The following is a 131,259-nucleotide window of genomic DNA, read 5'->3' on the forward strand; positions in this document are numbered from 1 at the left end:
CAGATGGTGACGTCAGTGTGTAGTCATTTTGGGCATTGGAATTGGTACAGCTGAAGCGTGTTGTCTTGCCTCAGCTGGTTTCCATTGGCTTGAAGAAATCCACTCTGTGTGCCTTGCCTTCTCTGAAGTTCTTTGTGGTGAAAATGTATATATTTGGATTTCAGAGTCTCGTAAAAGTACGTCTTGGCAGAAATGTACCATTAGACTTATTTTTCTGAATTACAGTATCTAAAAACATAGTCAGATCTTCCAACAAAGGGAGAGTAAGGGGGGCAGTTGCACTGTGGCCAAGAGTTTCAAAGGGGCCCAGATCTCCCAGCCATCACTGCTGCTACTGTGGCAGTCAGAGCCCCAGGCTGAGCCGAGGGCCCCTTTGAATTACTGCCAGAGTGCTGCTCTGAGGGCTGGGGAGGGCAGCATCGTGGTCTGTGTGGTGCTGAGAACTGACTGCCATTGGCACCACACCTTCTGCCTGACTCTTCTGGGGTGGTGTAGAGGAGCCCCCCGCTATCTCACCCTGGGCCCCCTGCACCTTACTCTGGGTCTGCAATGGCTGTTGGCCCTGCTGAATGTAGTGGAAGGCTATTCTGGTTCCAAAATCTGGGAAGAATACAGACTAAGCAAAACCACTTGCCCCTTGCCAGAACAGCTACAATAGTCCTCCGGGATGAGCTATACCTACTACTGTTTCACTTTCATTTTTCAACAGACTTTAACGTATGTCCTGTTAAAAAGGAAAATCCTTCAGAGTTCAAGGAAGGAGTCTAGTGTCAACTTAAAAAAACCTGACTTTCCACTCAGATGATTGGAGGGTCTGAATGCAGAGCCAGGATAGAATGTGGCCTCAGGATGAAAGGTGAAACCGCAGTTTCAGGAGTTGGACTATGTATCTCTGGCTTCCGTATTGCACTCAATCGGTTAGTCAAGAATGGCGATGGCTTGATGAGGCGGATGCTAGCATAAGAGAATTGTGCATGATTTTAATGAGTGTTCCTTTCTCCGGAGCTCCAAAGTTTGGTGATTAAGCTAAGCAGTCAGATCTTGAAGCAGGGGGCTGGACTAGATGACTTCCTGAGGCGCCTTCCAGCCCTATGATTCTAACTCATAGAAGAGCTGACTTTCCAACTACCACTCCCAGTCATAAACGGTCTCCTTTGTTCCAATAGGTGTCGTCCTGCTGTTCTAGGGGAAGGCCCAGGGGTTTCCAGTTCCCTGTGGACTTTTCAGGGAGGAGCAGCAGATTCACAGCACTGCCAGTCCCAAAACATCAGGTTGGCTTAGAAAGCATTTTAAAAGAACTTTTTTCATTTGGTAACTGGTGTCTGCAGTGGGGTCACCCGTTCAAGATTTCCTTTGCAATTGTGAAGGCTAAAATATTTTTATAAATTCAAAAGTTGAGGTGCTCATGGGATCAGTGGCTGTGGGTTTACATAAAACATTAAATACCGCAGGGTTTGTAACAAAATGAGAGTTGGCAACTTTGTGACTCCTTGCTGTGGTGTTTTTCAGAGAACACTGGTTGCAGAGTGGGGACGGATTGTGGGATTCTTTCTGTCTTGGGCAGGGAAGACTTAGGGCTTCCCTCCTGTGTCACTTCTTCCTGCCCTTTTTCTCCATTTGAGATGTCTTTGGGCCTGAATCACCTTCATGTGCTCCACGGCTGTGAGGTTGCCTCAAGTACATCTATCCCTGTGCTCCCTCCCAGAGCAGGAAGAGAGTAAAGAGGTTAAAGAGACATAACAACACATGGGAACCTTAGCTCCCTTCCAACTCCCAAATGACTGAGGCCCAGCAGTGTTACAGCCAGGGCCTGGGTGTCTTGGCCGAGTAGATGAAGCAGTGCTGATCAGAGGCCAAGAATAGCACCCAAGGTCTGTCCAGCTTCAGGAACCACAAGTCACAGCTAATGGTCAGAGCAGGGGCCAGTAGTCCAAGAGAGAGCCAAAAGGCAGGTCTGTCATTACAGCTGGCAGTGGATACCACCTTGCTGCATAGCCACCTCCTGGCTCTCATCCTGGGATTAAATAGGGCACCTGGACCAATCTCAGGCTTTAGAAGAAACGGACAGTCTAGCCTTCTCCACAGGGTCTGCGTGATAATGTGTACTGCCCTATCGCAGCTTCCAAGGAGCGGCATGGAGTTGTCAGCCATCCCACAGCCTGCAGAAACTCACAAGGAACTGCTGCTGCAGTCACTACCCCACATACTTAAACACCAGCTGCTGGCCTCTTTGCTTCCGCACTCTCTTCCTGCCGCCACCGCCACCACCACCACACCACACACACGTACACTCCAGTAAAACACTGATCAGTTCTTGCTGGGCTCAGGGCTGCATTTGGTTTCCCTGGATGGGAAGGAGAATCAGCGCAAGGAGCCTGACAGCTGCTATAATTCTGAGTTATCCTCTAGTATTTCAGTTGTCCAGGACAGAGGTTCACAAACTTTGACAAATCTGGCCAAACCAGAACTGATTGCAGCTATGGGCTTGACAAAGCAAAGGAACTTTCAACTGAAAATATGCCATTGTCCAAAATGAAGGTGCTGGGGGTCTGGAAAGGGTTTTGCAATGTGTAGGTTGGAGACTTTTTTTCTTAGGTTTTTCTCCTTCCCCCACTTACACAATTAATCAGTCCTTTTTGGGAGTATGGTCTTGAATGGGAACACTAGCTTTGAAGCTCCAGAGGCTAGACACCAGAATAGGTGTCAAGAGACCCAAGTTCTCATCACACATCCGCTACTGTTGCCCTCTGTGTTTTCATTTCACAGGTTCATAAAGGGAGGCAATTACCATCCTTATAAAAACGCTATGTAGAAATTAGAGTGGTGTTGGTGATTGAACTAGAAAGAGAAACTGGCTAGAAGTCAAAAAAAGAAGCCGTTTTATATATGTCCACTGTATGAAGTGCACTAAATGAACTGCTTAGATCAGGCATGTCTAGCCTTTTTTTCACTGGGGTGGGGGCACATGGCAATTTTTTACATGTTCTGGGGACCGAACACCAAATAACCCCACCCCAGGATTAAACTCCTCGCAGCGCCAAACTGCTCCTTTATCCCCAGCCTGAAAACCCCTGCAGCCCCAAACTGTCCCCTGCCCACCCACAGTTTTAACCCACTTTGCAGCCCCAAACTGCTCTGCCACCGGCCCTATGCTCCAGCCACTGGGGGGTCTGTGGCAGCGAGTCCTGGGGGCTGGATAAAAAGGCTCTGAGGGCTGGATTCTGGCCAACCAGCTGCCTGCTGGAGACCCCGGACTTAGATACTGAAAAGGAATTTTTATTTGTAAAATTATCAATGTTAACAATCTAAGTTGGATATAAGAAAGGGAGTCTGTATGGAGTCCATTTTTTTTTCTGTCTCTGACAGATACTATCCATGGGGGAGTGAAGCAGTTCTAGGTGCTTTTAAACTCTAGAATTTTGCTGTAGAATGTCTTAACATTTAAGAGTTATAAACAATTTTTCTTTACAAAACAAAAGAGCACAATGTGTTCCTTTTTTATATATTGATAGTGTTTAACAGCAGTGTTGATGAAGCGAGACACAAAATGGATTGGAAATTATTATAAATCTAACCTGTTTTAACAAGAGCAACGGGACACTGCTAAATGACAGGAACAAACTTCTGTAACACTAATACATTCCATAAGAGCAGGGACAGGAAGTAAAAATTAGTCTTCTCTACGCTTCCATTTCAACACTTCTGTTTCTCACCTGTTAATTCACAGGTCTAACTTGTTTTAGCCCACCTGAGGTCTAGCTTACACTTGAAACGAAGGTCAAAATAGCTACCTCAGTCAGTGGTGTGAAAAAGCCCCAGAACCCTGATCAGTGTAGCTACAATGACTTAACTCCCAACACAGACAGAAGAATGTTTCTGTTGACGTAGCTAACTTTGGTAAGGGAGGTGGTGCTTCTACACAGATTTGGAAAAAACAGAAACATTAGAAAACCAAAATCCTTCCATTAACGTAGACTGCATCTGCACTACAGGCTTGTGCTAGCATAGCTATGCTGACAAAGCTATGCTAGGATAATCTCCACAGAGTAGGCACACCCTGAGTGACATGTAAAAATCTGTGTAAAAAAGAAGAGGGAATATTACATTAAATCTTGGCCAGTCCTATAAATTAAAATGTCCGTCGTCCCCTTCGCCCACCATGAGGACTTTTCCTTCGCCTGCATCATGTGGCAGCAAGTCTGTGGGGATTGTGCTTCGACAAGAAACTTCTTTTCAGCTGCCTACGTTTTTGTCCTGACCTCCACATTCCCTCCCGCCCCTCCCCTGGAGGTGCCACACACAATCTGGAACTTTCCTGTGCCTAGCCGCATCACGTGGCTTGAGCCCGAACCAATAAAAGGATGTGCTGTACAAGGTGCCAGGCAGCTTGCGTGGGGTGAGGGTCCTGTAGCTGGCCAGGGAACGTCTCCCTGGTCAGTCATGATTTTCAGGCAACAGAAGAAAATACTTTGTCACTCGAGTGGCTGTCCTCTCAGAGGCAATTCTGGTATCGGCTTTATCCAAAGGCCAAGGGCTGGGCTATAGTCTCCCTCGGCAGCCACAGTTTTTGGATACTGGCTGTGGCTGGGGGGTCTTTTAGCTGCCCAGGGGAAGTCTCCCTGCGTGGTCATGATTTTTGGGGCTGGCTGTAGTCTGGAGTCTTTTAGCCACCCCAAGCCATAACTAATTTTATGACCCGTTGCATTTTCAGTGTAGTAGCCATGTCTACTTACACACACATTCTTGTTCTAAGGGTCTTCTTTGACAGGAGGTCTAAATCCAAATGCAGGTGGTGGGTCCTGCCCCAGAGTGGGTATGGGCTTTATCCAAAGGCCAGGGAGCTGGCTGTAGTCAGGGGTCTTTTAGCCACCCGGAGGAAGTCTCCCAGGGTGGTCACAATTTTGGGGGGTTGGCTATAGTCATGGTTTTTTTCAAAGGCCATTTTTAGGCAATGTGGTAGCTCTACAATTACCACAGTTCTTGAAGTAAGGCTTACAGTGATGAAAATTCTTGTTCTGAGGGTCGTCTTTGCCAGGTCCAAACCTAGATCCAAGCCTGGGAACACTGGTAATAGGGATAGATGGTGGGTCTCCCTGGGCGGTCATGATTTTCAGTGCTGGCTGCAGTTGGGTGTCTTTTGGCCGGCTGGGGGAAGTCCGCCTTGGCGGCCACAATTTTGGGGAGCTGGCAGCTGCCCAGGGCAAGTCTCCGGCATCTGATATAGTTGGGGGTCAAGGGCAGTGGAGCATCAAGCACCCAGAGGCAGGGGGTGGGACCAGACTTGACCTCCAGTGGATCATTGTGAAAGGATTTAGACAGTATTCCGTCCAATGTGGCAGCCACTTTTCAGGCTCCCTCTCTGTAATTAACCCCTGGTTCCCCGTTTGGTTAACACTGTAGGGGAATGAGGGAAATGTAGGCAATGAAATGTGGGAAGATGTCATCAGACACCCATAGCTGCTTGCGGGATGTTTTTTCCCGTGCTTCACCAGTGAAAATAGCCAGAATGCAACAGGGCTCAGAGAACCATGGGATCGGTTCCCACAATACACTGCTGCAGCAGCTGATTTAAGCTACTTGTGTGTGGCAGCAATAAGTCAATTTTGTGGGGAATATGTGGGAGGGTGAGGATGCTCAAAATTGAATTGATAAAACCCAATGTTAAATCGATTTTGTCATAGTTTAGAAGCAGCCTAAGTGAGGGACTGACACTGCAGCAATCTAGCCACGGGGGATGGATTTTAGTGGGTTTAGTGAAGACCCACTAAAAATCAACTGCTGATCGCTTTCCCATCGCCTCCTGCAGTCCTCCAGAATGAAAAGAGTTAGGAGAATCGACAGAAATGTTTCTCCTATTGATTCAGCATGGTGTGGACCCCGTGGTGAGTAGATCTAAGTTATATTGACCAGAGTTACATTACTAACGTAACTCATTATTTTGTTAGTCTTTAAAGGGCTAACATGACTGCTGGTTTTATTTTGTTGACATAATTCAAATTACATAGCTGGAGCCGGAGGGTATAAGAGGTAAGGGAAAGCAATGTCTTCCCTGGGTTTTAGTGCACAATCTCTCCCCTCTTATCCCTATTCTGACCTTCATGCACGCTCCCATGTCAGGCTGTTGCAGCTTGGTGAGCCTTCCTCTAGAGGGGGTTTCATAAAAGTCTTCTAGCATTAGCATAACATTAGCATAACATTGAAACCGTGAAAGAGCCATTGACTGGTAATGAAGCCATTAAATAGGCATGGCCAGCCCAGAGGTATACATTTTCAGTTTCTGAACTTACTGACAAATACGGTTGTGCATTATTGTAATATGTCTAAAGGACCCTAATTTAAAATTTGATTTAACTATTTCAATAGTTCGTTCCTGAAGATTATAAAATCACTTCTGTAAATAATCCTTACATAGATTTTTAGATACACAATCTGAGTGTTAAGCTTTAGCCTTAAATGCCTGGATCTTCAGACATAGTTTTTAAATAAATTCTTTAAAAACCAAATTATCAAAAACAAAATTCTAATTTTAATTACTATAGTACAAAAACTTGCTTCCAAACATCTTTCTACCTATCGCTGCTGTTGTAATCCTGCTCTCCTGATCCCCCCCCTGTTGAAGAAAGCTCTGAAAGGAAAATGGTCTCTGTCTCTTCCAGAGAAATTCATTTGTTCAATTTTCTTTACTTCTGATGAACTAGTTTTATGAGGAGCCTTCATTACAATCTCTACATTAGTAAGATATAAAGTCCTTTGTCATGCCTAAAATCTTTGGAAGCATATTTTAACACAAACCTATGCTGAAATTTCATAAACGTGGTGTAATGGAGATTACAGACAATAAATTAATGTTCCCTTTTTCTAAAAGCAAGGAACTTTGTAATTAAGACACTAAACTGTTCTAACTAATTAGCATAAGGTCTTTGTTTCAGCTGGTTAAATATGTAGATATTTGGAATTATTAATTTACAAAAGTTTAAGAGAACATATAAAATATTAAATCACCTTAGAAATACTAATAAAGAAAACATAAAACAGAGAAGAGATGCATCATGAATTCCATAATATTTACTGTTGTATTCAGCTGGACAGCTGATTTGCTTTTATCACAAATTGAACCTTTCTAGTCCAGCACACTCTCATTCAGCAAAATCCGTAATCCAGAATGATTTTAGTTAGCCAGATGACTATTGTCATAGGTATGGCCAAGTTTCCCATGGTCCCATAAAGTTTGTTTACAGCCTCCAGTCCTGGCTCTCAGTGGTCTGTGCTGTTATTTAGCTGTAATTTATCCCTAAATGTCTGAGCTCCCTAAGTAGCAGAAGTGTTGGTAATGCTGCTAGACAGTATTGACCTCTGGTGATTTGGCAAATTCTCTTGTTCAACACCATTCAGGCCCTGTAGATGCCAAACTAGAGACATTCAGCCTGTACAGTTTTTCAAATAAATGTCTGACCAACTTCAGGCTATATGCAAAAAATCTGTTACTGGTATTTTTTATTCCCAACTTTAGTGCATTTAATTAAGTACTTTCTGTGCATTCAATCTTCACAATCTGGTGTGCAGTGGAGAACATGCTCCATTTTCTTTAGAAAGAAATTGTAGAAGCTTGATTTTTTTTTTTTTTTTGCCTCAAGTGCCATTTTCTGCAGTTGCATTCAGGGATTCAGCTGGAAGGGATGAGAAGAGGGAGACATTGGGGAAAGGACGGGGCCTGGGCTGAGTGGGACTGGGGTCTGGGGGAGCCGGGTTGGCCACAGGCTGGGGATCTTGCTCCCCCACGAGCAGTAGCTTCACCCACTGCCCATGAGCATATCTTAATTGACTTTTTCCCCCATTGTAGACCTGCCCCGAATATTGCAAGATGACGTTAATGTAATTCAGGGAGGAATCTGTTTTATGTATAATAATTAGCTTGATATTTTCCCTTCAACATTCCTTTTTATGCCACTCAATTCAATATGGAATTTAGCAAGACAGTATAACGTGACTGAACGATGTTTTATCCTCGCATCTTGAAAGTAATTTATTGTGGTTGGTTTTTTTCCTCGCTAGTGACGTTTGAGCTAGTAGTTGAGAACTGGGAACTATGCTCTCCTCTCAGCTGACTGTATTACTTTAAAGCCTGTCAAGCAACTAGCATGTACCTTCTCTTTGTCATATATTCAGTAATGCTTTTGTGTATTTGCTTGTAACATTCTGAGTGACACTTTGTTTTACAAAAGATCTTGAACAAGCCTATGGAGCTGCCTTTGGATTATGACAGGGCAATCTGTTGAATCATTTCAGCATGAAAAGCCTGCGTGACAGGCCTTGTTTATTTTTGAGCAGGCAAGAAAATAACTTCAAGCTTAAGTTTTTCTACCAGTGCTCAGCATGGTGTAAATCAACATGGGTGGAGAGCAGAGGGCCTAATCGTGCTCACATAAGGCGTACAAGAAACAATCAAATAGCCAATTGATAGCTTAGTGATTGGGTGGCTTTGAGATGGTGTCACAGGGTTGAGTTAGCTTTCTAGCTCCAAAAAAAACCCCACTTTGTGTTGAAATCATTGTGCTTTAAAAATCACAAAACCAAAGTAGGCAAACTTGCTCAGAAAGGCCATTTAGTTTCTGAACAGGTCTTACACATTTTGCAGCCACATTCCAAGTTTCTTCCTTGTTGTCAATTTGGAAAAAAAATTGATGTACCCGTTGCCACGTTCTCTCCACACACACAAGCTTCTGGTGGCATCAGAAATACGATATCTGGTAAAGAAAAGGAGGATGGAAAGGACAAGATGTGATGTCCAGTGATGCAGGTAAATTGTGTGCAAAGGCGTACGTGCAGAGCTACTGTCATGTGCCTTCTACCCTTCACACGACCGCATGTGCACATTCTTGCAGCCCAGTGTTGGAAACTGCAGTACTTTATCATCAAGCAAAAAACTTGTAGTGAGTAGAAAATGGTCGATGTCCCCTAACCTTCTGAAACCCATTGGTTGAGTCCTCGGCATTATTTTTAGCCAAAATGTTTCTGCATTTCAATACTTTCCAGTACATTGAAAATCCCAAAGCTGCAGCATCTGACTGCCTTTTTGCTGATGCCCCAGCGTGAGTGGTGTTTCGTGCCTGACTTATCCTGCATCTGTGTTTAAAAACTACCTTTATGAATTGATTCCCAGTGATGTGTCCTCAAACAGCGAAAGGTGGGGAGGTGGACAACTACCTATAACAAACAGAGCAAAGCAACAAATAAAAACTTGCTACAGTCACCAATGGCAGAAAAACAAACGTATAATTGCATTAAAATTAATTTGAAGACTTAGGCTGCACAGTCAATACATATGTGTTAGCAAATGCTAGAAATAAAGTTGCCTCTGAAACTTTAATTTGAGTCCCTTAATGCATTATCACAGCCTTAAATCAAATGATCAAGTGGTACCCCCACCCCCGGAGTCCTTTATGTACCCCCATGTGCTTTGCAGACAAGGTTCTAAATTTACTAAGGATGCAGATATAGAAACTTGACACTACTCATTTTCTTTACTGCTGCTCCTTTTGAAATCCATATAGGTAGAGTCCTGCAAATCTACAGCTATTCACTTTATATCCACGGGTATTCATAGATGCGGCTGTCAATGGATCATTTTTGCAAACAGAAGATCGGCTATGGATGCACGTTTCTTCTTCATGCAAGGTTCTAAACACAGTTATCAGTGATAAAGATGTTTTCAAAGGTACAAAGAGCACTTAAATGGGAGTTGGTTACTTATGTCCTTTCACATATCTCAGCTTGTTATGAGATGGAATCGTATATTTCATGCCCACCTTCACTAGCAGTTAGACAGTCATTAGAATCGTTTATCTGCTGGGCTGAACTGAAACAATCCAGAACAGAACTTTAAGAGCAAGAGTTACCGAGCAGTGTTCCCTGTAAAATGAGAACGGGGGGAGCCACCTAGGCTAGATTAAGGTGCCATCTAGCTGATTAGCAGAGCACCCACAGCTGCCACAGCTAGCAACACGTGTTTCTATTGATAGAGCACATCCATACATGCCTTGGTGCACATCATAAAGTTTATTCTGCCCATGGAGGGAAAAATCAGAGGGAACACTTACTGAGTGGTATTAATGTTAGTGTCGTATTAAGGAGGCCTTTTATTCTAAGCTCCTCATTTCTGGAATTTAACTTTTTGGAAGGATGTCACTCTTTCAGTCAGAAGTTAGCAATAAGAGAGCATACCAACCAATGGCAGAGTGACCTGTAAAAAGAGTTGCTCTCAGTTCCAGATGTGATGGTGGCTAGTTAGCACTGAGACTTGGATTAGTTGTCACTCTTGGCGTGAAAGCTAAGTGAGCAGGCAGGCAGTTTATCAGCTGTAGAGTCCCTGCCTCTTCAGAATGATAGAAAACTAGAAAACCAATTAGGGATTCAGGATAGCATTGTTCACTAATTAGCCTGGGTGGCTTTTGCTTCAATCTGATGGATGGCAAAGGGCTTCATGGTTATTTGCTGATATCTTCTGAAATCTTCAATGTAGGTATGTGAGGAATTCAAGTGGGAATTACTAGTGCTGATTTCAAAAAGTGCCAGATAAATAAAGAGCTGAACCCATTCTCTTACCAGAAATGTCATAGCATTTAGACAGTTAGAGCTGTCAGAGAATGCAGCTCCTCAGTGAAGCAGTAACAGTGGGGTCATGCTGTTTTACAGCACAGTTTGTGGGTTATGTTCACACAAAATCAAGGTGATTGCACAGTAAAACCAGTGCAAAGTGCTAGAATTGTCAATTCTACGTGAGCAGGGCTTGATTAGTAAGTGCATTTATTAAAGTGGTCAAAGCAGCAGGCCACAGGGAAGAAGGGGATGGTAGAGATAAAGCACCCTTAAATATGAGCATCACAAGAGTTCAGAAAATGTAGAGCCCTCTGAAATCTGATGTTGATCTAAGTGAAAGAACTGTCAGTCTGTTTTAGGCGTGCAACACTGGATTACTAAAATAAAAATAATTGTACTTACAGAGGCCCTTAATCCTGGAAGATCTTGGAGATTTTGCAAAGTGAAAATGTTCCATACAACCCTACTGCAGCCACCTGTGGGGTAGCAGATTACAGCCAATGGACACCCAGCGCAACTATGGACATTTGGGCCAAGAACACAGAGAGGAATGCCTAACTGAAAAACAAGCCCAGGCAAAGAAAATAGGCCCTGGGTTCCAAGGGCTCATAGGAAAATTGGAGAGAACACGTTGCCATGGAAATCATTAATTTGAACAAACCTTCTCTGGGAAGGGACACTAAAGCTGGATCTATGTTTGCCCCCAACTTGGAAAGGGGCATGGTAATCAGTGTGAAGTGGGATCGCTAGTAGTTATCCCCAGCGGCAACTTCCAAGTGTGAAACTTTGAAGTGCTGGCATGCATGTAGCCGCTGGCACGTGGAAGTGCCCGCGCTACTTCGAACTGCCTTTACACCCCAAAATTTTGAGAACCAAAGGGAATTCAAAGTAGCGCCAGCACTTGAAGTGCTGGTGGGTACGTGCATTCCGGCACTTTGAAGCTTCACACTTAGAAGTTGCCGCGGGGGATAGTTAGCCTAATGAAGTGCTGCATATGCACTGCAGTATTTCATTAGTAATCTCCCATCACCCTGACTACCATGCCCCCTTTGAAGTTGGGAGCAAGTGTAGACAAGCCCTATGTAAACTGTCTCAGCCAGTCAGACTCACATTACTATTAATTAAGAGTGGGAAGTAGAACGTGTGCTGCCAATCACTCACCTTTAATTAGCTAAGGGGAAAGAGCTCTTTCTAGCCAGTCCCTTTGTTATTCTCCTAGTCCCCCTGCTTTAAAAGTTCACTCTGACCCCTGGTTTCTCTGTTCTCCATATAGAAAAATTTCACAGCTCCAACCCCTCCCCTGTAGAAAAGTTTAGGCCTGGTTTATTCTTGGTGGTTTTATGCAACACCACACAGGACAGAGCAGGTCTCGGGAGTCATTGACTGTATTCTGCACGAATGAGAGGAGAATGCTGTGCTTTTGTAATGAACATTTTGTCCCCTGCCATATTGGTAGCTACGCTTTTTATTTCACAGAGAAGACAAATACGCAGTAGCAAGAGCAAGATTCAAATTGATAGTGCAGTTTACCCAAGATCCACTGTTGCATATCCTTAAGAAAGCAGCTGTTTTTTCAAGCTGTGCAGCAGTGTGTGCAAGTATTCCTTCCAGTGGAATGGGAGAGCCATATTCATGAGATGCATATTAAGATACTATCCACTGTCAGGTTGAATGTTGTTTGGTAATACTTGTGTAGCACTCTTCCAAAACGGGCATTGGATGGACTCAGAAGTGTTCTCAGTGACCATCATTACAAAGTCCTGTACCAACAATTACCATTAGGATTAGCTGAAAAGCTTTGAATCAAAATCAAAATTTTCCACAGGAAAAGATCTATTTCAGGGGGAAATGACATTGGGAAAAATCTAAGCTAAATCTTCTTGGTGGTCTATAGTGTCTGGCGATGACATCTTCAGCTTGCACTGGCTTGTTGATTGTGGACTTGCATCTGGCTGAGGAGTCCAAGCCCTAATGGCATGGGCATTCAGAGTAGGGGCAAGGGAATTGTCCTGGCTCCGTCTGTGCAGCTGCTGCTGTTGCTTTCCTCTCACAAGCATCAATCAGGCATACACGTTGCTGCTCTTCGAAGTTGACATACACATGTCGTACAAGAGCACGCCAGCCTGTTTAGTCTTCTGCATACTACTCTACCTGCCTTGGCTTTAATCCAGCATGAGCAATGTTGTTCTTCACGCAGTCTTTACACCTCTTGTGAGGCCTACCTTGATTCTTTTTGCCCCGGGAGAGTTCACCATAGAGGAGTTGTTTAGGGATTCTTGACCCCTCCATTTGTATGACATGCCCTGTCCAGCAAAGCTGGGCTTTCAGAATCGTGGCTTCAGTGCTTGAGGTTCCTGATCTGTCAAGGGCTTCCAGGTTTGTGACTGTGTCCTGCCATTGATTGTGCAGTATTGACCTCACGCTGTGTGTGAAAGCGCTGCAGCAGTTTCACATGTTTTCTGTACAAGGTCCAGGTTTCACATCCATACAGGAGACTGGTCAGGACTACAGCCTTGTACACTGTCAGTTTAGTGGACTGTGGGATATTGTGCTGATTCAACACTTGTACTCTTGGACATCTTCATGCCTGGTTGGCGTGGCTGACCCTCACATTGATTTCTTTGTCAAGGGAGCCATCATTGGCTACCACGCTGCCGAGGTACTTGAACTCCTCTACTGTTTTTAACTCTGTTCCTTCAATAGAGATTGAAGCAGGAAGAGCAGCAGATCCTGGAGCAGGTTGAAACAGTACCTCGGTCTCTCCTAGGCTGATGGTCAAACCAAAGTGGTGAGTGGCTTCAGCAAACTTGTTGATGAAGAGCTGAAGATCAGCTTCCTTGTGTGCCCTAAGTGCACAGTCATCAGCAAAAAGGGCTTCAAGGATGAACCTCTTGAGCATCTTGGTTTTAGCATTCAAATGATGAAGGCTGAAAAGTGACCCATCAAGCCTGTAGTTTATGTAGACTCCCTGGTCCAGGTCCCTAACTGTGTGGCTGAGGATGCATGTGAAAAAGAGGTTGAATAACACTGGGGGCAGCACGTACCCTCGCTTCACACCATTGGATATCTCAAATGGATCTGAGGATTCACCATTCGAAAGAACAAAGCCAGTCATGTCATCATGGAACAGGTGTATGAGGTTAATGAATATTCTTGGGCAGCTGAATTTTGACAAGATAATCCGCAGGGTTTCTCTGTTGATGGTGTCAGACTCCTTGGTCAGGTCTATAGAGCTGGCCTGTAGATTCAAGTTCTGCCCTATGCACTTTTCCTGGACCTGATGAACAGCAACGATCATGTCAATGGTGCTGCAGCCTGGGTGAAACCACACTATGCCCGCTCTGAGATGCTGGTGATCAGATGGTTGAGGATGACTCAAGCCAAGATCTTCCCAGCAGTAGAGAGAAGAGAGATGTCCCAGTAATTTCCACGGTCAGCTTTGTTGCCCTTACTCTTGAAGAGCAAGGTGATCATGGCATACTTAAAGTCTTTGGGCATGTTGTCTTCTTCCCAGATGCTGGTCAAAATGCTGTGAAAGGCTCCAAGTGACACTGGTCCTGCTGCCTTGAAAATTTCAGCAGGGATACTGTCCATCCCAGGGGCTTTGCTAGAGCTGGTCTGGCTGATTGCCTTTTTGACCTCATCCATTGTAGGGGGCAGGTCAAGACTGTCTATTGTGGGTTTCTGAGGGATCTGGTCTAGGGCTGCAGGGTCAACAATGGAGGGCCTGTTGAGAAGGTTGCTGAAGTGTTCTCTCCACCTATTGTTGATGCTGCTTTTCTCCCTCTGGAGGGTCATGCCATTTGCAGAGAGGAGAGCTGTAGTACGTGGCTTTGAAGGTCCATATATAGCTTTGATAGCACTGAAGAACATCTTGGAGTTCTTGGTGTCAGCGTAGTATTGGACTTCATCAGCTTTACTCTCCCACCACTCATCTTGCATTTTGAGAAGTGCAGTCTGTGCCTGACTCTGAAGGTGCTTGAAACGGTCATGTTTGGAGATTAGGGACTAATCGTTTTTCCATAACAGAAATGCGTTCTGTTTTTCCGCTAAGATCTTCATGATGGTCTCGTCATTTTCATCAAACCGGTCATGGTGAACTCTCTCTTTTTTTTTTAGTCCTAGTGTTGACTTAGCTGACTCAGTCACCAGCGTCTTGTGTTGGGCCTCCAGTCAGAGGTCCATGAGACATCATCAAGGTGGTCTGTGAATTGCTCATGATGAACAGTACGTTGCAGCTTCCCGACCTTGAAGGAGGGTCTGAGAACTTCGGGCTTCTTGTGGTGCAATGTGCAGCATAAGGACTGATCTGAAGAGTCTATGATCAGGCCAGCACTCAGTTCCCCGCATGGCCCTGGTGATCTTACATCACGAATATCCTGCCTGCGACTGATGACATGGTCAATCAGATGCCACTGTTTTGGTCTTGGGAGCATCCATTTGGTCTTGTATTTATTGGCTTGCTTGAAGAGAGTGTTGGTAATCATCAGGTCATTTTCTGCACACAAGCTCAGCAGAAGGCAGCCATTGGCATTCATGTTGCCAACACTGTGGTGCTCCAGCAACCATTTCCAGGTCCTACAGTCTTTGCCGACCCTGGCATTGAAATCACCCAACAGGAGAAGCTTGTCACTTGGAGATCCTCAGAGAAACTCTCTTTTGCTTCTTCGCTGCTGGCCAGAGTGGGAACGTAAGTGCTAATGACTGTAAAATGGCAACAGGGGTTGAGATGGAAGCGGAGCTTGATCAGACACTCACTGATGCAAGTTGGTAGGTCAGGAAGCTGGCGCAGAAGTGATGTCTAGATGGCCAGTCCCACTCCATGGATTCTGTCTTTGTTTTCTGACCTGCCTTTCCGGAAGAACATGTAACCTCCTTTCAGTTTGTAGATGAAGCCTTCTTCTGCAAGTCTGGTCTTGCTCAGGGTGGCTATGTCAGTGTTATAGCATGCCAGATCTCTTGCTATGAGGGCCGTTCTTCTCTCAGGCCTCAGAGCTTTCTCCCTATCCAAGAGGGTGCGAACGTTCCATGCTCCAAATACCATCTTTCTTTTTGTGGTGCTGTTGACTGCTGTGAGGGTAAAACTGCCAGCTCCGGCATGGTGGCCAGTTGGGTTGGGACAAACAATTTTTGGAACACCTTTTCTAGTCCCCTCCTGCATCTGAGGGTGAGCAGTGCTGCTCCTAAAAAGGCCTGCTGAGTCACCTGGGATGTTGCCAAACTTCTCTGTCCTGGGGTCAAAGTTGAGCCATCAAAGTCCCCAGGCTGCCTACAAGCAGCTTTGGAACTGTGACTCTCAGTGGTCACCTCCACCTGTCACTTCGCCCCTCCCCACTTACCGCAGGCCTTTGAAGTAAACAGAAGATGTAGAAGGACAGGGTAGACTAATTTAATAAAGTTGGCTGATTTGAGAGATGAGAATGCGCAAAAAACCTGTGCGCGAGAATATTTGAAGTGGAAAAGCCGTTGCTCAGGGGCAGTTCCACTCTCTTGGCCTCAGAAGCCTGGTCCCAGTGGCACAAAAAGTCATCACGGCTGGCGACTTCCTAGGCTTCCTTCCTGGTCATTGAATCTCACCGCTGATCTCATCTGTCCAGTCCCCTGGAGCCAACTGCCCACGCTGGGACAGGCAAATCCCTATCTCACTGAAGGTTTCAGACCTGTTGGCGACCCTCGCCTGATTTAGCCCACTTGTCGAAGCTGTTTGTGGGGTGTGGCTGCTGCCTCACGCTACAGCTTCTTGGAGCCACAGGTGAGAGATGAGTGCCAGGTGGGGACTACAGGTGCACAACTGCCCCCAAAGAGACATAAGTGCCCCACAGCAGAGGTGCTGTCCCTGCCTGGGCACACCACACTCCCCCTTAGCTAATAGTCTGGGTTGAAATGCATCTCTTCGTCTGCCAGAGCTGCTGCAGTGCCTCATGAGAGGTGTAATGCCTGGTCCCTAATGCCTCCATTCTCTCCTGCACATCCAGCCCTCCAAAGAGACCACATCTTCTCTGATGCTCTAGTTCTCCTCTTCAGCGGTGTAGTCCAGAATGGGCAAGTGCTACCAGAATGCCCCCTGCCAGCATGACTTCACACACAGGGTGCATGGAGAGGATGCCATTTTCAGAACAAAACAGCAACCTCATATGGCAAAAGTGGCAGACGCTTTCAGCACATGGCACCTGAGAGGGCTGAGCTGCCTCATGCAGAAAATGTTTCCATAGGGGTAATGGTGAAACATTTTCATTTTGCTAGGAAATGTCTAATCTTATTCTTTCAATCTTTGTGAATCAAACTTTCTCATAACTTACATATAAGCTGTATGTTGCTTTTTTAAATTCTGATTTCTCAGTGGCAAAGCTGGAATATTATCCTTTTTCCTAATTCCTTTGTAAAAGATAAGCCACTCTAACGAGTTAAGAGATCAGGCTTCCTCTTAACTTACAAATGGAGGCCAGCTAGTGAGATATCTTTACTGGCTGTTCTGCAACTGTTCTAGTGTTGCACAATGACTGTAGTAACAGTTATTAGCTCCAGATCTTAGCAATTGCATTCATTTTTGAATTTACAGTAAACTCTTTCATATCTGGCAGTCACAGGACTGGGAGGTTGCTGGATATGCCAGTATTCTGGATAATAGAGAGGTATACCTAGCAATGTATAACACTAAAGAAAAACAAGATTAGATATTAAGAAACAAACAAAATGTATGCAGAGTATTTAATTTAGCAACAACAATAGTATTGTACAGTGGAAACTTGTACTGTATTTGCTGTATTTACCTGTTTATTTTCACTATACTGTACTTATGGGAAACTTAACTAAAATTTACTTATAGTTAACATGCCAGTTATCTGAGAATACGGCATAATAGAATGCCAGGTATGAAAGAGCTTATTGTACACTGTGGTGATCCTCTTTTGGTCTGAAAGTCTGATTGTGCAGCTTTAATAAAGACCCTGCCTGCAATGGAAAAATCTATCTCACTGGAGAGCCAATCACAGTGAGGCAGCACAAGGGATAGGCTTAAAACACGGATTGGTCTTGCTTAAAATGTAGATGAAACCAGAACTTACACTGAAATCATGCTACAACCTTGAACCTTACAGACTTCAGTGTGTAAACCGAGTTTGGTCGCAGTTGCACTGTAAATGTGAGTCACATTTTAACATTAAGTTGTTGCTTTGAGAGGGGCCGGCATCGTGGTAGCCTTTCACCCTTTACAAAAACAGATCAAAAAACTGCAGCAGGCAGAGCTGGAGCTCGCAGCACACCACTGTATTTTCTTCTCCCATTTGTGTGGTTTTATTATCTGGCCAACAATAACAAGTGACCACTTCCTCTACTTCTTTTTCTGTTCTCCAGCTTAACACTTTCTTAATGTGCAGGATAATTCAGCTATCTGTGCCATCAGTCCCATGCGTGTTAAGCAAATTCTTCTTTGGTGCTCACCAGCAGTACTTTATCCAATCACAGTAGAGCTGTGTGAGGTGGCTCCCATGACTGGACTTCCCAAAACTTGCTACTGACTTTCTTTTTTTCCACCTCTCTAACTTCTATCAGCTGGGTGTCACTCAGCAGAGTGTACTGTTTTTCTGGTAACTGAAGATGAAATAGAGTGGGAATTTGCTACTGAATTCCTCTCACAATATGAACCAGTCTGGTCTGATTCATCAGTTCAACAGGCACTGTGTTCTTCTTGACAGCTCTCTGTCGCAGTGTCTCCACCTCTATATGTAAGCTGAAACCTTCCTGCCTCTTCATTGTCAGCAGAGCTATCTCATCCATAGGACAAGGAAGGGCGGCCACTTCAGATTGGGGCCAGGGCCAGGCCTGGGCTGGGGGTTGTTTGTGGCTGCAGCGGCAACAGAAGTCACCTTCCTCCTTGCCCTAACTATGCTGGTGATGGGAGCAGCAGCCAGTTCTGCTCAGCCATCCTCCTGGCCTGCTGCACCTAGCTTCTCTGCAGAGGGTAGCAGAGCAGGCCGCTGATCCTGCTGCTTGTGAAGTGGAAGAGGAAAAAGGGGTGGAGCAGTGGAGGGGCAGGGCCTAGGGCGTTAGTAGGGGGGTTGCCCCAGATCCCGCTCCCTTCTTCATCTCTATCTCTGCTTTGCAATGGCCCTGGTTGTCAGACATTAAGGAACTTAAAATAGACATTCTCAGAGGTCTCTGTGCTCAGAGACCTGGGAGCAAGGGCTTGTAGATGCTCCTTCCTTCTGACTGCAGGTTATTGAGCTTCAGGGTGCAAATCACACCTGTTGGTGGGTCTGTGTGGCTTCTTAATGGATATCTTCATTTTTCTGCATCATGTACAGCTCCCTCCTGCAGCATTAGAGTGATATCTTCCAACGGGGTTCAAACTTCTCTTACCTAGGTAGTGGGGCAAGGCCCCCAGAAAATAACCTTAACTTGTCATAGGAGCTTGACCTGGGATGGGACAACCCAACCTTTTCTGAGGTTTCTCACAGTTAAGGTCACTACATTAAGCTGAATAAATCATGTACCTTTATAAGTGGAAGGGGATCATTCTATTTCCTACATACTCTGCCTTTAAATGTGAGCAGGTAGCCTTCCGGAAGTGGGGCGACAGGAGGCAGTGGCCATTTTTCCATTCCCTACCCAGAATATTGGCTGAATTGTGTCATCTTGCTGGCCCATGGAAACTTAAATATAATGGTGTGGGCACAGCCATTTAGGGCGTGACCACGACAGTGTCGCAAGCTGTGGCCTGCACGCACCCCATGTGTGATCAAGGCTTTGCTACCCACTCAGACCCCAGCGTGCAGTGACAACCCCCCCGCAAGGATCTAAGGGCTCAGCCACATACGAGGAAGTGGGGCTAGCTAAGAGCTTAGTCACCTATCAGGAAGCAAGATCCGCAACTCACCAAACATTAAAAGCTCCTAAAAAGGAAACACTCCTAACTCCTAAAAAGGGCACAACGCACTGACATTGACCCAGGGGTTGCTTCCATGTCCAAACCCCGATAAAAGTTAAACTCCCGCCTCCCAAATCGGAGACGTGTGTACCTTGACAAGCCCATGGGCTGGTCCAAGTCGCTCATCCCTCCCGCCGAAAATCTGGACCCTTTTGGCTAGATGTTGGTATGGGATTTGGTAACCACCCCGTAAGTACAGGCTTTCCCTGTCTGTCACCTGACATCGCATTGGGGTAGACGGCTAGAGCACGCTAGGTATTTCCCCTTAATTCCTCCCCCCATAACATTTATTAAGCCATTGTTAATAAAGCTTTTTTACGCTTGCTGCTTGTCTCATCTCTGTCAACCACTCATCCAGTGACCCCCTTTTACTCCCGGGACAAAAGGGTGTTTTAAAAGTCAGCTAGGCTAAAAATCTCTCTCTTTATTGGTAAGAAAACATAGCACTCCATTTGTCTTTGAACATATTTACCTTGTCCTCTGCAGAACAGAGTCCTCAAGATAGATTTGATTTTTTTTTTACCCCCTACTTCTTCCTGGGGTATGGTTTTACAGGTCATTCACAAATAACACAGCACAAACATCAGTATAAGCTGCATCCTTAAGCTTACCAAACCCTAGGATTCCATTCCAGAACCCCCTCTTTTCTGTTTCCTAAATTTGCCTGACCCCAAAAGACATTTCTGACTTTTATATCTGATAATGATTGAACAGTTCCTGTCTAATTAAGGTGCCACCTAGATGACCTGTTAGGCTGTGCTGTTTGTAAAGTGAAACTAGAATGTTTGTTTTAAATGTGTAAAAACCAATCACTCAAGTTAAAAATGTCTGTGGAATCTGAATTAATTCCCTGTGTGTATGCATTCTGAAGTAGCATGTGATCATATAACTAAAATCTATTTTTTCCACTGGACCTCTGCCTCAGTGCACGGGATGGGCAGTGCTCACCAAGGCTATGTCTACGCTACAGAGTTATTTCAAAATAACAGCTATTATTTTGAAATAACTTTGCAAGAGTCCACAATATGCATGTTCTATTTCAAAATAAATTCAAAATAGCAGATGTGTTATTTTGAAATTGGTAAACCTCATTGCAGACAGAATAATGTCTATTCAGTGTACACAGCTAGGGACTAAGGTACAACTGCATTTGCTCCAATCCCTCAGACAGAGACAAACATCTACAAGACCTTTACCAAGCTTTCCTGAAACTACAGTACCCACCTAAGGAAGTGAAGAAACAGATTGAAAGAGCCAGACGTTCACCCAGAAGCTGCAAGACAGGCGCAACAAGGAAAACAAGAAAACACCACTGGCCATCACATATAGCCCCCAGCTAAAGCCTCTCCAGTGCATCAGCAGTGATCTACAACCCATCCTGGACAACGATCACTCAATCTCACAGACCTTGGGAGTTTGCCCGCGAAAGCGTATGCTTCAAAAGAGTGATCGGCTCTTTCAAAAGAGTGTCCACACAGACCCCACTCTTTCGAAAGAAGAGGCCAGGGATCAAAAAATCAGGTGCCATGGGTAATGCTCTTTCAATAAAAGGGCCGGGGAGTGTCTAAAGGTGTTTGCTTTTGAAAGAAGACGCTCTTCCTGAAACGGGAGTGGATGAGCACTTTCAAAAGGAGCACCACATTCTCTTGATTTAATTTTGAAAGAACGCTTTTTCTGTGTAGATGCTCAGCTGGATATTGCAAAAGACCCCTTCTTTTGAAAAATATTTTGAAATAACTTGCTAGTGTAGATGCAGCCTCTGCGTGTAGCTGTGTTATTTCCAAATAAGATATTTTAAAATAGCTGTTCCTAAATATCATATTTTAAAATAACTCTGTAGTGTAGACGTAGCCCAAATGAGTAGCTATTCAGTGTCGTTGTGCTGTTCAATATGTCTCCTCTCCCCACTTCCATATTTTTATTTACTGCACACAATTCAAATGCTTTTCTGAACACAAAATTATTAATTTCTTCCTAGGCTTTTCTACAGCACTTATTGCTACAGTAGATCAGTAGTTCATGAACAGGAATGTGTCTTCGCTACTCACCTTCCAATTATGTCAACAGATTAGACCATTGTCCTGCAGACAACAGCTTCCTCACTACACAGCCCAGCCCTGGGCAAATTCATCCTATGGGTTAAAGGAGGCAGGGATCATGTGGAGGGAAAAAAGGGATGTGTTCATGTAACTTAATACTGTTCTATTATGCATACACAGAAGGGGACTTAACAAAGGTTGCACACCCAACCTGAACACTGACATTTCTTGACTGTATGCCTCACCTCTTCTACCTTTTACAGGTGACTGAGTCCACTCTTAGTAATCCTGTATTCCTCCTCTGGGTTCCCCTTCCTTGTCAGAGTTTGTTCCCTTCTTTTCTGTACCCCAGCAACCTCTTGTTGTCCCCTGTGCATTGAATTCAGAACGCTTTTCTCCTCATCAGTGCCACCTGAGCAAGAGAAGAGGGACTACTGAAAGCACAGGAAAGATAATCTTATTGTTCTTGGTTCTGGTGCCTGGAGCCACGGTGGCTGGGAACAGCAGTTCAGTGAAAAGTCTTGCTTTGTCCCTTGCATTTCTGGTCTGGCACATGCTCGGCACAGGGTGAAGCTTGAGAGAATTTAGCAGCCAAACTCTAAGAAGTCTGAGCATTGCCACATTTTTCTAAGTATAATTTGGCCAAATTTGGGTAGATTTTCATGGTGACAGCAGAAGGTGTATCCTTGACAGCAGAGCAATCCACTCCCCTGCCAAAATGCACACTTCATGTTCCAAATCTTGGCTGCACCTCAGCTGCTCCACAGAATGGTCGCGTAAAATGTTTAACATGAGTAAAACATGTTTTTCTCTAAACTTGTTTTCAACTACCTGAGCAATGTTTTCTCATACTCTCCCTCGCCCCCCGCAAAAGACCTATTTCAGCCAAACTATTGGTCATGTTGCATTTCCTGTGTTAGTGACATTTACTTCTCTCTTAAGCACCATCTGCTAGAAGAGCCTTCCAGAGCGGTCAGTTTCAACCACACAGATGAACTCACTGATACTCAGTGCTTCAAGAAATACTTCTCCTGCCACCACTGTTTCAGTTTCAACATCCTCTAGCCAACTTCATTTTCATGCCACACCGCTGAATTCACCTGGGAACAATTATTAAGACAAAGGGTCTGGCTGGTGCTGTTCCATGGAGTTCCCATTTTATCATGGAAAAATAACAAGAAAAACCTGTGAAGAATTACTGAGCAAGAAAGGCAAGAATGGTAGCTTTTTATTACGAGAGAGTGAGAGCGTGCCAGGAGCCTTGTGTCTTTGTGTTTTGTAAGTACTGTACTTAGAATTTTATTATTTTAAAGACAATCACAAGTGAAAGTTAGTACATCTTTAAAGGTGACTAAGTAGGTAATGGGATAGTGACCTCACAGGACAGAAGTGTAAATAAGCTGCACAGCCTAATTAGTGAACAAGTTACTTCTGCGGAAGAAAGGTGCAGGCACTGTCTTGGGCATAGGAGGGAGTGGAGACTCTGGGCATGGGGTGGGGGGTTACCTACCTCTGGCATGATGGAGCTCGTGGTGGTTAGGAGTCCTTAAAACTGCAAATATTGAATGAGTGGCACACAGGATGCTTCACCTACCACTGTCATGGAGGTATGTTACAGTCAAATCCCACATACATCTCCACCTTCAATCCAGCCAAATTGGATGCACTCCAGGTGAAAGTGAGCTGGCTCATTATTCACCTAGAATGCACGTTGGCAGCACTCGTTTTAGTATTCTGGGTTGGTTTGGACAGCCCATGTTGAAGCTTGTGCTACTATAGCTTCATTTGTTCCAGGTCCTGAACTAGCTAATTTATAGCTAGCTTCGGTAAATCCTGCTCATTCTGCAGTTCCACAGGACACATTCTTAGCTGTGCTGTTTCTGCAGAGGAACAAGTCGTCACTTACTTTGGTTTAAGACAAGCAAATCTGGATCGTAAAAACAAAATAAACTGCTCTTTCATGTAAAGACAATATTATTTTTACATAGTCACATTGAACCACGCTTTTTTAAAACATGGCTTGAAGCAACCACATAAGACATACAGATGTCTGTATCCCACATATGAGGACTCTACATAGATAAATAAAAATATCAAAATATTTTGACTGCTGGCTTCCTAATATATCAGTTAGAGTTGTCAAACAATTAAAAAATGACTAATCACAAGCTTTTAAAAATTGCAGTTGTTAATCACAATATTAAACAGTACCATTTATTTAAATATTTTTGTTTTCTACATTTTCAAATATATAGATTGCAATTGCAACACAAAATACAAATTGCCCAGCTCTCACTTTATATTATTTTATTACAAATATTTGTCTTGTAAAAAGAAATAGCATTTTAATTCACTTCATACAAACACTATAGTTAATCTCTTTATCACAAAAGTGCGACTTAAAAATGTAGAATTTATTTTTACGGAACAGCACTCAGAAACAAAACAACGTAAAACTTTAGGCTAGCGGTTCCCAACCTTTTTCAGACGGGGACCCATTCTGACAATTGAAGAAGACGCGGTGACCCCAGGCAATTCAACAATGGAGTGGGGAGAAGCAGTGCCATAACTAGCTAATTTTGTGCCTGAGGCAAGAGTATAAAATTGCACCCCTTCACATTTTATATATTCATAGTGGTTATTTCATAGAAAAACGGAAAATACATTAATAATAATACAATAATAAAACCATTTATTATAGTTATTATTATTTTATTATTATAGTTGATCTGAGCTATGGTCAGGGAAAGACCCTCATCCCCAAACCACTCACCCTTGCTCTCCCAGCTAAAACCCCACACTCAGAGGTTGGAGGGGCTGGGGGGGGGAGTCACACTCAGGAGTTGGGGGTGCCACTCAGGCTGGGGGTGCTTGGAGGGTCACACTCAGATGCTGGAGGGATTGGGAGAGTCACACTCAGGGGTTGGGGGACATACAAACAAAAATGAAAACTGACAAATCAACTACATAGAACAGAATGGGGACAAAAGTTGGGAAGGGTGAAAAGGGGTGAAAATTACTTACTGCAAGAGTCTACTAAGTGGCTTGCCTGAGATGGCTACAAATATCAAAAGTGGAGAAGCTGTCTTTGTAAGCGTAATTGCTTCTCTATTGACAGAAAGATCTGCTGGATCTGACATGGTTGAGGAGCCACAAATGGCTTCTTTAAAAGCCACATGCAGCACTGAGCTGCTGGCGGCACTTAACAAATCTAATCACGACCCATGTTTGGGTCCCAACCCATAAGCTGGCAGTCCCTGCTTTAAAGTCTACTAGCCCACTTGGTGCTAATTCTTGTTCTGCCAATCACTAAGACAAACAAGTTTTGTTTACATTAACAGGAGATAATGTTGCCCACTTATTTATAGTGCCACCTGAAAGTGAGAACAGGTGTTTTTGTATGTCATTGTTGTAGCCAGCACTGCAAGATATTTACCTGCCAGATATGCTAAACCAGGATTCGGCAACCTTTGCAAGGCAAAAATCAAAATTTGACCTTTTTACCTCCTATGTATGGTCCAACTGCCAGTGATACTTTCTAAAGTCACTAATAGTCCTACTTACAACAGCTTCATTAATAAATAAATTAAGGTTTACCGTTAAGGTGGTGGTTTGTAGCATTACTGATCTTTTGTTAATCCACAGGTAATATGGCTTTGAGCAAGCTCCTGGCTGCATGGGGGGTGGATGGGTGGGGCTGAGCTCCTGCCTTGCGTACCAATGAAAATAGGCTTGTGTGCCCCTCTTGGTACTTGTGCCAGGAGTTGCTGACCCCTGTGCTAAATATTCTTATTCCCATTCTTGCCTCAGCTGCTGTCCCAGAGGACATTCTTCCATATGCATGTTGATTGTTTAAAGAAGTATTAATTGATTTTGTGACTGAATGCCTTGGGAGAGAAGAACTATATCTCTTACTCCACGGTTCTACCTGCATTCTGCCATGTGTTTTGTGTTATGATAGTCTCCGATGATGACCCAGTCTGTGTTTTTTGACTGAAGAACATTTTCATGGCAGATTTGACAAAAATGCAAAGAAGGTACCAAGGTGAGATTTATGAAGATAGTTACAGCACTCAACCCAAGGTTTAAGAGTCTGAAGTGCCTTCCAAAAACTGAGAGGGATGAGTTTAGAAGCATTTTTTCATGAGTTTTAGAAAAGCAACACTCCACCTTGGAAACTACAGAACCCAAAACACCAGAAGAAAAGAAAATCATTTTTTTTTTTTGTCAGTGGCATCTGACTCAGATGATGAACATGAACATGCATTGATTGGCACTGCTTTGGATTGTTATCAAACAGTACCACTCGCCAGCATGGAACTGTGTTCTCTGGAATGGTGGTCGATACATAAAAGGGGCATATGAATGTTTATCAGCTCTGGCACGTAAATAAGAAGCAGACAGTGTTATCTCCCATAAATGTAAACAAACAGGTTGTCTGAGGAATTGGCGAAAGGAGAATTTGGACTGACTGAAGTTGAAGGCTCTGAAATTTTACACTTTTTTTAAATGTAGTTATGTAACAAAAATTCTACATTTTGTAAGTTGCACGTTCCCATTACCTACAGTAGTTCTATCTTTTTGCCGTGCAAATACTTGCAATAAAAGTAATATAAAGTAAGTACTGTATATTTGGTATTCTGTGTTGTAATCAAGTTAGTTTTTTATTTAATCACTTGAGTTAACTGTGACTAACTGACAGCCTTAAAACAAATGTAAAAATGAAGGTGTGCCCAAAACTCAAGTATCCTTTTCTCATGGAAGTGCTTGAAGATAAGTGGTAATAAATGCACACAATATATTTTTGGTTTGTTTTCCAAAAAAAAAAACAAAAAAAAAAAACAGATGATTTTATCCACTTTAAGGAACTCCCTTTTTTTTTATACTTAGGGTGCCGAATTGGCTTGGGGTATCAAACTTCCTAAACAGCTAAGCTCTTTCTAAAATAGCTGTTTATACAAGTGACATCCGTTGTACTTTAGAAGAGAGTTAAATAGTATGTAATTATTTATACGTATTTCCTGAGATTGGCTCCCTAAGCTTTCATTGTTCATGATTTTAGCTTGATTTTAATTTTTTTTTTAAATTCTGCCAACAAAATGTTTAGCTGCAGTGGTGTCTTGCCATAATTGTTGCCTGAATGTTGTTAAAAAACAACTTACGAAAGGGTATCTCTTCGCAGCTTTGAACAGCTGATCTACACTTATAGAATCTTCCGGGAACATGACGGTTACCTTAGGATTCAGGTAAGAAAATGTATTCTCAGCTGCAAGAAAATATATTATTTAATGTCCTGCTCGGATTTTAAAAATTGTATACATTAAATCTCACCTTTCCAGGGTGTTTTCACACCTGCATTTTAACCCATACTTCTATTGACATTTTCTGTCATCACCTATTCACTCAGAGGTAACACAATACTGTTATCTCCATAGCAGTCTCTTTGTATCCTTCACTTATTGCCTAGCTTCCCTATCTGCCTAGCTACTGATTTGACGGCATCTTTCTGACAACATGAAATCTATCTCCGGTGTATTTATTCACACATTTATTCCTCTCCTTTCTGATGGAATGCTCTTCTGCTTCACAAAAGACTAGGGTTACTATATAAAAGAGAGCACCCCTAAAAGGGAGTGTATCTGTATCACGATCTACTAACTCACATTATATTAATGTGTTACAGTATATATAGAATATTCATACAAGTTGGTAGATACTGATACAGCTTCATTCCCTCTCAGGAGTGTCTTCTTTTTGAAAGCTCAAATATGGCAGAAAAGGGCGACTAAGATGATTAGGGGCTTGGAACGGGTCCCATATGGGGAGAGGCTAGAGAGACTGGGACTTTTCAGTCTGGAAAAGAGGCGATTGAGGGGCGATATGATAGAGGTATATAAAATCATGAATGGTGTGGAAAAAGTGAATATAGAAAAATTATTTACCTTTTCCCATAATACAAGAACTAGGGGACACCAAATGAAATTGATGGGTAGTAGGTTCAAAACTAATAAAAGGAAATTTTTCTTCACACAGCGCACAGTCAACCTGTGGAACTCCTTGCCGGAGGAGGCTGTGAAGGCCAGGACTCTATTAGGGTTTAAAAAAGAGCTTGATAAATTTTTGCAGGTTAGGTCCATAAATGGCTATTAGCCAGGGATAAAGTACGGTGCCCTAGCCATCAGAACAAGGGCAGGAGATGGATGGCAGGAGATAAATCACTTGATCATTGTCTTCTGTTCTCCTTCTCTGGGGCACCTGGCATTGGCCACCGTCGGCAGATGGGATGCTGGGCTGGATGGACCTTTGGTCTGACCCAGTATGGCCATTCTTATGTTCTTATGTTCTTGCAAACGACCATGCTGGAACCTGCATGCAAACAAGTATGGTTTCTTGAGCTTCTGACTATTAAGGGGGATTGAATTTTGAGATTAGAATTTCCTTTTAAAACGATGTATGTAAAATGTTTGTGTGACTATAATGCTCAGAAAGGTATTCTTAAGCATTTCTGATTTGCCCTGGATCCAAGTCAGCCTTCTAGAGGTGAAGGGTTCTGTGCAGCAAAGTCAGTATCACTCCTGGCTCCCAGACCTCTGTTCATTCCACAGTCTCTGTGGAAGACTTGGGTCCCAAGGTATGGGTTCCACCTGTCCTTGCCAGGGTTCAGGCTTCTGTCCGTTAGCTAGGAAGGCATTGGTCAGAAGCCCCCTTGGGCTGAGTCCTTCCAGCTAGTTCTGGCTGACCTCTGAGGTTACCCAGTGAAGGGATTCCGAACGCTCCTTTTGGGAGCTCCTCAGGTCCCCAGCTGTCTGTTGTAACACTGGTGTTCTCCTAATGTTCTCTCCGACTCTCTCCTTACCTGTTCTAATCTTCCCGCCTCTCTCCAACCTCCTCTTCCACTTTCTCCTCACCCTCCTTACTGGGGGAAGGCTTTTTAAAAGGCTGGTGGCAGCCGCAAGTGGGATCTGGTAGCCTAACTGTTTCATAGCAGCCCCTCCCCTGCTGTTCCCACTCTGCCTGTGATAGCTCCTGACAGGAAGGGCCATTTCTGCTTTTTTCTCGCTGCTGCTCTCCCCTTGTAGGCTTCTGGTTTGACCCTTTCATACCTGTTATTGAGACCCTACCAAATTCATGGTCCATTTTGGTCCCTTTCACAGTCATAGGATTTTAAAAATTGGAAATGTCATGATTTCTGTTACTTGAATCTGAAATTTCATGGTCTTGTAATCCTGACGCAAAAAGGAGCTACAGGCAGGGGTTGCAAGGTTACTGTAGGAACTCTTGTGATGCTGTGACCCTTCTTCCTGTACTACAGAAGGTGGGGGCACTGCATTCAAAGCTGGCCAGGGGAGAGCAGTGGCTGCTGGACAGGAGTCCCACTCCGTAGGCAGAGCCACCACCACCAGCAGCACACAAGGATGTCATAATATGGTATTGCCATTCTTACTTCTATGGTGATGTTTGCAGAGTGGTCCATCAGCAGCCACCACTTTCCATCCACCCAGCTTCAAAGCCAGTAACAGAGAAGTAAGGGTGTCGTGGTATGGTATTGCCACCCTTACTTCTGCACTGCTGCTGGCAGGTACTGCCTTCACAGCTGGCTGCACAGCCAACAGCAGATACTGTCTGGCTGCCTAGCTCTGAAGCAGTGCAGAAGTACAAGTATAATATTGTTGACTCCCCACCATTAACCTTGTGCCTCCCTGCAACTAGCTTTTGGGTCAGGACCCTCATTTTGAGAAATGCTGTTATCCCTCAGGAAATCTGTATAGTAAAGAGTTAAAGCAGGCAAAAGACCAGATTTCACAGTGGCTATATCTACACATACGAAAAACTTCAAAATGGCCATGCTAATGGCCAAATCCAAGAATACTAACGAGGTGCTGAAATGAATATTCAGCCCTTCATTAGCGGCTAACTCTTTACTATACAGCCGCGGCATTTCAAAAGTGCTGCGTTTTGCTCGCCCATGGCTTGTCTACACGGGGGTCCTTTTCAAAAGGACCCCACGAACATTGAAATCCCCATGACAGGGAAATCAGCTGCTAGGAATAAGGGATTTCGAAGTAGGCGGTGTCCTTTCGACAAGGACCCCCATGTGGATGAGCCACACAGCAGCGAAATGTGGCATTTTCGAAGTGCTGCAGCCAGTGACATGATAATGAGGCGCTGAATATTCATTTCAGCGCCTCATTAGTATTCTTTGATTTGGCCATTAGCATGGCCATTTCGAAGTTTTTTCTACATGTAGACATGGCCAGTGTGTTGCATTTTTCATTGCCATGAATTTAGTAGGCTTATGACCATGATTTGCTGACAAAATTAAATTTTAGTGGGTCACCATTGCTTTCTTGAATGATCGTTGCCTCCTATTCTTTGGAGGGTCTTCCCCCACTGAATATTAGTTGAAACATTTTTTTTTTTTACAACCCAAACTGCTTTCCAGCATTTCGCCAACAAGCACAAATAAAAGCAATTCTCAGCTATTTGAGAGGCTTTCAAAGCAAAGAAATTCTGCTTCCTTTGATTTCTTTTGTTGCCTTTTTTCTGCAGTGCAGGGCATAGACTGCTTGCTAGGAACACCTGGTGATAGATCACCAAACTAATTCCCAGGCATCCCAAGGGCATCACCTGGTGGTGGTGGAGGATAGCTGGAATTCTATGGCCCATGTTTATCCATTTCGAAAAAGTTTGTACTTCACAGTTGCAGAGCAAAGCTTGCAAACAAACCTAAAGATTGTGACAGCAGAAGATGAAAAATATCCCCTTATAAGTCAGTCTCCTGATTCTGGAATGCTTGGATTGGATTTGGCAGTACAGCATACCCCTCGTCTTATCTTTCTCTGCCATGACTCTCAAAAGCCTTCTCTCTTCAATCACAGCAGCCTGGGTCCTCAATAACAGGTCTGATTACCTCCCATTTATCTCAGTGCTGTTTACAATGTTGGGCAGCAGAGGAGGCTGCTCTACACTCACCTGAATGTGAGGGATGGCGTTTGGAACGTGAACTTTGATTCCCCAAGGCTTTGCCCACTTTTGTCGGTAAAACTCATCAGTCAAAAGTGTGAATAAACTACCCCCCTTCCCAATGGACATAAATTTCACCAGCCAAAGTGCTGGTGTGGACAGTGCAATGTCAGCAGGAGAGCCTTTCTTGCAGGCACAGTTAACGCTGACATACTTGATGGGTGGCTTAATTATACCAACAGAAGAGCTGCTGTTCTAGCAGAGTAATGAAAACATTTAGAACACAGTGGGTCAAACTAGCTATATGAGCGATTGAGCCGAGGTGTACGCTAGAAAGCTTTCCTGGCTTAGATGTGTCAGTAGTGTTTTTTTTTTTTTAAACTGAAGTTCTTGACTTGCACAAGCCAGTGTAGAGGCAGATATATCAACATATATTATTTCATTCAGGGAACCATGTATAGCCTATAGCAGAAGGGCTTTTTTTTGTTTGGTTTGGTTTGGTTTTTTTGTTTGTTTGTTTTTTTAAGGGCATAAGCTACACTGGGAGGATTTGCTGGTACAGTTGTCCTGGCAAATGTTTTCAAGTATGGACAAGGCCTCAAATAGACAGTGTCTGGGTCTGCAAATGAATTTAGGCCGGATACCAAAAGTTTTGTGGCTTCTTCAAAGAGCAGCACCAAACCACATTCTTTTAATCTGAAGAGGAACGGCAGCCCAGCTTAGCTTGCAGCAAAGTGTGAGACTAAATAAGCATGTAGGCTGTTTTCTCTGTAATGTTTTATGTCCAACTGGCAGATACATATAAGCCGTGTCTACACGTGCACGCTACTTCGAAGTAGTGGCACTAACTTTGAAATAGCGCCTGTCATGGCTACACATGTTGGGCTCTATTTCGATGTTAACATCGACATTAGGCGGCGAGACGTCGAAGCCGCTAACCCCATGAGGGGATGGGAATAGCGTCCTACTTCGAAGTTGAACGTCGAAGTAGGGCACGTGTAGACGATCCGCGTCCCGCAACATCGAAATAGCGGGGTCTGCCATGGTGGCCATCAGCTGAGGAGTTGAGAGACGCTCTCTCTCCAGCCCCTGCGGGGCTCTATGGTCACCGTGTGCAGCAGCCCTTAGCCGAGGGCTTCTGGCTGCTGCTGCTGCAGCTGGGGATCCATGCTGCATGCACAGGGTCTGCAACCAGTTGTCGGCTCTGTGGATCTTGTGTTGTTTAGTGCAACTGTGTCTGGGAGGGGCCCTTTAAGGGAGCGGCTTGCTGTTGAGTCCGCCCTGTGATCCTGTCTGCAGCTGTGCCTGGCACCCTTATTTCGATGTGTGCTACTTTGGCATGTAGACGTTCCCTTGCAGCGCCTATTTCGATGTGGTGCTGCCCAACGTCGAAGTTGAACGTCGACGTTGCCAGCCCTGGAGGACGTGCAGACGTTATTCATCGAAATAGCCTATTTCGATGTCGCTACATCGAAATAAGCTACTTCGATGTAGGCTTCACGTGTAGACATAGCTATACTGTGTTTTAAGGAGGTTTTTGGTCACTTTTTGGCCCCAGATTCCCAAAGGGAAGAAACGCAGGTGCCTGAAATCCACTTGGTCTGACAGGCTAAGTGGTTTGTATACACAGGGTAGCGGATCCCTGTCTTAGAGCAGAGTGGAAGACTTGGGTGATTCCACTTCAAGACAGAAAAGGACAAGAGATGCATCACCTGTGAGAGTGCACTCAGTGAGGCCAAAAAGGGAGCAAAGGGAAAACCCTGTGCTGTAGTAAGAACACTCCACAGTAAGATCAGATTGGCGCTTTTATAAATAAGTGAGCATCAGTTTTTTTATCAGTCACCAAATCTATTCAGCAATTTTTTCTTCAGTTGAGAATGAACTACAAGTCACACACACTACTCTGGAGGAACAGACCGACCGTACGTCCCATTTTGTCTGAGACAGTCCTTTTTTTAAAGCTGTATTGTGGCTGTCCCAACTTTTTGGCAAACTGAGCATTTGTCATGTTTTCTCTTACCAGTTGACAAGAGAAAATGGGACAAATGCTGCTTTCGTCAAAAAAACCACGTGTGGTGGAATGTGGCAGATTGAGTGGGGATGCCAGCCCCACATGAGGTAGGGGGACTTGGGAAGGGAGACAGGCAGATTGTGGGCAAGCAGCTATGCCAACCCCATGTGGAGAGCTGGGTTGGAGCTTGGGTTAGTAGCTCAGGCCTGCTCCGCACAGGGTTGGGGACAGCTCAGGCAAACAGTGATGTCAGCCCTGTGTGGGGAAGGAGTAGGGGTTCAAGTGAGTGGTTTGGGCCAACCTTCCATGAGAGAGTGGGAGAACCCCAGATGTTGTCCCCTTTTCCTGTTGGGAAATATGGTGGCCATATGGATGAAACATATATGAAATGGCAGTGCTTTTTTTTACTTTCTTGCAGACGACTGAAGATGTTCCACAACAGGTCTTCAAAACAATAAAGGATTTAATATACGCATATGAAAAGCCAAATCAAGGACTTGTCGTCAACCTTCGCTACCCAGTAAGGAGACCAAAGCCCCCAGGGAAAGTAAGGCACTCCAGGGTAGTTGTGAATGAAATTTATGATGGTAAGAGATTTATTTCTATCTTATTAGCCTGGTGCAGGACTGACAGTTCTGAGAGTGAATCCCCTTTCCTTATCCTCAGTGCACAGAGAGCCCAGACAGCAATTCTACACATTTCCCATTCAGCCCATGTCACTATGTTTCAGTACCTCTGTGAATTGCATTTAGAAGTGACAAGAGAGGTCCATCAACCTTTCTTAGCCTGACAATGAAGGTGGCAGTTAGTAACTGTAGAACGGCAACTCTTAGAACCGGTGCCCACATACAACAAATAGGCATGTGAAAATCAATTCACTCTACTGTAGATGGGTAAAACCAAGGCAAGGAAAAGGGTTGAGAACTCATCTAAATTCTCATGGCATGTTACAGCAGGAGTCTGGGGTGATACTCATAATACCCAGTCAGCCTTCTGATAGTTATAGTCTTAAGCATGACCAACACTGGACGGATTTGAACCCATGAATTAAAGGCAAAATATTCTGTTTCCCTGTATCATCCAGTCCCCTATGCTTGATTTTAAGTTTTTTAAATTTTAAACTTTCAAAGTAAAAAGAAAAATTACACATTCTGCCTAACTGATCAAAATTCTACCAGTTACATTAGCAAAATATTCCCCTAATCACGATGAGGACAAAGGCATACTTACTGACTTTCATGAAGTTTAGATTTGACCTGTAATGTGTTAACATTTTAAAAAATAAATGTATTGCTAGTATGCATTATTTTTGTACAGTTATACGTTATTTGAGATAGTTCCAACGTAGTTCTGAGTTCACTGATTTCCTCCAGAACCCTGATCCTAAATTGCCTTCATACCAGAAATGGCAAAAACTAACTATATTATCTTTGACGGGTTAGGGGAGAAGATAAAGTTTAACTTCAAGATCATGGTTTTCTTTTACCTTGTGTTCTAACACCATAAGCAGTCTTGGATCTAAACTGTCTAGAAAATAATAATTGAAGGAGGAAGTAAGGTCCAACAGGTAGGACACTGGTTCAGAAGTTGGAAGACCCAGGGTCAATCTTTGCTCTGCCATATTTGTCTTCTGTGAAGCTGGGCAAATAATTTTTTCTTTTTGTCTCAGTTCCCCAACTGCAAGATGTTGGATAACACCACGCCAAAGTGGTTAATATAAATGTGTTAAAGCTTGTGAGGCTCTGAAATATAGTATACTTCAGTTGCAGTCACGTGTCTTTATTGTAATACATCCTTGGTTTTGTTAGGATGACTTAGTAAGGCTGCATCTGCACTATGAGATAAAATTGATTTTAAGTCAGTTAGCCCGATTTTTCTAAGTGCCTGTCCTCACTGTAAATTCCATTAGCTCAATTTATGGACCACTAAAATCAACGTATCGAAATCCTAAAATTGCAGGAACATGATGGGTGTAGCATTCAGTTCAAATTTAAAATTCTAAACGAAGGGTAGTGAGGATGTGGCATGTCTTTAAATCAAATTCATTGGCCTCCACAGATGTCTCATGTGCCCCACAATGCACCACAGTTCTCCACTTTGGCCTCTTACATCTCCATTGCTCTCAAGTGCAGACGAATTAGGCAACAGGAATACTGTTACAATTTGGCACCTGCAAGCCTGTGGCTATAGGGTCATGGGAGGCTGAAAAATCTTTTTTCTTTTTCTTTCCTAGTAGTGCAGCTGAGAGGTCTGTGGTTCTGTGTATACCCCTGCTAGCTGCCTTTTTTTCTGCGCTGCCTGGCGCCAGCCACTGCCCCCATCCCCAGGTACCATGTGTCAGCTAGGCTGTGGGTACGGGTCATGCTTGTCTGGTAGTATAAGAAACTTCTTTCCAGAGGTTTACATGTTGTCCTGACCCCCACATTCCCTCCTGTCCCTCCCCTGGAGGCACCACACAATCAGGAACATTCGTGCACCCAGCCACAGCATGTGGCTCAACCCCAAACCAATAAAAGGACGTGCTGCGCAAGGTGCCAGGCAGTTTGCGTGTGGTGAAGGTCACGATTTTCAGAAGCTGGCTGTAGCCGGGGGTCTTTTAGCCACCTGGGGCATGTCTCCCTCCGCGGTCACAATTTTTGGGGGCTGGCTTTAGCTGGAGGTCTTTTAGCCACCCCAGGGATGTCTCCCTCGGCAGTCATGATTTTCGGGACTGGCTGTAGCTGGGGGTCTTTTAGGCGGGGCTCTTTTAGCTGCCCCAAGCCATGCGTGTTTCAATGAATGCAATGTATTAGCTATGCAATTAACACAGTTGTCAAAGTAAGGCTTGCAGCGGGAAATATTCCTGTCCTTAGGGTGTTCTTTTCCAGGTCCAAACCTGGCTGTAGTCTGGGGTCTTTTAGCCTGATGAATCATTCAAGTTTCAGTGTAGCAACTATGTCTACTTAGACTTAAGGGTCTTCTTTGGTAGGAGGCCTAAATCCAGGTACATGTTCCTGAAAGGGCCTTTGTGGGCAATCACGATTTTCGTGGCTGTCAGAACTGTACTGTCTTTTAGCCTCCCCAAGCCATTACTGATGATTCATTCGACTTTCAATGTAGTACCCGTGTCTACTTAGAGTCCTCTTTCCCAGAAGGTGTAAATCAGCATCCAAGCTCCCAAAATAAAGCCTAGGCACCCTGTTTCAGGTACCATCCGTGTCGTCTTAAACAAACAACGTGGCAGGGGAAAGAGGGGAATGAAATGTGGGAAGACGGCATCACATACCCACATCTACTTGTGGGGCCAGAATGCAGCGGGGCTTGGAACTGTGAGATAGGTTCCCACAATACACTGCTGCAGCACCCAATTTAAGCAACTTATGTGTGGCAGCAGTAAGTCGATTTTGTGGGGAGCATGCAGGAGGAGGAAGATGCTCTAAATTGAGTGGATAAAACCCAGCATTAAGAAATCGATTGTAATAAAATCAATTTTATCTTGTAGTGTAGACACAATCTAAGTGTGGTAATTATTAATCTGTAATTGCTATTGAAACAGAGCAAAAGGCTGTTAAAATTATTGAATAATCCTTAATTGCTGAGTTAATCAAGCAACAAGCTGCAAACTGTGGTTAGAAACACTCAGAACTGCTTACCCATAAGAGTAGGAGTTCAAAATAGCAAAAACGTAGCATTGTCTTGCTGTAGTGCCCATCACACTAGCCACTAGCTTCTATATATTTTCAGAATGATGTGGGTAGTTTGCTATAGCAGTGGCCCCTATACTGACTATTGCTTCAGAAGTGGTTGGACACCAGAGGAATAGTGTATGTATGGCATAAGAGTCACCTGGAGCCCTTACTGGCAATCCTTAAAATAGCTCCTACTTAAAGGTGAACTGACATTTTATGTTTAAACGATACAGTTTTTAAGGTTTAGAATCCATTAGTGCAACATATCATCATCACTAATAACAGTGGGCTCAGCACCTGTTGATGTCTGATGCCTCTCTCACTATTTCCTTCCATCTTTCCCTGTCCAGTGTGCAGTGGCTTAGTTTCTGTAGACTAGCTCCGCACCAATCTACTATACCGTCTACCCATTCTCTGTGGGGTCTGCCTCTCCTATTCGAACTGTCTGTTATGCCAAATACCAGGGTCTTGACTTTTTGTTCATCGTTCATTCTGCAAATATGCTCAAATAGTTGTAGCTTCCATTTTATAATCTTCTGCAGCAGGTTCTCTTTCGGTTGTATCTTCCGATATAATTCCTCAGTGGTGATCTTCTGCATCCATCGTATTCTCGGGATCTTTCTATAACAACTCCTTTCGAACGCCAATATTCTCCTTTTCTAATCTTTCCTTATCACCCATCTCACATCTGTACAACATGCTGCTGAATACACGTTTTCAAGATGCTCAGTTTCGTTCTTAAGCTAATTGCTTTGCTTTTCCCGATCTTATCCATCGCCTTCAAACTCGCTCTTGCTTTCACTATTCTAGTCGCTGTTTCCTTCTTACACTCTAGATCGTATGTTCTGTTGCTCCCCAGATATGTGAACTTCTCTACATTTTTTAGTTCAATACCATCAACACTGATCTTCCTTCCCAAAATACCATTGGTTTTGTTTTATCAATGTTCATAATCAGTCCATACCACTTCCCTTCTTCATTTAACATCTGCACCATTTTCGCTAGCTTCTCCTCATCTTCCTCAATGATAACCTCAATGATAACGAACCTCAAGTTGTTAATTCTTTTCCCATGCACAGATACACCTTCTACCTCTTCCTTGATCTTGTCCATCACTCTCTCCAGTGCAATGCATGGGAAGACTTAAAATGACAAGTACCTGCTAATAGTTAACTGAAATATATATGTCACCTGAGTCCATGTCCCTGACATCTAAAGCTGTGCAAGGAATGCAGATCTTCAATAGCTTTAGAGCTGGGTTCATTTCAACACTTTGCACTCAATTTTTCGGCAATTAGTGCAGCTGCCCTGGCGCTCGCAATGGTTTAATGTACTTAGGCACCTTCAACACAATGTCGACCTCATGCCTACTAGTATTCAACATGGGGGTGGTGCAAGTGCAGCTACACCATTGCCAGGGATAAAGGGTAGTAAAGTTGCAGCCATATCTTACAGTTATTCCAAAAGCCTCTCCACCATTGCCCAATAGCTATAGCTGTGATGGGGCCATTAGGGTAAATCAGCTGCCATCTAAACCTGCTCTGAGCTGGAGGTGAAAGACCCTAAGCAAGTCTTCATGATAACATGGTAGCTATACTGCTGGTCTACATTACAGCCCTCTTCATAACTTTCACAAGGGCAGTATTGTAATGGTTAGAGATTTTAAGAAAAAGGCTAAAGTAAATCACGCTGTCACATCTGATGCTAAAGTTGCATCAACTTTTGTAGGAGAGAGACTGAACCCTGAATTTGGCTCGTGACCTAGCAAATACTTAACACTCAGAGTTTACGCAGTTGTCAGAACTCTTCGGGATTGGAAACGTAGTTTGTATTTATTTTTAAGCCATTGCTGTTCCCTTCTCATTATTTTGTTTGTTTTTTAAATCTGCTGCCTATAAATTGCATTGAGTGACCTTTTTGTATTATGTTAGTGAAGGAGTAAATGACATTTCATTATTTTAATTTTTCTGCACCATTCATGATTTTATAGACCCTAACATATCTCTCCACCTCTAGTCATTTCTTTTTCAAGCTGAAAAATTCTAGTCTTTGTAATCTCTCATGTGGCAGCTGTTCCTTAACCCTAATCATTTCTGTTGCCCTTCTCTGTACCTTTTCCAAATCCAACATATCTTTTTTTTTCAGATGGGTGGCCAGATCTGTATGCAACATACAAGATGTGGGCATACCATGACTTGATATAGAACCAATATGATATTTTCTGTCTTATTATCCATTCCTTTTCTTATGATTCCCACTATTCTGTCAGCTGCTTAGATTGCCACTGCACACTGATCAAATGTTTTCAGGGAACTACCCGCAATGATTGCAAGGTTTCTTTTCTTGAGTGATAATAGCTAATTTAAACCCCATCATTTTGCATGTACAGCTGAATTATATTTTTCCATGTGTATTACAGTAAAGGCCGGGTTATCTGGAATTTGGATAACTGGCATGGTCTGTTAACCAGCACCTGCTCTGCCAGTTGCCACCTGGCCGGGGCTGGTGGAGCAGGACCAGTTGCTGGCAGCCCCACTCCAATATCCATTGGCACATTTGATTATCCGGTATCCCCAGTTTCCTGGAGGTACTGGATAATAGATCTTTTATTGTACTTTGCATTTATCAATACTAAATTCCATCTACCACTGTGTTGCCCAGTCACCCAATTTTGTGAAAGCCCTTTGTAACTCTTTGCGGTCAGATTTGGACTTAACTATTTTGGATAATTTTGTATCGTCTTCAAATTTTGTCACCTCAGGCCATGTCTACGCTTGTTCCGAACGTCAAAGGGGGCATGGTAATCAGGCTGCTGGGAGATTATTAATGAAGTGCTGCGATGAATATATGCCCCAGGCACTTAGAAGTAGCGCAGGCACTTTGAAGTGCCCACGGCTACACGCCATACTGGCACTTCCAAGTTGCCATGGAGAGAATTAGCCTAATGAAGTGCTGCATATTCATCGCAGCATTTCATTAGTAATCTCCCAGCAGCCTGATTACCATGTCCCCTTCAAAGTTCGGGGCCTCACTGTTTACCTCTTTTTCTGGATCATTTTTGTGTAAGTTGAATAGCACTCGTCCCAATACAGCACACCACTATTAAATCCAACCCTTTGTTTCCTATATTTTAAATGCATTACCTGGATAGGTGTTCATGATCATTAACCAATCCTTCAATTACTTGAATGACAAGCCTTTTGTTGTCGTAATCTTTCTGCTGTCCTCTGTTTATAAACTCCTTGCCCCATGGGCAAATCTGGGACTAGCACAAGCTCTGTTGCAGTTAAGAGCTGCCTCTGGGGCTTGGGCCCCCTTAACTTCAGGCCGGTGGCCCTCTTGCACTGGATCCGTGAAGAGGCCATGGGTGCTTCTTAAAGGAAACCAGAATATCCTTTTGCAAGCTAGCTGCCCAAGCTCCACGCATAGCTGGTCCTCTGCTAAACTGCCTTTCTCTGGCAAAATTTGAATATGTAAAAATCAGAGAACTGCTCAAGAGTGGAAAAATGCACTCTGTTCTAAGCCAATTTCAGCCATCACATTGTAATATACCAACTGATCAGTGCAGAGTTACTTGAAAGGACATCTAAGCTAATGGGAAGGGAGATGAGGGTCTTAAGAGCTCCCTGGTTATGGCCTGCGGCTGTGCAGCCAGGTCTCTGGCCAGCACTGGTGATAGCAGAGCTGTCACCAGTGAAATACAAAAATTAATAATAAACGCAATGCTAACTATCAGAGGTGAGGAGTCTGAGGTTCTTGTGAGCTACATGTCACAATTGCTTTCCTATTTGAAACTCCCGTGCGTAATAGAAGGATGTGTTCCAGCCAACGCAATGGGTTCCACTGACCTGTCTTCTAAACTGTTTCAACTCAGAAACAATTGATCATTTCTTGCTATGAGGTGTCCTAAACTATACTTCATGAGTATTCTGGTTCTGGACGAGAACAGTACAGGATTTACTCAGAGTTTCAGGCAATTTCTCTCAGACAATCGGTGGAGAAGTGGTCTTGGGAGGCCAAATCTGTGGGAGACTGCTCTTAGATTTGGTGTCGGGTATAAATGAGATCCAGAATTTGGGTGATTCCATCTCAGAAACCAAAATAAAATTATTTTACAACAAATGTATTATTTTCCTCTCCCTAAAAGATTGTTATGACATGCTCTTACGTTGCTTTCTTTACAGAAGTGGAAGATAGCGATTATGTTGATGTTATACCTTAAATCATATGGGACCTGTTTTTGTCAGAGGCCATCTTTTATCCTGCCCTCCATCTCAGCAGATCAAATGTAAAGGACTTGCTCTCAGACCTTTTCCTTGAGCATGCCACAGCTGCTAGCTGGACATTATCTTCAGTGGACTGTAAAATTCACTCTCTGTGGCAGCTCATCAAAACAACAGACTTGTACTCTGTGAGGTCACAATGCAAGTTGTATTTATTTTATTCATTATTAGAATAATTTATTTTTTAATTTGCTGATTCACTTTTTGCTAACTGAAGTTCTACCTGCCACCGTCTACAGCATGTTATGAAACAGTAAGGTAAATACGTTAATTGTGTATGAGTAGACCAAATAGTAATTGTAGAGCCGAAGTCTACTATGATGCAAAGTTCCTAGACTCCACAGGATGTTAAACAAGCTGCTTTGTTGGGTGTACATACTTTGGTGCACAATACATTAGTTTTGCCTTGTTTTCAGATAAATGGCTGGTGTCTACAATAGAAAATAGAGGATATACCACATTGTAAATAAATGACTTGAGGTATTTTGTATCTATAAATGGCATTGTTAATGACTTACTTTGTGGACTGCAAGTGTTACACAGATGCTTTAAGGGATAGTTTGATTTTTAATATTTAATATTTGTTTCAGTAATTGCATTTGTTGCATGCATTTAACACAGTGAACGAATGGCTCTGTGGTGCCTATGTATTTCTTTTTTTAAAATAAGAGTTGACATTAATGAGTTAACAGGGAGCTGCTTATTGTACAGATTATTTTTGAAGGGTCACTGCTGTGGGAAGGAGTGTGTCTCATGTTTACTGCCAGAAAAACCCCCCCCGAAGAATATTGACTGTTTTTGTTCTGCCAATGGATTTTTGTGACCTCTGGCAAGTCATTTAACCTTGCTGTATACATTCCATGTTTGCGAAATGAAGATACAGAGGAATGACAAAGGTGTTTTTTATTTTTTTAATGTTTTTAAAGAGCCTTGAGATCTTTAGGTAACCTACTATAGAATTGTGAACTATGATTACAGGCTGGTTGTAAATTTAAAGGATTGGTGATATCAGATGTTGTAATTGAAGGGTATTGATTTGTCCGAGAAAGTAAGTGGTTGTTCGAGGGGAGAAAAACTATTCCATGTTGTAGGAACAAATCTTACTTTAAAGAAATACAAGGATTAATGTTTTTACATGAGTAGAGTTTCAGAAGCCGCTTCCACATTCTACTATCATCGTCTGTGTTATGGGTATACCTCTCTAAACAGGCTTCATGTAAAGCTTATGGCTGTGTATAATAGAGGCACTTAATCTCAAAAGCCTAGGCAAATACTGCATTACTTGAATGTTTAAAAAACATAACAGACAGCAAAAGAGCATCCATTTTTTGTGAAAATGAGCTGAATAAAGTTCAGTAACTTTACTCCTCCTGTAGATATCTTTGCTGGATGTTTTCTGTTGAATATATTAAATCAACATAGGCCACATACACTGAATGAGAAAAACTTCTTTGTTGAAAATCAGTTTTAAATCTCGGGACTCTACATAAGAACATAAGAATGGCCATACTGGGTCAGACCAAAGGTCCATCCAGCCCAGTATCCCGTCTGCCGACAGTCGCCAACGCCAGGTGCCCCAGAGAAGGAGAACAGAAGACAATGATCAAGTGATTTATCTCCTGCCATCCATCTCCTGCCCTTGTTCTGAAGGCTAGGGCACCATACTTTACCCCTGGCTAATAGCCATTTATGGACCTAACCTGCAAAAATTTATCGAGCTCTTTTTTAAACCCTAATAGAGTCCTGGCCTTCACAGCCTCCTCCGGCAAGGAGTTCCACAGGTTGACTGTGCGCTGTGTGAAGAAAAATTTCCTTTTATTAGTTATGAACCTACTACCCATCAATTTCATTTGGTGTCCCCTAGTTCTTGTATTATGGGAAAAGGTAAATAATTTTTCTATATTCACTTTCTCCACACCATTCATGATTTTATATACCTCTATCATATCGCCCCTCAATCGCCTCTTTTCCAGACTGAAAAGTCCCAATCTCTCTAGCCTCTCCCCATATGGGACCCGTTCCAAACCCCAAATCATCTTAGTCGCCCTTTTCTGAACCTTTTCTAATGCCAATATATCTTTTTTTGAGGTGAGGAGACCACATCTGCACACAGTACTCAAGATGTGGGCGTACCATAGTTTTTTATAGGGGAAGTATGATATCTTTTGTCTTATTATCTATCCCTTTTTTAACTAATTCCTAACATCCTATTTGCTTTACTAACTGCCGCTGCACACTGCATGGATGTCTTCAGAGAACTATCCACTATAACTCCAAGATCCCTTTCCTGATCTGTCGTAGCTAAATTTGACCCCATCACGTTGTACGTGTAATTTGGGTTATTTTTTCCAATGTGCATTACTTTACACTTACCCACATTAAATTTCATTTGCCATTTTGCTGCCCAATTGCTCAGTTTGCTGAGATCTTTTTGTAGTTCTTCACAAGCCCTTTTGGTTTTGACTGTCCTGAACAACTTGGTGTCATCTGCAAACTTTGCCACCTCACTCTTACCTCATTTTCTAGATCATTGATGAACAAGTTGAACAGGATCGGTCCCAGGACTGACCCCTGGGGAACACCACTAGTTACCCCCCTCCATTGTGAAAATTTACCATTTATTCCAACCCTTTGTTTTCTGTCTTTTAACCAATTCCCGATCCATGAAAGGATCTTTCCTCCTATCCCATGACCGCCTAATTTACATAAAAGCCTTTGGTGTGGGACCGTGTCAAAGGCTTTCTGGAAATCTAGGTATATTATGTCCACTGGGTGCCCCTTGTCCGCATGTTTATTAACCCCTTCAAAGAATTCTAATAGATTAGTTAGACACGACTTCCCTCTGCAGAAACCATGCTGACTTTTGCCCAACAATTCATGCTCTTCTACATGCCTTGCAATTTTATTCTTTACTATTGTTTCTACTAATTTGCCTGGTACTGATGTTAGACTTATCGGTCTATAATTGCCAGGGTCTCCTCTGGAGCCTTTTGTAAATATTGGCGTTATATTGGCCGTCTTCCAATCATTGGGTACCAAAGTGGATTTAAAGGATAGGTTACAAACCACTGTTAATAACTCCGCAATTTCACATTTGAGTTCTTTCAGAACCCTTGGGTGAATACCTTCTGGTCCTGGAGACTTGTTACTATTCAGCTTATCAATTAACTCCAAAACCTCCTCTAATGTCACTTCAATCTGGGAGAGTTCCTCAGATTTGTCACCTAAAAAGGCTGGCTCAGATTTAGGAACCTCTGTAACATCCTCAGCCATGAAGACTGAAGCAAAGAAATCATTTAATCGCTCCACAATGGCACTGTCTTCCTTGATCGCTCCTTTTATGTCTTTATCGTCCAAGGGCCCCACTGCTTTTTTAGCGGGCTTCCTGCTTCTAATGTATTTAAAAAACATTTTACTATCATTTTTTGAATTTGTGGCTAGCTGTTCCTCAAAATCTTTTTTGGCCTTTCTTACTACATTATGACACTTAATTTGGGAGTGTTTATGTTCCTTTCTATTTTCCTCACTAGGATTTGACTTCCACTTTTTAAAAGCTGCCCTTTTCTCTCTCACTGCCTTTTTTACATGGCTGTTAAGCCATGGTGGTTCTTTGTTAGGTCTCTTACTGTGTTTTTTTATTTGGGGTATACATTTAAGTTGGGCCTCTAGTATGGTGTCTTTAAACAGTTTCCATGCAGCTTCCAGGGATTTTAGTTTAGTTACTCTACCTTTTAGTTTCTGTTTAACTAGCTTCCTCATTTTAGTGTAATTCCCCTTTTTGAAATTAAATGCCAGTGTTTGACCGCTGCGGTGTTCTTCCCAACACAGGAATATTAAAAGTTATTATATTGTGGTCACTATTTCCAAGCGGTCCAGTAATAGTTACCTCTTGGACCAGATCCTGTGTTCCAGTCAGGACTAGATCGAGAATTGACTCTCCCCTTGTGGGTTCCTGTACTAGCTGCTCCAAGAAGCAGTCATTTAAGGCATCAAGAAATTTAATCTCTGAATCCCGTCCTGAGGTGACATGTACCCAATCAATATGGGGATAATTGAAATCTCCTATTATTACTGTGGTTTTTATTGTGATAGCCTCTTTAATCTCCCTTAACATTTCAGCATCACTATCACTGTCCTGGTTAGGTGGTCGGTAATATATTCCTAATGCCATATTCTTATTAGAGGAATGAATTAGTTTGAAAGTCCCAGAGAATAAACATACTGTCCTTCCTTGATTCTTCAGTAGTTGCAACACAGGAAACCACAAGCTTCTCTGCCTCTGTTCTCCAAAGTACTTTAGCTCAATCTTAGAGGGGCCTCTTCTGAATCAAAATAGCAGTTTGACTTCCTGTTCAACTTTTAGTCCATGCCCAGACCCTCAGTGAGCCAGTCACAATCAGTGAAGTGGTATGTTTCTTCTGAGATAAACGCTTCTCCTCTGAACCACAGCTTAGAGAATGGTATTTCACCCAAACAACTGAACTTTAGGATGGTCATTATTGCTGGTCATTACTAACCTAGGCTTTATTTGAATGGATGACATAGAGATAAAGGGCTTTTGTATGTTCTCTTATTACCAGGGCTTTCAGTGTGTGGGTCACAGACCCAGCTAATAATATTGCTACAAGTTGAGCCAATTAGCTGGGGCATGCAGACTTCAGCCCCGAGTGAAAAATGTTGTTAATTTCATAGGCTATCTGCCCTTCTTGCCTACCTTCCGGGGAAGAGAAAAAGATCAGAACTGCTAAGGAAGGAGGAGCAATACCACCTGGTTCCTCTCAGGAGCCAAAGTGGCCCTCCCAGGAAAGGAGAGAGCAAAGCCCAGCCACTTAGGATAGCTCTGCTCCCTTCTAAGAGGATGGCTCTTCTCCTCTTTCCACTCTGCTGAACCTGACCTGAAAGGGATACATATACAACATTTTGAGAACCAATCTAAATCAACCACAGGCTTTCACCCTTGCACCACAATTTGGGTTGCCTCACAATACTTTGCTGCTCTAGCTCCCATCTGGGCCACTCACAGACAGCAGGTAGGTCACACCTTGAGTGTCTGGGTGTAGCTGTAGCCTTCCAGCCACATGCTTGCCCCATACTGGCCTTCACCAGACTTGGTTACTACTTGTCCAGGGTGACCAATGACACTTCCAGGCCTGGATTTCCCCCCAGAACATGCATTCTGCACTCTCCAGCCCTATCCTCAACAGTCCTGATTATATTAGGTCTGTTGCCCCTCTTAGGGGACCAATATACAAGCTTGCTGCACAAAATGAAGTTATCCACAGTCACACCTTCCCCTGCTTTATGAAAACTGGTTTATGGATTTGAGCATGCATAACTCAAAGATGCTTCATGCAAAACATGTAACACACCAATTTTACAGTTAAAATCTGCTGAATCTGTATATTCTATTTTTGTGTATGTATCACTGTTGTATGTGAGGTTAGAAATATGAAGTGTGGATTTGTTTATAGTTATAAATGTGCTGATAAGGGTCATTACTGATGCTCTAGTACTTAATGACACAGTACTCAAACCAACTACAGGTTGAACCTCTCTAATCCAGAACACTCTGGTCTGGTAAGCACCATAATCCAGCATGATTTTAGTTAGCCAGATGACCATTTACAAGGGTGTGGCCAAGTTTCCTATGGTCTCACAAGGTTTGGTTACAGCTACCAGTCCTGGCTCTCAGTGTTCTGTGCTGTTATTTAACTGTAATTTACCTCTGAATGGCTGTGTCTACACATGCCCCAAACTTCGAAATGGCCATGCAAATGGCCATTTCGAAGTTTACTAATGAAGCGCTGAAATGCATATTCAGCGCTTCATTAGCATGCGGGCGGTGGCGGAAGCGGCGCTTCGAAATTCCCCATGGGAATAAGGGGACTTCGAAGTAGGCGGGGCCCTTTCGAAAAGGAGCCCCGTCTGGACGCGCCGCGCGGCGGCAAGGCGCGTCAATTTCGAAGCGCCGCTGCCGCCCGCATGCTAATGAAGCGCTGAATATGCATTTCAGCGCTTCATTAGTAAACTTCGAAATGGCCATTTGCATGGCCATTTCGAAGTTTGGGGCACGTGTAGACACAGCCAATGTCTTCTAAGAGCTCCGTCAGCAGTGGAAATGTTGATGATGTGCTAGATGAGAGAGGTTCAACCTGTAACTGTGAATAGTCATGTTTTCTTATAATCCCAAACTGTGGTTGGTCCTAGAAAGGCATCCTTCAACCTCATGTTTTTCCATGAGGGTATAGGAAGTACTCAACAAAGGGTTCCTATCCTCGAGGGAAGTCTGTTTAAGCAATGGGAAGCCATCAGTCCTTTGTCTTCAGCTGGCCTTTGAAACTGGCTGGCTAACAGGATATTTGACAACAAAGAACTTTGAAAAGCTGTAGACCTGGGCCACAGTAAAGATCAGCTCTGAGCTTTTTATCCAAAACAAGAAGAGCTGTTTAGGATAAGACTTTGCATGTAACAAGTTTCTTGGTGGATTAGACCTAGCTAAGCATTTTTTCTTGAATTTGGTAATTTATTTTGATCTGTTTTCAATTATAACCACTTAAACCCTACTTTTTATATGTAATAAAAATACTTTTAAATCAAGCCCAGTATAAATAATTGCTGCATGAGGAAGGAGGGGAGGAGCAAATATTGTGCATATTTCTCTTTTATTGATAAAGGGGGTGACCCTTATGAGCTTTTCTCTGTGTAAAACTTACACACAGAATAAGGCAAATTTATTTGGGGTTTTCATCCCTGGTTCAGCGTCTGCGTTGCTCTGCAGTGAAGTGGTAAGCCCAACTTTGTACTTTGACTGGTAGAGACCAGAGAATCTGGCTCCTAGGATAATAGGAAGCCCCCCAAAGAGCAAAAGGCAGGTGTCAATGTCATGATCAGCACTCTGGGGGGGTTCTGTAATTTCAGTCCACCACACACACAACACCGGATTAATTGTAATTAAAGAATAAAAGTGTAATTACAAAGAGAGCTTTTAAGTGAATACAGGTATGTAACACTGAAGTCTGAAATTATTACAAAAGAAACCTTGTACTAAAACTTAACTATATCGTAAACTCTTTCATATCTGGCAGCCCTGGGTGCTTGCTGGATATTCAAATACGCTGGATAATAGAGAGGTATAACTAGCAATGCATAACACTAATGAAAAACAAGATTAGATATTAAGAAACAAAAGTGTATGAAGAGTACTTAAGTCAGCAACAATAGCAGCACTGTACATTTATACTGTACTTGCTGTGATTAGTTGTATTTACTTTCACTATTCTATACTTATGGAAAACATAACTAAGAGTTACTTACGGTTAAACTGCCCATTATTTGAGAGTTCTGGATGAAAGAATGCCGGATATGAAAGAGTTTCCTGTACTTGGTTCAAGATGAAATCCCTTACTGCGTGTTCCCAGAAGCATAGCTGATAAAATTCTGAGGTGAGTAACTGCTCCCAAAGTCCAAAGGCTGTTTCTCAGGGTGGATAAAAATTTATTTTTTAAAATAAAAATAATTAGATTTTAATTAAATCATATTTTTTAAAAAAAATCAATACAATTCTACATTTTTCACTTAAAATTAAGTTACAAATAAATCTTATCACAAATATGCTGCACATATACTTACAGTCTCATAAAAATGAATTAATGGCTCTAGTCTGTCCAGCCTAACTACTAGCTCTTGCTTCTTGATAATTCTGGGCTTTCAATTTCTGTTTCCTGGCAGAATAAAAAGTAACATATGCGAAGAAAGACACGGGATAGGATTTTTTGGTGCTTATATGGTGGTGGACCTTGGCTAAACATGGCAATGGAGTTAGTTAAGACATTGTTTTGAAGACAGACGATATATAGGAAAGGACAGATGCAGCATAAACAGGAACAGTGGAGTAGAAATAAAAAAGGGAAGACATTATTCTGCATATGTACAGTGTCTTATGTTCCCCCACACTTTTGTCAGAGAAAAACTGTCATGGCTTCTGGGCATGAGAGACCCCATCTGGAAATATTTTGAAGAAATTCATTCCCTGGGTTAAAAAAAAGGTAAAATGCCAAGTATGTAACCAGTACAAGAAGTTACCTCGTTGCAAGAATTAAACATCGTAAGGAAAATTACTTATTGGGAGGAAATGATGTGGATGAAGATGTGGATATGGCCCAGTGGATCAAATGGTTAGTAACTTAAATAATTCTCTTTCCAATGCATCATTCTTCAAGACTCTCTCTCTCTCTCTCTGTGATTTGACAAGTAAATTCCCAAGCTGTTTCTTGTGTTGGATGTTGCTAGGAAAAAAAAAAAGTTCAGCTTAGGTAATCCTTATGGTGTTTTTTTTTTTAATGATTTTACCAGGTTTAGAATCTATGACTCAAACATACAATATAGAAAGCTGCAGTAATAGAAATGTAGAGTTGCAAGTTGTCACAGAGTGTCATTTGAGTGTCTTCTGGTTAAATGAGGTCTCACATGGTTGTCAGATAGGATGTAAATATGTTTGTTTCCACCACCTTCAGTGGAAAAAGAGAAGCCACCACCTATCTAGTGGTCAATCATTTTTTATATAATTTGGCTGGTTTTAGTCTGTAAGAACCATTCCCCAGTTTTATCTAGTAAGCACATGTAGCCTCTCCTATACACTAGCCCAGTGTGAGGTTATTCAGCACAGGAGAATCTTTGTGATTTCTTACACAACAGGGGGAGACTAGGCCTCAGGCTCCTTGGTGTGTTCTGCATTGTGCATTAATGTGTGTGTACCTCAGACTACACCCTACTCAGAGAAAATACCAGGACCAGGCTTTACTATGTTTAAAAACAAAACAAAACAGGATCACAGTTCAGCAGGCCCTCTTCCATCCCTGTAATCTGTGTGCTGCTTCCACCTCTGTTTCTGCTGAGACCCTGCTAGGGGCAGACAGCACATCACGGCAGAACTAGGAAGTTCTCCCAGCATACTATAGTTTGTAGTCCACAACTTGTAGTTCCCAGGGCTGCTGCTGAAATGCACCGGTCCTTGGGCTACATGCACTCCAGCTCCTGTAGGAAGAAGGACTGAAGAACACCAGCAGAAGCAGAGCCGAAGAAGGCAGATTTGTGGGCTCAAGGTGGGGACAGAACAGATGTCACTTTCATTTTATTCCATTACACCCATTTTTTGCACCTCTTTAAATGCTGCTTTTAACTGAGCATTTAACATCAGAGACTTCCAATCTCCCACTGTTATACCATAGCAGACTGAAGTCAGTCTACTACAGTACGCTGCCTCTCATTCTATCCAGTACCAAATACTCATAAGAACTAAGAATCCCACAGTAAGAAAATATCAGACAGGTAGCCGTGTACCTTCGAGAACAAGTAGTCCAGTGGCACCTTATAGACTAGCAAATATTGTGGAGCATATGACTCATGCATCTGATCAAGCAGGTCTTTGCCCACGAAGGCATATGCTCCACAATATCTGTTAGTCTATAAGGTGCCACAGGGTTTCTTCTTGTTCTTACAGTAAGCAGATGTAATGCATTTTAAGTGAGGATTGAAAATATCAAGACACTTTGTAGACAGATTTAAAAACATCTAAATTGGTTGGAGTCAACCATAAGCACCATTCAGGGTCTTTTGAAAGTTGTCTGTAGCCACAGGAACTACAAATTGTTTGTGGTGATTAGCTCATAGACCTTGATAGGCTAATGACCCAATATAGCCTATAATGTAGGATAGCATTCAAGTGAAAGATATAGCATAGGGACCTCAGAGCGTTGCACCAATTTCTTCAGTCTCTAGATTTCTAATTTCAATTTCTTAAATATTTCTAGCTCAGTAATCAAAGTGAGAACATCATGTGTGTACATAAAGCAAGTAAATTAGAATCTTAAATTAGGGATGTCTTTTCTAACGAAGAACAGTTTAGAGATGATTAACTGTTTCATAATTATACCATCTGATCCTACCTTGTACACCTAGCTCTCTTAGCACTGGTTTACACTACAGGAGTTGCTCCAAAATAACTCCAGTTAGGCTGAAATAATGGGCGTTATAATGGGCGAAATAACTGGGAGTTAATTTGGAATAATGTAGGTTTTGAGAGGAGTGAGCAACACAAACCTACAGTTATGGGACAAAATACAGCAGGGGCAAGAACATTTTGTCTTGTAGCTAATCTGCAGAGTTGGTAAGTTTCCCCAACAGCAACAGAGCATAATTAAGTGATCATCCTAAAGCAAATCTTTCAAATGGATTAACAAATGTGCCATGTTGGATTAAACTACACTACCATTTGCACTGGAAAGGCTTTTGATGCTAGAGATGAACTCTTCCCTGTGCAGTCCAAAGAAGGTCTCGGACCCCCATCAGGGATTTGTTGCTTTTTTTTTCCCTTCCTTTTGTGGGATTCTGATAAACTTCCTATCACCTTGCATAACAAAGTCTGGGTGGTAGCCGTGCTTTGTATCTTTGCAAAACAAAGCAAGCAGTACTGGAGCGGACTGAGGAATTAGCTAAATAGATTTTCTCAGTTCTGCTCCAGAATCTGAAGTGGTCCTTTGCCACGAAAGCTCATTACCTAATGAATAGACTTGTTAGTCTTCAAGGTGCTACAGGCCTGCTTGTTTTGTTTTCCTATCACCTGTATTTCATGAAGGCCATGTCTACACTAGCCAAAAACTTCGAAATGGTCATGCAAATGGCCATTTCGAAGTTTACTAATGAAGCGCTGAAATACATATTCAGCGCCTCATTAGAATGCGGGCGGCTGCGGCACTTCGAAATTGACGCGGCTCGTGCAGCTCATCCAGGCGGGGCTCCTTTTTGAAAGGACCCTGGCAACTTCGAAATCCCCTTATTCCTACAATCAGATAGGAATAAGGGGACTTCGAAGCTGCTGGGATCCTTTGGAAAAGGAGCCCCATCTGGACGAGCTGTGCAGCGGCAAGCCGCGTCAATTTCGAAGTGCCGCAGCTGCCCGCATTCTAATGAGGCGCTGAATATGTATTTCAGAGCTTCATTAGTAAACTTCGAAATGGCCATTTGCATGGCCGTTTTGAAGTTTTTGGCTAGTGTAGATGTAACCGAAAACTATTAAAGGTATTGCATAGAAAAGTCAAGCATGCAAAGATTAATGATAGATTGCAGCCTTAATTCTGCTCCCCTTATGGATTGATCTGTGTATTGAATGAGTCAGAGGATTAGTGGATAAATAGCATATAATCATATAATTCAGGAGCTGTGTCTAGACTAGTCCCCGACTGAAGGGGACATGGTACATAGGGTGTTGGGAGATTACTAATGAAGTGCTGCGGTGCATATGCAGCACTTCATTAAGCTAATTCTCCCCCGCGGCAACTATGAAGTGTGAAATTTCGAAGTGGTGGCCTGCGTGTAGCTGCGAGTCAGCTGCGGTTAGTTCAAAGTGCCGGTGCTCCCTTGAAGTCCCTTTACTTTACATCTCAAAATTTGACTTGCGGCTACACGCAACCCAGCACTTCCAAGTTTCACACTTTGAGTTGCCACTGGTGGAGATTTAGCTTAATGAAGTGCTGCATATGCACTGTAGCACTTCATTAGTAATCTCCCAACACCCTAATTACCATGTCCCCTTCAAAGTTGGGGGCTAGTCTAAACACGCGCAGGGTTTCCCAAACTTTATATAGTTGGGACCTGTTTTTTCAGTACCTTTTCTTGTGGAGCCAAAATATAAATGCATATAAAAATGAAAAATAAACAAATTTTCATTGTTTATTATTTCTTCCCAATAATAATAGTACATAGCAATAATTTTATATTTTCTAAGGACCATTATTTTTTTTCAAGGACCGGTACTGGGCCACGGAACAGATTTGGGAAACTGATATAATTAATGGACATATCACAATACATATGCACAAGATTATAAAAATAAGCTTGCAGTTGCAGTTCCTAATTTTTGAGTAATTTACTTTGCAACTTATTACTTATTGTATTTTTAAAAAGGATAAAAGTAAATTGGGTTCAACATTAAAAATTAATTTCTCCTTATGGGTGTGTAGACACTAGGAACTAACTTCGAAGTTAGGAACTACTTTGAAGTAGCCAGCAGAGAGTCTACACACATTTTCCCTTACTATGCAGTCCTTACTCCATTCCCGGGAATGGAGTAGTGCCCTACTTCAAAGTTGAGCACCTACACACACCCTGCTTTGAAGTTGCTTACTTCAAAGAAAGCAACATTGAAGTTATTTTTGTAGTGTAGACGCAGCCAAAGAGTCATAGTAGGGTTTGAGCATTTACACCATGCTTTCCCAAACTGGGTGCATACCCCCCGCAGGAGGGGGGTGGGGCCCCAAGGTGACCCAGCCCCGCCCTCCATCCCCCCACCTGAAGCAAGAGACAGCCTTTGCTTCTGGCTCTCAGCCCCTGCTATTTTACATGGGTGACCTGGTGTGGCCACTATAAAAAGCAGGCAGCTGGCAAAGACCCATGTGGAGCTAGCTGCCTTCTGCAAAGATGAATGGGGGTTTGAGGAGCGAGGAGGAGAATGGAGTTAGATGGGGTGCTGGAGGTGCCTGGCTTGGTTGAGGGGGATGGGGTAAGAACAGGGGAAGGGTGGTGCCTGGTTTTGTGGGATGGGAGGGGCTCAGGCAGCCAGCCGGCTTGTGGAACTCATGGTGCTCAGGCAGTTGGCCCTGGCATCGCAGGGTTCAGGCAGCTTAGGCTGGTAGCTGGCCTCAGCAGCTTGGGGCTCGGGCAGCTCAGGCTGGCAGGTGGGCAGGGGCTCGTGTGGCTTGGGCTGGCAGGCAGGTGACGGCTCCAGTAGTGTGTGGCTTGGGAGGGCAGCTGGCCTGCAGCAGCCCCTGGCAGTATGGCTCTTGGATGGGCAACTCAGGCAGGTGACCCTCGACTGGGGCAGGCGGCTGGGAGGCAGGAAGCTGGTCCCAGCAGTGCGGGGCTCAGGCAGCCAGCAGATGGGCAGGTGGCTGGCGGGCGTGTGGGTGGCTGGCCCCAGTCGTGAGGGGCTTGGACGGGTGACCCCGGCAGCACAGGTCTCAGGTGGGCAGGTGGCTGTTGCAGTCAGTTGTGGCAGCTGGCATGGGGCTCAGGTAGCTGGCCAGCTTGGGCTGCACCACGCACCTTCAAGGTGCCAAGAGAAATATTTCTGCTTATTTTTAACTTTAACATTTTTCTGTCAAGTTGTTGTGTTTATTTTAATTTTTATTAATTGAATTTTTTGTTAAAAGGGTAAAGAAGGGGTGGTGGGATGTGAGGGTTTCTCAAAAATCAAAAGCCTGGGGGGGAGGTGTGATGCCAAAAAGTTTGGGAACCACTGATTTAGACCAGTATTTTAGTACAGACTATCACCAGGGGAGCTAATGGGTTAACAAAACCATTTAATCCCAAGCAAAGGCTGTTTTTTTGTTTTTTTTCCCCCCTCTTTCTCTAGAGGGTAGGACAAGATGGATGGGTTACTACACTGAGAAAACTAGGGGTAAAGTCCAGGGCATCTTGTTTGCACTCTTTTGCCCCTTATTTTGAAATCAGACAGAACCTGTCCCTTGTATTAGCTAAACTCTCCTCCTTCTGGCCTAATCTGTTACTTATGCCTTTCCTGTTACCACCCACTCTCCTGCCTGTCCCATTTCCTCTATGCTGGAGAAAAGCCCTGGACTCATTCCATGTGTTCTACATTTGAAAGATATAAAGTATCAAGATGTAATATCATTTATTGGACCAACTTCTATTGGTGACACAAGCTTCTGAGCTCACCCAGAGCAGCTGATGTAAAGAAGAGCAGCTGTGTCTGGCTCAAAAGTTTGTCTCATCAACATCCACAAATACTCCAATAAAATACTTAACCTTATGCACCTTGTCTGTCTGATACAGCTACATAGCAAAAGCGCTGTCCTGGTTTTCAAATGCCATCTATCTGCAACGCGTTCGTCATGATGCAAATTTACACTGTCACTATGGTTTCACTACACCGAATACTTTCCAAATGGTACTTTAACGTGCCAAACAGCTGGTGAATCACGTTAAGTGGTGGGGGCCAGGTGCACGCTTGTCAGCTCTGCAGCCCTTGGGCAGGGCAGGGTCCTGTGCTAGTTAGGTTACAGGGACACAACCCTGACCAACATTCCCTCTAACTTTTTTTCCATCCACGTGCAGAATAAATGTTACTGGTGCCCGGAGACCCGGGGGGATGTGCACTACCACCAGACACACGCTGCTGGCTGTGTGCAGACTCTGTTCACCAGCTGGGGAGAGGGCACACCCGACTCCCCCACGGGTAGCCGCCCCAGCGCTCAGCTTTCAGGGAACGCTGCCCACACGCAGTCAGGCGATTTGCTCTGCCCGGGGGGCGTGGGGCGACGACACCGTGGCTCCAGCAGCAGCCTCCCCGCCAGAGGGTGGAGCAGCGACTGCTGCACGGAGGTAGGGCCACCCCCCAGCCCTCAAACAGTGCCAAGGCCAGCACAGGAGCGGGCGCTGGCGGCTCTCCGCCTCCCCCACGCGGGGCTCACGGTTGGATTCACTGGCTCCCAGCAGCCCCGCTATGCCCACGGTCCGTCCCCCGCCTCTCCCCGAACCAGGGCGCGCGGGCGGCCGCCGCTCCCAGCATGCCCCGCGGGAAACTGGCTCCGCCCCGCTCGGCCGAGCGCCCGAGATGCACGCGCAGCTCTCCCCAACGCTCCGCCCGACAGCGCCATGGCCACCGCCTCAGCCCGCCCCGGTCCCGGCATGCCCCGCGCGGGCGGGGGCCGGCTTTCCGGCGCGGATGCTGCGGCGGCCAAGATGGCGGTGCGGGCGCCAAATACGATTGCGAGCCGCGTGCGCGCGTGAGGCGCCGGGCGGGCGGCATGGACGCCGCGGCCTGTATGAAGTCCTTGCTGCTGGCCGCCTCCCAGTACCGGGCCGCCAAGAGCCCGCCCCACGCGGCGCTGCTGCAGCGCAGCTTGGAGGTGAGAGCGGGGCCGGGCAGCACCCTCCGCCGCCCCCCTCACAGCTTCTGGGGGAATCACTGCGGGCCCCGTCCCGCTTTATCGGGCGGGTGATTTCTGACAGCCCCCTCCCCCCGGTCCGCGAGTCCTGGGATCAGCGAGGGTCGGGGGAGTCACATGGATTTAAAAACAAGTGTTGTGCCTGCAGGTGTGACCCTGGGGCCTAAACTCCGCCCCCTTGCACGCGCGAGCGCTCACACACACACCCCGTCGGTGGTGTAGCCCCAGGTAGCAAAACTAGAGCCTTCCCTAGGGCTGCTGCTGAAATCTCTCTCTTCTAAGTCAGCCAAACGCCCCTGGAGTCAAGGGAGGCGCTGACAAATGCGCTTAGGAAGCACATGGTTAGGGAGCCTAAAAGGCAGGTATGAACTTGAAAAAGTTAATTCGTTTGGTCCGAGTTCCAGGATGACTGGCCCTGGAGACAATTACTTCCTTGCTGTCATTGAATAACAGTGTTTTGCAATTACATAGTCTCTTAAGGATTGTAAAGAGCTTCTTAGTTTGATCTCCTGGGATCATTTCAAAATAAATAAAAAGATTGTAAATACATATGAAGCCACCTGATAAGACTTGCAACAGTTCCTTAGAGGTAGCTGGAATCTGTTTTATAACACACATTTACAGGTGAAGGGTGGGTCTACCTTCCTTCCACAACCCGGTTGATCAGGTTAACATAAATTCAAATGTGACTTACCAACCCTAAGCACCCTGTTTTCCCAAAATGCACTTGGCAGTCTGTGCAAGTTTTGAGTGGTACCTAAATGTTTTACAACTGTAATTACCAGTTGCATAACTTTCAAAATATTTTGCTCAAACACATAGTTAATGTGGTGTAATGAGTTTGTAGTTCTTTTAGGTAGGTTCATTTTTGTTCTTTATTGTCTTTAGCAACCCACTATAATAGCTTCTGTAACTTTTTTCTTGTGTATTGCATAACTAGTTCTAGAAAACTGTTCCATGGTATACGCTGTGGAGTTAAAATGAAATTACAGTAAACCCTTGAATTACAGTGGGGTTGTGTTCCTGCAACCCCCACATAACTCAGATTTTCACACAAGTCCTGGAGGAGATGGGAACCTCGCTGCTGCTTGGTTCCCAGCTCCTCTCTGCTTGAGGGACCTAGGAAACTGACCAGCTCACCAGGGCTGGTCAGTTTCCTGGCTGCTTTTGCCTGCCTTCTCCCAGTGGGGAGGTTGTTAGCCTGACAGCTGCAGGGCTGGAAGAAGGCAGGGAGAAGGGGCTTTTAGTTCACCTAGCTACCTGCAGCTGCAAGCAGCTAGGCAAGCTAAAAGCGTTCCACCTGTCTTACTCCAGTAGTGTGGCTGGGAGAAGGCAGAGAGAAGGGGCTGTGGAGCAGCATCAATTTGTGCTTAACTTGCATTAAAGCAAGTTACATGCAACTTGAAGCCATGTATGTTGAGGGTTTACTGTAATTCCAGAGCGTGTTAGTGAAGTTAGCAATTCTACGTGAATGAAAACAGATAATTCTTTGGTCAGATCTACTGTAGGCCCCGAAAAGTTGATTTTAGGTGCACACTTGCAACTACAACAATTGCACAGCTGGGATTGATGTATTCTAGATCTATTTTTTTTTCTGTCCGCTCCCACAGTGGGAGATCAATGGGAGATTTTTCTCCCATCAACCTCCCTTACTCCTTACAACAATGAGGAGTACCAGGGCTGACAGTAGAGTCCTGATGGTTTGATCTAGCATGTCCCAACTGGGCACACTAAATAGAACCCCAGAAGATGGATGAGTTGATCTTCTGGTAAGTGTACTCATGCTCTTTGGCACCCATTAATTTGGAGTTGAAGAACAGAGTCTGGTTTGTCTTTACTTGCATTCTTCAATGCAACAGATTAGCTGAATGCTGTTTGTGAATATTTAAAATCTTTGTATATGATACCGTTTGGCTGAAATCCATCTTTTACAGGAAATTATCATTTAATTGCGAATTAGTTTTCAAACATTCTATTTAAACAATACATTTCTAGTATCTGGTATTTTATTTATCCTAAAAGATACATAACCTAGTGGGAAATGTATCTACTGCTGTATATTTCTTAGCTATAGTGTTCATGTATTTATAAATTAGTTATGTTTTATGTTCACTCTACCACAGCTGTTAAAATCTATTTCTGTTGGTATAATCAGTGGTGCTGTGCAAAGAGGAAACCAACTGTTAATTATGAGCGTGAAACACAGACAAAATGCATGTTTTTGTCAAATGTAAATGACAGTCTTACAGCAATAAAAAACACATTTCTAAAGTTGTAAAAATTCTACAAAAGTGTGCTAAAAGAAGCAAACAGAAGTATCAGTGTGCTGTTGATGCTAGAGGTGTGGCTGGTAGCACATAGTTTTCAGTTGAAGTATAACTCCCATTTGAATCTTGTGTTGAGCTGAGAGAAATATTGCTGCAATTACATAACACTTGTAACACTTAAATGTCTTTCTAGGTTCTCTCTGGATTGAAGCTAACGAGATTGTTTGCATCAAACCAAATACTGCCAAGTGAATGTCTGAGCTGTCTGATAGAGCTCATTGAGGACCCAAATATAAGTCCATGTCTAACACTGTCTGTGATTACTTTGCTGTCACAACTAGGTAACTTGTTTACATCTTTAACTTTTCTTTTAGGGGACTTAAGGCTAACTTTTCAAAGATTTTTTTAAAAAGTCTTAAAACAGTTGGAATTAGTTGCAGATTGCAGGCAGAAGTGAATTACAGTAGGGTCTCAGCGTTCACGAGGGTTCTGCGTTTAGGACCCTTGCAATTGTTGATCTTTTATGAATATGGGGTGGGGTGTCCTGGGGAAAGCAGCGGCTGCCAGTGCTCACGAATAATTGAATTCGCGAACATTAAGTTCGCCAGTCGTGAGACTCTATTGTACCTGTTTTGATTGGAGGAATGGGGAATAACTGTACCGCAACAAAATTAACAAGTATTTAGCTTTATGGTATTTTATTCCTGGCAATGCAACAGATAGTGTCTTGCATACTATGAGAGCACAGAAATGGCCAAATTGAATCAGAAAAAGCATCTATCTGGTACAGTATTGTCTCTAATGATGGCTCATACCGGCTGCTTCAGAGGACTTTATGAAAGTTCTTGTGCTTGACAGCTATCTGATACATCCATAGAAGACGTTTGCTCCTAAATCCTTATAGTGGTTTTCTGGTGTTCAAAGCATATGAAGGTTTGTATCTCTCTCTCTACATCAACCTAACTTGTGCAACTGATGGATGACACTTGCAGTATTGATTTTCTGAGAAAACTGCTTTCCCTTTGAGATTCCTCCACAGCCACAGTCAGCAAAAGTATCTGAGTTACAAAAGAGAAGGTTTCTCTCAAGGCATTTGTTAGAGGACTGCACATTTGGAACTTGCTTTTGTTCTTAAACAGACAAAGGCTGATTCATACCAACCTCTAGAGAATGCTTGAAACTGATCTTTTCTTTGTGGCCCATAAAAGTTGGTAAAAGAATAAGATGGCAGAGCATTTGAAGGAGGCTATCCTTTTTAGGTTTGTTACATTTGGCTGTATGTTCCTGTGATAAGGGATAGTCTATTTCAAAACTGTTTTTAAAGTGACTTTATGGTTTTCTAATGCTTGAAGCACCTGCTTTTTAATGTATAGTACTAACCTAGGCAAAATGCCTGTTCTAAGATTAAGATATTTTTTTCAGCATCTTGTAGTAGGTCATGATTACAGGTAAATTTTAGAGTCGGCAGAGTATAATGGCAGTGATCACCTTTGTAAAAGTCTGCTTGTTTACTCACTAAAGTGAGGAGTATGGTAAACCCTTGAGATATGTGCAGTTGAGCTGTGCATGTTGCAGGTTAATGCGACTGCTACTCCTGTCAGGGATGGCAGCCTGAGTCACAGCTACTGCTCCTGACAGGAAACTGTTCCTGTCAGGGGCACAACTGAGACTCAGGCCGCCGCCCCTGACAGGAGCAGTTTCCCAGTCACTGGAGTGGCGGGGGGCTGGGAACCAGACAGCAGCTGGGAAACTGAGCAGGGCAGCAGCCCTGGTTAGTTTACTGGCTGTAAGAAGTAGAGGGGAGCCAAGAGCCAGGCTGCCCCTGGTTCCTAGTTCCCTCCACTGGCTGGAGCCAAGAAACTGACCAAGACTGCTGCCCTGGTCAATTTCCCCTCTCTGCAAGCAGAGGGGAGCTGAGCCAGGCTGCTGCCAACTGGTCAGTTTCCTGAGTCCTGCAAGCCTGCATCTCCCCTCAACTTGCATGAAAATTCGAGTTATGTGGGGGTTGCAGAAACTCAACCCCCACGTAACTCAGTGGTTTACTGTAGTTCTGTCTTGCAGTGTGTTTCATCTGTGACTAAATTTAGTGTTGAGGTCCCTGTCTTAGGAAAAAAAATGAGTAGATTTTTCTGCTAAAGCTGCTTGACAGTTCATTTTATAGTACTTTAGAGCTGGGACCAGCAACCTTTCCCAGGAAGAGTGCTGAAATTTGACCTTTTGACCTCTGTGTGTGGTCTGAGCCCTGGTGATAAACTTTTTAAAGTCATTAATGGTCTTACAACAGCTTCTTTAATAAATAAATATAGATGCAGAACTTGACCGTGTAGTTGTTGGTAGCATTAGCTGGTCTTTTGTTAATCCACAGCTGGCATGGCTTTGAAGAAGCTCCTGCCTGCATAGGAGAGAAGGGCAGAGCTGAGGTGCCACGTCACATACCAATGAAAATTGGCTTGCATGCCTCTCTTGGCACCCATAGCAGGGGTTGCTGACCCCTGATTTCGAGATCTTTTAGATTGGTGGAAGGGACCTTACAGCACCCTGTTGAAGTTAGTGGTAGTGGTCCAATGTTGTATTTGGGTAGAAGGAAGGCTGGAAACAATCAGAAGTTTTGACTTGCTTATTCTTACAGAACATGTGAAAAGTTGGAGTTTTTTTTTTTTTTTTAAGTAAACTAGAAATAGAGCTCAAAGTTATTGGTTCCTAATTCAGTTTTCAGATTAGTAGTGCATATTGCCTTTGTAATTAAATGCTGTTTTTGAGGATGACTTTAATAAATACCTTCATACTCCAGTTTTGGACAACGAGACCAGAGAAGCTCTTCAGAATACTTATAATTTGACTAGTGTGCTGGCAGGAGTGGTTCACCGAAGCTCTGCCAATCCCAGTGGTGCAGTATTGTTACAGGTAAAACATTAAGTATTACTAGTTTGTTTGTTTGGTTTTTTTTAAATCTGTATCATACAGTTAATTCTTCTAGAGGGCCTGCTCTCAAACATTTACAGCAAAACCAGAAATGCTTTCTGGTTCATAAACAGCAATCCCTCACGGAAATCATGCACTTTAGGAAATTCAAGGTGATCTCCCTAATAAATAAAATCATTTGTTGTATATTTTGTTTACTCTGTGTTTTTCTACAATACTGTCATAATAGTATCTAAGTAATATACAGATAGTTTTAGGACTTCAGTACTTTTCAGTATTTGTGTACAGTAAACTGATTGTTTACTTTTACCTCCTGTTTTTTGTAAATTAGAGCATGCTGACATCTGTTGACTTAGAAATTGACTAAGTTTATTTCAAGAAGCTTGTGAGGGGAAGAGGGCTCACTTTCATTGCCTATAATTTTGAAGCAAGTGTTTAGCTTCAAGGGTATCATTCATGATAGTCTGATCGCCGCTATGTTGCATATTTTCATCTTAAAATGTTTGTTACAGACCCTTTTAGCCCCTGTCTCTTACAGCACACTGCATCTGTAGATCTCAAAGGACTCTACAGAGGATACAGACATTTCTATCCCTATCCAGAGAAGTGAGAATGAGACAGAGAGATTACATAAATACCAGTATACACGGATTCTCTAGTCATCTTGTTCCTACTCTAGCATCAGTCATTGATATGGGAAAAACAAGCTATTTCCTACTGAAAGTCTGCAGATTACTTCTAGTAGTTCTTTGTTTTTGTTCTTCCCCCTTTTACAGCTATTTAAAGGCAGAGCCAGGCCCCTTAGCCATGGCAGGGTGGGAATATCATCTGTACTTTTTTATACTCCACTCTTAATGTTCTGCCACCAGTAGCTGCAGGCAGGTCCAAGTCATTCTTCAGTCTCCTCAGACTGATTTCAGTGGTTTTGACCTGTCCTTTTTATTAACCAAGATTGTGTGGCAGTGCTTTCTTTTAACCCATTTAGATTTATTTTCCATCCTTGTTTTGTAGCAGCTCTTTCTCTGTGCTGGAGACTGCAGCCCAAAGAATGGAATCTGTCTGCAATGCTGCACTCCTTTGGTAGTGTTTAGACAAGGGACCCAGTGGGAATTGATTGGTTCAATAGTATAGCCCACTCTTCTTTGATCAAAGGGGGCTCTCCAGTGTCACAGAGAAGCTTATGGTGTCTCACATATAAAAGCATCTCTCAGTATGAAAATTCCCATTTAAAATAGCAGTGCAATCCCTAGGGTGGTAGTGGCAGCAACCTTTTATATTCTAAATTAGATCATATAATTGGGTTATATCCTTGTCTATGCTATGCAATGTTTTATTGTCAAATCTCAAACTTCTTTGAGAAGTTGTGAGTAAACTGTCTTTGTTCTGCACATAAAAATGGAGCGAGTATTTATAATATAGTTTGTAGAAAAGTGTTGTTTTTTTCCTGTGGAATTTGTTGTTGTAAGTGAATATTTCCAGAGGAAATTTCCATGTTGATAAAAAAAAGCCATATTTCTTTGGGAAAACTTCATATTAAAAAGTATGATCTTGATATGCATATCTATATACAGTATACTGTTACTGTTGTAGAATATGTTTTGGATGTTTCTAAACAGTAACATGAAACTTAAAAAAAAACAAAAACCCAGAGCCTTTCTCACACTCCGTCAAATACAGGGACCTCATTGCAAGTTTATCTGCCAAGCTGTGTGGGACCATTGGGCATCTTATGCCTAAGCAAATCATATGAGTTTGTATGCATTCAAATATAGTAATCCAAGATTATTACCTTGCTTTCATTAAATAAGTAAAGATACGCTAAGTGAATCTCCTAAAGTGGTGGTTTCCTGTCTTTTCAGCATCATGCCTCCCCCTTTTGATTTTTGAGAAACCCTCACTCCCCCTCCACCTCTTCTTTACTATCGTCCATCCCGCCTTTTAACAAAAAAATCAATTCATAATTTAAAATAAACACAAAAACTTGATATAAAAATGTTATTTAAAATTAAAAATAAGCACAAATAGTTTGTCTTGGCCCCTTGTGGGTGCCTGGTGCAGCCCCAGTTGGCCAGCTGCCTGAGCCCCGTGTCAGCTACCAGAGCTGCCCATGCCAACTGCCCACGCGCCCAAGCCCTACGCTGCCAGAGCTGCCCGCCCGCGGCAACCAAGCCCCACACTGCCAGGGTCAGGCACCTGAGCCTTGTGCTGCTGGGACCAGCTGCCTGCCAGCCCAAGCCTCGTGAGCCATCCCACCAAGCCTCACGAGCCGCCCACCTGAGCACCTCCCCTCCCCCAAAGCCAGGAACCACCAGCCCCCTGGCTCTTACCCCATCCCCAATCCAAAGCCAGGCACCCCAGCCCCGCATCTAACCCCATCCTCCTCCTCCTCTCTCAACCCATACACACTCACCTTTGCAGGAGGCAACTAACTCCACATGGGTCTTCTGGCTCCATGTGGGTCTTTGCCAGCTGCCTGCTTTTTATAGCAGCTGTGCTGGGTTACTCATGTAATATGGCAGGAGCTGAGAACTGCAAGCAAAGACCATCTCATTCTTGGCATGGAAGGAATGATGGGGTGGGGGCTGGGTTGCCTTGTGCCCCCCCCCCCACTAGAATTTCTTCATGCCCCCCAGTTTGGGAAACCATGTGCTAAAGGTATCAATACAATATTGTTTCTGTAATACCATAGCTTTCTATTTACAAGATCCAAACATGATTAATTTCTCAGAATTAATACTGTTGCTTCTTAGCTACGTCTACATGTGAACGCTACTTCGAAGTAGCTTATTTCGATGTAGCGACATCGAAATAGGCTATTTCAATGAATAACGTCTACACGTCCTCCAGGGCTGGCAACGTCGACGTTCAACATCGACGTTGCGCAGCACCACATCGAAATAGGCGCTGCGAGGGAACGTCTACACGCCAGAGTAGCACACCTCGAAATAAGGGTGCCAGGAACAGCTGCAGACAGGGTCACAGGGCGGACTAGTGCTTCCGGGGCAACAGCTAGCCGCTCCCTTAAAGGGCCCCTCCCAGACACACGCAGCCTGCACAGCACGCGGTCTGCAGAGCCATAGGCACGCACACCTCGAGCGACGCAGTCATGGACCCCCAGCAGCAACAGCAGCCAGAGGTCCACACAGCTGCCCCTGCAGGAGCAGTGCTCGCCCTGCTCGATGCCATGCAGGAGGCAGCTGAGCACCTCCTTGCCACAGAGGAGGAGCTGCCCGTGGGGGAGGAGGACTCAACCTCCAACCCTGCAGCACCCCGCTGCCCCCCCCGCCGCACACGCCGCCGGCTGTGGAGCTACCCCACCAGCACCGACTGGTGGGAGCGGCTGGTGCTCGGAGAGTGGGACGACGACCGCTGGCTCCAGAACTTTCAGATGAGCCGGCAGACATTTCTGGAGCTATGCCAGTGGCTCACCCCCACACTCAGGCACCAGGACACCGCCATGCGGCGTGCCCTCAGCATCGAGAAATGGGTCGGCATCGCTGTCTGGAAGCTGGCCACTCCAGACAGCTACCGATCCATGGGCCAGCAGTTTGGCGTTGGCAAGGCCACCGTCGGGGCTGTCCTCATGGAGGTAAGAGGACCCACGGGGGGAGGGGGAGGCAGCCCTGGCAGGGGAGGGGAGGGGAGGGGGGCCCTGGTAGGGGAGGGCCACACAACCCTGCACACCCCTCATTGGTGCTCTCCCATGTGCTTCCCCTGCAGGTCGTCTGCGCCATCAACGCCCTGCTCCTCCACAGGCTCGTGAGGCTTGGGGACCCGGATGCCGCCATCGCGGGCTTTCCCACCCTGGGCTTCCCCAATTGCTTCGGGGCTCTGGATGGGACTCACATCCCCATCCACGCCCCGGAACACAGTGGAGGACGCTACATAAACAGGAAGGGCTACCACTCAGTGGTCCTCCAGGCCTTGGTGGACAGCCGGGGCCGCTTCCTGGACATTTATGTGGGCTGGCCTGGCAGCACCCACGACACCTGGTTATTCCGGAACTCGGGCCTGTGCCGCTGGCTGGAGGCAGGGACCTACATCCCCCAGTGGGAGATCCCTGTGGGGGACACCACCATGCCCCTCTGTGTCATCGCAGATGCGGCATACCCCCTCCGGCCCTGGCTCATGCACCCGTACACGGGCCATCTGTCTGCCAGCCAGGAGCGCTTCAACCAGCGCCTGAACCACACGCGCCAGGTGGTGGAGCGCACATTTGGCCGCCTCAAAGGGCGCTGGAGGTGTCTCCTCACCTGCCTTGATGTGGGCCCCACCAACATCCCCCAGATTGTGGGTGCGTGCAGCGCCCTACACAACCTCATGGAGAGCAAGGGGGAGGCCTTCTTTCAGGGCTGGGATGTGGAGGCCGGCAGGGCTGATGTGCAGCCACCTGCTGCCCCCAGTCGCCAGGTGGACCCCGAAGGGACCCGGGTCCGGGAGGCCCTGCGGGCCCAGTTCGATGAGGCCGCGGGGTGAACGCTGGCAGGCCCCCCACTGCCCCCCCCATCCTCCACAACACTCCCTGCCCCTACGCCCACACCACAGAGCACCCAAGAGCACACACCCCCACTTTTCTTGTAAAAATAAAAGCAGACAGTTGTTTGTCAACTCAAACATTTTCTTTACTACAACTCTTACTATTATTATTATTATTATTATTATTATTATTATAAATATTCTGAACAAGACAAACTATGTATAGGGGAAATCAAACTGATAAATATATATACATTATAAAAATCAGGATGACATGAAAGGGGAAGACAAGGAAGGGGAGAACTATTTACATGGGGGGGTAAGGATCAGCAAAGTAATGGGTCACAAATACAAACTATTTACAAGAAAAGAACAATAAACTGGGGGGAATATATACAAATGGGGGGGGCCACATCCTGGCCCGCACGCCCCTAGAGTCCAGCACTGGGGGTGGGCGGCCGGGATCCCCGCCTCGGCCGCAGCCGTGGCCGGGGCTGGGCGGACTGGGAGATATGGCCGGCGAGTGTCAGCTGGCCCCAGGTCCCCCTTGGCGGAATGGCCCGCGATGGCGGCCGGTGCAGCGGGTGGAGCAGGCAGGGCGGACACTGCGGCGGCCGGCATGGCCTGGGGGGCCAGGGAGTCTGCCATGCGGTTGAGGGTCCGCATATAGGCCCCCCATGCCTCCTGGCACCAGGCCAGTGCCTGCTCCTGCAGGTGGAGGCGGCATTCCTCCACCCGCAGCTGCTGCTCAGCGACCTCCAGCTGCCGACAGTGCGGGGCCAGCACCTGGGGGTCCGTCGCCGGCGGCTGGTGGTGCTGCGTCCACCGTCTTCCCTGCCGTGGGGCCGGTCATTGCTCCGCCGAGGGGCTGGCCTGGAGTGATGGCCCCGGAGGGCTTTCCAGGACCACTGACGCCTCGCCGGCGCTCTCCGGTCCTTCCGATGGTGCAGCTGCGGAACACAGGAGGGGGGGAAGAAGAGTGGAGACAGCCGTTAGTGTGGGCCCTGAGCCGTGGCCCTTGTCCCCCCACCCCTCTGCTGCAGGTTCCCCATCCCTGTCCCTGGGAGATGCTGCTGTGATGGGGTTCTGGGGTCCCCCTGCACTGCACCCTGTCCGCTGGCAGGAGTGACTCACAACTCAGCAGGTACGACAGGAGGTTTATTAGGCAACAGATGCCCAGTTTCTCCCAGAAGTGACAGCACAGCAGTCAGAGACGGTCCTTCCAACCCGTCCTGGGGAAAAGACCCCGAGGGGTGCCCCTCTGGGGTGTAGCTTTCCCCCTCCTCAGGCTGGCTGCCTTCCAGCTCTCCCTTCCCGTAGCCTCTAACTGCTGCCCCGGATTCAGACCCAGCTTGTCTCCTCCCTCCTCTTTGTTCAGGGCAGAGGTGTAACCGGCCAGTTGTAGCCCAGGATCATCCTTAGCCACTGGGAGCTATTCAGCTTGTTTCTCATATCTAGCCTGAGTCTCGCATTTGCACTCCCCCCACTCCATCACATGCTGCTGCTGCTGCTTGGTGTCCCGGGGGGACCCTACAGGTTCCGCTCCCCCCAGCCCCGGGGATGGGGCATAGCACTGTTGTGCTGGGGGGTGCAGGGGCTGATGCACTCCTGTGAGGGACATGCCACTGCTGTCCTTGGGGCCATGGTCATCTGGGCATGTGGAGAGCCCTGGCCATATTTATTACCCCCGCCCCTCAACCCCGGGGGTGTGCACCAGGTGGGGTACATACCTGACGGTCCACTCCCACGGTCGGGGGACACCCGGGGGGCGGACACCCGGCTGGAGCTCCTGGATGGGAGAATGATGTGCAGGCCGGCGTCACTGGAGGAGGAGTCCCTCTCCTCCTCCGGTGCCCTGGGGTGCGGGGCTTGCCTCCGGGGTGGACTCTGCCTCTGGGGCCTGCTGGGGCTCCTCAGCCGAGGTATCGAGTGCCCGGAGGGGAGGAGGTGTGCCGGGGGCCCAGGATGGCCCTGAGCTCCCTGTAAAAGGGGCAAGTGACGGGGGCGGCCCCAGATCGGCCAGCCGCATCCCGCGCCCGGGCGTAACCCTGCCGCAGCTCCTTCACTTTACTCCGGACATGATCCAGAGTGCGGGCAGGGTGACCCCGGGCTGCCAGGCCCCCGGCCAGCCGAGCGAATGCATCCGTGTTCCGCCTCTTGCTTCCCATTACCTGGAGCACCTCCTCCTCGCTCCAGAGCCCCAGCAGGTCCCGAAGCTCGGCCTCCGTCCAGGAGGGGCCCCGCTGCTGCTTCGCCGCCTGGCTGCCAGCCTGTGAGCCCTGGCTCCCCGTGGGGGGGCGTCCCCTGGGGGCACTGGGGGGGGCTGCCAGGCGGCCATCGCGGCGGGTGGGGGTGTGTGTGGCTGCGGAGGAGCGTGCAGGCTAGCCGTGTGTTACTGCTGCTGCCTGCACACGCTCTCAGCTTCCTGCACAGGAAGGGAGGGGGTGGGGAGCTTTAAGGGGCCGCTCCACGCGGCCACCATTGAGCTCAGGGGCTGGAGAGAGCATCTCTCCACTCCTCAGCTGATGGCCGCCATGGAGGACCCCGCAATTTCGATGTTGCGGGATGCGCAACAACTACACGTTCCCTACTTCGACGCTGAACGTCGAAGTAGGGCGCTATTCCCATCCCCTCATGGGGTTCACGGCTTCGACGTCTCGCTGCCTAACGTCGATGTTAACTTCGAAATAGCGCCCAACACGTGTAGCCGTGACGGGCACTATTTCGAAGTAGCGTGCATGTGTAGACGCGGCTCTTATGACTTGTTAAACTGTAGAGAAGTATGTTCTGTAGTCTTAACACCAGATGTCCATGTTCTATAGTAGAATGGTTTGGGAAGGCTAGAAAATTCATTTAGTTTTATTTTTTCAGAGTATTCAACTTCTGCAGCGATTAACCTACAATGTCAGAGTTTTCCATACCAGTCCTAATATAGATGAATTGATTTTATTCCTAATGCATCATATGTAAGTATGCGTTGAGTTTTCGTTTTGGGGCAATATCTCTAGCTAAGCACATTTCTAATTTTTATTAGTTTTAATAATAATGTTACTTTACAAGCTTTGAAGGTTGCATGAATTATTTAGTAATTACTTGTAAATCTCTAGACATTTCTCTTTCAAAGTGCTGTTGTTGCAAAGAATATTCAAAGAGGGGGCATTTATTTGTGATTTTTTTCAACAGCTGGTGATGTTTAAGGAGTTTGAGTTTTCTAGAAGAAATAAGATAACAGAGAAATAAACTAAAATAGTAGCACAAACACGTCTGCTGGGTATTTAGACTTTCAGCACAATTTGACCCACCAACTTTACAAAATGCTCTGTGATTGTCGATCTCTGTACCTATGTAGTGCTCTTGTGATTCTGATAACGTTCATCTGTTGCTCCTTGTAGGGTCATGAGTGAAATGTCATGTGATGGTCTGTATTTTGGGTAGCTTTTCCATCCTGAATATATATTGCAAGTTTGTAAATGTCTTTGTAGTACATGACTGTAATTTGTGTGGATGTTTATGCATAGAAGGAGATTTCATTGATTTCTTAAATAGCTGTAACTGTCCTGTGGAACTTTTTTAGTCAGTCAACAGAAGATGAATTAACGATACCATGTTTGGGACTCATGGCAAATCTATGTCGACACAGTCTCTCTGTTCAAGCTCATATAAAATCTTTGGTAAGAAACTCTGATTACATTTTACTTTGAGGATAGAGGAAAGGAAGAGAGTAATTGGACTCTGATCATTTGAGGACTTAGAGATCCCATTTTTACAGACACCCTTTTTCTTCCCCGGCTCACATGCAGTGTGATGATCCCTAGTTTCCTTTGAAAGCTTGAAGTGCCACTTACAAGTGGGGGAAATGATAGCAGGATAATGTAGAGCTCTTAATCTTCTCTGTGCTTTGTTCACATCAGTCCCACCTAGTTTAGATTGCACATGCTTCTTCCATATTTTCTTAGTGAAAGGCTAACTTAAAGTTTTGCATTTGGTCCCTTGTTTGAGGTGTGTGAGAGAAGCAACATTTTGTCCGTTTGGAAACATGGCATCTTTTCTATAGCTTTAATATTTTAAACAGTCTTATGTTAACATTCTAAATGGATTTGGGCAACTAGTGTTGATTTTTGGCATAAGTTGAATATTTTAGATGTTTGCCTTTCTGAGAAGCAAGCAAAAATCACGCCTGATCTCCTTGTTTGTGTGTGTCCTTATTCAACATCCATGCCAGTTTATTCAACAGTAATATGCCTTGTGTCATTGTTCTCACCAGTGCACAAATTAATGATAACTGTGTTTTGTAGGTGAGTAATGAATTCACAGCAAAGTGGAACAATTGTGGCATTTTATGGGTGGGAGGGGGAAAGACCCATAAAATTGAAAGGAGAAATTGAGATCTTGGCTAGCTTCCCAGTAGACTCAAGAGGCGAAATGATGCCTACTTAATATTTGGCTTGTCTTGGTGGTTTTCCAATTTTTTTCTGCTACAGAAAAGGCTTCAATCATATATTTCAATGAAAGCTGAGAATTTGGAGCACTGTTACATGTCATGAGGATCCTGTTTAAACCCTAGCGTAGTTATCACTCCTCAAGTCACTCCTTGCTCCTTAGAACAAAGGAAAACTAAAACTTTCACCAAATAGTCTTAACTGGAGCACACATTATCAGGGAATAAAATGGAAATATGAAATCTAGCCTCAGCCTTGTCAAAGTATTTAGGAGCATAGGTAGTTATTTCCAGCATATCAAGTAGTTAATTTTCCATAGATGATGATGAAAGTAATATTCCATTTTAACCCTGATATTTATTTTTTAAAAATGTGATTTATACAAGAGTCAATTGTCAGTTTACAATAGCTGACTTTTATCTTTCGAGACATGTTTGTGAAATGGCATTCCATTCATCTAGCAAAATAAGGGTAAAAATTCTCCCTCCATAGTTTCCTTTACCATTTAAGTTTGACTTAAAATCTCTGTTCTTGAGGATATTTTTCATACCAATACGAACTTTCTGTGGAAGTTACATTTTGTATATTTCTCCTGTAATTCACTAGCATTTTTATGGGTATCACCTGGACTAGCTTTCGGGTTAGGTTGAGTACTTAATTATAAATCATTATTCCATGCATTTCTTTCAATTGTTCTCATCAAAACTGTCATAGTAATGAGTTTCTCCTTTTTGCTGTAGAATGAATTGAAGGGTTTTTATCGTACCTTGATCAGTTTCTTGGCCCATAGTAGTTTAACGGTGGTTGTGTTTGCACTTTCAATATTATCAAGCCTTACCTTAAATGAAGAAGTTGGAGAAAAGGTAAATAAATATTTTGGAATTTTAAAAAAATCTCTTTGAAATGTGTAAAGTTTAAGTAAAGCTATCAAATAACCACAATGACAGTCATGTTTTCTGACTGTAGTTTGTTCTGACTACTTGGGGATGCTTTAGTGGTGTTGTGTAATAAATAGCCCTCATTTCCTTTTATTAGCTCTTCCATGCCCGGAACATTCATCAGACATTTCAGTTAATATTCAATATTGTTGTAAATGGTGATGGCACACTGACAAGGAAATATTCTGTTGACCTGCTCATGGATCTGCTGAAGAATCCAAAAATTGCTGATTATCTTACTAGGTACGACTTTACTTTATAAAATTAGCTGGTTGCCACTTTAGACTCAGCTTCAAATAGTGACAAAGACACTTTATTTCCTGAGTTCCTTATTTTTTAAAAAAAATATCGAAACATAAAACATTAAACAAGCTTCAGGAGAAAGCGCTTTTTAAAGTATAACGGTGTCTTTTTGAATATAGCAGTTAGAAGTGTAAAAGCCAAAGGATACATCCTTAAACTTCACAGAGCAGAATATCAAGGCTATTCTAGGGATGGGCTGGGAGAGGACATTTTAATCCACTGATGCTCATAAATATTTGAGTAAATTTTGCACTGAAGTAGGCGCTTAATGTATTGTTTCCCATTTATAATGTAGATATGAACACTTCACCTCATGCCTCAATCAAGTATTAGGCCTTCTTCATGGACGGGATCCTGATTCATCTTCAAAGGTATTTTATGACAAGAGAAGCTATAGAATCTAATGTACAAAACATTTGGCCTAACGCAAGAGCGCCTTTCTTAAACAAGTCTCTCTCAGGTTTCAAGAGCTACCAAACATTTGGGTGCCCTGTTAAAATCAGCGGGAGTTGAAGGTGCATCCTGGGATTAGGCAGTTAACCTGTGTGTCAGTTTCACTATACAGGTTGTACATCCTAAAACTGGCATTCTCTGGTCTGGCAACACCCCTCTTCTGGCAGGACATAAGACATTCTGGGCAGGAGAGCAAGCTGCAGCCCATGACCTCTGGCTCTCCTGGGGGTCTGGGTCCATTTCTGGGAGTCCCAAGCTGTTCAGGCAGGAGTCCGCATCCCCCAGCAACCTTGTGGTGGAGAGGGCAGCTGCCCAGGGCCCAGGCTGGTGTCCCCAGGCAGCCCCAGGCGGCTGGGGAGCAGCCGTGCAGGGCAGGATTAGAGTCCCAGGCAGCCCCCTGGGGCCAGGGCTGGGGCTGGAGCCAGCACTGGATACTCATGGCAGCCCTGTGAGTCCAGAGCTTGAGCTGGCTTCCTCGGGCAGTTCTGCATAGCCAGAGCCAGGGCTGGGAGCTGCCTCATGGGACCAGGCTGAGGTTGGTTGGAGCCAGCTTCTCCTGGCAGCCACATGGGGCCATGGGCAGCCATGCAGGTCTGGAGACGCTTCCCCAGCAGCTCTGCCAGACCAGAGCTGGAGTCAGTGTTCCCCAGCAGCCCCAGCAGCATAAGCGGGAGCCCCAGCAGCAGCCTAAGCCAGGGGGCCCACACAGCACCAGATGGATGAGCAGCCTGGCGGTGCGTGGAGGGGGTGCAGGGGAGAGCGGGTTGGTGCGTTGGGACCTGGTGACAGGAAACTTCACCTGGTCCAGCAAATTCTCTTGTTCAGGACCAGTCAGTTCCTGACCATGCCAGATCAGGCAGGTGAAACCTATACATAGAATGAAGTTGTTCCTCCTGTTTTGAAGGTTTATAGTCAAACAGCAACCTAGACATATTACAGATTAAATATTTGCAGTTGTACCTTGTATATAATGTAAGCTTAGCTATTTTTAAGGTTTTTGTAAACCTTCCTAGAATGAATTTTACAATATTGCAGACAATATAAGCTAAATCATTTGAATGAGTGAAACATTAAGTATATCATGCTTTACACATGAGGGTTCTTAGATGTTTGTCCGCAGTCTTCTCTTTTAGGAATGTGCACATTTCATCCATTAATATCCCAGTATATATGTTTGCATTGCCAGTAGATTGCTGGGCAGTAGTCTTATTGTTTAATGTCTAATGTACATGGGCAAAGTATTTTTTTTTTGTTTTAATGCTTACAGCTTGGTCAAATTAGTTGGGTTCCATCACAACATTTACAGGGACATTTACATCTTAGGTGATTTGAACCTGCTAACTTGAAAAGAAAAATTTCCTGTAAAAGATAGGAAGTATACCTAAATTTCATTAATAGAATAATAATCTGAGAAAGCTGCAAACATCCAACTGATCTTTTGTTGTGGAAACCAAGGTGAGTGTTGATTCATCTTTAATGAGAAAGGGGATGTCGATTTAAATTGCATTTTTTAAAAATTTCATTTAAAATTAAATTTGAATGTCAGAATCTTATTTAAAGGCCTCACCTAGCTGATTTGTTCATTTAAATTACTTTGAATAGCATGCATACAGTGCATATTTGCTGCCAAAATTTTAGGGAGACGCAGGTCATTTAATTAGTGGCAATCACTGGCTAAGCACTGGGAACTAGAGTTAGTTGGGAATTCTAAACCAGCTTTTAATAGTGGTGGCCTCTTGTGCATGTGGAGAAAGTGCTTTTCATTTAATTTTACTCAGCTAAGTCGATTTAGTTACTAGCTCATTCAAAACTGAGAAACAGATTAGGTCCTGGAAAGTTTTCTTTGTCTATGAATAATAATCTGTCCGAGAGGATGAAGTGTGCTAGTTCTATAATCTTGAAGGACATTGTGACCAAGAAAAATCAGTTCAATTAACTTCATTACCACTAATATTTCTTATGTTTAATACATCCATTTTAAATGCAAAACATGTTTTCATAAACTTGTTTCCTTGTGTATCTATGGTAGCTTGAATTATTTTAAATAATTTTTAAGTTAAATTTCTATTAGTGTATCTAGACACAAGTTGCAAATTGAAGTTAATTTAGTAAATAAAATTCATTATTCACCATTTTCTAAATGAACATATATTCATATTTTAATTTAAGCTATGAAATCGCTCTGTCTATAGTTTGTCCTCCAAGTAGAAAAAAGTACCAAATTTAGCATATAGGCTTTATGGTAAATAAATGCTTTCATGGCTAAATGCCAAGGAAAATCAACTTTTATTCATCTTGTTGTTCGTTTGTAGGTTAGCTATTTTCCTAAGCATCGACTCAAATCAAGATATCCTGTTTGCTGAATTAAATAACTAAAATTAGGGATTTAAATCAATCTATCCTCATGGAAATGCTGAAGCAACTTTGGCAGTAGGTGTCACTGTGCACAGTACTAACAAACAATGCATTTGCTTTTTTTGCATGACTGTAAAACGTTTAATTCGTTTTGTATTTCTGATTTGTCCAGGTCTTGGAATTATTGCTTGCTTTTTGTTCAGTGACTGAACTGCGCCATGTTGTTCGTCAGACAGTACTGGAGCCATTTGGTGTGCCAGTCTCTGGAAGTACCAGATTCACAGCTCGTTCTAAATCTTCAGAGCCATCTGTTGCTTTAGTTCACTGGTTAAACCAACCATTGGAAGGATCTGAAAACTGTTGTGTTCTAGCTTTAGAATTGGTCAAGGAGATTTTTGAGGTACCAAGACTGTTATACTGGTCACCTTATATCTGAATTACGCATTATGCAATTCAGAAACTCTTAGACTTTAAAAAACCATAAATTGTTTATTATGCACATTTTTTATTTGGAAAGCCACACATGAAGATAAATCCTAACTGTAATAACTATGTTTCTTTCTAGATTTGTACATTTTGTAAGGCAGTTTTACATTTAAAAGGGCACTCAGTCTAGAGCTTATATCTGATATAGACTAGAACCCCAATTATCTGACCTAAACAGGACCAAAGGATGCTTGGAAAATGGAAATGATGTATAATACGGAATACTAATGAAAATATCTACAAACAAATATCTATACACTCAGTTTATTACTAATGCCAATGAAAACACAATGAGATCATTCTTAAAAATTCTTATATTCATCATGTTGGATAAAATGGAAAGTTGGATAATCAAAGGTTGCATAATCAGGGTTCTCCTGTACATTAAAACTCTTACCTTAAGCAGAAAGTCTTGCATTTGATTCTAAAATGATAAGAGTACAACGTTTCCTCAAAACATAACAATTGTAGATATTTTAAAGGATTGACAGGTCTGTCTTCCAATTGATGATAGTGGGAGGTAGTTTTAAGAAGTCATTCTGAAAAGAGTCAGACAGTTGTGGTTAGAACTAGATAGGCCCCTGAACTGTTGATGCAAGAAACTAACTGTGAGAGGAAGTTGATAAGAGTTGGTTGAACCTCCTTGATTATTGGTTTAAATTTTGACACATTCTGAAATCTGTGTGTTTTGCTGCAGGATGTTATTGATACTGGCAACAGCACTTCAGCTGAACGCTTTGTTGATCTTTTGCTGCCTGTCCTCCTTGACCACCTTCAGTTGCCAGAGCATAATCTGGATGAGCTGTTAGCAAAAAGGAAGTGTGAAAGAATGGTTAAAGTCATTGATGTCATGCTGAATATCCTTATGCAAGTTATTCCCATTGGCTGTATACCATGAGATCTCTTACTATAAGATCTTTCCAGTTTCATAGATGCTTACAAAACATTTTTTTTTCAAAAAAAACTTTCATTTTTTAAAGATATTAAGGTGACTTGAAATTAGAAAGGCTTAATTAAAAGTAAACTTCAAAATTAAATTTTCCTTTTCTTTTGCAGCTTGGAATCCTTCAGGATGAAAAGTACTTTTCCAGACTATTTTAACCAATATAAAAAGATAACCTCACAGTAACTCCTCTCTTGAAGTTGTAGTTATGTTCCTAAAAATATTACTTTAAGTGAAACCATATTAAGGGAATCCAGTTTCCCCATAAGAATTAATGTAAATTATTTGGTGGGTGTTAAGTTCCAGGGAATTTTTCTCAGAAGACAAAAGGCAGTATGTACATATGCAGTATGATTTAAACAATTTTAGCAATTTAATACTGTAGATATCAGTGATGATTTTGAAGCTTGCTTAAAGTGGTGGAGTCAAAAGGTGAAATGTTTTCCTATTAAGGAAGGAACTGGCTTAGCCCTCAGGGGTTAACACATTGTTAATATAGCCTCATACTCTGGAGCAGAGTTTTTCAACTTTTTGTTGTAAAGTACCCCTTTAAAAAAAATTACAAGTACTCCCAGACTTCTCTCACGTACCCCTAAGGGCACTCGTACCACTGATTGAGAAACATGGTCCCAAGGTAATCTAAAGTCTTGAAACAAGTGCCATTCAACCTTTCCAGACTACTGTATCCTTTTCAGGAGTCAGATTTGTTTTGCAAACCACCAAGTTACATTTCACTTAAAAACTACTTACTTACAAAAACACACAAATATATCACAGGAGACTACTACTGAACTTTCTGAGTTTGTACCATCTTATTATCAAATAAATTAATTGGAATAGAAATGTTATATTTACATTTCAGCATAAGGCCTATGAAGCCATAGAAACAAGTCATTGTCTAAATGGACTTTTAGATTGTACTGACTTACTAATGTTGTTTATGTAGCCTGTTTTAAAACTAGGCAAATAGCTAGATGAGTTGATGTACTCCCTGGAAGACCTCAGTGTACCCCCAAGGGTGCTTGTACCACTGGTTAAGAAACACTGCTCTAGAGGAACCATGGACTGAGACAAGAGGCAGAAAATACAATAGACACACAGCAGTGGCTGCAAACACTTCTTTGCAGAAATTGAACTTGGTGATGAACCCACACTACCCTGCTGGAATGCACCTCTGTCTCTTCTGAATAGCACATACACAGCTGCATTGTGCCAAGGGGTCTCTGTGAGAGAGAGAGACCGACCCACTGTGTATGTTATGTAGAGAGAGGGAGCAGATAAGTTCAGACTCAAGTTTATAGCTCTGATACCCTGCTTTGTAGAGATGGGATCTGAGGAGAGCAGGGGCTTTATTTGGGGTGGAGGGGATGGACATCCTGACAAATGCAACTCTGTTGCTCTTCTCCCCTCCACCCCCACCCCCTTGCCTTTCTCCAGCAAGTACAAAGCTCCTGGGAGCAGTTCACAGGCAGAGGGCAGGAGCAGCATGACAATGTGGGGAGGGGCAGCTGCCCAGCCACCACCTTACAGGCAATTTGAGAGCTGATGTGGGGGGGCTAATATTAAATACAGGTGTTTTTAGGGTGAAATACTCTTTCACAGCACATGCATACTACTAACCTCAATTATGGCAGGAAGAGAACCTTTTCTAGTTGAAATAGCAGGGACAGCTTAGGCAGCATGTCCATGCTAGGTTGCTTTTCCAAAGAATCCATAGGTTGTAGATGATGGTAACAGAAAAGGAACTGTGTTGTGGTTAAGAACCTGGGCTGTTCTCTGCGGAGTCTGGGTTCTGTTTCTGCCACGGGCTTTGTGTAACCTTGAGCAAGTCACTTTCTCTCTTTTTGTGTCTCATCTGTTTTCAAATTAAAGAAGAAAGTTGGGGGAACTACCATTATGCTATCTCACATGTGGGGGAGGGATAATATTTTGAGTGAGCTGTGAAGTGAAGGGTGCTTTCTCTTCAATTATCAATTATTTCCTACACCGTATCCGTGTTCTTGGAAGATTCCCATCCAAGAACTGTTCTTGCCAAGCTTTGCTCTGCAAGTGACTCACAGCTTTAATGTGGTCTGAGTTTAGGTTTCCCATGTGCACGGAAAAAAAAAAGAGAGGAACGTACAAAAGCTCATTCCCTTTGCTCTTGAAAGACCTGCTTCTAATTGAGTAGTGATGTTCACTTGTCAAATATCTCAAACATAAGATATTTTTAATCTAATTCAGAAAGATTATAGGGTTAGGATTACATTGTGTTAAAATGTATCAAAGAATAAATTGGTCTGCATCCTTAACTGAATTTACTGTTTTGTGGAGATGACACCATGAAGACGCATGCCAGTAAGGTACTGACTGCAAGCAGATGCACATCCCTAATAGAACACCAATTTACATGTAGTGGGATTGATGTCGGCTTTGGGACAAAGGTAGTAGACTCAGAACTATGGTAAGCATGCTAAAATCAAATAAACTTAATACCTAATTTACTCTGAAAATGAGGGTTATAAAGTGTTTTTTAAAAAATATGCGTCAGTTAATGCTAATTGAATGCAAATGTATTAGTCAATTGCTGATATTTTTTTCTTGGCAACACAGAGCATCACTGGAAGATCAGAATAGTAGCTTAAGTTCAATGAGTGTTGTTTTCCTTAAATTGTTAGACATTTTGCAGTTTTTTCAGGATAAATTGGAATTATGGTTATATGGAAACGATAGCTAAGTATGAACTGGGACACCTAGGCTTATATCTTAGGTGCTTTTAATGTTCAAACCATCCATTCTTGTATACCTTGAAATTCTGGTAGAAACATTGAAAGTACATTATTTCAGAAAGCCCAAATGGTTTGGGACATGGGAATATTATCATACCTTTCACCGCAGTGTCACCAATCTGAATCTATCCTGCATGCTTGGTTACTAGAAATTCTCATTTTTCCTCCATTAATTGCTTATAGAAAAGGAATTTCTTGTGTCAGCTTCAAGTTTTACAGATGTCTCATGTAAAATCCTCCATTATTGCTGTTGGCTTCTTTGTCATTGATTATAGAAGAGATAAAAGTATGATTGAATTTTCTGTTAGAGTGCACGTTACATGATGGAATAGGGGAAGCCTGCATTGCTATCACCTGCTTTATCTGTTCTGTGAATTGGTAGGGGAATTCAGTCTCTGTTTGCCAGTGTATGATGAAATTTTAATCAACCTTTTTTGTATAAATAAAGTGCATACTTTTTAAGTAGTTAAGTGTAAACTTTCAGTATGTATTTCAAACTTTCACTTTCCATTCCAATTTTATTTAAAGCAAACTTGCTGCTGATGTTATTATGAAAACACTTGATCTTATGGGCAGACTTAAGCAGATGGTGCCTGATATGGAAGTCAGCTTCTATAAAATTCTCCAGGTAGGCTTTAAATGACATAAAAAGCCATTAAGAAGGTGAATATATAATATTTTACCCTTGATTTGATTCTGTATGTGTTTCCATCATAAATCTTAAGTATGCATAATATACTGCAGAACTTGCCCAGGGAGTTGTTATTTCTCATGCTGTTGTTCAGTCCAAAAGTTTTATAAGTTTATTTTAAAACACAGATGGAACCACTCTCTTCTGGCACACTTCGGACCTGACCGGTGTGGGACAAGTCACTATTTACTTGCATGTTGCCAGTGCTTCCACTGCTTACTGGGCTCTTAGAAGACATTTAAGGTTAAGTTACAACTAACTAACAGCACAGAACACTGAGATCCAGGTCTGGTGACTATAAATAAACTTTATGTGACCACAGAATAGTTGGACACACCCATGATAAGTGGTCATCCAGCTAACTAAAATCATGCCGGATTATGGAGTATGCCGGTCGAGAGAGATCCAGATCAGAGAGTTCAACTAGTACTTGTTTTTTTAATATTTTAAGCCTTTTTTCACTTGTATTAGTCTTCAGTCTTTATTTTAGTGTTGTATATTGGTAAGCTACACTTAAATATAGCATTTCTAACAACAACAATCAACAACAATAATAGTGTTATGGTTAAAATTTAAAATGTCCTAAACTCAGAACGTTATTTTGGCCCCTATATCAAGTAGCTCACTTGAAGGATTGGTTACAAGGAAGTGGCAGTTTTCACCTCTTGAAAGTGGCAGTTTTCACCTGAATCAAATTTAGGTGTTTTGTCCATATGGAACAATACTAGTCATTACTGACAAGTCAAGATTTAATTTTATTCAGTATACTTTCTTGTGGACAAGTGCACGCAAAACAGAAGGTACCATAATATCTGTATTTGTCATGCTTGTTCTTGGATTAGAGAACGCTTAACTTCCTTTCAGTTGTCATTGGGTGATCCTGCTAAAACAAGGTATGTTAAGATTTCAGGAGGGTGGATGACTTAACCTATGCTAGGCGTGCTTCTGGCATAACTGTATAAAACTTTTCAGCACGTGACCCCCTCCAGTTCAAAGTGAAGGGTGTTCTTAATGGATCGCAGGTTTGGGGCATTAATTTTCTCTCTGTTGTCCAGGGTGGATGAGAGAAAGACTAGCATTTGGAGAGGTCAGATCATTTTGTGCTCAGAGATAATAATACCTCTCACTCATTACGCATCATCTGAACTAAATGTTTCTATTATATAATTCTTTTAGGGTAATGTCCAGAATCTTGAAAGCAAGTTTTGCAGATGTGTAAAAAGTTCCTAGCTCTATTTACTGAATTGGTTCAGAAAATTTCATGTGTGTATATGCATGTTTTTTTGTTTTTTTTTGCAAGGGTAACTGAAATTAATTAAATATAAAATAATATTACATATATGTTCACATTGGCTTCAATCTATTAGAGTGTCTGGATTCTTTGGTGATTATAAATGTAAATTGACATAAATGGTTTTTGCCTAGGATCAACGTTTGATTACACCTTTGGCTTTTGCTTTAACGTCAGACCACAGAGAACAAGTTCAGGCTGGCCTTAGAATACTGTTAGAGGCAGCACCATTACCAGACTTCCCTGCCATAATGTGAGTTTGTGTGGTAAGGAGTTAACAATGTGATGTCCTTGACTTTCTTTACTTTATCCTGAGTGAATTGTTTAAAATCTGTACTCGAAAGTTTTTCACTATTAATGTTCCCAATGTTTGATAACGGTTACCTTGTTCGAAATATTTTCTGTGCTCTAGAAATATCCTTTCCAATAGGATACAGCATTTTTCTAGATACAGCAGATAACATTCACACAGTGATTATAGAGAGAAGCTGCTGCTGTCTGTGAATGATCAACATCTTGGTTTTTTTCCTTTGGCATTTCTCCTTTTTATATCTCAAAATATTCTATGTATATATCGAATTGAAGTAACTAATACAGTAGGGTAGTACAAGTAGGGCTAATGTTATATTTTCAGAGTGCAGTGTGTACTTGCTGTGGACTCCTCTTTGCATAGTATCGTTTTCACCCTTCAAATTAATGTTGATCTTGTTACCTAGGCTTGGTGAAAGCATTGCAGCAAATAATGCCTACAGACAACAAGAGGCAGAGCATGCCCCAAAAAAAATCCACATGCAGCCATCGGTTACTAGTGTTATGTCCATGAAGTGCTCTACTTCTAACCCTTCAAGTGATGATGCAACAACTTCAAATATTCAAGAGCTAATACAGAAACTGCAGTCTGGACTGGAGGTTAATATTATTTTTTGTATTGCTGGAAGGATAACTACTTACATTGTTAGTATTTACAGACAAGCTGTACCACATGAAACTTTTAGGCTACAGAGTATATGCTGACACATGTTAATTTGGACTCTTCATCTGAACTCAATGCGTATGCTATTACATGCTCAGGTAGAAGTTCAAATTAGAGGGCCTCTGTTGTGGCCAGAAAGGTCAACAGCTTGAGCTGTCAGACTCTCATAGTTAAGAACCGTTCCCCTGAGAGTGTATTGATTACATTTACCAAACTTTCAGATATGGGGATTTAGCAGATGTGTCCCAGAAGATCTAAGCTGTTGAAATGATACACAGAGGAATAGGTTATTTATAGAAAGACACGGGAGCAGAGGGCAAATAATGTTCCAGCATATAGGATAAGGGATAATCACCCCTTTTTTCTGGGATACTAGTAGGTGCCTCCCAAACATGCTAGTATTTGATATCTCCCGATTTTGATATTTAGCCTCATAGCATCCCAGTGAGGTAGGGAAGTCATGTTGCAACAGTGGAAATCTTGCTTCCCTCTTATGTCACATGCATTATAAGTTGAATGAATATCTGTATTGCATTAGAAAATTCAAATAAAAGGAATGTGAAAGAATGTGACCACAGTTTCTAGGCACCAAGTGCGAATTTGTTGCATTAACTGGTTTCTCCAACACTGGCTCCAAATATGGCAACAGCTTCTGCAACTTAGACTGCACAGTCTGCTCTTTCATATCCAGCATTCTATTACCCTGAACTCCCAAATAACGGGCATTTTAACCATAAGTAAATTTTAGTTATGTTTTTCATAAGTACAGTATAGTGAAAGTAAATACAAACAAATACAGCAAATGCAGTATAAGTTTACAGTGTGCAATACTGCTGTTGCTGGTAAATAAAGTACTCTGCATACATTTTTGTTTGTTTGTTAATATCTAGCCTTGTTTTTCTTTAGTGTTATGCATTGCTAGGTGTACCTCTCTGTGATCCGGGATATTTGAATATCTGGTAATCTCCCAGTCCCAGGCTGCAGAGCATGAAAGTTTTCTGTCATATGCGTTTCTGCCAGAAATTTGCTGGCATACACCTAGTGTTTCACTTCTTAATTCTTCCAATCAGAGGAGTTGCTCCTTCAAGTAGGGAATGATTTGTTAATATTTCGTATTTTGTTGCATGAACTTGAAAAAAGCTAAATAAATTAAAAACAAGATGTACAGAAGATGGAATACTCCAAAGGATGTTTTGTCATTGACTTTGACATGTTTACCTATTTCAGTAAAATTCCAATGAGAAGTCTTACTCCACAGTCTTCTACAGCTTTGTAACAACAGTAGAGTCCAACGGGTTACAGAGAAATATATATTAATGAAAAATATACAAATGGAGAGAAGAGTAGATATAAAATCTCCTGCTCTAGGGAATTTTGAACTAATTTCCTCCACTGTAGGAACTGGTGCTGTTCTAAAAACAAGATGTTAATAAACTACCATTGGATACTTATCTTCTGTGCTGAAACAAACAGCTTAGCTTACTTATGCAGCATCATTTATGAACATAAACTGAGCAAGATCCCACAAAAGTGGCACCAGCAATTCACCTTGCACAACCTTATGGAAAGCTCTATTAATCTCCAGATTATCCATGAAAGATAATCCTCAATTATTTACTTAAATGAAGATACAAACATGTAATAGTGTAGCAATATAGGTCAGTAAAGAGTCTTGATGATAAATAGAGGGGACATTTCCCAGACTTTGTATTATTTTAATCAAAATATTGTGACCCATCCCTGCCAAGATTAGTGAATTCCAGAGACTGGCATTTTTGCAGTAATGTTCTCCCACTGGTCCTGCAGACTTGAAATACTGTTTCTCAGGAAGAACACTTAAGTGTCCCACACTCAATCAAACCAGTAGGCTTACTGTAGGACCCAGCAATATGTACGTAACAAGATTTCCCTAGTTTTAGGAGAGATACTAATTTATGATTATGGTAGCTGATCATCACATTATTGTGTACATTTTATTCAGTAATTCTAGTACTTTCTCACATTAAACTGAGCAGGACTGAGCTACATTCAAATGGATGCAAGGAGGCTTTTACTCTTTGAAGGCAGAGTGGCTGCTAGCATGTGGGCTTATTTAGTTACTATACTCACATCACAATCTATAAGACAAATGACTGTTCATCCAGTGGCTACAGAGTTTTGACAATTGACTTTCAAGCTGCTGAATTCTACTACTGTAACTTCTCCCACAGATGAAAGAACCAATCACTGATGTGAGGATGTCTGATATCATGGATGTCTATGAGCAGAAATTAGCAGCACTAGCTGTGAGTACCTATGAACATATGTATGTGCATGACCATAGAGTATGCGTACTTATTATGAAAGGTGAAATTATTGAAATAACACTATTAATCTTTCCTAATCCTTAGTCAAAAGAAACAAGGCTACAAGATCTATTGGAGGCAAAGGCACTAGCACTTGCTCAGGCTGATAGGCTAATTGCCCAGTACCGTTGTCAGAGAGTCCAAGCTGAATCTGAGGTGAGTATAAAGAAGCACATTCTGGAAGGCAGAGGTGTAAGATACTTATAAAGACCTCTAGTCCAAACCCTAGTTTTTTTCATGGAGACCACAAGTAGAAAATGGTTCTGTACATGTGTCTTAAGCTACAGCTTCAGTTTGTTTTAAAAACTCAACACTAATATTAAGATTACCACTTGTTTGTATACAATATTCTAATTAGTATCATTTTTAAATGTTTCTGATACTGTCAGTAGTCTTTTAGTTTCGTCCTCTTATATCTATAAGCTCCCTGATCCTCTGTATTTTACATTTATGCCCTTTAAGTGTGACCTTATGTCATTTCTGAAGCCCTCCCTTCACTGTTTAGCCAAGTTGTGTGTGGTTTTCATGGACCTGGATAGCTAGTGTTAATGCCCCATTAATGGTTGGTCTTTCAGAACAATCTCAGTAATCAGAGAGGTAGCCATGTTAGTCTGTATCTTCAAAAACAACAAGAAGTCCTGCATGAAGCGGGTCTTCGCCCGCAAAAGCTTATGCTCCGAAATATCTGTTAGTTTATAAGGTGCCAAAGGACTTCTAATGTCAGTAATCTCCCCCATCTGTGCAACATGATTTACTGTACCAGTGTTACTGTTCAAGTCTTATAGCACTGTTCCGAGAGAGACTACTTCTGGGTACAGTACTAGAATATGAGGTGTTTGCGGACCACTCGAAGTCCACTTCCTGTTTATGTACTAGCTAACAGGCAGTCTCTATTCCTTTGGATAGAGTTATGCTTTCACATGAATAAGGTCCCACCAAATTCGTGGTCCATTTTGGTCAATTTCACAGTGACAAGATTTTAAAAATGGTAAATTTCATGATTTCACGTATTTAAATTTGAAGTTTCATGGTATTGTAATTGTAGGGCTCCTGACACAAAAAGGAGTTGTGCAGAGGCTGCAAGATTTATTGTTTGGGGGTTGCGGTATTGCTACCCATACTTTTGAACAGCTGCTGGCAGAGGCATTGCCTTCAGAGCTAGGCAACTGGAGAGTGGCAGCTGCTGGCCAGGAATCCTGCTCTGAAGACAGAGCTACCACCAGGAGCAGTGCAGATATAAGGATGGCATTGAATGGCATAGCCACTCCTTAGTCAACAGTGTCTACTGTCAGCCTACCTGGCTCTGAAGACATCAGTAGAGAAGGAGAGTCGACATGGGGATGGTATCAACACCCTGGCTTCTGTACTGCTGTTGATGGTGGAGTGCTGCCCTCAGAGCTGGGTACCCAGCCAACATTACAACCACACTCTAGAGTTACTCATCTTTGAAGATAGTGCAGAAATAAGAGTGGCAATGGTGTGACCTTTCTAAAATAGCTGCATGATTACTTTGCAAGTCACCTTTGGGTCAGTCCCCCAAATTTAAGAAACACTGGTCTGCCCCATAAAATCTGTATAGTATAAAAGCATACAAGGTCAGTTTTCACAGGAGGATTTCAGATTTCACAGTCCACGATGTCCATGATGTATTTTACATGGCTGTGAATTTAGTAAGGCCCTACAAATGAAGTTTGAGCCACCAGTGTAATCACTTTAGATACTTCTAAAGAGTATCTAAACTTTTTTGTTTTACTTTGTCACAAATGTCTACTGTATCTCAGAGTGTAAACTAACTGATTCAGTCATTTGCTAAAACTTTGTGCTTAAAACTTACTCTCTAGTTTTAGATATACTACTCTGACCTTGGAACAGTTGATAACGTAGATTTGTGGAAGATATAGTAACATGGTGCAGTCTAAAACCATGCAAAATTTCTCATTTTTGATCGAGTTAAGCAGCATGGCATAGATTAAGCATTTAATGGAGTTTGTGTATTTGCTTTTTGCTCAAAGGCAAGAACACTTGCTGCAATGTTGAAAGATGCTGAGCGAAAAAATGAAGAACTTGATGTATTGCTGAAAGCCCAGCAGGTAGAATCTGACCGGGCACAGAATGACATAGAGCAGCTCTTCCAACACAATAGGAAGTTACAAACAGTGGCTGAAGAATATGAGATACTGAAAAGATCCTCCATTGATCTTCTACAGAAGTAAGTACTTAAAATCTATGTTTGTTTGCTAACCTAAAAATAAAAAAGGACAGGTTACAGATTAAAAAAGAGAAAATGAGTTTCACACCTAGTTAGTCTTTTTTCAGCCAAGGAATGCTGGGTGCAATTCTGTCTGAAATCAGTAAGTGCCCGGTTTACCTGAAGCAGAAGATGGGCTTTCAGGTGTTCAGAGCACCATCTTTTTTTTTTTTTCAGGCTTAACATGTTGCAGGGTATTGAAACACTGTTTATAAGTTTTAAGGGGTCATTGTTAGTGTACTTGAATTTTATTTTTCATTCTTGGGTCAAATTAATCTTCTGACTGAAAAGTGCCAAGAGGCTGGTGGCTTAAATAAGGATTACAATTATTTAGATGAGATTATTTAAAATTTTTGATCTTGTCCAATATACGAAATAAAAAGCCTTTATACTTTAGACAGAGACCATCTTCTACCAGATATGCATCAAGAAGGAATATCTGTGTGCAGATAATCTCCTGCTTGTGCATTATGGGAATTCTTATACTTTCTCTAAAGCGCTAGTCGGGCTTCTGTCAGTACAAGCTTCTTTCAGCTCCTGGTCTGATTATATATAACTTGCTACATTTGTGTGAATCACCTGATTGTGGTGAAATTTGTCTGAAAGAAATATATAGTCTGAACCCAGTTCTTGCACATTATCATGGCTGTTTATTATAATTAAGGGTTCCCATGAGGACTAAGGTTAGGATGGAAATTGAACTGATTGTTTTTTTATGTATTATGTATGACAGGTATTTTAATATAAAGTTTTTTTGCCAAGAGTGTACAAAACAATTTTTGTTTGGATTTGGATGTTAAGTGTTTAAAAAGCAAGTACTTTTCTTAACCATAACCCATTAACAAACTTACTTTTAGGCATGAAACCACTGAAAGACAATATAAAGATCTTCAGATTACATGTAATTCACTAAATAAACAAGCTGAGGCCATGAAAAAGCTGAATGAATCACTCAAGCAACAGAATGACAAGTAAGTTTAGTTTATTTAAAAGCATATTGAGGGGGGGAACTACCATTAAATCATGTCAATACTGATAGTCAAGTATCGGAGGGGTAGCCGTGTTAGTCTGGATCTGTAACAGCAACGAAGAGTCCTGTGGCACCTTATAGACTAACAGAAAAGTTTTGAGCATGAGCTTTCGTGAGCACAGACTCACTTCATCAGATGCTGGTCTTGGAAATCTGCAGGGCCAGGTATACATAAGCCAGAGCAAGGGTGGGGATAACAAGGTTAGCTCAGTCAGCAAGGGTAAGGCTTACTACCAGCAGCTGATCTGGAGGTGTGAACACCAAGGGAGGGGAAGCTGCTTCTGTATTTAGCCAGCCCTTCGCAGTCTTTGTTTAAGCCAGAGCTGAGGGCATCGAATTTGCAGATGAATTGTAGCTCAGAAATTTCTCTTTGGAGTCTGGTCCTGAAATTTCTTTGCTGTAGGATAGCTACTTTTAAGTCTGCTACTGTGTGGCCTGGGAGATTGAAGTGCTCTCCTACGGGTTTTTGTATATTGCCATTTCTGATATCTGATTTGTGTGCGTTTATGCCAGCTCTGCCCACATATCTACACCAGCAACACCATTACAGGACCTAACCAGATCAGCCACACCATCGTGGGTTCATTCAGCTGCACATCTACCAATATAATTTATGCCATCATGTGCCAGCAATGCCCCTCTGCTATATACATCGGACAAACTGGACAGTCTCTACGTAAAAAAATAAACGCACACAAATCAGATATCAGAAATGGCAATGTACAAAAACCTGTAGGAGAGCACTTCAATCTCCCAGGCCACACAGTAGCAGACTTAAAAGTAGCTATCCTGCAGCAAAGAAATTTCAGAACCAGACTCCAAAGAGAAATTTCTGAGCTACAATTCATCTGCAAATTCGATGCCCTCAGCTCTGGCTTAAACAAAGACTGCGAAGGGCTGGCTAAATACAGAAGCAGCTTCCCCTCCCTTGGTGTTCACACCTCCAGATCAGCTGCTTGGTAGTAAGCCTCACCCTTGCTGACTGAGCTAACCTTGTTATCCCCACCCTTGCTCTGGCTTATGTATACCTGGCCCTGCAGATTTCCAAGACCAGCATCTGATGAAGTGAGTCTGTGCTCACGAAAGCTCATGCTCAAAACTTTTCTGTTAGTCGATAAGGTGCCACAGGACCCTTCCTTGCTAATACTGATAGTGTAATTATCTGTGTTTTCTAGGGTCACTTGAGGGTACTTACAGAGTATACTATGGAATTTAATAGGCTTTAGGATTTCATTCTTATGTGCTGCTTTCGAATTCCATGCCGCCTGTGTAGGCAGGAGCCTTTCGAAAGGACCTCCCCAGTCTTTGAAAGCCCTTCTTCGTATTTGGTGTTAGGAAGAACGGGCTTTCGAAGACTGGGGGGGTCCTTTCAAAAGCCTCCCAGCTACATGGGTGGTGCGCATTTTGGAAGTGGAACTTTCAAATCGCCGCAGCTGCCATTGTGGTAATGAGGCGCTGCATATTTATGGTAGTGCCTCATCAGCATCTTCTGACCTTCATTGCCATTCCTGCTCCAAAAGGAAGCAGGGCTAGTGTAGACCCAGCTTGTGTGCTTCCAGCAAATAAACACATAGATTGTCTTAGTACAATGACCCACTTTTCCATTCTGGTAGACCCCTTTCAGGAGTCATATTTGTCTTACGTATCCCAAGTTTACCTTACTTAAAAACTCCTTGCTTAGAAAATAAGACACAAATACAAAGGCATCAGAGCACCCATACTGCAAAATAGCTTATTTTCTCAAGTATGTAATTTTGCAATTGTATGCAGTTTTACTTTGTACTGCCTTTGCTAGCACTTTTTACGTAACCTGTTGTAAAACTAGACAAAATATCTAGGTGAGTTGATGTACCACCTGGAAGACCTCTGCATACTCCCAAGGGTTTCTGTACCCCTGATTCAGACCCACTGGTCTATAGGTGTGGTCCTCTTAAAGAGTGAACAAAACTGTACTGGAAACTTTGCACAACAGCTGCAGAAGATGCTCTTTTCTTGAACCACGTTTTCCTAATTTGCTCTCTATGGGATAGTGTAGTATTAGTAAATTGTAAACCATAGATAAATGGGCTTTTGGAGTGCCAATAAGATGGTTGTTGTCACTTCCTTGGTAATATAAAAATGATTTCTTACTTGTAGTTAGGGGACTGATTCTCAAGGATTCAAACTCTACGAATGAATAAAGAGTGCTGCATAAGTTATTTTAGCTTGCTGCTGCAAAGTGGAAACAAATCTTGCATCTGGCTGTTATCTTTTGAAAGAATTGGTAATAAGGATTTTCTTTCTTGCAATTTCAGAACTGTTGCACAATTGATGGAAACAGAAAATCATAGGAAAGAATTAGTGAAACAACTACAGGATAGAGATAGTAAAATGTCAAGTAAGTCACTGATTTTTGTGTATTTTGTGCTATCCATACACAATTAATTGGATTTAAACAGACTCATTGCTGAATTATTTTGATTATATTATTTCTGTAGGTTGGGCAACTAAATTTTTGCTAAATAGGCTTAAAATGCACTTTTCAGAAGCAGAAGGCAGCCCAAGAAGCATGTAATGCTTACTGAAAACATAGATTTAAATATCTAACTATAAAATAAGGAATTTTTTAAAGGAGAGATGGGGAAAGTCTAAGGGAGTGTAAAAGTATGCTAAACCTACATTTAAAGCAGTCTGTGCCTGGTGTCAAATAACTGCTTCCTTGACAACTTTCTTTTTCTTAGAACAAGTTGAACAGAAACTGCTAAGCTACAAATTAGACAATTTTAGATTAGGTAGATCATAATTTGAAAAGTCTTCAGTGAGTGTAAAATGTTTGTAGCCACCTACTAAAATTTTGCAATAGATGGCAGTACTGGGTAAGTACACTGGTAGCTCTGGCATGTGAAAAAATTAAACATACTGAGTATTTTAGTCGTGCAAATTGGACATTTCTAGTCCATCACCCTTGGGATCTGACCAATGTTGACTGAGAGAATTTGCTGGGCCGGAAGAGGTCAATATTTTCTAGCAGCATTACTAACCCTTCCACTGATTACTGGGTTCTTAGAAGACATTTAGCATTAAATCACAGCTAAATAACTGCACAGAACACTGAGATTCAGGACTGATGACTGGAAACAAACTTCATGGGAGCGTGGGAAGCTTGGCCACACCCATGAGTGCTTGTCCGACTCACTAAAATCATGGATTACAGATGTTGCCAAACAAAATGCTAGACGAGGGAGGTTCAGCACATAGTTTGGCAAATTAAAACTTGCTACCTGATTGTAATAAATGTTTCAAAAGGTTTACAACAAAAAATAAAGCTTCTAGAAGAAAAACTGAAAGCTCGGCAGAAAGAAAAAGCGGATATGGAAGAGACTATTGATATTCTCAGAAAGGAATTAAGTAAAACAGAGCAGGCAAGAAAAGAATTGAGCATTAAGGTAAGAATTTCTGTTGGCTTCTTATTGAAAATGTAAAATTCAGCAATAGAAAATAATTCCTCGAAATGAAAAATTGTATATAAATTGTAGAAATATCTAAAGTTAAGGTTGCCCCAGTTTCTCATACAGTTAATTGAGCAAGGGGGTTCTGCGATTTAAACCAGAGAGTTATGATTTGGGTTATCTGTGCTATTAAGGCGTTGAACTTCTTTTTGAGTTGGTGTAGGGGGCCTCTGTCCAGTAAGTTATAGGGAACATGTTTCTTGGAGTCACAGTGTTGCCTAGAACTAAGTAGCATGTTGAAGAATCCACATGCTATACTGAGGTGTCTGAGAGGCAGTCCCTGACTTTTGAACAAATAAACATACAACCATTTGTACCGATGACCAACTTCCAGCTCACCCTCCCCCCATGTGCCCCAGCTCATCTCCCCCAGCGAGGGGCTCCAGCTCCAGCCTCTGTGGACCTTTCCCCCACCCGAGTTCACCCCCGTTCAGTCCCCCCCTCCACCCCCAGCTGACCCTACCCCCTTAATCACACTCTGGGCTGTCAGCAACCAGCGCACACAGAGATCCAGCTGCCAGCTGCTGCTGACACATGAGGTTCTACCCCCCACCAGCTTTAACCCCTCCCCCCCACAGTTCAACCCTTTCAGCCCCCACCCAATCCCACTACAGCCCCAGCTCACACTCCCCAGCATGTGGGGCTCCGGCTTCAACCCCCCTACCCACCGTCGCTGCAGCCCCAGCTCCAACTGCCTGGCTAGGCTCAAGTCCCTGCTGCCCAAGTCCAAGCCCCTGCAAGCCCCAGCTCAGCTGCACCCTCCCACCACCCCTGTTGCCCTAACCTACTCCAGGCTTAACCCCCCGCCCCCTCCCAGGGCCCCAACCCAAGCCCTCCCTGACTCACGTAAAATTCAAGGTAGGTGAGGGCTGCATGGAACGCAAGCCTCACGTCCCTCAAGGGATTACAGTATAAGGGTATTTCCAACTTATGACCAAATCGAGTTACAACCAGGTGTTCGGAACATAACCCGTTCGTTAGTCGTGGACTATCTGTGTTATATATTCTGTAGACCAGAGGTCAGCAACCCCCCAGCATGGGTGCCAAGACTGGCATGCGTGCCAATTTTCATCAGCATGTGAGGCAGGAGCTAAGCTCTTCCCCTCTTCCCCCATGCAGCTGGGAGCTTGCTCAAAGCCATGCCCCCTGTGGATTAACAAAAGACCAGCTAATGCTACCAACCACCAGCGAAATGGTAAAACTCTGCTTCTTTATTAATGAAGCTATTGCAAGTAGCACTATTAGTGGGGTGACCATCCATCCTGTATTAGGTGAGACAGTCTCATATTTGGAATGCCAAAAAGGCATCCTGACTTATTTTTTAAAAGGGACTAATTGTCCCATATTTGGGCCCTCCCCCACTGAACTTTTCTGTCAGCAGGCACACAGGCACAGCTGCTGGCGGGAGTCGCTTCCCTGGGCCTGAGGGGAGCATGCGCGGCTGCTGCTGCCCTGATGCTTCTCTGGGGTGCACCGGCGGCTGCTGCCGCCTTCTTGACTCCCTGGGGCTTGGTGGAGCCAGGAGGAGCTGCCTCTCCTCCCATATCTCCCTGTGCATTTGAGATACGGTTGCCCTAACTATTAGTGTCTTTAGAAAGTATCTCTGGCACTCAGGCCATACATAGAGGTCAAAAGGTTGAATTTTGGCACTCCACTTAGAAAAGGTAGTTGGCCCCTTTTCTAGACTAACCACCAGAGTTTGACAGTGATTGCAGAAGACAGGTGTCCCTACTCTGGAGTAAGTTAGGGATCTGTCCTTCAGCTGAGCACAGTATATGGTCTTGCCATTGTTGGAGACCGTGGAGGGAGAAGAGGCTTTCTATATTTTTCCTGTGTGCTCTTGAAAGGGTTCAGCACATCTTAGTCCTCGGTTTTTTTTAAATGGGGCTTTTAGAGGTGAGTATTGATGTTTGCACAGCAAGTTAAAGATGCAAATTGCAGTATGTGCTTTTTACTAATATACATTACCAGGAAATGCAAGCAAATTTTCTAGAGACTCATCTCTGCTGTATAGCTGACAATGCTCTGGTTCTTAACACACATTTGCCTATTTAAGGGAAAAAAGCCAGTTTTTATTCAACCACAAACTTTTGTTTAGCATTTAACTCAATGTCCTGACCAATAAAAAGATGACAGGACAACTGCTATCTAATTTAAAAAATAGCTTCAGACCCAAACCATCTCTGAAGCATGACAGCACTTGGTATGAACAAGATGTATATATGGTTGTAGGGAAAGACACATCCAGAACGAATCCCTTTGTTTTGAAACTGTACCTTTCTTCTTTGAGTGGTCCCCAGGGGTATTCCACATCAGGCGTCATGCTGGCCTTGGCGCCGCAGACCAGAGATTTGCAAAGCAGTTGCCATTCAGATCGTGCATATGCAGAGGCACGCCAGGCCCTTCACGCGCTTCTAGTCACATGCATGATCCAGTCTGAGCCAGCTGCAGACAGACTTCTCCTGTGCTCCTCAGCAGCATGTCTGGAAAATAATTTTTGATCTGTTATTTATTGTTCATAGTTTCTAATGAGTTTTTAATAGTAGTAGTTCTATATTTACTAGTTCTAGCTTTTTAAAAAGACAATTAGTTATGTAACAAGTTCTTTAGTAGTCAGTACATTTAATAGTTGTGTTACCATCGTGTTTGCAGTTCTAAGAGCTAAGCTGTTAACAGCTGTATTGTTCTGCTAAAATGCCAGCATCAGGTTTTAAAAGGTATGAGACTTGCCAGGAAGCAACGCTGGCCTCAGACTGTCACTCTCAATGCATGTACTGTTCAGGAGAGTCCCATGTGCCTCACCAGTGCCCATGTTGTTCTGAACTCTCATCGAGAGCTAGAAAGGACTGAGAATGATTCTCTTTGAAAAAGCTCTCCAACCTGATACCACTGACCAAGCAACATCTGAAGGCTTGGGAGCGGGTCAGAAATGCTGAGCAGCCTCATTGGTTTCCCAGGAAGGCCATAAGAAAAAGAAATTATCTCCAACTTGATCTTTGCTTATTTCATCTGGTGACAAGATGAGTCGTATTGAGAACCGAGCTTTCTCGGCAACTAAGGAGAACAAGCGGCCTAAGTCTAAAACTGATTCCACCAGTGCTGGTGCAAGACTCCTGCCCAGAACTGATGGGTTCTCAGAGCTCATCAGTGCCGACACCTGAAGATCAGTTGACACCACAACTACCATTGGCACCACACACCATGCCTCCGGTAGCTGAGCCAGCAGCCCTGACAGTCTCAGTTCTGATTACATCAGTGAGGTTGCCCACCCTGCTTTATCGGGCACCGCATATGGCGCCAATGGGCACTGTCTCCCAGAGGGAACCGAAGAAGGCGCAGGGCAAGACTCGGTACTGTAGCCCATTGCCTCATTCACCAATTCTGGCATTCTTTCCTGCACCCATGTCTGTGCGCTCTTCCCCGGTACCATCATCGTTTCAATGTCTCCTTCATCGCCATTCCTAAGATCACCGTCCCCTTTCATAGAACAACTGCATTATACCTACAGCCATGGTTAACGCAGGCCCCCTTCACCTCCACGGTCTTTGAGGTTGTCATACCTGCCTTACTGTTACCATTGTAATAGATACAGGAGATGCCCCATCTCTTGCTCCTCATCCCCAGACGCTCGCTTACGCTGCTACCCTCGTACCCATAGAGGCCACCATCAGCGACACCACTATCACAGCAGATCCAGAGATATTTCTCCCGAATCCAGATGAGAGTACATATGTTCATCTACCCCTCCATCACCACCATCACTGCCACGTCCATGGGGCCAATCTGTACTTCCTGCCCTATCAGAACTGACAGAGGACCAACCAGGGGAATTAGAGGAATGTGTTGAAACTTACCAGACATATCCTCTTTTTCCTTGGGTGAGGCGGTTATCCTGGGCGACTCTTCCCCTCATGATGATTTGAGACTATTTTAAGAGCTGTTTAAAAGAGTGGCTCAGAATCAGGACATTCAAATAACCGAAATCCCAGAAAAACAACATGAGCTTTTAAAGTACTTGAGACCTCCAGCACCATCCAAGATCACCATCCCATTAAATGATGCCATAACAAATGCAGTGAATAACATCTGGCAAACCCCTGCCTCAGTCCCAACCACTAACAAGAGGTCAAACAAAAAGTATTTTGTAGTATCCAAGAGGATGGAATTCCAATTCAACCATCCACAGCCCACCTCTCTGGTGGTAGACTCATTGCAGTAGAGGTCTAAGGTACCCCAGTTTAAATCCAAGTCTCTGAAGGATGCCAAAAGGCTGGATTTGTTCGGGAGAAAAGTCTATGCCTCTTTTACCTTTCTATTACACTGTGCATTTGTCTAATCGTAATTCTGATGACTATACAAAACTAACAACTGTCGTGGGTCACTTACCAGATTCCAAGAAGCCAATTCTTAAGGCAATTGTTTAGGAGGATTGTGCAGCATCTTGTACAGGAGTACAGATAGCCTTAGATGTCGCTGACACTGCTGCATGTTCCACGGCAACAGCTGTGATTATGAGGCGAGTGTCCTGGCTTCAGACCTCCAGGGTACCTAAAGAATTACAGACCAAGGTTGAAGATCTGCCTTTTGACAAAAGCAAATTGTTTGCTGAAGCTACAGATAGTGTATTACATTCCAGCAAAGACTCTCAAACAACACTTAGAACCTTAGGGATGTTTATGCCACCATACAAAAGAAAGAGATCTTACCCATGTCAGAGGTGATTCAGTTACCCATACCAAGGGCAGACTTATCAACAGAGGGGGCTATGATCAATCCAGACAACCCCATGGGCTGTCTAGAAGGCACAGTCAACAGCGCGATCCACCTCTGCAAAACCCAAGGCAGCAACTTTGACTCCTCTGTTGAGGTCTGTGTTACCATCTCCATGGTGCACTGTGACCCACCAGCTCAATATCTTTCATTATTGGCTACGCCCCTTTTACCATGAGTGGTTCAAGATCACCACAGACAAGTAGGTGCTGGAAATATTTTCAGCAGGCTATGCCATTGCATTCTGTGCAGTACCACCCACTACACCACTCACCCATCCCTCTTCAGGGACCCTTCTCACGAAACCTTGTTAAAACAAGAGGTCAACCACCTCCTTACGATAGGAGCGGTGGAGCGGGTACCCCACGAACTCAGAGGGAAGGGCCTCTACTCCCATTACTTCCTTACAGAGAGAAAGACGGGGATGGAGACCCATCTTGGACCTGACAGCATTAAACCTCTACCTATGCAAACAGCACTTCAAGATGATTACTATTGCTTCCATAAGCACTGCACTGGATGATGGAGATTGGTTTGCACCTCTCGACTTACAGGAGGCGGCATTCTTTCATGTAATGATTCACCCGGCTCACAGATGCGTCCTTATAGTTTACAGTGGGAACAGAACACTTTCAATACAGGGTACTACCCTTCGACCTCTCAACAGTGCCCAATTTTCTCAAAGACCCTTGCAGTGGTGTCAGCATATCTGCATCACCTGGATGTTTCAGTACTCCCATACCTTGATGACTGTCTTCTCAAGGGGTGCTCCCTGTCGAACATCCTCTGGATGATATCTGTCACCATGGAGATGTTCCAGTCTCTGGGCCTCATTGTCAGTTTACAAAAATCAATGACCATACCCACACGAAGCGCACAGTTCATAGGGGCTTGTTTCACCTCGATATCAGCAAGAGTAGTTACCTACCCAGCGCTTCCAAGCAATCCAATCCTTAATCGAGGTGCTCATTCGCAGCCCTACGGTAGAGGTCGATGTGTCACATGGCTGCCACTACATATGCAGTACAGAATGCCGGGCTGCACTTCTGGTACCTACAGTATTAGCTAGCAGCCATCTATACGCCTGTGAGGCACACAATTCACAAACAAGTATCCCCAACTGTACAGGTATTGCAATCCCTGCGGTGGTGGATGAAACCCAGCAATCTGTTATCCAGGGTTCCCTTTCACCAACCCCAGCCTGCTGTATCCATAATCATTGATGCATCGGAGAACGTTGAATTGTATCTCCCCCTTGACGATTTATATAATACATTGTAGTAACATTGTCAGTGACTATTTTCACCCAGGCACCTTGAATGTGGGGCAGAAAATGCTTTCAAGCACTGAACACTGCTCTTATCTCCAGAAGGTTCATATGAAGGGCCATTTCCTATTGAGACCATCAGTCCTGGACTGACATGTTGTCCATGGCAACATGTCAGTCCAGGACCGATGCATTATATAAATCGTCATGGGGGGAGCGAGGTCCCACTCTTCGTGCGGAGGCCCTCCGATTACGGAACTGGTGCATGCAGAATGGCATAACACTGGTAGCCTTGTACCTATCCAGATAAACAATGTCACGTCTGATCTGTTGAGAAGACAGTTCGCGCCAGACCACGAATGGGAAAGACAATTCGATGTTCTCCTCCTATTTTTCGGTCTTGGGACACTCCATCCATAAACTTGTTTGCAACCTACAGCAACAAGAAATGCCATCGTTATTGCTCCAGAGCAGGTATAGGGCAAGGATCTCTTGGTGACACTTCTTATCCAATGGAATGGTCCTCTTTTATATGCCTTTCCCCCAACTGTCCTCTTCCACAAAGCATTAGAGAAAGCCAAATTGGAGAGAGCCAATCTGATCCTCATAGCTCCGGTCTGGGCTTGACAACATTGGCTCCTGATTCTGGAACATAAGTCAGCATGTCCTCCATGGTGGATCCTCATTGTTCCAGGCCTGCTCTCACAGAACCACGGGTTATTGACACACCCTCAGCTGCACACACTTCGCCTCATGGCTTGGTTGATAATTGGTTTGACCCCTCAGAGGCCTTGTGCTCTGAACAGATCAGGCACATTTTGATGCACAGTTGGCAAATGTCCACAAGAGACTTACACATAAAAATAGAAACATTTTGTGGCATGGTGCTCCACGTGGGGCATGCATCCAGAAGAAGTGCCCATACAGTCCATTCTGGACTACTTATGTTATCTTAAGCAAGAGAGACTTGCTCTGCCATCTTTAAAGATGCACATAGAGACCATCTCAGCCTTTAAACACATGACTGATGGGACCTCAGTATTTGAACACCCAAACATGGCGTGTTTCTTAAACGGTCTCACCGCCTGTACCCTGCTCATAAACCCATATCACTGCCTTGGAGTCTAGACCTATTTCTGGATACAATAGTCAGACGTCCATTTGAACCATTGGTGACTAGTCCATTACGCCTCCTTACCTTAAAAACAATGTTCCTTCTGGCTATCACATCTGTTCATTGAGTTAGCAAGCTGGCTGTCCTCATGGCTTCTCTGCCATATACAATATTTACCAAGGAGGCAGTGACACTTCGATTGCACACAGCCTTCATTCCAAATGTTGCATCCGAGTTCCATTTGAATGAGCTGATCATACTTTTTTTTTTTTTACCTGAAACCACATACTTCCAGTTAGGAGACAAGATTGCATTTTCTGGATGTGAGAAGAGCTTTAGCATTTTACCTAGAAAGAACAAAGCCCTTCCAAAAAACACACAGGCTATTATTGTCTCTTGTGCAGAGATCTGAGGGTGAGGTGCCTTTGTCACAGCGAATCCTGAACGTTAGCACGTCATGCATAACTACATGTTATTCTTTGCAGAAGACAGCATTACCTGTCCCTCCCAAAGCTTGCTGTACTAGGGTAGCATCCACAGCCTTCTTCAAGAGCATCCCTTTGAAGGACATTTGACCACTAGTGATGTGGTCGTCTTACAACACATTCACTGAGCATTATGCCATACGGCGCCAGATGTCTGGAGACATGAGCCTCTCAACAGCCGTGCTCTCAGTGGCTGCTGACATCTAACTCCGGTACCTGCCTCTGTGGTTTTTTTTTTGTTTTTTTTTTTGTGGTGGCCACTGCTAAGTAGTCACCCGTTATGCAGCACCCACAGGGACCACTCGAAGAAGAAAGAGAAGTTACTCACCTGGGTGGTAACGATGGTTCTTCCAGATATGTCCCCGTGCGTGCTCCATTACCCTCCTGTTCTCCCCACTTTGGAGTTTGTCTTGTTACGTCTTTCAGATGCATACTTCTGAGGCGGCTTCAAGGAACTGGCTCAGATCGGATTGCGCACGTGATGAGAAGCACGCAAAGGGCCTGGTGCACTTCTGCGCATGCGTGATCCGAATGGCAACTGCTTTGCAAATCTCAGACCTGCAGTGCCAGGGCTGGCCCAACACGTTATATGGAGCATCCACAGGGACACGTCTCAAAGAACCATCATTACTACCGAGGTGAGTAACTTCTCTTTACTGTTAGATATGTTACTTAAACGTATTACGTCGGTCACTTGAGCCTGTTATACGTTAAGTGAAATTGTTCCCTGAACTCTGTTATAGGAGAGACAAACTAGTTTTTGTTTATGTTGCAGGCATCTTCCCTGGAAGTTCAAAAATCCCAACTGGAAGGACGTTTGGAAGAAAAGGAGGCCATAGTAAAACTGCAGCAAGAAGAGCTGAGCAAGCATTCGCATATGATAGCCATGATTCACAGTTTAAGTGGTGGTAAACTAAGTGCAGAAACTGTCAACCTCAGTTTATAGGGCACCGTGGTAGTTACAAAGTTTGATTTAGTGATATCTTGTACATTTCTGTAAATCCACAGTTTATATGCTACCTTGCTCAAATATCACAGGTCACCTTGATTGCTTGTATTTAAAAAATGCTTTGGTTTTTAAAAATCTGAGCCATATTATGGATGGTAGGCCTGCTGGTGCTTTAGTTGAGGTTCAATGGCTAAATTCCCAAGGACTGCAGTGGGAGCAGATTAAAGCCCTGTTCTTGTTAATGTGACTAGCCATCCCTTGACGCTGGAATAAAAAGGGGAGAGAGAATATTTTTGGTACCCACCTTGTTACTGCCAGTGGGATATACTGCGAATTTGATCATGGAAAGTGTAAGTGCCAATTGTCTATAATTCCATATTCTTATTTTGAGATTGTCTACTTATAGATGTCACACATAGAAATATTAATGTACTATTGATTGCAAATGTCTAAGATACAAATCTAGAACTAAAATGGAGTCAGTGTGGATTAAAGAGTAGTACTTACTGCAAGAGACCTGTTTTACAGCGAGAGCTGTATTTGGCACAACTTTATTTTAAATTACATTATTAAAATTGAACTAATATTAGAAATGTCTCCAAATGTTTGTGAAAGGATTTGAATTTGGGGGGTGGGGGTTTCATGGGAAAGCATACATTGCAAGTATCCAGAAAGTAGTGTCAATTAGAAAAGTTAGATCTATGGAATACCATACATATCTTTATACATCTTTGGAAATCTGTTAAACTTCATCAGTACATTACTCTTAAATTTTACAGCACTTTCTTCTGATTCTTAGAAGTCAGCAATTAATTTGCCAATTTTACCTAGCACACACTAGCTTTTGCAGCATTGCCAGTTGTGTATTGTATAAAATATTTTTATACTGTCTTATAATTGCAATAGAACTACTTTGCCATTCCCATATGAAGAAAGGTTTATATTTTTTATGCAAAAGACTTGTGCTTTTTCTGGGTTCATTGGGGCATCATTTTCCTTGTAATTTACCAAAATTACATTATAACAGCATTTTGAATGATATAGTGTTTACCACAATTGTATCATTACTGCCATTGTTTTACTATTTATTTTGCACTGACCTGACTTTAATGTTATGCCATAAGTATAGATGCTGCATGTTTTTTTTCCAAGTGTTTTTTGTCCGTCTTTTAAAATCTGCATAACTACATAGAATCTAAGCACAGTCTCCTACCTATTAGACGCATTTGTAAATGCCAGCTGAATAGTGGCTTTTTAACTTGTATTTGTAATGACTTGATGTATCTTTTGGCTATTGGCCATTTTATAGATAAGTGTTGGCCTCCATGATGGGAAGGAGAATAAAAAAAATACTCTTTTGTTTGTTTTGTTTCATGTATTACTGTAATAGAAAATGTTGGGCAACTTTAAGTATAGATTGACTTGTATCTGTATCTGTGTTAATTTTCAACTTTGATTCATATTCTAGGCTTTGATTGTGGGTGGTTTGGAAGGTACAGTTTCTAATCCTGGCTCGGTTGCTTGTTAGATTTTTTTTAGACTTATTGAGGAAATAGACCATTAACTAAAAGTGTAGTTCGGCATAAAGGGATAACAAGTTTGAGGGGTTACCATAAAATTGTTTTTACCAGAACAAGTGTACTTCTTTTTAATCTTTCTCTTGGGTGAAAAAAATAGTAAATATTTTCACCAGGCAAATATGGGTTGAACCTATCTAGAGCTCTCTCATCTGGCAAACTCTGTAATCCAGCATAATTTTAGTTAACTGGACAACCACTAACAGATGTGGCCAAGTTTCCTGTAGTCCTATAAAGTTTTACAGCTACCAGTCCTGGCTCTCAGTGTTCTGTGCTGTTATTTGCCTCTAATTTACCCCTAAATATCTTCTAAGAGCCCAGTTAGCAGTGGAAGTGTTGGTAATTGTGTGAGAAAATGTTGACCTCCCATGGTCTGGCAAATTCTCTCATCTGGCACCAGTGAGGTCCTGAGGAGGCTGGATGAGAGATGTTCAGCCTGTACTCCTTTATGTAAGGGAGTATTTAGTCAAATTGTTAAGCATTTTACTAATTTACCTGATAAATGTTGATATGACATTTCTTCCCATTTATAAAACTAGACAGCCTGATCACTGAATTGAGACTATTAAATATGTTTCACAGACAATTATAAATGAATGTTTCAGAATTTAGTGTATACATCCACAAAGATAAGCCCCCTATATAAATGTTTCTTCAGAAACGTACTTACCCAGTTTTGCTTTTCTACCGGAGCCTGAATATTCTTAACAAATCATTTTGACCTGAACTTGTGTGTTAATATTACTTATAACTTGCATTCTCTAATCTGTAATACGGAATATTGCCTAATGGAATTTACAGATAATGTAGGCATATTCTAAACAAAGTTCTTTCTACCAGTCATAGTTAAATCCTGTTTTGATGGGTTGGGGGGAGCAGATTTTGAGTTATTTAGGCCTTGTTTTGGTTCTTGCATTAATTACATTATATCACGCATAGCTTCCCTAGATGTTACTTGCAGGTATTGGTGCTTAAACAGATCTGAACCCTAGAGCCTTATGTTGTCCACCCAGAAAATACAGTTAAGCTACGTCTACACTAGCAAGTAAATTTGAAAAACCTGGCCCTTTTTCGAAAGAGTGCTTGGAGATTCTACACACAAAATGCTCTTTCAAAATAAAATTGGAACAACGCGGCACAGTTTGCGAAGGCGCTCTTCCAATCCTGTATTAGGAGGAGCTCCTCCTTTTGACTACTGTTTTGAACAAGAACATGTGCTGGCACCATGGAGGGCTGTGGAGATACCCTGCCCATCAGCAGCAGGGCTCTATGGTGTGTGTGTCCAGCCCCAGAAAGCCCTTTGCAGGAAGCTGAGAGTGTGCTTGCAGCTGCCGAAGCATGAGCTCCTGCAGCACGCCTCATGGCCACCCCACGAGGAGCAACCTGCAGCCAGAGCCAGCAGCCAGCCTCCACAGCAGCCTGAGGGCCCCCACTCCATGCCATCACAGGGCTCACAGGACCCTGGCCAATCCCCCCCCCCACCCCAAAAAAAAAAAAAAAAGGTGTCTTCCTGGACTGAGCCCAAGCTGAGGGACCTGCTTGGGCTCTGGAAGGAAGAGGAGTGCTAAAGGAGATGGGGGCAAGAGGCCAAATGCATCTGCCATTGCCCACCTGTCCCATGACCTGCCCCTACTACAGAGACCTCCACTGCATCCTAGGGTCCAGGGAGAGTTCCCCCCACGATTCCTCCTGGACACCATGGTGGAGGAGCCGCACCCCATGGCAGAGGAAGGGCCTGGACCAGCAAACTGCCCCACGGAGACAGAGACAGAACCGGCCACTGGAGTCTTAAGTGATGAGGGGGACCTTGTAATCGATATCCCATCCTGGTTGTTGAACTGGGCATCAGTGGACCTTGAGGAGGGACCCTCCAGTGAGTACACGGCAGGGCACATACCCGGGCTTGTGGGGTGGGGGACCACAGCTATCAGTGGGCCACCCTCACACCCAGTGTAATAGCACAGGTGGCTGTGGCTCCGATTACGCCACACCAGCCACCAGCAACATCCAGCACCAGCCCTCAGGGACAGCGCCGCAAGCCGCATGGGTGAGGAGGTGTGGGCAGGGCTGGACCACAAACTGGGAATGGCCCACGTGGCTGGGACCCCTGCGGCACATGCAGTACACCAAAGCCGCCTTCGTACTGTAACAAGGGACTGACTGTGTCTTCCTGTACATCCTTGTAGCCATGCTGCAGGACAGCTGGGAGAGCCTCAACCCCTCTGTGCTGCAGGAGAGACAGGAGGAAGTGGGGAACATTGACCACCCCAGCAGCAGCAGGAGGGGCCTGGGGGAGGAGGGTGGGATGGCTAGCCAGTATCAACAAAGAAACCTGTCACCTGGTGGAGGTTGCGGAGCAGTGCCTCCAAATAGACCATGGCCACTATGCATGGCAGAGAGAGGCATGGGCTGACCTGGTGGGCCACCTGAGGGATGTCACGGAGGTTCTGAGGGAGCACTAGGGCTCCTAACACGCTTCCACCCATGACCACCCCCACCCGCGCTGCACACCATCCCAAGCATGCGCCCTCCTCTGCTGCCCCCGTGCCAAGCCTGCTCCCACCAGACCCTCTTCCCTACAGCTTTACTTCCTAGTGCTGCCCACCCCTTCACAGCCCTGCCATGGACCCCAGACCAGAGGTGGGATGGGAGCCTGGGACCAACAGGGCTCATGGCCATCCACCCCCATCCATCCTGAGATGTCTCCTTCCTCCTCCCATTAGTTCTCCCCTCCCTTCCTGGTTAAGGTCCCACCCCCCCATCCCAGTTGAGGTCTCCCGTTCCCCACTACTGTTTTAAGTTCCCACCATACCTGATTTAGTTCCCCCTCTCCCCTCTCGGTTAAGGTCCCAACCTTCCGCTGTCCTGGTTGAGATATCCCGCTACTGGTTGTGTCCCCCTTTCCAATCTCAGTTGAGGTCCACCTCCATTTTTACTCTCCCTCCCTGCCCTCGCCCCCCGCCAGTGCCATCCCAGGTGATGTAGTTCCAGGGCCCTTGCCGGGGGGATCGCCCACATCAGGAGGTGGTGGTAGCCACACAAATTTCTTTATCCCTTCCACACTCAGGGACATGCTCACCAGTCCTGATAAGGCAGGCAGGCAGATTTCTACTCTTGGGACAGACAAAGTCACTCTCTGGATGCTGGTTGCTGCACCTCAGGGTCTGGCAGTGCTGGCCTCGGGGCTGAGGGGTGAGTCCTCTTTAAGGTGTTCCTTCTCCCACCTTTCCTGCTTGATGTTCTTTCCTTCCTTTTTCCTTCTTGGACCCCAGTTTAAGTAGTGAAACTTGAGTCCTGCTTACCTATACCTTGACCAATTATTTTAGTACAATTTCACTAACCAATCATAACATACTGTAACAGAATTACCTAATCAGTCGTAACTTACCACGTTAACTGATTTACACCTCGCAAAATTAATTATACAGCAGACAGGAGCAGTTACAAACCAGACAGCGATTATACAGAAAACAGTGGAAAAGTGAAAATAATCATCATAGAATGGGATCCGGCAACCTCAGCTATTGGTAAGTCGTTGCTTGCCAGACGAAATGCTGTTAACTAAGTTTTCTTTACCCATCTTGAGACCTGTTGCTTTATTTGGTAACAGTGGGTGGCATTAGAATGTGGTCATCTTAACAGCCTGATGTGACCCTCTTGTACTTTACTGTAGATGGAATGGTATGTGAGCTGTAGCTTCACAGTTAGTGGCTGCTACTATTTATTCGGACTGCAGCAGAGCTCTAAGCCTCTCAATATGGCTATACAGAGACCATATTGGTTATACTGTTACGCTGGAGGGCAGCAGTGAGCATCGTGGCGACGTGGCAGACCATGGTGTGGAGGATGGCCAGCTTGACGAGAAGGAGCTGTTGAGGAGGTCCATCGAGACAGGCATCCAGGTACCATCAGGTCCATGCAGGGGCTCTGAGGGGCTTGTGATAGCTCTTCAGGCCCGAGCGAGTGCAGGGCAGGGGTGTTTGGGAGGGGCCCTTTCAGGGAGCGGCTGGCTTGCAGGCCTCAGAAGGTCTTGTCAGCCATGCGACCCTGTCTGCAGCATTTCCTGCTCCACTCTTTCGAAAGAGCACCTGTCATGAATGACAAGTCTCAGAGAGGTAACCGTGTTAGTCTGTATCTTTGAAAACAACGAGAAGTCCTGTGGCACGTTATAGACCAACAGATATTTTGGAGCATAAGCTTTCGCGGGCAAAGACTTGCTTTGTCAAATGCATGAGTGGCGGGGGAGGGGCGGGGGGGTTCAGAGGAGTATTTAAAGAGGGGTGGTCCCAGTAAAGGAAGGGCCAGAACTGACAAGGTCTATTCAGATGGGGTGGAAGTGTCCCATTATCAATAGTATACATTGAGAGAAAAGTCACATCGGTCATGGGGTATGTGGCCCATTGTCAGATTCTAATGTGGAAGTGTAGACATCCAGAGCAGAGAAGCTGCTTTTGTAAAGGGTCAGCCACTCCCAGTCTCTGTTTAATCCTTGGTTGATGGAGTCAAATTTGCAAATGAATTGCAGCTCAGAGATTTCTCTCTCTATTTTATTTTTGAAAATTTTTTGTTGTAGGACTGCTACTTTTAAATCTGTTACTGAGTGTCCAGAGAGACTGAAGTGTTCTCCTAGAAGTTTTTGTATGTTACCGTTCCTGATGTCTCATTTATGTCCATTTATTCTTTTACATACGGACTGTCCAGTTTGGCCAATGTAACTTGCAATGGGGCATTGCTGGCACGTAATGGCACATATTATATTAGTAGATGTCAGGTAAAGGAACTCCTGATGGTATTGTTGAGGTTAGGTTCTTTGATGCTATCGCTGGTGTAGATATGTGAGCAGCGTTGGCAGCAAGGTTTGTTGCAGGGATTGGTTCCTGGTTTAGAGTTACTGTGGTGTGTTCTATAGTGGCTGGTGAGGATTTGTTTAAGGTTGGCGGGCTGTCTGTAGGCAAGGACAGGCCTGCCTCCCAAGGTCAGTGAGAGCGAAGGATCATTGTCCAGGATGGGTTGCAGATCACTGATGATGTGTTGGAGAGCCCTTAGGTGGGGGCTGTATATGATGGCCAGTGGTGTTCTCTTGTTTTCCTTGTTGACCCTGTCTTGTAGCGGGTGGTTTCTAGGTGCCTGTCTGACTCTGTCAATCTGTTTCTCCACTTCCTTAGGTGGGTATTGTAGTTTGAGGAAAGCTTGGTAAAGGTCTTGTAGACATTGGTCTCTGACAGATGGGAGCAAATATGGTTGTACCTTGGTACCTGGCTGTATACAATGGCTTGTGTAGTGCACCCTGGATGGAAGCTGCAGGCATGTAGTTAAGCATAGCGGTCCATGGGTTTTCGGTATAGGGTGGTATTTATGTGACCATTGCTTATCTTCACAGTAGTGTCCAGGAAGTGGATCTTTTGTTTGGACTGCTCCAGGCTAAGGTTGATGGTGGGTCATCACTGATCTGCAACTCATCCTGGACAATGATTCTTCACTCTCACAGACCTTGGGAGGCAGAAATCTCTGAGCTGCAATTCATTTGCAAATTTGACTCCCTCAACCAAGGATTAAACAGAGACTGGGAGTGGCTGGCCCCTTACAAAAGCAGCTGCTCTGCTCTGGATGTTCACACTTCCACATTAGAATCTGACAAAGGGCCACATCCCCCATGACTGATCTGACTTGTTTTCTCGTCCCTTGATGTATCCTACTGATAATGGGCCATTTCCACCCTGACTGAAGAGACCTTGTCAGCTCTGGCCCTCCCTTTTACCGGGACTCCCCTCTTTAAATACTCCTCTGAAACCTCAGTCCATGCATGCATCAGATGAAGCAGGTCTTTGCCCACGAAAGCTTATACTCCAAAATATCTATTAGTCTATAAGGTGTCACAGGACTTGTCGCGAATGAGCGCAGGGAAGTGGTTAATCTTCCTGAGGTAACCGGAATCCCAGGTGAGCCAATTGTAGTGAAGTAATTCTGTTTAAACTGAGAACAATTGCAGTTCCCAGGGCTTTTGTCTCCGTGGATGACAGGGAAAATGACCCAGAGGGAAGTGTCCCCCAGGCAATTGAAATAAAATTAAAAAATTTTCTCACTATCACAAAATCAACCATAGAGGTGTAACTGCAAGGGAAATGTACAGTTCAGGTTTCTGGTTATTTTAAATTTGAATGGACTGTGGGCTTGTTACCTTGTTTTGTTGTTGGCTGCTCTGTTTTTTCTCTTGTGATGTTGTTTGACTTGAGAGTTTCCCCCTGTAACTTTTAAGCTGAATCCCAGGGAATATTTTTCTCTGCATGCAAACCATGATTTACTTTCTTCTTGTTTTGTGAATAAATCACTGTTGTAAGCAAGTATCGGAGGGGTAGCTGTGTTAGTCTGGATCTGTAACAGCAACGAAGGGTCCTGTGGCACCTTATAGACTAACAGAAAAGTTTTGAGCATGAGCTTTCGTGAGCACAGACTGATGAAGTATAGTTAGGTGAACATGTAATTTCTCTATCATAATGGATTACACACAAGAGAGTTGAATTAAGTTTTCACAGGTACTTCTGTCACTTAACTTTTGAGTGCTTGGCCTTTCAACTTTAATGTTAGTGTGTGTGTAATTTCCTAGGTCTTCTGAAAATCATTCTGCCAGATGGCATCAGAAGGCCCGCGTGTATCATCAGCAGGGTTTGACATCTTTAGAGACACTGCAGAATTCTGGCCCCTGAGCTGAGCTGCTAGTAATTCAGAGCAGCAGTAAGTATCTTCAGTGTGGACCAGCATTTGAGAGAGTGCTTTTTTACTGCAGGTAGAGGTTGACTGTTGAAGAACGGTAACACTTGGGAATCTTTGGTTCTATGCTTAATACAGGAGGATGTTTTTAATGGGCAAAGGGCCTTTTTTTTCCCACCATGCTTGACCCCCTCCTTTCTCCTCTGTCCCTTCCAACCTTTGTCTCATACATTTCCTGTTCTTCCCATCCCTGTCTTCCTGCCCAATGAGTCCTGATCCTCCCCTTTAATTCTATACCAATCCTGTCCTCCTTACTGATTCCTCTTCTGCTCTTGCTCCCTATTCTCCTCACTTTGGTCTCTATGGTCACTGCTCCCAGTTCCAATGTCTTTCCCAGTGAGTTTCATCCCATTTTAAAGACCCCACTTTTTGGCTCCTTTGTCCCAATTCTTTGCTTGTCCCTTAATAGCTTAATAGCTTAATTCTTTAAGTATTGTTCCCTGTGGGTGCTCCTTTGGGGGTGTGCCCATCCCTGCACTGTTCACCAGAGAACTTTGGTAAGTGTGTCCTTTGGGCCTGCACATGCAGTTTCTGCTAGTATTGATTCATGAAGGTAGACAGCATATGCAAGCTACTCTTCCTTGATTTCTTCTCAACCTCCCCGGCTAGAGACAGAGCCTTAGCTGTCCATTTGTGCATTATTAACTCTCTTGCGAAATTTTAGCTCCTTTGTAACCTTTTGTTTCTTTCCTCCTTCGAAACGTTTATTTGTCAGTGCCTTAAAAAGAAGAAGAGATGTATGTTCAACCCTCATTGGATGAGGACCTCCCTGGATAAAGTCTGTGCCCAGCTCTCCAGACATCAAGAATTGCCCCATTCGCAGTGCAGGGGTCCAGGTTTCAGGCAAGCACTCCCAGTGTATCTACTGCCTCAACAGGGGCCATATCCTGCAGAAGTGTCGGCAGCTCTGCCTGAAAACCAACAAGAATTGGGAGCTTATTCAGAAAGTCATCTTTATAGAAGCTGCTGTCCAACCCTAGCACTCTGGCAGGCTAGGGGTAGGTGGAGGGAGGGTTGTTCCAGGCCTGTGGGACCCTGCTTCTCCACTCCCTCCTAAGGGTCTTTCACATCAAAGAAGAAGATTGTGAAAGTTGAGCAATAGCTTTGGTGGTGAGAGAGATTCACAGTGGCAAGGTATATGTTAGCAATGTGCCAGGAGCCTCAGGGCCTGCGTGCATATCTTCATTCACCTTTTACAAGGCTTGTAAGCTGAGGTGTTGGTCTTATAGAAATGCTTTAAATGTGCACAACATTCTGCAGTGCGTAGCCTGGAACTGCAAACAAGTCGAATGCTGAGCAACCGTACACATTTGAAAAAAAAACTGGACAACGTAATCTAGGCATGCTTCCATATATCTAGTGGAATGTTCTGTTCTGTAGAAAACGCAAATGCGACTGTTGCAGATCCCCTAAATGTGCATTAAGTTAGAACATGGGAAAGTCAGTTCCACTAATCTTGTGTGTGCGAAGTATAATGATTGTGAACAAATGAATGTACAGTAGACCCTCAAGTTACGTGAGGGTTCTCTTCCACGCACCCTCGCGTAACCTGAATTTCATGTAAGTAGGGGTCTGGCTTTTTTCCCGGCAGAACGCACATTCTGCAGCTGGGGAAGCAGCAGAAAGGTAAGTCCTGGGGTGGAGGGCAGTGGGAGGCTAAGCTTGGGATGGGTTGGGGCAAGGGGTGGAGCTGAGCTGGAGCTGTGCATGGGGGTGGTGAGCCAAGCCACAGAGCAGTTGAACTGGGACCGCATGTGGGGGTATGAACCAGGGAGATGGGAGAGTCGGGGGTTTGAACCAGGGCCGTGCATGAGGGGGTTGAACCGTGGGGGGGGCGGCGTGGAGGGTTGAACAGGGACTGTGTGTGAAGGGTTTGAACCAGGACAGGAGGGTTGAACTGGAGCTGCATGTGAGGGTTGGGGAGCCGGCACCAGGGGCATGGGGGGAGCAGGCGGGGGGTTGAACCAGGGCTGGGGAAATTGAGCCAAAGTCGTGCCTGAGGGGGTGGTAAGCTAAAGCCAGAGGCGGGGGTCGGGGGTGAGCAGGACCTATGCATGGGTGGTGAGCGGAGCTGGAGCCACGCAGAGCTGAGTGGGGAGCAAGTTAAGTGCAACTGGAAATTGCGCATTTCCAGGGTTTACTGTTGGAATCAAGGGTCAGCTGCGTAAGAGCGGGCTCGCATACTCTGAGACCTTACTGCACTTCCTTGTTCCCTGATAGCAAAATCAACCAGTGCTCTTAATTCCTTCAAAGCATTTATTCCTAAAATACCTTCTTCCTCCAAGTCCACCAAGCCAAATTGACCTTGATATCTTTGTCCCCGTGCTAAATGGAATGTTTTTCTTTTACAAAGGGGTCAAGATTTTGTGCTTCATTAAATCCCTGTAAGGTTTTAATTCCAGCTAGAGGTCTAAACAGTTTCTTGTTCTGGGTCATAATCGGGGACCAGGTGGCACTTGAATCGGCTAAAAGATTTTATTCAAACACCCCTCTTGCAAACATCACGTGAACCATGAACCTTCTCCACTCATCAGTACTTAATTGTGGCACACTTGGCAGCAACCAGTGACACCTTGGCATTTTTTTCCCTCTGTGCTCAGTCAGTTCATGTTCTGACAGCCTGGCTAGGCATTCAGGGTAGGCAGCCTGTCTTTTGTTTCCTTTTTAAGAGCCTCTTCCAGATTTTCCCATGTCATGATGAGTTCTGCCTCAACCCTTATGGGGTTTGTATTCCCTCTCCTTTCCCTGAGTGTTACTTGGAGAGGCTATGGCAGCAATCTAATCAGGTTTTATTTAGGAGGGTAGATATTCTTTTGGACTTCATAGGCCTGTTTTGCTCTATACTCAGCACCTCTTGTTCACACCGCTGCCAGATTCATACCCACAAGTGCCGTATGAATCAAAAGGAGAAATCCTTGGTTTAAAGCATGTTTGAAAAGGAGGACTACAAAGTCTGGGTTAAAGACATTTGTCAGCTCCAGATGTCTCCATGCTAATTTCTTTCTGGCTATGTAATTTCCTGCTCTGTCCCGGGCTTGATATTTCTCCTGATGAACTATAACGGGGGCTTTCTCCCAGGAAGAGGGTATTTATTTCTTCCCTCTTCACAATTATGTTGCTCTGTATATCACTTGCTCCAAGTGCGGCCCCTATTTGGATATCATAAGAGAGCCCTCCAAAATCCTCGAGGGATGTACGCTCCTGGCACATTCCTGCCACATCAGCCAAGGTGAATCCAGCCCTGTCAGATACTCTGAGCATCCACCCAAGCTTGTGTTCATATTGAACAGGCCAGCTGATTTCCCTAGTGCACTACCCTGGTCAGTTCAGGGGAGAAAGGTCTAATTTCCATCTATTCCTTTGTTCCTGCTTGATCTTGCTGAGGTCTCCTCTTTGTGAAAGTGAATTGATTGTGGGGGCTACGAGAGGAGGTTTTGTAGCTTCCCCAGTGATCTCCATAGGGGATATGGAGATTGTTCAATAGGATCTTGGGGCAAATCATTAGGATAATTTCTTTCATAATTGTAACAAAGAGGAGATGCACGGGGATCCTCCTTTGGTTCTGTGCCTTCTTCCCAACTGCCATTCCGCTTTTGCTGCCCCAACCGAGCATTAAAATCATAAATTGGTCTCCTGCATTCCCCCTGTTCTGTCTGGGCTCTGCTCTGTGACTCTTCTAAAAGGGTGTCACTTCAGCTTCGCTCTTTGTTGCCTGCTGCTTCAACCCAGACATTTCCTTCCACAACTTGTCTCTGATCTTCTCACAGTCGCCCGCTTCCTTCTGCATACCAACAGTGTGCTGATTGTATTGGAGACTTAGCTCTGAGAGCATCAGATTCTGCTTTTAAATTAATCACTTCACTTTCCTTTTCTGCTCTGATCCTTTCTATTTCCAGCATTCTGTCTTTTAGCTGACCTATTTCACCATCCAGTCTTGGCACAGCCATCCACAATCCATGCTGAGCAGCCCTTTTCTTTGACTCAATATTTGGACCTCCCCACCTTCCTGCACCAACCCAGGGGTCCCATTACTTATGGAGCTGCAGAAAGGCTCCAGGGCTACTGAAGGCATCGGGCTTTCAGGGTGCATTACCCCATATTCCTGTACAAAATCTGTCAATTTTTTTCCCCAACATCAATTGCAATTGTTCTTTCTTTCCAGACGTTTTATTTTCTCTGAATGTAATTCTTCTCTTGAGCAGGCAATCAGCCTGAGTTCTGAGTCCCAGTAATAGAACGCATCTGTAAATTAACTCTCAAATTGTGACACAGGAACTAGTAGGGAGCGACCTCACTCATCTGTCCTTTACCAACTATCGGAATGAACAAACTGCAAGCTGTTTACCAGCTCTGTCCTTCCTCGCTACCATTCCTGTTACCTTGGTTTTTTTCAACCCAAAGCTCTCGATAGCTTTACTTAATGTGAGGTGGTGTCAGGATATAAATCAAGGGAGACGCAGCCGTCCAACCAGTAGTGGCTGGCACAAAAAGGATAATGCAACACAACTTTAGTCTCAAGTGCTTACCGGGGGTGGACTAAGGACAGGTGAGGCCCTGGGACAACACCGTCAGAAGGGGCCCCCCAATATATTGAACTATTAATGTAATTATTTATACTTTAAAATCTATTCATGTTTGTAATTACTCATGATGCATAATAAAATTACAAGTATCAGAGAGGTAGCCATGTTAGTCTGTAGCTTCAAGAACAACAAGACTTGTGGCACCTTGTAGACTAACAGATATTTTGGAGCATAAGCTTTTGTGGGCAAAGACCCGCTTCATCAGGTGCATGGGCGGGGGGGGGGCTGGTTTCAGAGGGGTATTTAAAGAGGGGGTCCCAGTAAAAGGGAGGGCCAGAGCTGACAAGGTCTATTCAGCAAGGTGGAAATGGCCCAGTATCAATAGTACTTATCAAAAGAGGAAAAAAAACAAGTCAGATCAGACAGGGTGATGTGAGCCTTTGTCAGAGTCTAATGGGGAGATATTAACACCCAGTCTCTGTTTAATCCATGGTTAATGGAGTCAAATTTGCAAATAAATTGCAGCTCAGAGATTTCTCTCTCCATTTGATTTTTGAAAATTTTTTGTCTCAGGACTGTCACCCTTAAATCTACCACTCAGTGTCCAGGGTGATTGAAGTGTTCACCCACAGGCTTCTATACATTACTGTGCCTGATGTCTGATTTATGTCCATTTATTCTTTTACGGAGAGACTGTCCAGTTTGGCCACTGTAAATTGCAGTGGGGCATTGCTGGCACATGATGGCATATGTTATATTAGTAGATGTGCAGGTAAAGGAGCCCCTGATGGCATGGTTGGTGTTAGGTCCTGTGATGATGTCACTGGTGTAGATATGTGAGCAGAGTTGGCAGTGAGGACAGTTGCAGGGGCTGGTTCCAGGCGTAGAGTCATTGGTTTGTGATTTGTAGTGGCTGGTGAGGATTTGTTTAAGGTTGGCGGGCTGTCTATAGGCGAGGGCAGGCCTGCCTCCCAAGGTCTGTGAGAGTGAAAGATCATTGCACAGGATGGGTTGCAGATCGCTGATGATGCGCTGGAGAGGCCTTAGGTGGGGGCTGCATGTGATGGTCAGTGGTGATCTCTTGTTTTGCTTGCAAGGCCTGTCTTGTAGCAAGTGGCTTCTGGGTACCCGTCTGGCTCTATCAGTCTGTTTCCTCACTTCCTTAGGAGGGTACTGTAGTTTGAGGAAAGCTCGGTAAAGGTCCTGTAGATGTTTGTCTCTCTCTGATGGATCAGAGTAAATACGGTTGTACCTTAGTGCCTGGCTGTAAACAATGGATCGTGTAGTGTGCCCTGGGTGGAAGCTGGAGGCGTGTAGATAAGCATAGCGGTCCGTGGGTTTTTGGTATAGGGTGGTATTTATGTGACTGTCACCTATCTGCACAGGAAGTGTCCAGGGAGTGAATTTCTTGTGTGGACTGGTCCAGGCTAAGGTTGATGGTGGGGTGGAAACTGTTGAAATCACGGTGGAACTCTTCAACAGCCTCCTTCCCGTGGGTCCAGATGATGAAGATGTCATCACTGTAGTGCAGGTAGAGGAGGGGCACTAGGGGACGAGAACTGAGAAAGCGTTGTTCCAGGCCAGCCATAAAAATGGTGACATACTGTGGGGCCATCTGGGTGCCCGTAGCAGTGCCAGTGATTTGAAGGTATAATTTGTCCCCAAATCTGAAATAGTTGTGGATGAGGACAAAGTCACAAAGCTATGCAAACCATTTGTGTCTTGGTCTTATCAGGGATAATGTTCCTAACAGATTGGAGTCCATCTTCATGTGGGATATTGATGTAAAGGGTCTCTACATCCATGGTGGCCAGGATGGTGTTTTCAGGAAGGTCACCAATGGACTGTAGTTTCCTGAGAAAGTCGGTGGTATCTCGAAGAAAGCTGGGGGGTGCAGGTAGCATAGGGTATAAGTAGAGAGTCCACATATCCAGACAATCCTGCGATGAGGGTGCCAGTGCCTGAGATGATGGGGCATCTGGGATTTCCAGGTTTATGGATCTTGGGTAGCAGGTAGAAAAAACCTGGTTTGGGTTCAAGGGGTGTGTCTGTGTAAATCTGTTCCTGTGTTTTTATAGGGAAGGTCTTGAGCAGATGCTGTAGTTTCTTTGTGTATTCCTCAGTGGGATCCTTGGGCAGAGGTCTGTAGAATGTGGTATTGGAGAGTTGCCTGGCAGCCTCCTTTTGGTAGTCTGTCCTATTCATGATGATAACAGTGCCTCCCTTGTCAGTCTCTTGAATGACAATGTCAGAGTTGTTTCTGAGGCTGTTGATGGCATTGCGTTCTGCACGGCTGAGGTTATGGGGTAAGCAATGCCGCTTTTCCACAATTGCTGCCTGTGCATGCCGGCGGAAACATTCTATGTATAGGTCCAGTTTGTCATTTCGACCATCGGGGGAGTCCATAAGGAATTCTGTTTCTTGTACTGTAGGTGGGAAGGTACCTGTGGTCAGTGCACTATTCCATGTCATGTTGAAAGTATTCCTTGAGTCGTAGACAGCGACAGAAGGCTTCCAGATCACCACAGAACTGTAGCAAGTTTGTGGGGGTGGTGGGGCAGAAAGAGAGTCCTTGAGGAAGGGCAGATTCTTCTATATGGTCTCCTGATGGTCAAAATGACAAACTGGATCTATACATAGAATGTACAGAAGCCTGTGGGTGAACACTTCAATCACCCTGGACACTGAGTGGTAGATTTAAGGGTGACAGTCCTGAGACAAAAAATTTTCAAAAATCAAATGGAGAGAGAAATCTCTGAGCTGCAATTTATTTGCAAATTTGACTCCATTAACCATGGATTAAACAGAGACTGGGTGTTAATATCTCCCCATTAGACTCTGACAAAGGCTCACATCACCCTGTCTGATCTGACTTGTTTTTTTTCCTCTTTTGATAAGTACTATTGATACTGGGCCATTTCCACCTTGCTGAATAGACCTTGTCAGCTCTGGCCCTCCCTTTTACTGGGACCCCCTCTTTAAATACCCCTCTGAAACCACCCGCCCCCCACTCATGCATCTGAAGAAGCTGGTCTTTGCCCAGGAAAGCTTATGCTCCAAAGTATCTGTTAGTCTAGAAGGTGCCACAAGACTTCTTGTTGTAATAAAATTACACTTAATTTTTAAAAAATGACATGACACGTTTCTTTTGTTCCATTAAAGGGAATTATTTAAACAAAATGAAGTTATGGAGCCTTGAGGCCCTCACGCCTTGGGACCTTGAGGCAACTGCCCCTTTTGCCCTTATGTTAATCCACCACTGGCACTTACACGTCTTCAACAGGTTAGTAAAACACCCTGGATTCTCAATTACCAAAGTTGGGTGTGGCTTTTCAGTGGTACAGAATCAGTCTTCTTATGGACAATCTTTTGTCTGCTGATGGAGACCACAAGTTGTGTCCAGAGGGAGAGTCCCTGATGACCATCCTCCTGACAAGACCAACTATCCCAAACTTTTCTTCCCTGCTTATCCATTAGTATCACAATAACATGTCATTGAAAGAAAACTTAATAAGCAAGCTGTTCTAAAGATTAGGCAAGAGGTTGCCTTCTGATCATCAGTCAGCCAGATATATTGTTTCAGAGTTTGTATGCCTGGAGGCCCTGACAGAGGCATCCCTGCAGGTACATAGGCAAGCTTCCAGTTTTCTAAATGCATAGTTCAGCAGTTTCAATGGTGATATCATAGTCCAGAAAGATATGGGGTCAAGCTGCCCTTTCTGTGGCACCCAAACTCTATCCCCACCTGACTTGGACATGCTCAGGCTTCTCATACACCCATTTATGGCTTGCTAGCTTGGTTGCATTTAGCCATAAGCAAAAGAGGTTTAGGCACTTTACCAGTTTTCAAAAATTTCCCCCTGACATTTCCTGGAACTGTAAACCTTCCCAATGAATCTGAATTTTCTAATGCTGAAGCATTTCATCAGAAAGTTCCCAACTGGCTCCACTTAATACCACTAGTTCCATAATGGAGGGGTACATAGTGCGTGAGGAGTAGTACAAAAGGGAAGAAAAGGGGCTCATGTTTCTTTGGATGAGGCTATCTTAAATTAAACTGGCTATCGTGTAATAACTGATAGCCGTGGTTTTCTGTTGATGTGTATGTCTCCTAATCCCAATATTTGTTGTAGTCTTTGTTCTGATTCCATATTATGGCTTGTCACTGAATACATGCAGATTAAGTTCTGCAGCTTCCTTCCTGCAAGATTAAATGTATCATCTCTGTAAAATATTACCCAAAGATGGAAAGCAGAATCAACATAAGGTGGGATCTTCCACATAGCAGAAATGACTATTCAGGCATAGTAATCCTCTTCCTTGATTTCTGCAAATATAAATTAAGCTTTATTCTAGAGGGCAAATACTTCAAAGTGACTGTGAGCTTACAATGTGTTTTGGGGTGTCACACTGCATTATGTTGTTAAAAACTAATTTTGCTAGTAAGCAGCTGTTGTCTTGGCCGAGCTTTACTTTAGAAAACTTATCTGTGTGTATTGTTTGTTTATGTAGATATTCAAGTGTTGCATTTCAGCTGAGTTTTACTGAGCAGCCAAAAACTCCTATGACCTTTGAAGGAAGTATAAAGCTGCTGTAATTTGCAAATCCAGAGGCTTATGGTAAGCCCTGGAAAAAGACAACACCTATCAGTTACAATATATGTTGTGTTATCTTAGGAAAAAGGTCAAGAGCCATTGCTGCTTGCTTATTTGTGTCACATGGAGCGCCTTAATTGTTTCTCTTTTTACCTCCTAAGGATATAGCTTAGAGGCATTTTTGGTTTATTTTTATGCTCTGCTGAATCTGAAATGTAGTTTGCACTGTAATATCTAGGAATTTTCTTGCTTGTCTGGGTTTGTCTTACTCTGAATATACCTCTTTCATTGTAAATAATAGGAATTCTCAATGAGGGATCATATACTTCACAGCTTTTCAGAAGCAGGCTGTTTTGGCGGTCACTTGATAACAAGTAGGACGTCTTCACGTCACCCTCCTAGTTGTGAATCCATTGCTGGGTGATCAACCCAATTCTGGAATCACAGATCTTATCACAGAAGAGGCAGATATTAGTAGCTGCTGGAGGTTGCACGGGGCAGTTTCTGCTGCTCCACCTTTCCTCTCCTGCACTGTGGCAGGACCTCTTAAATTGTGCTACTCACTCCTGGATTATTGCTTTCCACTGGGGACAGTCCTGGGCAAGGTTCTCCCAAGTGTCAACACTGATGCTTCATTTTTCCATGTGTGCCTTCAGAATGTCCCTGTATCACTTCCTCTGGCTCCCAACGTTCCTTTGTCCTTTCTTCAACTCAGAAAACAGAATCTGTATTGGGAGACACTGATCAGACATTGAGCATTGATGATGTTGTTCAGGTGCCTTCAAATGACACTTGCGTGTTGTCCCTGTCTGCCATGCACACAGTAGCATTGAAGTAACCACTGTGCTGTATACAAGGAGCTTTGTCTTGGCATAGATGTCCCTGTTTTTGAAGACCCTTTGTCTCAGGTGGGTGAAAGCAGAGTTTGCACAGATGATGCTGGATTTCTGTGTCCATGTTGACTTTAGCAGAAAGACGACTTCCAAGGTAAGAAGAAGAGTGTGCAGAAGAAGAGGCCTATGTATGACGTCTTTTAACATGAGGGGACTGTTGCACTGAAGCTGCCACATGTTCCTTGATGGATTAGAAGGCCCAGGTCCAATAGCATGGGATCCATAACGACGGTGAGGCTCCTGTCTGCTGCAACTTTCATCCGCCTTCACAGTTGTTTAACATTACCCTTGCTATCTTCCACCTGTTCTGGTGTTGAGGACTTTCAGGATCATTCTCTTGCTGCCATGGGTGACCCTAGTGGGAGTACGAGACTCACTACAGCATCGCTCTCAGGTTCATTGGAATGCCCAAGGCCACTCACCACAACAAGGTAACAATCTGGAGAGTGGGGAAGCAGACTGTGTAGGTATATTAAAAACAGTTTGCCTTGTCAATATAGGAGAAGTTACTTGCTCACTGTTATCCCTGTGCATTTGAGTCAAGTGGCTTCATTCCCCGTGCTGCTGGGGCGCCATCCTGAGTGATAACTGAGAGTTTTAAGGAGACTTGCTCCCTTTTTTCCATTCTGATGTCTAGCCCCATCATGGCCTAGACAAGCCAAGAGCCTCAATTGTAGTAAATGTCCTGTTGTGCATACGCAATCGTGGGCTTGAAATATGTCCAGTTTGTTCTACGCGGGGAGTTCTGAGGGGATGGAGTATACGTAGTGAATGGAACCTTTGGAGAATTTAGCTGCTAAAGCCTCTGAATCCTTTACTAAGCATGTGTGCAGTGGGATATTTCAGCTAGGCCAGATTTGCATGGATTGTGCAAGGAACAGTAAATGACACACCTCTGGCACAAAGGGCACTTCCTTCCAAATTTAAGTCCCTGATCCAAACCATAGTGGTGATGGAGCTTCTCAGTGAAAAGGTGGCCAGAATGTTTTATATAGCAAAACAAAGTGTTTTTTTCTCAGCCTACTTTTTCAACCTTCAGAAGCAAATAACTTTAGATAAGGTGTTTGTTTTTAGTTCACAGCAGCATTGTGTACGAAGTCCTGGAGCTTTGAAAGGCTCTATCTTAAACAGAAATTTACTGTTTAGACAAGTTGCAAAGGAAGTTACTATGCTGATACTCTGAGATCTGGAAAAATGCCACGCTCCCTCATAGAACTGGAAGGGACCTGGAGAGGTCATCGAGTCCAGTCCCCTGCCCTCTCAGCAGGGCCAAGCAGCATCCCTGGCCAATGCTCAAACCACTGAGGAATTTTCATTATATTGGCTATAATACAATTTTACCACTTAGTAAAAGTGGAAGACTGTCAATTTCTTCAGTATATATCTGATTAGAAACAAAAATGTTTTTCTTTGCAGATCTTATTACTAGCCATAGCTTAGACCTGGCCATTGTTATAACAGCCCTGTACATTTTTGCAGCCCTTCCAGTTATAAGACATTAAAACGCCACAGATGACTGGACCTCCAGATGTACTTGAGCATCAAAGCCATTGTACCCCTACACTTGAATTCCTGTTCTGTGCCCTACTTGATGATTCTCCTTGCAAATTGCCTGGCTTATGTGGACCAGCACCTAGAGGTGTACAAGAGGTGGTTGAAGAAAAAGAAACCGGCGTCCTGAGGTGACTATAGACCCCACCCAGTATACCAGGGGCAAGAAGAAACTGATTATTTAATAAAAGCAGAGCTATTTTGCATCCTATTAGGGACTGCTTTTTAGTAGTGCTATATGGAAATAGCTTAAATTGCACTAGAAACTTTTAGGCTAAGAGGCCTTTGGGCCAAGATCAATTTTGTTCATAGTATCTATCGTTTCAGAAACACTGAATCCTGCCTTCATAGGAAGTTAGATTCACAATAAGTATCTTGTCTCTTACTATATAGACAGAAAATGTTATAATTCTACATGAATAAGACCCAAGGAATTGGTGGTGAGATTTTAAAAAGTAAATTTGCTGAATTTCTATAGAAACTTTAAATGTCTTTCAGACTGAGAGTATTCCTCTATGAAGGCTGCTGTGGATGTACAGTAGATACGAATGTTTCTTCTCTTACAGGCTAGCAAATGTTCGATCACATGCAGATTTTTGCTACAATTTGCTTTGAAGAACCAAGAGTACACATCCATTTAAGAAACTGAAGGGTACTATAGAAAAGAGTGGTGTTAATCTTTGGTAAGTATTTTCAGTTCACAGTAGTGTTGAGAAGTAAGATAAAGTTTTAAATAAGGTAGCTGGTCTGGCATTAGTCTCGGACTGCTGTTAAGTGGTAACATTGTCTTGGATTTAAGCCATCGGAGTCATGAAACATAAACAATGTCAATCAACCTAATACCCATAGATATATTATGAATTGAAATGTATATTAGTGACCACTTAAACTGGAAACAAAAAAACCCACAAACTGACAGTTTGGGGCTAGATTAAGTCCCAAGGACTTTGTTCATATTAAGGCAGATGGAGTTGTGCTCTGCTACTGCTGGAAATGCACAAGAAAGGAATTAAAACAAAAGAGCAGTCAAGTAGCACTTTAAAGACTAACAAAATAATTTATTAGGTGAGCTTTTGTGGGACAGACCCACTTCTTCAGACCATACCCATACCAGAACAGACTCAATATTTAAGGCAAAGAGTCTGTTCTGGTATGGCTATGGTCTGAAGAAGTGGGTCTGTCCCACAAAAGCTCACCTAATAAATTATTTTGTTAGTCTTTAAAGTGCTACTTGACAGCTTTTTTGCTTTGATAGTATATAGACTAGCACGGCTCTCTCTCTTACTGTAAGAAAGGAATTGTGAGAGTGAGAAGAAGGGTAGTCCATTCCTTTCACTCCATAGTCTCCATCCCCTGCTCTGGTGTGCCTGCACCCAAGGGTCTGGGTAGTTCTTATAGAACTATAGGGGAGGGAGGGTTCTCTTCTCATCCCTTCTCCCTGCCCTTGTTTCCTGGTGTGAGGATGGAGCCTAGGTAACTATCTAGCTTTTAAATGTGCTTAGAAACAACCATTTAATATGCAGGTAACTCGGCAAAACAGCTTTCAATCCTTTTGTTAAACCCTATAATAATGAAAACACCACAAATGAGGGAAATAACAAATCATCCACTATGGCCTTCCCCCATTTTTGTTATTTTCATTATTCATTAGTCTGTAGGGTGTGTGTGTTCTAAGAGGGCACTAAGAGGGGCTCAGCTCCTAGGCTTTATACACCATTCTTTTCTTACCTTGGATAATATTTTATGGGATATAAATTAGGAATTTTCTTCGGCGCTGTTGCATTTTTGATAACCATGTGTAACAAGGAGAATATTGGCTGGTATATATATGCTCAAGTGGGTTAAGTGGGTAATAGAGGCATGTGACAGTCTGGAAAAACCACTTAGAGAACAATAGAGAAGGTCACTGCGTGTCATTTAGGCAGGGTGTTGCAAGTTTAGGAAGCCAGTTCTTGTTTTATGCTCACCCTTCCAATTGGGATAATTACATTTGCAGTTCACTCAGCTGATTTTCACAAATTCCTAGTGTAAAAAGGTAAAACATAAGGTCAGGAGGTTGTTACTTTCTGTGGCTGTCTATATTGCTCACGCTAACTTGAAAAAGCGAGGTAATAAATCCTGTTATACATAACTTACATTTTTATATGAAGACCTTATTGAAACCTTAGTTCAAGAAGTTCTGTCATGGATAATTTTGGTCGTAGATGTCGAAGATTTAATATTTTCTGTTTTTTAAATTAAGTAAAATACTGTAGGTTTTTTACAATAGTTGGATTATTTTAATTGTATGTGCCACAAGAGAAAGGAAATCAAGTCGGCTTCAGGATGCACATAAATTGCTGCCAGAGTAAAGAACTGGGAAACTTCTGATTTGTATTTATGAACAAATACATATGCTTTGTCCTCCCTCCCTCCCACTGTCATACATTGTACTGTTACCTACCAGGACAAAGGAGTTAACTTCTTTGGCTTGTTCTAGTCACTTATTTTTTCTAGAGGGCACATGTGGTGTGTGTATCATATTGGAAGCATGGAAATTTCAGACTATTGTATTGAGACGTGCTGGAAGCAAAGTGCAAACAGTGTTCATAGAAATTTGTATCAATAAAGCCGTGTCTACACATGCACGCTACTTCGAAGTAGCAGCACTAACTTCGAAATAGCGCCCGTCACGGCTACACGTCTTCGGCGCTATTTCAATGTTAACATCGACGTTAGGCGGCAAGACGTCGAAGCTGCTAACCCCATGAGGGGATGGGAATAGTGCCCTACTTCGAAGTTGAACGTCGAAGTAGGGCACGTGTAGACGATCCGCGTCCCGCAACATCGAAATAGCGGGGTCCACCATGGTGGCCATCAGCTGAGGGGTTGAGAGACGCTCTCTCTCCAGCCCCTGTGGGGCTCTATGGTCACCGTGTGCAGCAGCCCTTAGCCCAGGGCTTCTGGCTGCTGCTGCTGCAGCTGGGGATCCATGCTGCATGCACAGGGTCTGCAACCAGTTGTCAGCTCTGTGGATCTTGTGTTGTTTAGTGCAACTGTGTCTGGGAGGGGCCCTTTAAGAGAGCGGCTTGCTGTTGAGTCCGCCCTGTGACCCTGTCTGCAGCTGTGCCTGGCACCCTTATTTCGATGTGTGCTACTTTGGCGTGTAGACGTTCCCTCGCAGCTCCTATTTCGATGTGGTGCTGCGCAACGTCGATGTTGAACGTCGACGTTGCCAGCCCTGGAGGACGTGTAGACGTTATTCATCGAAATAGCCTATTTCGATGTCGCTACATCGAAATAAGCTACTTCGATGTAGGCTTCACGTGTAGACGTAGCTTAAGTGGTATACGTATCTTTCTGTTTCTGGCTCTTGTATGAAAGAAAGCACAGCATTGCCAAAGTTACATTTACTCTTTGAGGATAGATTAAAAGTACTGAGAATTTACCATTGTGAGTTCAAATATGTTCCAGGACTGGATCCTGCAGAAATTTAGAATCTGTCGCTGTTTTCTTTCTCCTGAATGATGATAAAATAACACAGACACTTAACATTTTTCTTATAGTTAAACTAATTGAAATCTTGTGCACAGGGTATATTTGAAGATCTTAGATTATAATTAAGTTATAAGCAACTGTTGTATCTAATTGTTATGATTATATGGGCTACAGACAGGCTCCCATAACTCTACAGCAGGTCCATTCCCCTTCTTCATGCTCCTCTTGAGCACTGGACGCTAGAGCCTCACACTTACCTGCTTGTTGATTTACAACTTTACAAATCTAGAAGGGAAGGAGCAGGGACAGAGGATGCATCAGTTGATTCACGGCTCCTCCACAAGTGCAGGGAAGGAAAGAGAGGCATGGGGGTGTGAGGGTCTGTTACCCCAATGCAGGAGTGGTGGGTAGGGTAGGGTGCAGCCAGGTGGTCTGTGGGCTGCAGGTTGCCCACCAGGGCAATAAGTTAATTGCAAACAAAAGGCTAGATTCACCGTTTGTGCTTTGGCTGCATTGCACTGCTCTGGCGACTTGAAACAACTGTCAACTCAATTTAACTGACCAGCAGGCACTGGCACCTCTGTGTTCTTTGGTCTAGCGGTGAATGCCCTTAAAACTAGATCAATACAACAGGTTGAGTCTACATGCCTTCAAACCACTGGAAATACCACTTTGCAACATGCTCTGAGGTTCTTATTTAGTGTTTGTGTATGAATTGTTTTCATTCTAAAAAACTAGGGAAAGTCCTAGAAAAAGCCTGTTACGATGAAGTTATGCTTGAGAGTAAATGTCACATTAAGGAAAAACATGGGATTAAAATGTAACGTGCCTTTTAAAAATCAGTATATTCTATGTGGGTTTACAATTACTAAAATGTGTTAATCCTCATTTTATGGTTATTGCATGGCATCGCAACACACCAATCAGTGTCTCAGTTGTTTGATTTCTCACCTGTACCTTTCTCTCTCTAATGTGTTTGCATTTCTTCTGAGGATAACCTTATCTCTGAATTTCCTGTGTTTGTGATATGTAATTTCAGGATAATTACAACAAAACATCTCTGTAATTTTTCAACACTTAACTTAGAGAGTATATATAAGTAAATTAACTCCATCTTAATATAGCTTTGTCTGATAATATTTTTTTATAAAATGAAGTACCTTTCTGTAAATGGGGATGGTGGTTTAACATTCTCTGTCCCACACTCTTAAAGTTTAACCTGAACACTCTTCTCCAATGAGTTTCTGTAAAACTGAAGCTTTGGGTTTTATTGTGAAAGTGAGGTCTTTCATGGTTTTGGTGGTTACTTGCCACTACTCTTTAATACAACACTTTTTTCCTCTGTAACCTGCAGTCTGAGCAGTAGCTCTGGTGGGAATGGACACTTGTAATTCTGAAATCAAACATTTGGGAATCCAGATCTGAAGAAGTGGGTCCGTCCCATGACAGATCATCATCTAATAAATTATTTTGTTAGTCTTTAAAGTGTTTTGTTTTGTAAACACTGAAAAGTTAAACCTGTCAGGTTTTTATTGTAATGATCAACAGTGAAATTACCCAAGGTTATAGGTTCATTGTTTTCAAAACCAGTGATGAGAAAGGGGGATGCCATGTGGGGATGAAATCAGTCATTCTTCTGTGTTTCTGTGTTTGCTTGCTCACTCACTTCTTCTCGCTCTCTCTCTCGAAATAAATGAATTGCTATGAGCAGTGAGGTCATGCTGTGCTCTTCCTTTCCTCTACTAATCAGCTTCCAGATTTTCCTATCCATGGCAGGAGAGAAGCATGAGCTGTGACTTGAGGGAATTTAATTATCTTGCCATTGGTCTTCTTCATCTACTTCCTGAAGAAGTGGAGGGAAGAGAGAAGTTTCTTCCCTGTACTTCAAATAGCTCTATAGGCTTCTGAGAAGCAGTTGCTTCTCTCTCTCTCTCCAGACTACTCTGAACCATAAATCAGCTTAAAATGTAAAAATGTCTGACCCTTGCTCACACCTTTTCTGTTCCAGCTGTGGGTAGCAATGTTGGGAGTTCTAATAATGATGAGGAACTGGACTTTTTAACTCCAGAAGCCTGTACTGTTTGCCTTAGTCATTACACCTGAACACAGTCTCCAGAGGCTTCTGTGGTACTTGTATTAATTTAGATGAGCTGTATGGGCTAACATTGTTCCTATAACCCAGTCCCTGTCCAACACTTTAAAACAAGATTTGTAGGTTGGTATACAGAAACTTCAGCTTGCTTAGTACCATGGGAATCTTAAACATTGTTTTAAACTTTTATGAAAGATACAGAAAAAGAAGAAACCGTTAAAAGCTTTGAACTCTAAGGTGTTAAGAAAGGCTTTATATTTTTCATCCATTGTTTTCTTTCTTTCTTATCTCTAGAGAATCTTTAGAAAGGAAAAAAAAACACTTGTATGACCATTTTGGGGCATGAAAGAGGAAAAGAGAAGTTGTTAAGACAAACATGTAAGAGGGGAGAGAAATGGACAAGAAAAGTGGAAAATGCAGCTTCTGTCTCTGATGTTGACTCATGAATATCACTGCGGGAGGGAGGTGGGAAACCCAGCTCAGCATACAGTCTTATTAGCCACTCCTTATCAGACCAAGCAAACTTGTAACAATATGGGGCTTTTTAGGGCATTGTAATTAGCTGCTTCTTTCTGGTCATAGGCTTACAGCAGTGTTGTAAAAATTGTCTTGTCCAGCATAAGTCAATGGGAAAAAGGAAAGAAGAAATGAGCTAGGAAATGAAATGAAGGTGATAAAGGGAGGGGCAGACACTGTCTCCCATCCCAGGTGGTTTTTGGGATAGATAGCCGAAGCCAGTGGAGGTGAAGTTGTCCTTGGGATCCCTTCTCTGGCCCAGTCTGGTCAGAACATCTCTCTAAGCATCAGGAAGATGAAGGTCCCAGCAGGTGGTGGAAGTGGCAATAATGATAGTGAAGATCACTGCTGGAGGCAATATTTTCGCGAAAGTCTTTCTTTTTACAAAGTCAAAAAGGAAGTGTTGGGCAGAGTATTTTCCATGTTAGGCTGTATTGAGTAGTAATTAGAGCAAGAGCCTGTGTCCTAGATTCTTTGGCATTTGAGCAGAGAAATAATTTGGCAGAAGGAAGAAAGGTATTATTTTGAAATCACAATTTGAAACACCACCTCATTTCCATCGGTGAGATTGGTATTGTAAAATGTTCTGTTTCTCAGGCATGCTCCTTTTTGCTCTTTGCTCTCCTCTTGTGCCACACCAGATCCTGTATCTACTTCACAAAATTAAGTCTGGGGAGTTGTATATATGAAATATCTACAGAATAGGGTCCTTTGCAGGTGCTAGAGATTTTGTTAAGCAGTATTTCTGTGGTAATTATTTTTAGAGATGAAATTTAGATTAATTGTGAAGCGTTGGCTTGTAGCTCAGTTCATGCTCCTCTTTTCCTTCTCTCTCTCTCAGTCTCTACTCTGACTTTTGCTGCAACTACCATAAACATTAATGGAATTTCCACATGTATGTCAATGGGAGAAGATAAAACCTCTTAAAAACACAAGTGCCTGGTGGGGCTATTTTTGATTCTTTGTCCATGGGCAGCTAAATTTTCCAAATTTGTTTTCTGACAAAGTGGCTCACGTTTTCTGACGGCAGATTCTTTTGTATACTTTGAAATGAAACATAGGGGTTCCTACTGTTAGGCCATGTCTACACTAGCCAAAAACTTTGAAACGGCCATGCAAATGGCCATTTCGAAGTTTACTAATGAAGCTCTGAAATACATATTCAGCACCTCATTTGCATGTGGGTGGCCGCGGCACTTTGAAATTGACGCGGCTTGCCACTGTGCGGCTCATCCAGATGGAGTTCTTTTTCGAAAGGACCCCAGCGACTTCGAAGTCCCCTTATTCCCATCTGTTCATAGGAATAAGGGGACTTCAAAGTAGCCAGGGTCCTTTCGAAAAGGAGCCCCGTCTGGACAAGCCGCGTCAATTTCAAAGTGCTGCGGCCGCCCGCATGCTAATGAGGCGCTGAATATGTATTTCAGCCTTCATTAGTAAACTTCAAAATGGCCATTTCGAAGTTTTTGGCTAGTGTAGACACGGCCTTAGGGAACAACAGTTCTGTACATTTTCCTTGTTCTGCTTTTGAACGATAATGCCCAGTTTTTAAATTGTCTGACTCCCCTAGTTTGACCCGTTTCATTTTATCCTTGCTTCAGTATAAATTATAGTAGTACTGCTGCCACTAGTCTGACACTCAGAAATAACACTGCAAAATATTTGTTTACAATTGAGGTAAAAATTGCAATAAATAATGGACAATGTCTATTTGGCTTGAAATTCTAAGTATGATCTTGCAGTTTATCCTTCCTCTAAAGTTAACTGTTCTTGAGTACTTGCTGTGATTGAAATCTTGGACAAGTCACTTAAGGTATTACACAGCCCACGGCAGCAAACCTACGAGCCGGGGTCAACAAACTCAGATTCATGCTGTCACGCTAGAAGTAGTTGTGTAGATGTTGTGGCTTTGGCTGGAGCTATTGTTGGCATGGTAACATGTGCCCGAATCTGTTGATCTAGGCTTGGAGGTTCACTGCCGAGGGCTGCCACTGACTGTCTAAATATAGCTGGAGGCATGAAAGTTAGCTTCCAATCTGTAAAATGAGGATAATGATATTTCCTTACATCACAGACATGTTGGGAGGATAAACGCATTAAAAATTGTGAGATGTTGAGGTATTCGTTAATGGAGGCCATGTAATTATCTAAGACAGATAACATCCTGATGGACTGGAAAAGATTTCTGCGGTACTAATGGAGGGCAGTGGGTGTGGGCAACAGTTTCCATGAGCTTCCAGGCAAGATGTGTGTGTCAGGATGGTGGCTTCATGCCTCAGGCAAAAGTGGGGCAGCCAGCCCTCAGCACCACCCAGAGCACAGCACTGGGACCCCCTTCCCCAGCTCGCAGAGCCACTTGACACTCCAGCAGCAATTTGAAGGGCAATGGTGGTGGGAGGAGCCCTGGGCCGAGCCACAGGGGACCCTATTGTCAGGCCTGGGTTCTAATGTATGCTCCTATGCCCGCTTGTTATGGGGGGCTTGTTTTTTAAGTTCATTATGGAAGAGCCAGTGCATAGAATTGCAGAACTAACAGCAATATTAACAGTGTTTCCACAAAAAAAGAAGAAATTTCTTGAAAGGCAGGTGACGACAGCTGGTCAACAAATGTTTGCTCAGTTGAAAGGAAGCAAGGAAAATATAGATGTCATTTGGAAAAAGCTAATTCGAGAGATTATCTGGAATAGCCTCTTAGAATGTGGGACCTTTGCTGGGGGTTGAGTTAACTGACATTTAGAGGTGCAGCTTTTCAGCTTCATTACTCGTTCCTTGGAAGCAAGTGCCAGAGGTGTGTCTGAGTACGGCAGGAGTGGAGATGAGCACTGCAATGAAGGTCAGCCTATGGGATGGACTTTAGAGCATCAGCTCAGATTTCTTACTCTTGGCTAACTGTTCTCTACTGTAAAAAGCCCTTTGGCACATAGATTAGGGGGTCAGTGAATTCACTGGCTTTTGTCTTAATCCATAAATATCACATTTTGGGAGGAAATGTTCTTTATGGTTCAGAACACTAAATTTCCTTGTTTCCCTCTGTGTTCATACTGCCTGCTTAATTTGTAATAGTTCCTGTCCGTAGAAAGACCATAGTGCCCATCTCACAATGGTTGTGGAGGTGATACCTGAAAAAACCCTTCTAAGAGCTTCAGAATACCCTGGAAGAACAGAGTTATTATCCGTGTTCTTGGTGAAAAGCAAAGTTGCTGGCACTATACAAAATGACTTCATTTTTGAGGAACTTCCTGACAACAGACAGTTCAGTGCAGCTGTACCTGTTAGTAAGAATCCTCCCTTTACATACAGAAAGCACATGAAGGAAATCATATGTTTCTCTCTGCTTATTGCCCTTACTTCTCCTTGGTGTCTAATATCAACCTAAGTAACATAAGCCTTTCTTTCCAGCATTTGCAAAGGTATTCAGAGTATTCTGATAAAGTTGTTATTTCACAGATTAAACTCTCACAGCTTAATATTTTTTCTAAATGTGTTGTACAGTCTGATACTGGTTTCAACCAGACACAGCTACAAAGTAGCATGTAAAGTTGGAAGGGAGTGTTAGAAGGAATTAACCTGAAAATGTTCAGAAGAATCAGGGGAACAGCATAGAACATCCCTGTTTGTGACCCCATGCGATGATTTGATATAAAAAAAAGAAAGGCAAAATGAATTTGCTGCTGCAGGTGTTGACACTGACGAGAAGTCAGCTGAAATCCTGTTCATGTTTGAAGGTGAATGCGTATTTTAGGATAGGGCCTCTTATCACAAGATGGTGCATGCACCAATTGAGCAGGCAGAATGTCACAGGCATGGTGATAGGTGGAGATATGGATATGTTTTGAAGTAGATCACAGAATGAAAATCTTTGAGCTGAATATTTGGATGACATCATTTTATTGGCTAGACAAGGCTAGAGAAGATGTTCAGGCTGTGAAGAAGTACAGCAAGGCATACAAATGCTGATGAATGGGTCAGGTGATAGCTTTTGTCTCCATAAAATCTCATTTGCTGCATAATGAAAACTACAGCTTAGATATGTTAATAGGTCTTTTCCTTAGATGGTCATAGTTTAATTTAGAACTTAAATTGAAAGTTCAAGAAAAACACCCACTCATTATATAATGCTGTTTTAAAGATTGTATTGAGAGATTTAAAGAATAATTCTAAAAAAAGGCATTATATAAATTGTCTGATCTCATATAATCAAAATAAGCCTTCAGAGTCTGAACATGAAAATTATTAGAGGCATGGAAAAGCTTTTGTATGCAGAAAGATTTGAAGCAAGAGGACAGCTTTTGCTTTTAGTGATAAGATGGAAAAAGAGGGAATATGATAAAGTTTTTATTTTTGGAGAAGTATTCAGGATTAAAAAAAGCTGAGAACCATTGTGTAGCTGGCTCCCATTTTTTGCTTCTTTCTTTTCTTTTTCTCTAATGTGTATAGAAGTCCATCATTAGAATCTCAGATGGATTCATCAATGTCAGTAATCACTAATACAGGGGTTAAGAACTCTGTCAGTCTCACTTCCTGAAACTGATTTCTCCTGCTAAAGTCCTGACCTATTTAGAAGTTCTTAAGATACCGTAATGATCAAATGTCAGCAAGGGGGGAAGCATAATGACAGCTTTGAAAAGTATATTATCTTAGCCTGGGGTGAAAAAGTGGCACACACACAATTCTTAAGTATGAAACATAGTGCATTATAATGTGTCAGATATTGTGGTCTTCTGAAATTGATATAGTGTTAGATCATTTCTTTTGAGGTTTCATATTTTTATTTGATAGTGTATTTTCTTAGAGTACTGGTGATTTTTATTTCAACTGTGGACATGTTAATTAAGGCAAGACATTTTTGTTTGTAAGTGCTAGGTAAACTAATGGCAATACCAGTTGAACCTCTTTAATCTGGCACCCTCCAAACCACAGAATTTGTCAAACTATGGGAGGTCAATATTGTCTAGCAGCATTACCAACACTTCCACTACCTATAGGGCTCTTAGTAGGCTTTTAGGATTATATTAGAGCAAAATAACAGCACAGAACACTGAGAGCCAGGACTGGTGGCAGTAAACACTTTATGGAACCGTGGAAACTGGGCCACACCCATGATAAGTGGTCATCCAGCTAACTAAAATCATACCGGATCATGGATGTTGCTAGATCAGAGAGTGCCATACTAGAAGAGTTCAGCCCGTACAATGATATCTTTTAATGAGAAGTAACTGTAATCTGATGAAGCGGGTCTTTGCCCACAAAAGCTTATGCTCCAAAATATCTGTTAGTCTATAAGGTGCCACAGGACTTCTTGTTGTTGTTTAAAAATGATGAGTGTCTTTAATCTTTGTTAGACCAAATGTGAGCTAGTGCAATTTACTGAAAATTCACTCCGTATGGAGACTTAGATTTCAGCTACATCCATGGGCTATAAAGAAAAACTGAGATAACATTAAAGCATCAGAGGGAGTCTACAGTGCTTTGCAGTTATAAATTGCTTTTCTGAGCTGCTTGGGTGTTACCAAGTCTACATGGTAGTTCTTAACAGTGCTAGTTGTAAGTAAACTTTACATCGGGGTGCTGTAATCTACCTTAGCCGCATATGGTCATTCAAAGAAGGATGCTGTGGCAAGTGACCCTCAGTGAGCAGCCTGGCAATCACAGCTGAGCTCTGCTTCACCTCTCCTTAGCATTTGGAATGTAGCTGTTTCATGCCTTGATTAACAGGAACAGATGGAGAAAGTCATATCCCCCGGAAAGGATCTGGCTGCCCAGTATTGGGACCTGAGGGACTGTTTAGCCAATGGGTTGGGCTGTAAAAAAAATTAAGAGCAGAAGAAGATGTATTTCTCCATGGTAGCTTACTTGCTTGCTGTGCAACAGAGAACCGATCTAGCTAGCAACAAGATGTAAATGTTGGACATAATTTAAACTGATACCATTTTAACTCTTCAGAAGTGAATATTGTGAAATGTATTCCTCTGTAGTGGGCAGAAAGAACTGATGGTACTTGTCACTACAACCGTTTGACTAAATATTCTGCTGGAAAGCTGTCTATAATCCCTGTTTCTTCTGAAAGAAATGCAGGAGGGATTCAAAAACACAGTGCTTACGTAGTCTTAATATAACAATTGTGTTTTCATATTTAATTATGTGTGTATAATAGTGTCTGCTTTGTCATATTTAATTTTACTAGTGTTGCTGTATACACAGATAATTTCCTGAACCTACCTAAAAAGGAATAATTACTGATTTTCCCCTCACCTGCCCAAAGGTGTAGCTTGCTTCCACCCCGCCCCCCAACATCCTTTCTGCAATGGCCTCATCTCTGACTCCTCTTTCTGTCCTTTCCCAAAGCTATCTTAAAACACAAATCCTTAAAAAATTAAAACAAGATTCTTTGCAACAGAAAAGAGACCTGATCATACATAATGTCCATGAATTTCCCTGCTCTGTGACTTGAACATTTTACTCCGTGACTTCTATGCATATGACCTTTTGTCTCTGAAAAAGCACACAAGACTGCTCTAGTTCTTTTGATCTCTTTCTTCCGTCATTTATTCTCTGTTGTAATAATTGAGCCTACAAATTTACCCCACTTGTGAGCTTAACTGTGGGAAAGTGGCTAAATATTTATAACATGTCATAATAACCTATAATAAATATTGGTGCAGAAAGGTACAAAAAGGGAGCAGACTGAATTAGTCCAAACCAGAAAAGGCCTACTGATACTGCACTAGACCCATGCTTGGTAAATTTGAGAAGAGTTCTACAGGAAATCAATGAAGCAGAACCAGTGTGTTGGAAGTCAGGTCTAACTGAGGGGCAAAA

At 43.4% G+C, this 131,259-nt stretch overlaps 2 protein-coding genes and 2 long non-coding RNA genes across 5 annotated transcripts; 3 read left to right on the top strand and 1 right to left on the bottom strand.

Moving 5' to 3' along the window:
- Positions 1–8,510: 8,510 nt before the first annotated feature.
- Positions 8,511–21,950, bottom strand: LOC142007010 (uncharacterized). Its single transcript, XR_012643882.1, has 4 exons — positions 21,807–21,950; positions 21,571–21,654; positions 9,141–9,204; positions 8,511–8,744 (listed from the first exon to the last, which is right to left on the bottom strand). It is a non-coding gene; the product is annotated as an uncharacterized LOC142007010 (long non-coding RNA).
- A 755-nt stretch (positions 21,951–22,705) lies between these two features.
- Positions 22,706–40,426, top strand: SH2D1B (SH2 domain containing 1B). The gene is made up of 4 exons (XM_074983524.1): positions 22,706–22,839; positions 26,744–26,807; positions 32,955–33,123; positions 40,389–40,426. The coding sequence occupies exons 1-4, from the start codon at positions 22,706–22,708 to the stop codon at positions 40,424–40,426; spliced, it is 405 nt and encodes a 134-aa protein (XP_074839625.1).
- Positions 40,427–55,166: 14,740 nt separating this feature from the next.
- On the top strand, positions 55,167–100,188 carry CIP2A (cellular inhibitor of PP2A). 2 transcript variants are annotated; one of them, XM_074998840.1, is made up of 22 exons: positions 55,167–55,411; positions 57,911–58,058; positions 60,509–60,621; positions 67,987–68,081; positions 68,690–68,786; positions 70,295–70,417; positions 70,590–70,735; positions 71,091–71,166; positions 73,776–74,003; positions 74,787–74,946; positions 77,334–77,475; positions 78,329–78,428; positions 79,917–80,035; positions 80,499–80,691; positions 82,966–83,040; positions 83,146–83,256; positions 85,113–85,309; positions 86,206–86,319; positions 88,673–88,755; positions 89,664–89,803; positions 97,929–98,140; positions 98,278–100,188. In XM_074998840.1, the coding sequence occupies exons 1-22, from the start codon at positions 55,310–55,312 to the stop codon at positions 98,339–98,341; spliced, it is 2,838 nt and encodes a 945-aa protein (XP_074854941.1). In that variant the 5' UTR covers positions 55,167–55,309; the 3' UTR covers positions 98,342–100,188. The 2 variants fall into 2 exon arrangements, with proteins under 2 accessions (XP_074854941.1, XP_074854949.1); XM_074998848.1 differs by lacking the exon at positions 97,929–98,140.
- A 3,558-nt stretch (positions 100,189–103,746) lies between these two features.
- Positions 103,747–116,563, top strand: LOC142015401 (uncharacterized). Its single transcript, XR_012646147.1, has 5 exons — positions 103,747–103,930; positions 106,633–106,760; positions 107,512–107,639; positions 114,482–114,602; positions 116,216–116,563. It is a non-coding gene; the product is annotated as an uncharacterized LOC142015401 (long non-coding RNA).
- Positions 116,564–131,259: the final 14,696 nt, after the last annotated feature.

The sequence above is a fragment of the Carettochelys insculpta genome, chromosome 1, assembly GCF_033958435.1.
Source record: "Carettochelys insculpta isolate YL-2023 chromosome 1, ASM3395843v1, whole genome shotgun sequence".
Classification (NCBI taxonomy): domain Eukaryota; kingdom Metazoa; phylum Chordata; order Testudines; family Carettochelyidae; genus Carettochelys; species Carettochelys insculpta.

What these genes read in the sequence shown, in the direction of transcription:
- SH2D1B (XM_074983524.1), top strand. Translation starts at nt 22,706, where the DNA reads ATGGAGTTCCCATTTTATCATGGAAAAATAACAAGAAAAACCTGTGAA. An exon ending in ACGGTTACCTTAGGATTCAG is followed by an intron (nt 26,808 to 32,954) that starts GTAAGAAAATGT and finishes ACTTTCTTGCAG; the next exon opens with ACGACTGAAGATGTTCCACA. An exon ending in TGTGAATGAAATTTATGATG is followed by an intron (nt 33,124 to 40,388) that starts GTAAGAGATTTA and finishes CTTTCTTTACAG; the next exon opens with AAGTGGAAGATAGCGATTAT.
- CIP2A (XM_074998840.1), top strand. Translation starts at nt 55,310, where the DNA reads ATGGACGCCGCGGCCTGTATGAAGTCCTTGCTGCTGGCCGCCTCCCAG. An exon ending in AGTCATTGATGTCATGCTGA is followed by an intron (nt 74,947 to 77,333) that starts ATATCCTTATGC and finishes AACTGAATTTAC; the next exon opens with TGTTTTGTGGAGATGACACC. An exon ending in TCCATTGATCTTCTACAGAA is followed by an intron (nt 85,310 to 86,205) that starts GTAAGTACTTAA and finishes ACTTACTTTTAG; the next exon opens with GCATGAAACCACTGAAAGAC.